Source organism: Salvelinus fontinalis, chromosome 3 (genome assembly GCF_029448725.1).
Source record: "Salvelinus fontinalis isolate EN_2023a chromosome 3, ASM2944872v1, whole genome shotgun sequence".
NCBI lineage: Eukaryota > Metazoa > Chordata > Actinopteri > Salmoniformes > Salmonidae > Salvelinus > Salvelinus fontinalis.
Window position 1 is genome coordinate 12,999,700 of NC_074667.1, and position 144,179 is coordinate 13,143,878.

Consider the following 144,179-nt stretch of genomic DNA (forward strand, 5'->3'; position numbering starts at 1 on the left):
GCAAACATACTTTCTGAATTTCAAAGTAATCTAGTTTTTCAAAGTATCTAATCTGTTTACAATATTTCTGCTGGTAACGTATCGGATTATAGTTACCGTTTAAGTAATCCCTTACATGTAACGTTAATGTAATCCGTTACTCCCCAAACCTGCCTACAGTAACCTACAGTGTAAAACATTGCCAGTGTTGAAAATAGAAAACAGAACATTCTGCTCCATTGTAAAGTGCAATTGTGCCAAAATATTTGAGCGCAACTAAGCAAATTTCTTTACCTTGTAAATTACACATAGGACCTGAAATCAAATCTTATTTGTCACATGCTTCCTAAACAACAGGTGTAGACTAACAGTGAAATGCATACTTACAGGCCCTTCACAATGCAGAGGGGGAAAAAATGAAATAATAGGAAAACAATGCGTAACGATAATTTGCCTATGTACACGGGGTACCAGAAATGTAGCATAACATAGGATGGTGACATTGGCGGGAAAGGGAATAGGGGATACCTAGTCAGTTGTACAAATGAATGCAAGCATATGGATTCAGTCTCAGGGGTGTTAGGGTACAGCATAAAGGCAAGTTTCCATTATCAATGCAGTTCCCGAAATAGAAACGCTAGATGGCAACATTGGCATGTTTAACTAGTTTTTGACATTGCAAGTAAGACGATAATCCTAGGTATGGCTTTTTAGTTCTGCTATTACTAAACTATGTGATAATATTACTTGTATTTTTAATGTATGTATACGAAGTCGATGCATTTGACCAGGAATCAATGACCAATTTGCTTAGAAATTATGGTATGCCTACAAAAATAGGCTACTTAGAATGTTTAGGAAGGTCATAGTTTAAATCGCGATGATTTTCCACCCAAGAATGATGATCATTATGATGCTTTCCAAAAGGTTCGCACATGCAGGCATATCATTGGCAGCATAGGTCAACAATCAAGAACCTTCTCATGCTATTACAAAGACGTCATCATCATAAACATTTTCTTTAATTCTTCATGAAAAAATCCCTCCCTTTGATCCATGTTACTCGATCCCTCTCTCGCCACCTGGCGTTGCTACTGTCATGTTCTTTCCTCTTACAGCGTTGCGAAGGAATATATATATTTTTTTGCTTGCATGCGTTCTATAAAAGATATTCCATGCACATTGGTTGTACAGCCTGCACGAATCCTAGCCTTTTGGGAGGAAGAATGAAGGTCGCTCCTGTGTAGGGTGTTCATTTTACTACTATTCCCCCATCTCGCGTTCCTAGTGTGTGTCAGCCCATCTATCAGGGTGGATCAATGCTGGATTCTCTGCTTCATACAAACTCCTATCCGTTCTCTCGGCCCGCTACACTCGCTTGCCTCGTACCCGGGGGCGCATCTATCAGCATAGATAGCCCTGCGCTGGCTCCAAGCGGGCCTTGAGGTAGATATGCTGTAGTTTGGAATACTGCGGTTTGGACGGTCGGGTTGGAAATGCCGGTGGTGTAAAAAAGTCAAATTCATATTTTCCCTCGTCGCACTGTTCTCGGCGGCTGCCAAGCTCGGTGCTTAGCGGCCTGTACACACAAAATGTCGACCAGAACGCCATTGCCCACTGTGAATGAGCGCGATACAGAGAATGTAAGTATCCAATGTATATTCTTCCCTATGGTCTATATTTTTCTAATGACGATATCATTTTTTGCTAAGTGTGTTTGGTGATGGGTGTGAATCATAATAAGGCTAAAATTGGGCTTGTCTATGTAACCTATCGGTCAGCAAGCTAGCGGCATAGCCCGCTGGGGCAATGGGGATTTAGCTAACGTTACCCATCTAATGCCATTGTCATTTTATAACGTTTGCGCATTTGAAATAGTTCGTCGGATCAAATTTTACACATGCCATTGTAGACTATCGTAGCCTACACATACACATTCGTATTTGTAGTAGCTAGAATTGGGCCATGTCTGCGTGGAAGACTGCGTTCTAAATGATGCTTTCGGTTATCTGTGTGGAAACCGTATTCTACAAATCAGATACAATGTTGCCTTATGTGTCGGTCGGTTCTCGTTGATAATAACAACTAGAGTTAAACGGTATTTCAATTTCTGGAGGAGACCGCTGTTAAAATGTGTCATAGTATAGGACAATTGCTATTGTTAGCCTACTGCAACATTATATCTAGACCATGTCCCCTTATCGATGATGGCATGCAGTTCAAAAGCTGTGACTCAACTTTGAGATCATGGTAGGCCTACGTGCGGGAAGAAATCCATCTCAGCAGGCCGTCTCTTAGTGCCTTGAATGATCATAGTCTGTCGTACGTACGGTCATTGATGACAAATTGTGAATTATGCATTTTGCTCTGGTTTTTAAGAAAATTAACATGGCTTTCGGGTAGTTGTTACAGGTGGGCCTAGTTGTTACATACATTTGTTGACTTGCAATTTAATGATTGGTATATATCCATTCATTATTTAAGAATATAACTCATAAATGCTTCATGAGTTCAACTGTCTTTACCCCTAAATATAAGCTTTTCCTCCTGTTTGTAAACAATGTCACTGTTAAACACTATGAAAACATGGAACCATTATTTTGATCTCATGGATGGTCAGTCTGCTTCCACATAGCCGTAAATGAATTTCCTCAGCAGATGTGTACCAAAACATTGCAAATATTGCTATGATGTTGTAAATCACAGCTGGCCTGGTACATTTTGCATCCTCGAGCCATTCCGAGTGAACTGTTTCAATTACTCAATATTTTGGACAAAAACGGACGAATGTAACTAAGGCTAAGAATGTCAATGCAATCAAACTAACAAGGGCAATGATCACAAGTCAGACATAACGTGGCTAATTAGCTAGCTAGCTTATCTATTCATGTAGCCATTTATTTGGCAAGCTAAGAACACGGAGCCTAACCCTTCCTGGTTACAGCCAGAGATTCAGGTGTCATTTTGTTAGCTGACCAGGTCCGAACTTGAACGACTGTTATCCACAGTTGGCATATCTCTCATATCTCGTCGATCAAATGGGCGGACAGGCAGACAAGTTCCCATTCAGTTGTCAAAACGTAGGTTGTGACCAATGATGTATATAAACCCTGGATTACTGATGCTATGTATTGGCCATATTGACACACCCCAGTAGGCGCAGTCCTCCATTGGAATGGATGGAATTCTACATTATTTAAATTAAATGTTTTTAAAGGCAAAATTAAATATATTTAAGTTTTTTTTGGTGTGGACAGTAGCATTAGTAATCTCTAAAAAGAACTTTAAGGAATTTATTTGAATGTTGAGCTCACATAATTTAAACATATACATTAAGGTGTCTGTAATATAATAAATGTGGCAATGTAGACATTTATAAATGCGTTTCTATAGCTTCCAACATATTTCTTTACAATGGTGGGGGAGTGCCAAGGAGGCATGGTGTCATCAACACAGCGCCCCCTGGCAGTCATCTAGTGTGTGTATAAATGATTGGTTGGGACAAGCATGCATTGACATTTTACGTTTAAGTCATTTAAATGGCGCTCTTATCCAGAGCAACTTACAGGAGCAAATAAAGGTTCAGTGCCTTGCTGAAAGGCACATCGACAGATTTTTCACCTTGTCGTCTCAGGGATTGGAACCAGCAACTTTTCAGTTACTGGCCCAACTCTCTTAACCGCTAGGCTACCTGCCGCCCCTCAGGCATGCTGCAGAAGGGCGAGTAAGTTACTATTCGTTATCATTTGTCAGTGTAATTTTGACGGCCAACTACAAGCTAAAAAGTTTCAGAGGGCTTATCTACTGTTCCCTTGTTAGATTTTATCTCTTCTCTCTCTGGCTAACATTAGTTGTTGAACTTGTTGTTGATATGCATAGGCCACTGAGGGTTACAGTAGCTAGCAAGAACTTCAATTAATTTATACAGTTAGCATATCGCTTGCATTTGGAAATTCACTCTGGCTATCTTCTCTGATTTTAGAGCACTAATAACTAATGAATTTACGAACGCGCAACACCAGCTGAATATGGCCGGTGTCAGTAAACAGGCCAAAAAAGTAATAGTCACGAACGCTCTAGATAACATGTAAACAGCCTAGCTAATCATGGTCAGTGAGGTGTTCTCTCATTTGTCTGTAAGTAGCAAGCTAGCCAACTTTAACTTTAGCTTGGGTGCTTGGTTGCAGGCAAGCTGCACAAGGACGAGTAGGCTACAATTCCCATCGTTTATCAGTGCAATTTTGACGGCCAACTAGCTTAAAAAGCTTATCTTGCTCTGGCTAGCATTAGTTGTTGATGTGCGTAACTGAGGGAGAGAGAGCCTACCTTTTCATGGCTGTTTGATCAATAGAACTGTAAAGTTACCAAATGGAGGAAGACTCCTGTTGTATTTATATATTTGCAGAAAACCATTCAGGTGTATTTTGTGGCTTTTGGCAAATGCTTTCTAATGATCTCAAGTTTCGATGTTGCTACTGCCTGTAAGCACAGTCCAGTTCAAAGTGAATGATGGCTTGGACAAGCCAGATGCTTTTTTTTAATGAGGTTTTATTTACTGCAGTGTTTTATTAATTGTCCAAAAGCACGGCTGCTTTGATTCCTACTCTATATTGTTTTAGAATTTTCACATGCCTTACTCTACGTCATTCCCAAACATTCTATGAAAATGTGAAAATGACTAAGTGCTTGCTTGTCAGAAAATGTTAAAAAGTGTCATATTATTCCTGGGGGTGTGTATGAGCAGATTTTTTTAACGAGATTTTATTTTGCTAAAACGCTTTGTTGGACTTTCAATAATGAAGTCAGTCAAGTTTTTGAACTGTTACTGTTTCAAGGTGTTTGCGATTGTGCATGTTTATGAATGACTGTTGGATCACGTGTAAAGCGTAATTCAGAGTCCACGGAAGCAGACGCGATAGTCCGGTGTCCCATTGTGACATAGCTACGAGGCTCTGAGACAACTGTCCGCGGTGGACGCAGCTCCCCAAAATTCCCAACCAACGCTACTTCGCATACGTGGCTTCTATTCATTTGAATGGGCGGCGCTTAGAATTAGTACGAAAGCCAATGGTCGAGTATATCATATGAAGCAAAGCTCGTCATACCAGCTGTATTTCTGCCTGCTTGAACGGCGAATAGCTCAGATACACATGAAAATATTAAATTACCCAGGGAACTAACTTCACTCGGAGGTACACCCATTTTGAATGTTATTGTGCATCTTTCCTTTTCGGCCTTCTAAATAGTAGACTGACTTGTGAGAATAAAGGTATTGTGGAGATTTTCTAAATTTTCAGAACCATTCTGTCATTCTTTTGGAATGTCACATGACACAGTGTTTGTCAAATCAATTGGTGTGGTTTAAAATTAGATCTAATAGGCCTACAACTGGTATCAGCGATATCTGCGGACTGCTTTTTGGCATAATTAATTTGGTTTAAGGCTGGGCGGTATACCGTGTTTTATGATATACCGGTATTGTTGCAGGGACCAGTTTTGGATTAAGACTTTACCTTCTACATCGGTATTTGAATGTTTGGTTTGTTAAATGTTATACGCCATGTGTAATGTCAATTTTTATAGTTTACTTCGCTAATTGAGTCATTTCTTTCCGTGCCACTTTCCACACAGACCTAGCCACACCCCCTGTCACTCAAGCATCTCATTTGACATTCCTCAACCAGGAGACACTTGTGTCCAGTCTGCATGATCAATGCAGCACATGCAACAATGTTGACGAAAACAATGCTGTTTTCACTTTTCTTAATATAAATCCACTAGCGTTCTATAATGACACTAAAGGTTTGTGTTTCTTACATCAGCAAACAGCTAGTTTGTCTTTTCTTAGCAAATTGCCCAAAATCTTGAGACCCTAATTGTTAGCCGCTTATGCTAATAGCTAACTAGCTAAAAAAATTACTGAGTAAGAGCAAACATAGCTCGCTAATACAGCCTGATAATACAAGTGACGGTGTAGACCTAAATCAGCATGTTGTTTGTGCAACAGTATCTTCTCAATCAGAGGAATATGCAACGCAATAATATGTTAGCTACATGAAGTAGCTAAGAGAACATGCAATGTATCCAAAGCTTATAGTGTCCCCTAGAAAACACTTATCAACACTTTAGTTCCTACTATGTCACAATTACTCTTCCCTGGCATTTTAATTCGTTGATATCTCAAACACTGTATTCAAAGTGCCCACTATTATATTCTAACTATAGAATTAGATTAGTTATTTTATTTCCATGATTCCAACAGTGTTGCTCTAATTAGCAAGTCAAATCACAATTGCAACATTTGGTTAAAAATAAGTCCTTGATGATTTGCCCAAATCGTGCAGCCCTACGTGGCAGTGTGGAAATTCTCTCAATTGAGCAGCGGTGTAAAAATACTTTCAAGTACTACTTAAGTCGTTTTTTTTGGTATCTGTCCTTTTACTATTTTTATTTTTGACTACTTTTACTTCACTATATTCCTAAAGAAAATACTGTACCTTTTACTTCATGCATTTTCCCTGACACCTAAAAGTACTCGTTACATTTTGAATGCTAGCAGGACAGGAAATGGTCCATTTCACACACTTTTCAAGAGAACATCCTTGTTCATCTACTGCCTCTGATCTGTAGGACTCACTAAAACACAAATGCTTTGTTTGTAAATTATGCCTGAGTGTTGGAGTGTACCCCTGGCTATCCATATATAAAAAAGAACAAGAAAATGGTGCCATCTGGTTGGCTTAATATAAGGAATTTGAAATGATTTATACTTTTACATTTGTTACATAAGTAAATTTGATCAAATACATTTTACTTTTGATATTTAAGTATATGTAAAACCAAATACATTTAAACTTTTACTCAAGTAGTATTTTACTGGGTGACTTTTACTTGAGTCATTTTCTATTAACGTTTCTTTTTACTTTTACTCAAGTATGACAATTGGGTACTTTTTCCACCACTGCAATTGAGTGCAGGAAATGCAGAAATTATAAAAGTGCTGAAATTTGTTTTGGTTGAATTGAACAGTATAAAACAATCAGAATGGAGAAAGACACATTGAAATCACTTAGAATGTATGCGTTACTACCCTAGGATCACTCACTACTCATAAAGCAAATGTAGAACTTTTATTATTCAAAAACTAAAAATACCATCATACCGTAATTAATTTTTTAAAAAGATTTTGGCCATATCGCCCAGCCCTAATTTGGATACAAAATCTCTTCAGTCAACCATCAGTGGGCCACCAAAAATTGTATTTAGTAAATGCATCCCTTGACATTTTCACAAGCAAATAGGCCCAACCCTTGATTGCTGTGGTCTATGCACTGCTCACTGAATGAATGACATTCCATTCCATGAGCGCCACATGACTTTACATATTTCTTTAGTAAAGCTATACCTCACTTACATTATTATATTGTCTGTCTCTTGTCTGCTTATTGCCTCAATAAAAGAGATTTAATGGCTGACTAATGAAATAAGTTAATACATTTAAGCATGGCATGCCACATGGAAAAGCTAAGTGCTACTGCCCTTTCTCTGAGGTATTGATCAATGCTGCCAGGAGGGAATGATATATTAGTAGTAGGCTACAGTAGTTCTGAACAGTGCATTCTTCTACACAGCTTTGTTGTTTGTGTTGCTATCATTCCATATTCATTTCTTGGGACTAAGGCGGGTAAGAATTTCGTCCTTGAAAAATACACGTTCATTTCCTACATTTGAGGTAAGCTAACGTTGAAAAGGCAGGCATCAGAAGCGTAGTTTCTCTTGACAGCTATCGCATTTCAGTTATGTGTTTGAAATGACCAGCTTATGTCTGGGGAAAGCCAGTTGAAAATGGGGAAAGAAAGTGCTTTACTTTATTTCTGATTCCAGAACGAGTTGTTTGTCAACACTGTAAAATACTGCACTGAAAGAAAATGGGTTTTTGAAGACATGCTAGTTGACAGAACTGGGTCCTCTTTCCTCTTAACTGCAGTAGCAGGGCCGATTTCCATCACAATCCAGTTAAGTGCCCTATTACTAGACATTGTGTAATGCTGAAAAATACATTGCAAATCAATGTCTTTGAATATTATTGAATGTTCAGCATAATAGTCGGCTAATGGATTAGTATCTCGATGCTGCTGTTGAAAGAATCAGGGCACTGTTCTATGGAGTGAAACGTGAATTCCTAAAGGAAATTATAACTTTTCAAGACTGCTTGGACTAAGTTTGGGGGGCATTTGCTTTTTGTTTGTGTTAAATCTTCTAGGAGAGCCTGAATTAGAGTAATGTGATTAAATGCAGGTGAAAAGTCTCCTGGATCTGTGTTGATGAGTATCTGACTGTAACTTGTCTGGGCCAGGTAAAGTAGCTTGACTGTCTTCAATACTCACCCCCCCCCCCCCCCACATTGAGTCAACTGCATTTGCCAAATATCTGCCTCTCTCCACATATTAAAAGGTATATATTGAGATGGAAATAACCTCATCAAATATTTATCAAAAGCAGGACAGCGTTGGTAAGAATTGACAAATGTGTTTTTAAAGTCCAAGGGCTTCATCATTTTGTACCACTTTATGGTATGTATAAAGTTGCTTCCTGTGCATAAATGAAACCTTTGGTCTTGCAACACAAATTATGATAATAAATCAGAAGAAAATTAACCTCTGGGGGGGGGGGGGGGGTGTAAAGGTTGCCATTTTCCATCAGATTGGCATAAAGAAAACCTCCATGTTGTGTAGTTTTAGGATGTCTATCTTGCCTCTGCTGACGTCAGACCGCCCATTGTTGCCGCAGGCAATGCACTACTACTAACAGCCCTCCGGCTGTAAGGAACCAGTAACTCTCCCCATAAAGGAAGTGAAAGTGAAGGGAAGAGAGAGGAGTTCACTGAAGCTTACCATATTACTACTGCGTGGCCTTTCAACCGGCCCAACAATTGCATAACAAGCGTCAAGGGGTGCCAGAAAGGAGTGAGGCTTTCTAAGAGGCAGGCCGGGGGAGATGGGCTAATGTACCTTTCTGGAATGCTGTGTCCAGGCAGTGCGCTCATTGTCACACAAATGCTGGAATTTTAGTGGTGTCATCGCTGTTCTTAAAAAGCACCATAGAAAGAGCCTCTGGTGCACCTACCTGCTTTCCAGGAAAGGAAATCGAATCCAGTGACTTTCACTGCGGTCATCTGGATAGCATGAAAATAACAAACTATTAACAGGTATTCGCATGTTTATTGTTAAGGGTACGGTTTGTCAAGAAGAGTCTTTACATTGACTGGCTGTCTGAATGAAGTTCTTTCCCTGGGTTAGGCTGATAACCACGCTAACTATTTCCTTCTCTAGTTAGCCAAGGAAAGGGGGATACCTAGTCAGTTATACTGAATGCCATAATCCACGTCTTTGGCGCACGGGGAACAGTGGGTTAACTGCCTTAGGGGCAGAACGACAGATTTTTACAGTGTTAACCTTTTGGTTAAAAATATTGACTCATAACTAGGGTTGCAAAGGGTCAGAAACTTTCTGGTAAATTTCTGGAATTTTAGGAATTTTGCTTCAATTCATCAAAGTTAGCTTATAATGGTGAACCTAGGTCTTATGGCATATTTTGGTTAAACTATTAGAGGTCGACCGATTATGATTTTTCAACGCCGATACCAATTTATTGGAGGACCAAAAAAAGCTGATACCGATTAATCGGCCGATTTTTAAATTGTTTTTTTATTTGTAATAATGACAATTACAACAATACTGAATGAACACTTATTTTACCTTAATATAATACATCAATAAAATCAATTTAGCCTCAAATAAATAATGAAACATGTTCAATTTGGTTTAAATAATGCAAAAACAAAGTGTTGGAGAAGAAAGTAAAAGTGCAATATGTGCCATTTAAGAAAGCTAACGTTTAAGTTCCTTGCTCAGAACATGAGAACATATGAAAGCTGGTGGTTCCTTTTAACATGAGTCTTCAATATTCCCAGGTAAGAAGTTTTAGGTTGTAGTTATTATAGGAATTATAGGACTATTTCTCTCTATACGATTTGTATTTCATATACCTTTGACTATTGGTTGTTCTTATAGGCACTTTAGTATTGCCAGTGTAACAGTATAGCTTCCATCCCTCTCCTTGCCGCTACCTGGGCTCGAACCAGGAACACATCGACAACAGCCACCCTCAGCAGCGTTACCCATGCAGAGAAAGGGGAACAACTACTCCAAGTCTCAGAGCGAGTGATGTTTGAAAAGCTATTAGTGCGCACCCCGCTAACTAACTAGCCATTTCACATCGGTTACACCAGCCTAATCTCGGGAGTTGATAGGCTTGAAGTCATAAACAGCGCAATGCTAGAAGCACAGCAACGAGCTGCTGGCAAAATGCACGAAAGTGCTGTTTGAATGAATGCTTACGAGCCTGCTGGTGCTTACCACCGCTCAGTCAGACTACTCTATCAAATCATAGACTTAATTATAACATAATAACACACGGAAATACTAGGTCATTAATATGGTCGAATCCGTAAACTATCATCTCGAAAACAAGATGTTTATTCTTTCAGTGAAATACGGAACCGTTACGTATTTTATCTAACGGGTGGCATCCATAAGTCTAAATATTCCTGTTATATTGCATAACCTTCAATGTTATGTCATAATTGCGTAAAAGTCTGGCAAATTAGTTCGCAATGAGCCAGGCGGCCCAAACTGTTGCATATACCCTGACTCTGCGTGCAATGAACTCAACCAGGTGAAATTGTGTCACTTCTCTTATCTTCTCTAGGATAGGTGGGACAGTAGCGTCCCACTTGGCCAAAATCCAGAAAAAATGTAGCGCGCCAAATTCAAATATATTACTTTAAAAATTAATCTTTCATGAAATCACACATGAAAGACACCAAATTAAAGCTACACATGTTGTGAATCCAGCCAACATGTCTGATTTCAAAAAGGATTTACGGGGAAAGCACACCAAACAATTATGTTAGCTCTGTACATAGCCACAGAAAAACACAGCCATTTTCCCAGCAAAGATAGTCACAAAAAGCTGAAATAGAGATAAAAGTAATCCCTAACCTTTGATGATCTTCATCAGATGACACTCATAGGACATCATGTTACACAATACATTTGTTTTGTTCGATAATGTGCATATTTATATCCACAAAACTCGGTTTACATTGGCGCCATGTTCAGAAATGCCTCCAAAATATCCAGAGTAATTGCAGAGAGCCACGTCAAATAACAGAAATACTAATTTTAAACTTTGATGAAAGATACATGTTTTACACAGAATTAAAGATACACCTGTTCTTATTGCAACTGCTGTGTCAGATTTTTAAAAAAGTATGTAAAAAGCACACCATGCAAGGATCTGAGACGGCGCTCAGATTTAACAACCTTTCTCCGCCATGTTGGAGTCAACAGAAATACGAAATTACATCATAAATATTCCCTTACCTTTGATTATGTTCATCAGAATGCACTGCCAGGAATCCTAGTTCCACAATAAATTGTTGTTTTGTTCAATAATGTCCATTACTTATGTCCAATTAGCTACTTTTGCTAGCATGTGTAGTACAAGTGTTCAAACGCTCGAGCAGATGCAGGCAATCGTCGAACGAAAACTTCAAAAAGTTATATTACAAGTCGAATAACAAACTTAGTAGAGAATCAATCTTCAGGATGTTGTTATCATTTATATCCAATAACGTTCCAACCGGAGCTTTCCTTCATGTCTGTATAAGTTATGGAACGCAAGACGATATCATGAGGAAAGCGCCTGATCTAGAACTGGCAATCTGCCAGACCAATGACTGAAACACCTCCCATCCAGCCCCACATCACACTAGAGGCTTCATTCAGCATTCTACAGACTGTTTACACTTAGTGGAAGGCGTAGGAAGTGCAAACAGATCCATATATTACAGGGAATTGAATAGGCGATGACTTTAACATCAACCAGTCTCAGAATTCTCACTTCCTGTTTGGATTTTTTTCTCAGGTTTTTGCCTGCCATATGAGTTCTGTTATACACAGACATCATTCAAACAGGTTTAGAAAGTTCAGAGTGTTTTCTATCCAATAGTAATAATAATAGTAATAATATGCATATATTAGCATCTGGGACAGAGTATGAGGCAGTTCACTATGGGCACGCAATTCATCCAAAAGTGAAAATGCTGCCCCCTATATCAAAGAAGTTAATATTGCCTGCTAACCTGGATTTCTTTGAGCTAAATATGCAGGTTTAAAAATATATACTTCTGTGTATTGATTTTAAGAAAGGCATTGATGTTTATGGTTAGGTAAAAGTTGGAGCAACGACAGTCCTTTTTCGCGAATGCACACCGTATCGATTACATGCAACGCAGGACACGCTAGATAAACTAGTGATTATGTTTGATTGATTGATTGTTTTTTATAAGATACGTTTAATGCTAGCTAGCAACTTACCTTGGCATCTTACTGCATTTGCGTAACAGGCGGGCTCCTTGTGAGGCAGGTGTTTAGAGCGTTGGACTAGTTAACCGTAAGGTTGCAAGATTGAATCCCTGAGCTGACAAGGTAAAAATGTATCGTTCTGCCCCTGAGCAAGGCAGTTAACCCACCGTTCCTAGGCCGTCATTGAAAATAAGAATGTGTTCTTAACTGACTTGCCTAGTTAAATAAAGTTGTAAAAAATATATTTATATAAAATCGGCGTCCAATATTACCGATTTCCGATTGTTATGAAAACTTCAAATCGGCCCTAATTAATCGGCCATTCCGATTAATCAGTCGACCTCTACTCTGCATGCACAGTACATTCTTCCATCACATGTACAGCTGATTCTCAAGATCTTGCATACTAATGAGATGCTATTGAGCCCACACTACTATACTGTCTGAGCCAAGGACTACATGCTTTCTGGTAAGTTTTGAATACAATATTTGGTGGGGTGAATATATTTTATGACATGCATGATTTTTTGTTAACTAGTAAATAGTAGCCTACAGCAAAATGTGTTTTAAATAATTTCTAACTTGTAAAAATTTCTGCTAGTTGGTAGGTAATTCACCTGTTTCCATACATGTTTTATTTTAAAACATTTATCTTACAAAGGAGTTATTTAATCTAAGTGCTTAACTATTTATCTGTACATGGAATTGTATTTTTATTTTATTTTTTACTCTTTTTCTAATATTTACAGGAAAATGCCACGGGCACTATCTGATGTGTGGAGACATTTCATTGTAGCTAGAAGGAAAAGCTGTGCCATATGTGAAGAATGCAACAAAGATGCAGAATCATCTGGCCAAGAGCATAAAGTTCCCTCAGCGCTCACAACAAGCAACCTCTGACAAAAGTTCCTCTACTTCTATTCGAGTTTAAAATGATGAATCGGACACCTAATCGATAGCAACAGCTCATGGTCCTCCTGGAATCAGTAGTTGTTTTTGACTCATTGGAGGAACGTAGTCAGAAATGCTGATGAATGTCTTGCTCGAGCTGTGTATGCAACTGGTTCACCTGTGATGCTCACAGGCAATGTGTATTGGAAGAGATTTCTGAATGTTCTTCACCCAGCATACACCCCTCCAACCAGACATGCTTTATCTATTCATTTGCTGGATGCAGAGTTCAACAGAGTTCAAGTGAAGGCCAAGCAAATCATAGAGAAAGAAGACTGTATTGCAATAATCTCTGATGGGTGGTCGAATGTTCGTGGACAAGGAATAATTAACTACATCTCCACCCCTCAACCAGTATTCTACAAGAGCACAGACACGAGGGACAACAGACACACCGGTCTCTACATTGCAGATGAGCTGAGGGCAGTCATCAATGACCTTGGACCACAGAAGGTATTTGCACTGGTGACAGACAATGCTGCGAACATGAAGGCTGCTTGGTCTAAAGTGGAGGGGTCCTATCCTCACATCACACCCATTGGCTGTGCTGCTCATGCTTTGAATCTGCTCCTCACGGACATCATGGCACTGAAAACAATGGATACACTCTACAAGAGAGCCAAGGAAATGGTTAGGTATGTGAAGGGTCAAGTTACAGCAGTAATCTACCTCACCAAGCAAAGTGAGAAGAATAAGAGCACCACATTGTAGTTGCCCAGCAACACCCGTTGGGTCCTTCCTGGAGGGGAAGGAGTCTCTCCAAGAAATGTCCATATCATAGTCTGCTGATATGGACAGCCCCATCAGTAGGATCCTCCTGGATGTTGTATTTTGTGAGAGAGTGGTAAGCAGCCTGAAACTCCTGAAACATGTATCAGTAGCCATTGCACGGATTGAGGGAGACAATGCCATCCTGTCTGATGTTCAGACTCTGCTTGCAGATGTAAGAGAACAAATCTGTACTGCCCTGCCCACTTCAGTTGCTCTAAGCAGAGGAAACTACAGTTCTGAAATGCATCAAAAAGCGTGAAGACTTCTGCCTAAAGCCCATATATGCCGCAGCATACATGTTGGACCCCAAGTATTCTGGCAAGAGCATCCTGTCTAGTGCAGAGATCTATAAGGCCTATGGTGTCATCACTACTGTGTCTCACCACCTTGGCCTGGATGAGGGAAAGGTTCTTGGCAGTCTGGTGAAGTACACTTCCAAGCAAGGGCTTTGGGATGGAGATACAATATGGCAGTCGTGCCAACATATCTCATCAGCCTCCTGGTGGAAGGTACTTTGTGGATCTGAGGCTGTTTCCCCTGTTGCCTCCATCATCCTCCAAATCCCACCAACTTCATCCACCTCAGAGCGCAACTGGTCCTTATTTAGGAACACACACACACCAAAGCACGCAACAGGCTGACCAACAAGGGTTGAAAAATTGGTCGCCATCCGGGCAAATTTTAGGCTTTTTGAGCCTGACAATGAGCCAACCTCAAGTAGGATTGGAAAGTGACCGTGAAGATGATGCCTCAGTGTCTGATGTTCAAGAGGTGGACATTGAGGAGGTCCAGGGAGACAACCAAAGCTTTTGTTTCTAGACTATAATTTCAGAGATGTATGTTGAAAATGTTTTTGGGAGATGCGATGGATCATTTAATATTCCTTTTTGTTGTTCAGTGAAATCATCCCATGTAAAGAGTCGACTCATTTAATTAAAGTTCAATTTGTAACTACATTTTTCAAATTTCTTTTGGAAGGATTTAATCATTTGCAATTATGTCAAGGTAAAAGGTTTATGTTTCTTTCTCCATATGATATGGTAAATATATCCAATGCAAAAGGTATCTACATTTAAATAGTATTAATATTAATTTGCATATTTCCGTTAATTCCCACAGAAAGTTTCCACCTCTGAATATTCCCCAAATGTACATAACCTCTTTGTGAAGAGAACATGGCTCTCAGTGGACATCAAAGTATGGCTAACTTTTTACAGTGCCTTTCATATTAAATTACCCTTGTCAGCTTAGTTTACACAGAATAGTCCCCTTGGAATGAATCAAACAGACTTTTCTTGAAAAGTAACTAATGCATTTCATTTCTCAAACAACACATCAGTCAATGGCCCTGACTCGTAAGGGTGAAGCAGGAAAACAAAAACGGTCCATTGGTGTCCTGTAAATGTGTTTACGATTGACAGTATACATCCACTCCGGGCCCTGTTCCATTTAGATTACATTTGATCATTTGATCCGTAGCAGAGTCACCTTGCCTCTCTGTGGCACATATGGCAACGTTTATAGCTAGTGCCCGCAAGAAACCAGCAATGGTCGAAACAGATCATCTTTGGCGCTGCATAAACACAAGTGTTGCGTATACTTACTAGCAGCCAATGGCGGCTCACTTGGATGGAAACACAAATAATCTAGTGAAGTTTATCCACTTCAGCAGGTAATAATGCTCAGTGGTTCTGGTATACTTATGTTAATTAGGGACTGGACATTTGCATAAGTCGTAAAGCTAATCGCATCACAGCTCATTGCATCTGACTCCCAGTGTCAATGTTGCTTTTGCATCTCTCCCCAGTAGCTAAAGGAGGAAACCAATTGATACGATAATGCCAAAATGAAGACCAGAAAAAGATGACCCAAAGTGCAGCAGATGATACAGCCCACATGCAACTCCAGTGTAACTCTAGCTTTTGGGAAGTCTCTGTGCCCACGAACCCGACAAGTCGGTAGCTATGTCTGTGATCTGTGAGAGAAACGAATCGAAGGGGTTCATAACGAATGCCCAGATACAAGTGGCAACAGCTGCTCTTATAGTCAGATGCTATCCAATACCGGTCCCAGTTTTCTGTCATTTCTGCATGGTTGGACAGCTTATCGATGGGAGCGCGAAGTCCGATGCCATTGTGGCATGCCTGCATTACGTCCTCAACCATGTTGATCTCCAAAATTGACCACGTTTGAGGTTTGCGCTGGACCAGTTGACTGGGTTCATTTGATCAACGCTTCCCTCAGGTCCAAGGCAAGGGAGAAGAGAATGTTGGTGAAATTACATAATTGGATGTTCCCCTACAGACATCTGTGCTCTAGATGACATGAATGAGGTAAGGGAAGGTATCTGCTTTCAAAGCTCGGGAGGAATTGGTAAATTAATTCCCTCACGTCCTTGCAGGGCTACAGTTTCCAACTTTTGTGAAGCATCACTGTCAAAATGAGCACAGGTAATAAGATGTGCAACCCTTGTGTGGTTTTGATATTGTTCACCAAGACTATATTCCTTCTCAAAATGTCCTTGAGTATAGAGGTCAATAGATGTACAGTATATAGATATTCTGTTTTAAATGAGTGTTTTACTGAACGTCAAATCCCCAAGAGGTGGAAACTAATAAAAAGCATCGCCAAAGTCAATGGACCTGACAAAGCTTCCTCAGTAGCTTAGATAAACTTCTCTTGCCCTCACAATGACCTTCAGACTGTTCCCGTTAGTCGAGCCTCTGCACTAGGTGGATGTTGATTTTATGAGGTAATTCCTCAGCGCTCTAGCCCTCTGTCGTGTTTTGTGCGAAACAAACTCTGGCAGTGAAAGGGAAGTGAGTCCACAGCTGGAGTGAGTCCCATGCCGTTGTTTCATTCATTCAGACCTGACACTGTCAATACCTCTTTCTCTCACAGACACACACACACACACCCTGTTTACTGCAGTAATAGACAATAGACTCAGGTCAACCTCAGTTCAGGAAATAAATGGGTACAGTGTGAGACTGTGTAGGCTATATGTCACACTGAGTACAAGGGGCGGCAGGTAGCCTTGGGCAAGTAAACGAAAGGTTACTGGTTCAAATACCTGAGCCGACAAGTTTAAAAAATCTCTGCCCTTGAGCAAGGTACTTAACCCTCATTTTCTCCAATGGTGCCGTACTAATATGGCTGACCCAGTAAAACAACACTTCACTGCACCTATCCAGTGTATGTGACAAAACATATCTATAGTACCAGTCAAAGGTTTGGACACCTACTCTTTATTTTTTTTATTTTCTACATTCATCAAATACGACAAAACACACATGGAATCATGTAGTAACCAAAAAAGTGTTAAACAAATCCAAATCTATTTTAGATTCTTCAAAGTAGCCACCCTTTGCCCTGATGACAGTTTTGCACACTGTTGGCCTTCTCTCAACCAGCTTCACCTGGAATGTTTTTCCAACAGTCTTGAAGGACTTTCCACAGATGCTGAGCACTTTTGGGCTGCTTTTCCTTCACTTTACGGTGCAACTCATCCCAAACCATTTCCATTGGGTTGATGTCGGGTGATTGTGGAGGCCAAGTCATCTGATGCAGCACAGCCACTCTCCTATTAAACGTTTTGGTTATGTTGATTATTATCAGTGCAGGAAATATAATGATAAATCAAAGGCAAGTTTAATCTCGGCCAACTTGTTTTAGGCTTTTTAATGATTTATTCATTTAATTGTCAATGTTTAAGGGAGCTTCTTTACACAACATGCCACTTGTCAGGAATGTTCTGCAGGTTAATAGAAAGACAGGTAGTTAGGTAGCTGGGAGTTGAATATAAGAGTAGATGGCATGAATTCTCATATAGCATCAGCCCCCCCCCCCCCCCCTTATTCATTTTGATTTAAAATACCAAACTGATCCTAGATCAGGGCACATATCCACAAAGTGTGTCATATTAGGAGTGCTGATATAGGATCAGTTTTTCCTTCTAGAACATAATGGATAAAATTATCGGTGGGACCTGATCATAGATCAAATTTTATTTGTCAAATGCGGTGAATACAACCGGTTTAGACCTTACTGTGAAATGCTTACTTTCAAGCCCTTAACCAACAATGCAGTTCAAGAAATGGAGTTAAGAAAATATTTACTGAATGCAATAATGAGGCTATATACAGGGGGTACTGGTACTGAGTCAATGTGCAGGGGCACAGGTTAGTCGGGGTAATTTGTACATTTAGGTAGGGGTAAAGTGACTGCATAGATAATAAACGGGGGTCAGTCAATATAAATTGTCCGGGTGGCCATTTTGATTAATTGTTCAGCAGTCTTATGGCTTGGGGGTAGAAGCGGTTTTAATGAGCCTTTTGGACCTATACTTGGTGCTCTGGTACCGCTTCCCGTGCGGTAGCAGAGGGAACAGTCTATGCCTTGGGTGACTGGAGTGTGGGTCAATGTTTTGGGGCCTTCCTCTGAGACCACCTCGTATATAGGTCCTGGATAGAACCTTTATTTAACTAGGCTGGAATTTAACTGGATTGAAGGAAGCTTTGCCACTTTGCCAGTGATGTACTGGGCCATACGCACTACCCTCTGTAGCGCCTTACGGTCGGATGCCGAACAGTTGCCATACCAGGCGGTGATGCAACCAGTCAGGATGCTCTCGATGGTGCAGCTGTAGAACTTTTTGAGGATTTGGGTACCCATGCCAAATCTTTTCAGTCTCATGAGGGGGTAATAGGTTTTGTCGTGCCCTCGTCACGACTGTCTTGGTGTGCTTGGACCATGTTAGTTTGTTGGTGATGTGGACACCAAGGAACTTAACTGTCGACCGGTTCCTCTACAACCCCTGTCGATGTTATTGGAGGCCTGTTCGGCCCTCTTTTTTTTGTTGTCCATTCCTACTCTTAGATGCCTTATAAATACAGGCTCAGGAACGAAGGTAGTAGGACCTGAGCGCTTCATTTTTCCTTTAGTGTTCAAACCAGATCGTAGAGTGGCAGACGAGGAAGGAGAATTCAGAAAACGTGTGTTACAAAACACGACGGTCCGTTGCTAGGGCTTAGCGAGCCATGCGAGCGTGAACGAGCGAGCAAGTTGAGCAGAAATAAGTGGCGAACGGCTAAAAGCAAGGGTAAACACCAAAAATGCCCCTAACCCCCATTCAGAAGGTAGGCAACATGAACTATCTGGATGGAAAAAATAGGTTAAAACAACAGTGGGCACTGGTGCTGTGTAATGGGCTGATTTGAAAAACCATCCATCAAACATCTGTGATTTAATTAGACTAAGTAAAGGTGTTATAATAATATTGTAATGAAATGAGGAAGTGTGGTCTGTGAAACCTCAACTTTCTGGTTGGTTATTATATTATAATAGCACCATACGGTATAATGCTATCATTATGATAATATTGTTGATTATAATACTTTGCCATAGTGTTAAGCATTTCCCAACTTCACCTATTTTGTTGACCATATCAGTCTGTTTTGTATAATGATATGCTTTCCATTTTTATTGGAGGGAGATACCACTGTCCCTCATCTATCCCTCTGTTTCTCATATTTTTGTCTCGGTTGATTGTAAATGGTAGCCCATATATGGAGGTGACTAGTAGCGTGTTGATATTGCTCACAAAGCAGACCACAACAGCACAAGGCTCCTGCCAAAGGATGGAGATAGAAAACATAACGACAGCGCTCCATCTCTATATGCTGCTGTCACTTGTGTTAGTTGTGCAGCCCCGCCTGTTTTTACGTTTTCAAGGAATGACCAATAATAATGCAATTCATCACTCCCCTTCTGAAGGAGACACTCCTTTACAACACTCCACAAATCTGATTTTACGACCCTCCAGTCGGCAGTCGCTAAATGATCTGTGAGCTCTGCCCACCACCATCCTTTTCCCTTCTGCCGTAACGAACTGCGTCGAGGCTAACGACGACTTCTGCGTTTGTCCCAAGGTCACAGCCCTTTTTCTCCTGTCCAGATGTATTACATTTAGTTGGAATAAACAAGACGACCCGCCATTTGTAAACACTATCGTTACCATAATGGACCTCCTTGTGTCCCCAAGTACGACAGTGCTGGCCTATATTTTCGGCAAGGTTTTCCTGGGACAAACACTCAACGCAGTCACCAGTGATTGATTACTCGAGTGATTGAGACCTGGGAAGAATACACTGATACACTGCCATTCATTTTCCTAGTGAATCAGTATACTACGCATCCCACTGCTTATGTGTACAGTACAGTGACATTCAATCAAGCTGAAAAAGGCTTCCCATTACAGTGGCATCAGGCCATCATAATGTCAAGACCAGAGGCACATAATCTGAATTCATCTGTAACAGGAGCTGTGTGTTGAGATTTGTGTCCAGTAGCCATGTCTTTATGAGGAAAAAATCTAGAATCTAGAAACTCCATGTGTTTGTTATTGGGAAGATGGCAGTGGGAAGAAATTCAGACTTTTGGAAACAAATTAATGTTTAGTATACACATGGGATAGTATGTGTTTTGGCCTAACTACTATGGTGTATAAATGTCTATGAACTACTATCAATGTGTCACTAACGAACACATGGGTCACTAATTCCACGTGTGCCGTGGGTACAGCTGCCAGGGTCTCAAAGTAAACAGTCAGATCATATATCCAGGTTAGAAGTCCAACGTCAACAAGTTGAGATCCAGTAACTACATTTTTTTTGGGCCCACAACCCAATATTGATATCAGACAATTATTGCGACCTCATCCTGTGAAAAATGTGTTGGAATCAACAGCCAGTGACAGTCTTAAAATTCAGTCTGAAATACGATAAAATAAATGGTTTGAAGTGAATTGAAATGCATCGGAGGTATTGGGAAGTTGAAGGAAGATCATCACGCAATAATTGTGTATGATCTGTGTAGAAAACAACATTACTTTTCAATTTGATACATCCAATTGGCGACAGATTTTCATGCGAATACTCTTAAAATCTGCATAAAAACAATGTGCATTTTCCCACGAGACGTTTCCATCAAATTGACTTGTTGCGTATTAAAGGCTGTGAAGGATGTAGTTCACATAAAAATAACTTTTGCGGTAAAATTCCCATGTACCAAATAAAAAAGACAAGTTAAATGGGTTTCCATTGCATTTTCAACTCTACTGTTTTGTCATTAAAATGTTGCGTTATAAACACTAGCGAATGTGACCACTCTGGTTTTATTATTGACAAAAGAGCAAGATTATTTGTAAGTGTCAAACGGAAGCCAAGCATCGATCATCCTGACACCGGAAAAAGACCCTTGATATTTATTGAAAAGGAGCATGAAGCTCATCCCTGTGCATTTTCACCACCCTGTGAAGTATATCATAACTTATTTCATCAGTAGCCTAATAAACTGCATGCTTTCCCGAGTTGTAGTGGGAGGACCACACAACATATCACGTGACTTCAATATGATGGTTATAATAATCAATATTTGCACATAAAAGCGTTTGCACTGCCGTTTCTCGAATAATTAATTGTACAGGAACGAAAAGATCCCACCTTGTCTAATTGATTTGTTTTGTTGCCATTTGTAAAGTTTAGAATAACATTTGCTGTTTACATCAGGCCTGTCATGATTTTTATCTGACATGTACTGGATGGAAACCTGACTTATGAGGCGGATATAGTATCGCTAGCTGTTTTAGCTTTCTGACTGTGTAGAAGAGACATGCATGTTGCTGGTGGAAAGCTGGTCTAGTTGTAATGCCGCAGCCTCTGGCATACATCTTTGATGTTGGCATAAGTTTAAATCTGGTCTACTCCCCTTTGACACAACCTTTCTATCCTTCCACACTTTGATCCTCTATCTGTTCAATAAAATAAATATTTTTTTAAACCGACACGTTGTTCTCCACCCATGTCACATTCTTACAGCACACTTCTGTGGAGGGCTACCAGGAGCCCCCGGCCCCGCCGGCTAAGTCGGGGAGTCGGCACAGCCTGCCGAGATGTCGGAACTCTGTGGCGTCCACGACAGACGAGCAGCCACACATCGGGAACTACCGGCTGCTCAAGACCATTGGCAAGGGGAACTTTGCCAAAGTCAAGCTGGCCCGGCATATACTGACAGGACGAGAGGTAAGTTTCCTCCATTATGAATTTGTTGCTGTCATTTACTGAACTGTAGTGTTTTTAAAATGTATTTTTATTTTACCTTTTATTTAACTAGGCAAGTCAGTTAAGAACAAATTCTTATTTTCAATGACGGCCTAGAACAGAACGACATATTTTCACCTTCAGCTCGGGGATTCGATCTTGCAACCTTTCCGTTACAAGTCCAACGCTCTAACCACTAGGCTACCTGCCGCCCCACTCCAATGTATGTATGTGATTTGTATAGAAATGTAAGCAAGGTTTGAAATTATTATGTTTTCGTCAAATATGATCTGTTTTTATAACTATTTGTAATTATGTTCCGGCCCCCTGACCATCCGCTTAAGAAACAATCGGCCCTCAGCTGAATCTAATTGATGATCCCTGTTCTAAGAGGTCATGTTGAGTCTGTTTCTGTATTTTAAATGCCTAAACAGGAAATAACCAGTTTTCCTTCCTTCGAATTGGTCTCACGCGCGTGTTATGTTAAGTTTGACTTTGTTGAAAATTGCATGTGTCTTGTTTGGTACACACACAGAAATATTTAGACATTGGATTCATGCCAATAGCTTGGCGATTTACATGTAAGGACTCAAGAGGTGTGGAGTTCCTAAAGTTTACATTGTTTGCATGTCCAAATTTTTCTGGATTTTTGGTTTCTGGGCTCAACAAGGCTGAGTGAAGAGGGAATCTTGTGAACTACAGTACCCACGTCCTGTCCCATATCTCTATGAAAGCAGATGTTAAAGGAAAATGCATGTTTTTTTTCTGACCTTAAAGGTAGTTTTTAATGTCCCATGCCTTTGGTATTGTAGATCCGGTCTATGCCCTCTAACCCAAAGGAATTTAAAAAGATGAGCACCAAATAAGATCAGATATTATATGGTGCTTATCTTTTCATTTTGGATTGCCACAACAGGTGGGATGTGGATGTATCAACATCGGACCACTTTTAGTCTGAAAACATCTGACACTTTGGTTTTGGAGTGAACTGTCCCTTTATTAAAACAAGGAAGTGAAATGTCCCTTTAAAGTGGAACTGACAGCGTTTGAACTATGTTTAAGATATGAATCAATCATATCAGTCAAATATCGAATTCCCAGTTTATGCTACAAAACCTACTTTATAATAGGTTTTAAAAGTAGGTTATATTTGACTCTACATTCCATGACGTACACTAAGGTATTGTTGGCAGAAAAGATGGATGCAGTTTAATGCATGATTAATATAACTCACCAATACATTTCTTGGTAGTCCAAAAAATATTGCTATCAGGTTGTAAATCACAGCTGGCCTGGTACATTGTTTGCTGCCTCCATTCGGGATGCACATTTTCAGATTCCATTACTCAATATTTTGGACAAAAATTGACATTTAACGAAGTCTGGGAATGACAATACAATCTTGCAAGGGCAATGATCACAAGTCAGTCATAATGTGGATAAAAGGCTAGAGAGTATTTATTTATGTAGCAAGCTAAAAACACAGAGCCTAACGTTAGCAAGCTAGCTGCTAGGAGGATGTCATGTCTTTGGAGTGAGTGACTGACTGTTTCCACTCATTGTTTTTCGGTGGCTATACACAGCTAGACATGCAGGTGTCATTTGGTTACAGTAACGTTAGCTAGCAAGAACTTCAATTACTTTTATCCAGGTAGCATGTCTCTTGCGTTCGCAAATTCACTCTGGCTATCTACTCTGATTTCAGAGCCCTCTCGTCTGAGTAAGACCAATAACTGATGAATTTACGAACGCGCAACACCGGCTCAATATAGCCGGTGTCAGTAAACAGGCCAAAAAAGTTATGGTCACGAACGCTCTAGATAACAACATGTAAAGAGCCTAGTTAATCATGGTTAGAGTGAGGTGTTCTCTCATTTGTCTGTAAGTCGCAAGCTAGCCAACTTTAGCCAGTTAGCTTCGGTGCTTGGTTGCAGGCAAGCTACACAAGGACGAGTAGGCTACAATTCACATAGTTTATCGGTGCAATTTTGAAGGCCAACTAGCTGAAAAAGTTTGAGTGTTTATCAAACGTTCCTTTGTTAGATTTTAGCTCATCTTGCTCTGGCTAGCATTAGTTGTTGATGTGCGTAACTGGGGGAGAGCCTTTTTTCATGGTTGTTTGATCAATAGGACTGCTTCGGTACGCAGCCAGGAGAAGGTAATTATAATTATATTCAACCCAAGAGCACAACAGCCACTGGCCACAAAAGGCCTGGATTATTTGGGGGGGGCATTAAGTTCACAGAAAAGGGATGCGGCCGGGAAATTTGAGGCATTATCAAGTGCTTGTCAAATTGTGAAAGAGAGACTGATGAAGTGTGTACAGCCTGCGCAAAACAACAATGCAGAGCTCATGCCTTTCATGTGACTTTTTTCAAATCATCATCAGTTTGCATCATGCAGCATTAGAATCTTAGAAAAATCAACACACAGCCATACATTTGTATCACAACTACATTTGCATCTCTGAATTAAGCATATAGCGGTACCTGTTTCTTTGTTAACCGCTCAACACAGAATAGACACGTGAGCACTCAAGTCATTTGGAGAAAATATCCTTTCTATTTTATTCAGCTATGTTCAATCGTATTCGTCATACTATAAAATAATGCCACAGTATTCTAAGCAAATCTTGTCTGCTAAATGAGCTAGTGTAGCCCACAGCCATATGGCATAGCAAGATCAGGGCATAAGGACAACTCAGAGTATTCTGTTCTTGCTCTTCATAGCGTGTTTCTTTAGACCTGTGTTAAATAAGGGATTTATTGTGATGGTGTAGGCTATATTAAATGGATTTATTAGGCTTTTTAAAATGTAGGTGTTCCAAAAGTCTGCATCAGTGGCTATGCTAAATGTGTTTGTTAATTAACGGTCAATTAACGTGAGACCGGCAGTTATTTGCTTGACATATTTGCTTGACAATCACCAGCTCACAAAATGTCATGACAGCCCTAGTGAGTGCATACATTTTCATATTTTTTTGTTATTGTACTGGTCCCCGATGGGAATAAAACCCACAGCCCTGTCGTTGCAAGCGCTATGCTCTACCAACTTAGCCAACTGGCTATGGTGCACTGTTCTGCATAGACTCCAGTCCTGGACGAGACAGATGTTTATTTATTGTCCAAACGCACAGCCGCTTTCTCACTCTATATTGCTATAGATTTATTTTTATTTTTTATGCCTTAGTGTATATGTAATTCCCAAACATTCTAAGAATGTATGAAAACGTGAAAATTCCCATATCTAAGTGGTCGCTTGTCAGAACATAAAATAAATAAAAGGTGTCTTCTTGGGGGTGTATATGAACAGATTTGAATATGATTTGATGTTGCTAAAATGCTGTCAGCCACTTTAAGACAAATCAAGAGTTAACAAGATATGGCTGCACTGGTTGCCCTCACCACCCATTGACCTCAACCACTCAACAATTCTCTTTCAGTGTTGGCCAAGACCTCAGCGCAGTTTAGAAAGTCTACTTTTGAAATGGAAATAACTTTGGCTGGGTACTCTGACCCAGCATGAGCCACAGTATAGGTTAAATTATTGATGCAATGTACGTCAGTACTCGCACCAGAGTGTTGAGTGAGAGAGGTTGTTACGTGTGAAATCAAACATTCCGGTATGCCTACTCCAAGATTAGCTGATAGGATGCGAATGCTTATGGCCTCGGGAGCCTGCTCTTTCTACTCAGTAATGGTGACCAATTACATATCCATATTTCAGAAGAGGAGAGGCTGTTTTTTTGCAAGGGAGGCATATTCTACGATGCCTTTGATTCGCATTGTGCGAGTGTCATCTCCTATCCCAAAAAATGATTGTGTGTTGATTATAGTGATTATGGTTAATTGTAGTCTCGGGGACTGATGCAACCTTTCTCAGTGACGCTTAATGATCTATGGCACACTGGGTTGTAAGATAAGAATTCCATATGCGTCTTTTAAAGGCACAATCTGTAACTTTCACCTCAAGTGCAGCGGCAGCCCTTTTGACCAGTTTATAATCTGTGGATCTGGACAAATGGAACTGCCGGTGAGTTATTGTATGTCTTTTTAAATGACGCTCTTGCTGATGAGTTTGTACACCAACACAGGCCCAAATAAATCTACGTATTCCTCCTCTAAATTCCACTTTGAAGCAGATCATTTTTTGGTACCAGGAGGACAAAACAGCAGCACTGCACCTAAAAGCAGCCACAGTCAAATTAAGGAGTGTCGCTTTAACTGTTGGACCATAACTTGTCTCTTTGAATGGTTAATCTTAGAAATTACGGATCGACACGAGAGCCTCTGGCCTAGACCTTGATAGATGAAATGGCCGCCTACTGCCTTTCACTATGAGAGTGTAGGCAGATCGGCATCACGTCCGAGGCTTCCTTTAAGATCCCTCACTCAGTGGCCAGGATACATTTTTATTTAACAATATGAACGGAACCAGCAGAGCCTGTATCGACCTCAGCAGTCGTCTCTAGACATTTCTAAGAGCAGTCTCTCCTGAAATTGTGGTTGAGGAATGTCATTACAACCACGACCTCTCTGTGTGTGTGTGTGGTGGGGGGGGGGGGGGGGGGGGGGGGCTAGGAGGTGTCATTATGTGTTGGTGTGTGTGCGTCCAAATTACATCCTCAAACTGTCCTCCTTTCAAAACATAAATCAGTTTGTGCATTTGCAGCCTCCATAACAGGGACAGAGTTTTTTTTCTATTTTGTTTCGCCAGCAGACGGCAAGAATTGGGCCTGAATAGATTTTCAATTTTGCGCTTGAGTTACCAACCCAAGGCTGTGGAATCTGCACTCTGGTGACTTGATCCTTCTGTTCTGAGGAAAGCACACCTCGTGTGGTGCTAACCATGATGCTAAATTGACCATTTAATCATAACTTTCTGTCTGTGTCCTAAATGGCACCATATTCCCTATATAGTGTGCTACTTTTGACCATGGCCCATAAGGCGCTGGTCAAAAGTAGCGCACTACACATGGAAAAGGGTGCCATTTGTGACACACCTCTCTCTCAGAAGCTCCTCAAACTTCGTTAAACCTGGGTTAGGATAGAGGATCAAAACCTTCCATTGTCAACACAAAATGGGTGATGTCACAGGGCTTTGGCCTGATTGGTGTGTAAAGTCTATTTCTTGTTTGTCTCCGCTCCCGTAGGTTGCCGTGAAGATAATAGACAAAACGCAGTTGAACCCCACTAGTCTACAGAAGGTAAGGCCTCACATTCAAACAACTCTTTCTCTCTCTCCCTTTTTCTGTTCTCTTCCTCCCCTCTCTTGCTCTCTCTGTTAAACACAGTCTATGATGGGTGAGCACAGAGATCAGATGATGATATCAATACAACCTCCCTTTTGAGTTTTGCGTCAGACACCGGATGACATTGTGAATGAGAGACCAGAGCCACACAGGGGCCATGTTCGTGAACTTTTGCTGAGACCATTGGTTTAAACCATTGGTCTTAAATGGCTAGCTGCTAGCTTTTTTCATAGGCCAACCTGGCAAAATTAGCCACAGTGCTGGGGCCGACTAGCTGAGCAGAAAATTATATCCGGTAACTAAGTCCTTATCAGCCAATTAAAATTGGCGACGTAGCTGGACCTGATCCCAACACTTTTCCACTAAAGCATCCTCACCAGAAATCCACTGCACGTTCTGATAATCAAATGAACTACGTCACGTGCAAATATGTGTCTTGACAATTAACTCAGTCAATGGTGCCTAGTTCCATTTACGCTGTAATTTTGGATCCCCCCATGGGGTGATAATTTTTCTTTTGAAATGTAGAATAACATTCATTGAGGTATTGTGTTGAGAGAAAAAAAGAATCTGTCATCACCATGCAAAATTAAGATTTGGAATGAATTCCATAAGGAATTTTCAGCCTTGTTCACAAACACATTGCTAGGACCTAATAATCATATTGCATGGATGTGTATACCTACATGTAGGCCTACATCATTTTATATGCATTGTTATAATTATCTCCTTCGTCACGTATACACATATTTGACTTGAGGACCAGCAGTGGAGTGGTAATTCCTTAAATAAATAAAAAACACTTGCTCCGTAAAGTGATTTGAACTCTCAGCCATTGAACTTTGAGCCAACTGTCTTAGTGGACTATGCCACCAAATAGTCATAATGGTCAGGAGAAAATACAATCGTTGACAAGATCTCCAACATCTTCGATCTTTTTATGAAGGACGTAGATACGAATATAAATGTATAATCCTCTTAAAAAAAGAAATAAGAACAATCTTGTGAAAGTACAATATTTCGTATATATGCGGAAGTGTGCCTTACTGCCTTTTGAATTTTGTGTAACATCAGTACAGTAGCCTTGTCAAGGAAGCATCATTCAAAAAGTGTGCATAACATTAGGAACACCTGCTTTCCATGTCACGGACCAGGTGAAAGCTATGATCCCTTATTGCTGTCACATGTTAAATCCACTTCATTCAGTGTAGATGAAGGGGAGAAGCTTGGTTAAAGAAGGAATTTTAAGCCTTGAGACATGGATAGTGTATGTGTGCCAGTAACCACGTTTCCATCCAACCATTTCACGTGGAGGAATTACCGGTTTGAGTGTGTCAAGATCTGCAACGCTTCTGGGTTTTTCACTCAACAGTTTCCCGTGTGTATCAAGAATGGTTCGCCACCCAAAGGACATCCAGCCAACTTGGCGCAACTGTGGGAAGCATTGGAGTCAACATGGGCCAGCATCCCTGTGGAACGCTTTTGACACCTTGTAGAGTCCATGCCCTGACGAATTGAGGCTGTTTTGAAGGAAAAGGGGGTGCAACTCAATATTAGGAAGGTGTTCCTAATGTTTTGTACACTGTATTAGCACACTCTACTTACCAAGAGCATTGGTAACAAACAAAAACCAAGCAGTTGTCATGCATGACTGTTAGTCGCTTTGGATAAAAGCATCAGATAAATGGCATATATTGGATAGTTTAATTATCTCCCTCTAGTGGCCAAGTTGACCTGTTTAACAAATGTAATTGGATAGTGTCTCTACCATTTTAAGGTCTCTGATAGGTCAAATCAAATGTATTTATATAGCCCTTCTTACATCAGCTGATATCTCAAAGTGCTATACAGAAACCCAGCCTAAAACCCCAAACAGCAAGCAATGCAGGTGTAGAAGCACGGTGGCTAGGAAAAACTCCCTAGAAAGGCCAAAGCCTAGGAAGAAACCTAGAGAGGAACCAGGCTATGAGGGGTGGCCAGTCCTCTTCTGGCTGTGCCAGAATAGGTTGATATGTTTTTTTCTTTATTACCAGATGTAGTTATCTGCTCAGCTGGCCATCCCCAGAATCGTGGCTAATTTTGCCAGGTTGGCCAATGAGAAAAGTTGGTAACTTGCCATTTTTAAAACCGATGGTTTAAATCAATGGTTTTAGCAAAAGTTCACCAGTATGCACCCCCAGGATTAGGCGAACCTTCCTCCATTTAGGCTCCAAGCCTTCCATAATAGCCACACAATATGATAAGGATTCTAATTGGATAGTGATGTCACATGGCTTTTGATGCCAACGTGCTGCCAATGGAAATTCAACATCTCAAACCCAGTTTGCTAAAATATGTTGAACAGTGAATGCTTATTACCTTTGATGCAGCGCTTCCCTTGGTTCGGAGATGTGGTTGGGCCTATGGCTAGGCCTTGTGACGTTAAGAGCAACCTTGTTGTGTCTAGGTCTGATAGGAGGGGCTTAGCTGTAGATAATCTGGGTTTGGTGGAATAGGATTGAGTTGCACCTAGACACTGATCTAAAATCAGTTTAGCCATTTTCACCCCCTAATGATTAAAGGTATGACTGGGGGAGGGTAAGCTGGTCCTCGATCAGTTGTTAAGTGTAACCTCTTGTTAAGGGAAACCTCACTAGATTCCTTCCAGCATAAGTATTTTAAAATGTTGTCCTGTGTTTTGAAACGTAACGCATCTGCGACACCTGCAAGACATTTCTCTTTCCAGTAACTTAGCTGTGACACAACAATGAACCTGAACCAAAATCTTCTGACAGTCCTCCATTTCAAACCCAGAGCTTGTTTGTGAGCTCGATCAGTGGTCTCGGGGGAAGTGTGCTCGGTTCACTGGAAATATGACCCTGAGCCGGGAGACAGAAGCATACCAGGTCTCCTCTTTTTACATTGAAATCCAAACACCAAAAATCCCCTAGATACAACTTTAGCAGGCTATGTCATCTGGTGCGGCCTGGGGAATGAAACGTTGGTCATTACAATACCATTATTATAGGTTTACATGCAGAGGGCTCCTAGCAACGCACACAAAGAAACCCAAGAATTTCTGGGATTGCTGAACTGTAATTTCATAAACTAGCGATTTACCGATTTAGCGAGTAAGTCATACATTTATCTAAAATGTACAATGGTTTTGTTGGGGAAAACGACCAAGGGACATGTTATTATCTTAGTGTTTTGGGGATGGGTTATAACCGTTTAATGTATGAAGAGAACTGTGGCATGACGGTTGTATAAAATCAATATGTGGGCCTATTTTGTGCCTCAAAAATATGCTATGTGTAACTAGCTGGTCTTGTGAGGTCAAGTCACCATTGCATTTTCAGCTTTTAAACTAATTTCTGCATATCTATATACTGTGGTATATTAAAGGTCCAATGTGTTTTCATCTTAATATCAAATCAAGAGTATTTTCTGATTTCGTTATCAACAAATGTGGCAAAATCAACAAAATCAAGTGTATTGTTTTGATTGTCTTGTGTCAGGTGAATTGTTGTGTCCTCAACTTTGGTCTAATAATTTCCCCAAACTGTTCACTTTCAATTGCTACCATGGTTAGGCATATGCTTTTCATATTTCTTCTGTAAGAAACATTTCAATTTATTCCTATCCGTATAGGCCCATTCCCACGAGTGTCAAGGGTTAAGATGGCGTGTCGCCTTGTTAGCGTCCAAAAGCGGAAGTTGTATCGCAGGCTTTTGGTTGGTTCTCGACCACGCAGAGGGTGCTCGCGGTTCAGCTCGGTAATGAGTCACGCTAGAGTCGCTAGCTCGCTTTCGCTCATACTCTCACACCACGAGCAGTTCTGGTGGTGGATGTCATTCAGAACACCCTGCATCGGCCTGTCTAGGATGGGTGGATGGGTGAATGAAGTGAAGGATGATCTTAACAGATAGACGGACAAACAGAGTTACAGACAGAAACATTGTGATCGTTTAGGTACAGTTTTCCTGTAGTACATGAAACAGGACGTAGGCCGGCTTGTGACTTCTTCATAGGAGGCCGAATCTGTCGATAATGGCCCGAGACACTTATAATGCGAGGGCCATCCACGCTATCGTATTCCAGCTGATCAATAGCTCGCATTAGGCCCCATTTGCTCTGTGAGGGTCAGTGATTTCTGAACTAACCACATCCTCCCCCAGCCATGGGTGCTTTGTCCTTCAACACAAAGGGTGCACGTCAGTAGTCTTAGAAGGCCTCCTCCCCTCTTCTTCCATCTGTGCATACCTGAAATAAAGTTGAATATAGTTTAGAGACCACTCCTCGTTTTTATTTCCAAGTGAAAGCAAATTCCTAAAAGGCATTTGACATATTGCTGTCACTTTATCCCGTGTTTTCAGAACTGTGCAGATGACGAGAGGAAGCCGCATTGGACTATCGAGACGCACGCGCCATGAGTTCTAGCATGATAAAAACACAGTGTGGGATTTGTCAAAGCTCCGCAAGCCTTTTACCCTGCTAGTATTCTGCTACATTATTTTTTCCCCCGGTGTGGTCGGAAAAGCTCAAAATGGCCCAACATCTGCCCGTCAATTACTTGACCATGCTGCAAAGTACCTCCAAGGGAAGGAATTTTCAGGGCCTGTTTTCTGATTAATCATTTCGAGACTGCTTTGACTCCCCACAAGACACATCTCTGTTGGCTCGCTGGTGGAGCAGTAGACTTGACCAGGGCATTTTGATTTGTGCAGCCCATAGTCCATACTCATAAATTATCCATCTAAAATCTTGAGTGGAATTTGGCCTGCATTGAATAGATCAGTGGTTCCCAAACTGTGGGGTGCAGCCCTTACGGGGCACGAGAGGTCAGCAGGGGGGGGGGGGGGGGGGGGGGGTGGGTTCAACTTACTCTTGAAAGTAATGGTAGAATGCACAAGGGAAAATTTCAAAATTGGGTAGTGCATCATCAGTTCCTCTTGCTATGTCAGTCATTGCATACCTTAGAGCTTTTTATAACTTGTCACATGTCTAGATCAACTTGTCAGGTAATGTTTTTTAGCCCATAGATTTTGTGGTAATGTTTGAGTCACTCAAATATCACATGAAAACAAATTAGACATGGCAAAATGTATAGAATTGCAAGAAATAACCTTTAAACCTGCAACAATTTATCTTTGCCAACAAGAGGGGCGTAAACAGTTTGTCATGAACAGTGCTTGTGCCCATAGAAATAGATGTGGCGGGATGTTCCCCAATGCTGGAAGGGGGGCCTGAGTGAAACATTTGGGGAGCCCCTGTAATTGAAACTTGCTTGGTAGGCTATGTATTGTTAAGAGAATGTCCAAATTGTTTGTGTTGACCTCCGAGTATCAAGTATATGTTATTTTATTTGGGGATTTAATTTGTCTGCTATTGCCTGTGTTTTTCTCTCGTCTATCAGTGAATTTCATACAAATAAAAATAGTGAAGTTAGTTATTCTTTTTAGATTAAATATATTTACATTAGGACTGTGAAATTATTATAATAATGAATAAAGTTAATAGGATTAGTTAATCGTGATTAAATTTGGCCTTAAAGAACAATTTTTCCATTTAAAAAGCATTGCATTGAGTTACAGGCAAACTCTGCTTTGATTTGTAAGGTATGGAAACACAATTATCTACATCAGAATGTTTTAATAGCATTTTCAACATAAACACAAAAGTCACTAACATAGCTTTAACCTCTCTAGGGTATGTGGGACGGTAGTGTCCCACCCCTTCAACATCCAGTGAAACTGCAAGGCGCCAAACTCAAAACAACATAAATCCCATAATTTAAATTCCTCAAGCATACGAGTATTTTACACCATTTTAAAGCTACAATTGTTGTAAATCCAGCCAAAGTGTCCAATTTCAAAAAGGTTTTACGACGAAAGCACACCAAACGATTATGTTAGGTATGAGCCAAGTCACAGAAAAAGACAGCCATTTTTCCAGCTAAAGAGAGCATTAACAAAAAGCAGAAATAGAGATAAAATGAATCACTAACCTTTGATAATCTTCATCAGATGACACTCATAGGACTTCATGTTACACAATACATGTATTTTTTGTTCGGTAAAGTTCATATTTATATCCAAAAATCTGAGTTTAGGCAAGACGCTACTGTATCACTTGGCAAAAAGCCTGAGAAAATGCAGAGCCCCAAATGAAAATTATTTACTATGAAAATTACTATAAAATCAAACTTTCATTAAATCACACATGAAAGATACCAAATTAAAGCTACACTCGTTGTGAATCCAGCCAACATGTCAGAATTCAAATAGACTTTTCAGCGAAAGCATACAATGCTATTATCTGAGCATAGCACCATAGTAAACAAAAGAGAGAAAACATTTCAACCCAGCAGGCGCGACACAAAACGCAGAAATATAAATATAATTCATGCCTTACCTTTGACGAGCTTCTGTTGTTGGCACTCCAATATGTCCCATAAACATCACAAATGATCCTTTTGTTCGATATATATCCAAAATGTCCATTTATTTGGCACGTTTGATCCAGAAAAACACCGGTTCCAACTTGCTCAAACATGAAGACAAAATATATCAAAGGTTACCTGTAAACTTTGCCCAAAAAATTCTAACTACTTTTGTAATATAACTTTAGGTATTTTTTAACATTAATAATCGATAAAATTGAAGACGGGATGATCTGTGTTCAATACAGGACTAAAACGAAATGTTGCATGCCTTCTGTTTGATTGAAGCGCATGTACAGGACACCTGGAGTGCCTCGACTTCAAGATGGCCGTATTTCTTCATTACACAAAGGAATAACCTCAACCTATTTCTCATGACTGTTGACATCTAGTGGAAGCCGTAGGAACTGCAAACAATTTGCTTAGAAATCTGGTTTCCCAATGAAAACTCATTGAAAAGACAATGACCTCAAAAAAAAAAAAACATTCTGAATGGTTTGTCGTCGGGGTTTTGCCTGCTAAATAAGTTATGTAATACTCACAGACATGATTCAAACAGTTTTAGAAACTTCTGAGTGTTTTCTTTCCAAATCTACTAATAATATGCATATCTTATCTCCTGGGGATGAGTAACTGGCAGTTGAATTTGGGTATGCTTTTCATCCAAATGTGAAAATGCTGCAGAGAATGAATCGAGTTCTGAAAGCATAAGCTACAGCAAGCTAGCACTGCAGTGCATATAGTGTGGTTCATGGTTGACTCAAACAGAGAGAAATACAATAGTTGAACAATTATCAATAAATACATCTCTCTTTTTATTAAGGAGAAGCAGCAGCAAGGAGGGAGAGAATTAGCATTTGTTTCTAGGTTTACCTTTTACTTAGCTAATGCAGCTAATTTAGCCTACTCAATAGCCTGACTCAGAGGAATGCTATGTATGTTAGCTAGCTGGCTAAGGCTATCCAACACTGCAACTCTTCCAAGTCAAGGTAAGCTTTCGGTTGTTAATTTATTGCCACCGGGGCCCACCAGTGTAACTGCTAATCTGCTTGCTGTACACTAACGTTACCGCGTGATTGTACACATGGATTAGATTAGTGTTGTCACGATCACAGAATTTGATTTCGATACCCACACAAGGTTTATTATCACGATACTCGATACCATAACGATACTTGATAGCGCGGCAAAAAAATAAGCATATTAGCCAAAGTCACAGAATTCTGCATATTTTGCGTATCACAAAGTACTAGGGTAGTGAATTAATGTTTGCTTTAGCTGTAAGTTAGCAAGTAAAGTTAGACTACAAAGCTGGAAGCTACTGGTATCTTCTTGCATTGTAAAGTGTTCTAGCCTTTATGGACATTGTTTTGCGAACAGTAATGACCAGTTTCAACATTCCTAAATGCTGTGTCACATTATTCATGTGTGTTAACTTATTTGCAGCCCAGACTCCCAGTGCAGGCTAAGTGGAGCAGGCACGGTGCGCTCAGGCTATAAGGGGGACATCAACTGCGCTGATAGACAGACTTGATCCGTGAGACATTTAACAGAACCATTTTTGATGTTCCAATATCGGAAAAGTAGTTTCTGTATACCGTACAGCACGCGTTAGTTCTGGTTTGTTGATTTAATGGTATAACGTTACAATGGTGATAACGATGTAGGCTGTGTAGCGATTTATGGTATGAAAGTTTGGCTTTTGAGAGGGTTTTGAATCTGGTCACAATTGGATGTGTTGTGCACTGAAGTCCACAAGCGAAGGAAAAAGGTGAAAGGAGGAGAACATGTAGATGCGAGAAAGAATTGTACAATGAGTAAAGGGATGATGCTGTTTGTGGCTGGTATGAATGTGAACTCTATTAATTCTGCCGATTCTGTTGCAAAACGTTTTTTTTAAACGAAAGCAAACGGGTAGGGACCTACCTGAACTTATCCAATCATTTTAGTTACAACTGTTTGGACGAATGATTACCCCAGATCAGCTAGATGCAGATGAGTGTGCAAGGTGGTATTGAATGTGTCACTGTCTGTCACCTTGATTACCCCGATTTTGTATCTTGACCTGTGCACTTACTTTATAAACTTTTTAATTTGTTGGCTAGGTTGTAGCAAACTCATGGATAAAGGGCAAATTCGAGTATCATGTAGTAGCCTAAACCTAAACTTTACATTGAGCTGGGTGAATGGAATATGAGTTAGTCATCCAATATGTTGTAGTAGAAATATGGCCATGCTCATAAAAAAAAAAAAGAATGTGCTCCCTAATCTTAAACGGCACCGACCGCCACGGTCATATCAGGTCGGTTATGATATAGTTCCCATAGTTGGAACGCACCAGTCACATGAAGGCTAATGCAAATTCAGGGGTCAGAACCTGGTAATATCAGGATGTAGGATGGGCAATAAACCAAACAATTTCAATTACTAATTTCTCTGAAGAAAAATTCACCAAATTCACTGAGAATACATTACAATACTCCGAGCCGCAACTCCATATTACTAGTCAGACATGGAGAACTGATGCTGTATACTCGTTATATGGGTGGGATTGGCGTGGGGTCTGTGGACGGTTTTTGACTATTTCTTTGGATTCCTCATGTCTTACTCATTGTTAGGAAAAAGTTTGGTACAAATCGGATGTTAGGTATTCTATTTATATGAATCCTGTAAAATAAAAGGGCCAATAAGGGTGCAATCAATTAGCTTAATTTCTCAGATCAAATTTATATTTCAACAAAATAATGTTTGCAGGAATGCTAATCTTATCTGTTTCTAACTGGGGTCCCGAGTGTCGCAGCGGTCTTAAGGCACTGCATCTCAGTGCAAGAGGCGTCACTACAGTCCCTGGTTCGAATCCAGGCTGTATCACATCCAGCCATGATTGGGAGTCACATAGGGCGGGGCACAATTGGCCCACCGTCGTCCAGGTTTGGCCGGGGTAGGCCGTCATTGTAAATAAGAATTTGTTCTTAACTGACTTGCCTGGTGAAATAAAATAACTACAGAAATGATTTCAGAGCAATCTGAGATGGTGGGTGTCATGGCTTGCTGATATGACATGGATATGACATGACATGGCCCATAGATGTAGGAAGAGGGCTCATCTTTGTACCTTTGCCATAATGCAAAAGAGGGCTCATCTGTGTCAATGGTTGTAACTTCTGGAAGCAATTAACAAGCCTAGCTTAACGGACATTTTTCACCGTGTGCGTCATTGTCACGTGTGTGTGTGTGGTTTGTTTTAAAATGTGCAGCCCGGCTGCTGCACTGAACAGAGTTTTTAATGATGTGGGGTAAATCAGAGTGCGTGTGTGTGTGTGTATGAGCGCCTGAGAAAGCGGTTCAGCGGGAACCAAGAGCGAGTCGGAAAGATGGACCCACAGACACATATATCCAGAACACTGTCAACGAATTCCACCCTCGCCGGAAGTTGTACACTTGTCAAAGTCAGCTCGGAATGTTGTTGTGGCATCGTGGTGGATTGCTAAAAATATCCCCTAGATTTCGCCATGTCTGTTGCTCAGCTCAATGCACAGGAATGCATTACAAATTGCATATTAAGAGTGAGGAGAAAGGAGCATCCTTAAGGAACTCTGAATAGAATTTGTTGGGTAGTCAAATGGGTGTGTTTTGTGAGGAGCCTATTGAAAAAATTATAACAGAATGAAGTCAGGGTAGTGTTAATTTCAAATGAGAAAATGTACATATTTCTAATTTGATGGTGCTTAATAACATGGTAGCAGTCCACAACTCCGTAGTCAGCGACAGACTAACTACAGTTGAATTACCCAAATAGTTCTCTGGTTGTTCAGTGGATACTATTCGACGTTACTTGTCGTTTACGTCCTCCAATTTGATTTGGTACAGAAACGGACTGGCAATTGAGCATGGGTTGGTCCATCTGTAGCCCAGTGGGCGGGTTTTGCGCAGAATGGTCATTAATTGTCTGACAATGGGGGGCCTCGAGGGAGAAAAACTGTCTGGTGTGTTAGAAATGCCCATGCCACTTTCTGGTCCCAGTGGTTACGTCGACTATTTCCTAAGCATAACTGTAGTAGTATAAGGCCGCCGTAATGTAAAACATCTCCCATTCCATACATTCCTACCCATTATTAATTAGTAAGGCTGCTTCATTTGTCTTAGTTTGTTTCCTCTCAGTTTAAGGTTGATTTGCTGTATCATTTGCTTTAATTGGCTTGTCCATCTTCAATTGGTGTACTCAAGCGTGTTCCATGATAATACATCAGTCTGAGCTATAAGGCCACTTCTACTCTGCGGTTACCATGGTAGTACTTGAACAGCTAGCTGTATATCATTCTCATATAAAGCCTTTCATTCTAAAACTACTGTAACTGTACTACGAAAAGGCAAGAGGCCTTTTTTGCCTTTTTGGTAGGCCGTGATTGTAAATAAGAATTTGTTCTTCACTGACTTGCCTAGTTAAAGATCAAAATAAACTCGAATCATCATCATCTGATCTGCTGGGGTCGACGGGATGAAAAGTCTGTCTTCCAGAGCTTCCTGTCATCCATTGCAGACGCAGTCTCCTCCTCCAGTCGGGTGTCGCTCCTTAGCTGGATAATGATGTTAGTTGGACTACTATGAGTACTAATAATACAAAACTAGTAAACACTGCATGTTCCCTGGGCTGGTACCCATCTGGCCTATCTGCCGTGTCAGGCCTGGACTCTGTCAGGGACTCTGTCAGGCCTGACATTTTGGAGCGCGACAGTGCTCGTGAGGAGAACAAAGGGACAGGACAGAATCCAAATGTGATCAATTGATCTGTCACTCTGTATTGTTGGGGGAGATTTTTGTTGGGGCCGGTGGTGATGGGTGTGGCGAGAAAGAGCCCCCACCCCTCTCCTGCTTCGTGCTGCTCCATCATTTAGCCTTTTGCCTTTCTCTCTCTCTCTCCCTCTCTTTCCATCTCTTCTTTAGTTTCGCATCTTGCATTCTAAGCAGGTAGGTGACCTTTCCGCTTCCCGGACTTTTCCACACGTTGTTGTCTGTGCGTGTCTGCGACACTTTCATTGTAGCGTTTACTCTTTTATGTATGTTGTCTTCACGTGTATCACACAGGTTTGTGTGGGCGCGTGTATATGTTCGCCATGTTTTTGAAGTTCGTACACTTTTCACTGTGAAAGCACTGTGCACGTCACTTTGTGGATGTCCTCACTATTTCCCATGTGGCTGATTCCCCCCCACCCCTCCCACCCCACCCACCCACCCATTTGTACTGCTTCTTCTGTGATACTGTTTCATTATCTTTTTCAACACCATTTAAAAACAGCTTGTGTGTTCCCGGAAATCTGGAGTAGCCAGCGTAATGGGAAAAAGTAGCTGTATTTGATATCGCTAAATGTATTTTCGAAAGGGGGAGAATGGGAAATGTGTTTGTATAATGTGACCAAAATGGCAGGTGTTCTTACTATGTGTGTAAATTACTAATTGTAATTTAGTTTTGTGCACATATTACTTCATTAAATAGATACGTGTGTTATTAAAGGCCATGTGGGCTGGGCACCAATAGGTGTATGATACTGGAATAGAAGGAGCAAGCTAGGGGGCGCGGTGGCATGCCCCACCACAAAACTCTTGCCCTACAAAATCAAATTTGGTGGCGACTTTAACACCCCAGTAACATAAGGTGTTAGTGGTCAGCTATTTGGCTGGCAGCTGACACTTATGGAACACACTGGTCTAAGCTTTGTCTGGACAACATGCCAGTCATAGTGCAGTAGCACTGCTTGTCCTATAAACAGTAGTCACCAACCGGTCGATCGACTTGTCGATCTCCAAGGCATTTCTAGTCGATCGCCAAACATTTTTGTAAAAAAACAACGATAAAGCCTTGTTTTCCTATTTTTTTTAAAATTGTATTAGTCTCGGCTGGTGGTGGTAGGTGCTGCCAATTCAGCTGCCCTGCGCGCCGGGTAGGCAAACCGTTGCCATTTCATGTGTCTGAAGGTACAAACTCTGCCTTCCCGGTGGGCCTGGAGAGGAAATCAAGTGCACTATGCCTTCGCTGGCCAATCAGATTGCTCAGATGACCGAGTCTGCAGGCATAAAAGAAAGCTACGGCAAAATTGATACTGTGAGATTTTAAAACCATGACTAGAGAGAGACTGTCAACGATTACAGCAAAGAGCTGCTGTTTTTATGAGTTCATGTTTAAGTTCTTACTCGGCAATGTCAACACTTTGTATTCAACACTTTTTTTATAACCCATAAAATGCGCGTTCTTCCTATTTCCACTGAGCGCTACAACAAGCAGTGCAGCAGTAATGAATGAGTAGGGAAATGTATCTATAGGTTTGCGTTGTTGTTATTATTAGCGGCTTGAGTCTTTTAATATCAAGGAATATTTCACTTTCTCTGTTCATAGGAGTAACAACATGAATTTGTGCAGGAGGCAGAAATAATGCGGTGCGACTCGAGTTTCGCCATCAGCTGGAAGACGGTGTCCCTTTTTGGTCAGTGTCAGTGGAGGAAAGGGCGAGCGGCCGGATGTTGAGAGACGGACACTCAGTCTGCTGCTCTCTCCCTCTGCTGAGACTGACCATCAGATGCAGGCACCATCAGCCCAGTAAAATAAAAAGCGTATTATTTAAACGTATGCTCACTCAGCTGTGCCTCACAAGTAATACAACAACGTATCTATTACCGGTGTGATCATATAGCCTTACTCAAATTTTGAAATATAATTTAAAAAAATGTTCCGAACAATATATTGGCAGGTAAATTCAAGCAAAGCCAGTATGCTGTGATAATGTATTAGGCCTATAGCTTACTGCACAAACCTCATTGCTATAGCACTGTTTTTAATTGGTTAATGTTGCATAGGCTTACATTTTTTAAGTCATGCTAATAAAAAATCAGAGCGGTAGATCTCTGCATGCATTTTGGCTCAGTGATCTTGACTCAGAAAAGGTTGGTGACCACTGTCCTATAAGGGTCTTTTTTTTCTTTTCTTTTTAGAGTGTAATTCCACTCCCATTTGTATTTTTTCATGCTTTATTACAGATAGTTTAGAAACAGAGGGAGAGATAATGGGAGGAGGAGACATAGCAGGAATAGAATATGCAGGAATTGAATCTAGTCTCTGGTGGGAAGGCACATGTGGTTAAAGGAGCAATATGCAGAAATCGCTCCACCATTACCTGGTTCCAAAAATTCTTAATTTCACTCTAATTTCAGTTTGTGACAAAACAAGCAGTGTAGAGAATAATTGTACCATCTAAATCGCTGTGAAATATATTTCCCATAACCGAAAATATTGTATTTTGAGCTGGAGTAAAAAATAAAGTAAGACGCAAAAACTAAACGTTAAAAAGGGAAGCATAGAAATTGCTCAGATAGAACCCGCTTCTTAGACTTGCTTTCAATGAGTGACAGACCTATAACTCACATTTCTATGTGAATTTGGTCAGGTCGCCTAAAAAGTTACACATTGCAGCTTTCATTTAGGTTAATTAGATTGGTTTAAAGTAGGCTCTTGGTTTGTCCTAACACAGGTACAAGCACAGTGGGCATGAAACCAGATTTTTGAGGGTTGGTAGTACCGACCAAGGCAGTACTAACCAAAAATTTACTGATAATAAAACACAGTTTTAATTTCCCGTTTTGAGAACGCTTTCATGCAGTGGTGCCTGCTGAACGCAACCCAGCTCTCTGCAGTGGATAAGACTAGACTCCTGTGCTACTTGCGTCATGGGAGGCAGGCGAGGCTGGCCCACGTGTCTGTCACTCCGCATCAGCCAGTCAGGCATCAAGAGGCCACCCTAAGGGGGGCCCTTGGACACAAAGGGTCATGGGAGTAGAGGACTAGATAAACAGGGGATGGCTGTGTGGTTTCTCTGTAGTTCATTGAGAAATGTATGTGTGATTGCATGCTTGTGTGAAAGGGCTGACGTTGCTGTGATGTATGGGGAACTCTCTCTAGGTACTCTTAAGAGCAAGACGCATATGTCGTCCGAGACAGTGAATGACACACATCATTAATAAAAACCAAAGATAATGCTCAAATTCGGTGTGTGCTTTTTAGTCTGCCCCTCTCCTCATATTTTTCTATGTGCATTTCAAAGAGGGTGGTTTGTGAGTGGTAGACTGGTTTGAGTGTACTGGGCAGAAATACCCCAATGCTCAAATACGCATGCATGGAGTTTACATATTGAATGTACACATTCACACGGTTAAAAATACACACAATACATTACTCACAGATGCTCGTTGCTCCCACCCAGCCTCGCTTTTCAAGGAGCCTATCACGAGCCGCGATGTCATGAATATGATTCGAGTTGAATCCCGTGGCTACAAGGCTCTCCCGTATCCAAGTGCGGCGCTTATTTATAGCCCTTGATCTAAAAATACAACCACTGTTCCTGCCCATTACAGCTTCACGCTTCTGCACACTGACGCCTCATTCTAATAGTGCACCTGTGTACAGTGTTTTCCCTGATGTAGGGTTAAGTTGACCCTAGATGCTGATCTTGGGTCAGTATTGCATTAACCCCGGTAATGATTCATTTTAAGGTTAGGATTGGAGGAGGGGAAGCTGTTCCTAGATCTGTACCTAGAGTCATCTTTACCCCAAAACATTTTCCTCATAGAAATGAGTGAAGATGAAGCACCTTCTATCAGGGCTGTGTGATTATGGCCTAAAAATTGTATCTCGATTATTACAGACTCATGGGCAATTCACGATATACAGTACATCTCGGTATTAATGTTTTTGCTAAATAAGCTTTGTTGTACAATAAAGGTAAAATACACTGCATTTCAAACAGTCAGCAATAATCTAATGAATTCAGGGCTTGTGAAATTATACCTGGGCAAAATATATGCCTTCCACAACCATAAGACCTACTAATGTAATTATTTTATCAAAATCATTTTAACCTGCTTTTTTGCAATCACTGATCTGGCTTTTAAGTCTGTCCAATGAAAATCCCCTTTTTGTTACAAATTTAACCAGAACCATGCATAATGCACATTCACTAATAATTACCAACTCCTTGTAGCGGGCCTTATAGAAAACACAGGTCTCGTATAAACAATCTCACAAGCAGAAGTTCACGTGCTAGTTGGTAGCCAGCTAATCTTTTATATTTAAAGTATAGCCAACTTGGTTCTATTTGCTAGGTAACAAGGCAGAACAGTTGAATTGTTATGACCACACCTGTCTGTCTCCCAACTGTTTGAACAGCTTGCTAGCCTGTCCACTGTTCAGATGTTGAAATCAAGTGGCCTACCTTCATTCTCAGAATGAGAACAAGTTGCCAATTCCTTAGATAATAGTTTTTTTTTATGCTCATTTTATAAAACGTAGACTAGACGGCTAGTATAACAGTGTGTGACAAAAGCTGCTAGCGGTAAGTGGTACCACAATCCCGCGAGTGACAAACCTAGCATTCAGAATCAATGTTCAATGATACTCCTGTTTGAGTAGGTTTTGCTCTACGCTTCTTGAGGAGTTGAGACATACAAATTGTATCGTTAGAAAGGTTTTCTCTATTACAGTAAACTGTCTTATTGTGTTTCGGAGTCCTTGTGACCGGTACTGTTGGACCAAACCTTCAATTGCAAATAGAGAGTTGAAGCTGTTTGCCAGAGAGGAAGAAGTGATCTGTCATCTTTGTTGTTGTGAGTGGCAGGGGGAGTGGCTTGGGGTCTGCGGGCGAGTGGGAAGGTGCACAATACACACCGCACAGAAGGAGCGAAGGAGACGAGACCGAAAAGACAAACGCTCATAAAAATGAAAAAGCATAATAGGAACTCGATTCTTGCGATACAGGCATTTGAAACATTTGCGCCGAAACAAATAAGAATGAATTCGATATCTATTCATTGTGATAATGACTCATAGGGTCATGGTTTGGTTTTCCCTTTGTTTCAGGGGAGGGGATTCTCTCACCAGACACACTGATAAGATGAGTGTGTAAACCGTATAGCATCAATTGTAGAGCGTTATATTTGCATTTTTTGGGCAATAGCATCACCATACCCCGCAATACTATGTTAATGCATCCAAAAGGCAACATTTAGTACAAGCTTGTCTACTTACTCAGTTGATTTCCATACCTGTTTAATGCATTCTGGTAAGCGTTTGTGTGCATATGCACTGAACAGGAGAACCATTTTTTTCTATGTATGTTTAATGTTCCCCTCACCTTGAAAGACCTTGAGAGGGGATTCCCCGCTGGTTCAGTCAGAGGATGATGGCTGCCTCCCAAGTGGCACCCAATTCCCCATATACTGCACTACTTTGACCAGGGCCCATCGCACTATTTGGGTCCTAGTCAAAAGTAGTGCATTATACAGGCAATACAGGCAATAGGGTGCCATTTGGGACACATATATTAGTGTTGTACGGTATACCGGTACCACGATAATATCACGGAACCAAAACGTCATGATACTTATGATAGCAACATTTTAGAATACTGTAGTACCGTTTCATATGATACTACTAATCTTTTTGGGCCTACTGATCTGAAGAAACCGGTGGCGCCTGTTTATAAAATGTTTATTAATCAGTTACGTTTATAATTTTGGTTACATTTTTTAAGAAACAGCAACTAGTCACTTGTATGCGCCAGCCCAATAATGTCCACTTTACTTTCATGCCAGGGTTTCTGTTAGGCAAATGTGGCGCGGGACATTTGACTGGCATGTACCAGATATTTTAGAGATCTGACGAACCCGTATGCTTTTTGTGCGTAACCTGATTAGGGCTTCCACCCACGGTTCTCAGAATGACCGGAATCACATTTAGGTTATGGTAATTCATATTAACAGAACATGCAAATCGAAGATGCAACGATGTGCAGTCTCTCTTACCGAATTCTGATGTGCACTTTGAAGATGTTCAAATAACTTTCCCTCGGCCAACGAGTAACAAACAGCAAAATCACTTGCCTGTGTCGATCTACTATCCCCTGTAGTAGAACCGTTGACCTATTCTATTGTTCAGCTCGTCGAGAAAGAAATAGCCTGTTCCAAACAGACAGTTGTGGGAAGATGGATCCCAAATTCATACAACCAGTAGGCCTAGGATACATACAGAAAACACAATGCATCTGACGCAACGGATCTGAACGTTTATCTTAAAATGTTGATCAACTATTTCTTCACATTATAAGCGCAGCACTGTGCACAAGGCAGCAGGCTACATGCGAATGTTTCTTCCATGGGGCAATTAGCGGGAAAACACCATTGTCAAAAGGCCACCGCGAGCAGTTTCATGTGACAGAGATTCAAATATCCGTTAGAAATTTAGAACGAGAGGAAATCGATTCAGATTCTTTTGAAGCAAGGTAAGACATGCCTCGTATGTATTAAAACGTTCAGGTTTCAAACAACTGTTTGTTGTTGCTTGTTTTCAAAATGCATGGTCTACTGCCTCCAGCTCATTGCAAAGGGGCGTGTGACGCGCTGATGAGGCCTGCCTGCGATTTGATGCTGCTGCAGCAGCTCTTGCGCTGTCTGACATATTTTCCACTCATAGGATCTGTATCTGTATGTTGTACGCCTGTGATAAATCAGATACATAAGGAATACTGTAGTCTAATTTTAATTCAATTTAATTTCAGTGCCAGTCACATTTTTGGACACACCTACTTGTTTTAAGGGTTTTTCTTTATTTTTACTATTTTCAATATTGTAGAATAATAGTGAAGACATCAAAACTATGAAATTACACATATGGAATCATGTTGTAATGAAGAAAGTGTAAAATATATTTTAGATTCTTCAAAGTAGCCACACTTTGCCTTGATGACAGCTTTGCACACTCTTGGCATTCTCTTAACCAGCTTCATGAGGAATGCTTTTCCAACAGTCTTGAAGGAGTTCCCATATATGTTGAGAAATTGTTGGCTGCTTGTCTTCCGCTCTGCGGTCCAACTCATCCCAAACCATCTCAATTGGGTTAAGGTCAGGTGATTGTGGAGGCCAGGTCATCTGATGCAGCACTCCATCTCTGTCATTGTTCTAATAGCCCTTACACAGCCTGGAGGTGTGTTGGGTCATTCTCCTGTTGAAAAATAAATGATAGTCCCACTAAGCGCAAACCAGATGAAATGGCGAATTGCTGCAGAATGCTGTGGTAGCCATGCTGGTTAAGTGTGCCTTGAATTCTAAATAAATCACTGACAGTGTCACCAGCCGAAGCACCCCCACACCACCACCTCCATGCTTCACGGTGGGAAAACATGTGCGGAGATCATCTGTTCACCTACTCTGCGTCTCACAAAGACATGGCTGTTGGAACCGAAAGGACAGATTTCCACCAGTCCAATATCCATTGCTCGTGTTTCTTGGCCCAAGCATGTATCTTCTTCTTATTGGTGTCCTTTTAATAATTTCTTTGCAGCAATTTGACCATGAAGGCCTGATTCACGCAGTCTCCTCTGAACAGTTGATGTTGAGATGTGTTGGATACTTGAACTCTGTGAAGCATTTATTTGGGCTCCAATCTGAGGTGCAGTTAACTAATGAACTTATCCTCTGCAGCAGAGGTAACTCTGGCGGTCCTCATGAGTGCCAGTTTCATCATAGCGCTTGATGGTTCTTGATATTTTCCGTATTGACTGGCCTTCATGTCTGAAAGTAAGGATGGACTGTCATTTCTCTTTGCTTATTTGAGCTGTTCTTGCCATAATATGGACTTGGTCTTTTACCAAATACGGCTATCTTCTATATATCACCTCTACCTTGTCACAACACAACTGAAGAATTTCCACAAATTAACTTTTAACAAGGCACAACTGTTAATTGAAATGCATTCCAGGTGACTACCTCATGAAGCTGGTAGAGAAAATGCCAAAAGTGTGCAAAGCTGTCATCAGAGTGGCTACTTTGAAAAATCTCAACTATAAAATATATTTTGATTTGTTTACTACATGATTCCATAAGTCTTATTTCATAGTTTTGATGTCTTCATTATTATACTACTAAAATATTGAAAAACCCTTGTGACCAAACTTTTGACAGGTACTGCAAATTAAGCTATAGACAAATAAGCATGACCAGTCATATGTATTTCCACCGACCGGTATTTTCATCAATGAATAAGTTCAAAAGTCTTTTCTCTATGCTTTTTAAAATGGCTGCCTACAATCGCTCAGACTGCTCTATCAAATCATAGACTTAATTATAACATAATAACACACAGAAATACGAGCCTTTGGTCATTAATATGGTCGAATCCGGAAACTATAATTTTGAAAACAAAACGTTTTATCGCATATACCCTGACTGCGTGCAATGAACGCAAGAGAAGTGACACAATTTTAAGAAAGGCATTGATGTTTATGGTTAGGTCCTTGTTGGAGAAACGACAGTCCTTTTTTCGTGAATGCGCACCGCATCGATTATATGCAACGCAGGTTAACTACACATGGTTGATGATATTACTAGTATAACTAGTGATTTTGATTGATTGTTTTTTATAAGATAAGTTTTAATGCTAGCTAGCAACTTACCGTGGCTTCTTACTGCATTCGCGAAACAGGCAGGCTCCTCGTGGAGTGCAATGAGAGGCAGGTGGTTAGAGCATTGGACTAGTTAACTGTAAGGTTGCAAGAATGAATCCCCGAGCTGACAAGGTAAAACATCTGTCGTTCTGCCCCTGAACAAGGCAGTTAACCCGCCGTCATTGAAAATAAGAACATGTTCTTAACTGACTTGCCTAGTTAAATAAAGGTGTATTTTTTTAAATAAAATAAACTCTGCCAAATCGGTGTCCAGAAATACCGATTTCCGATTGTTATGAAAACTTGAAATCTGCCCTAATTATTCTGCCATTCCGATTAATCGGTCGACCTCTTGTGTTAATAATTACATCCCTGGAATAACCAAGAGAACAGGCCAGTCTGATAGGCGTTGCAAGTTTTCTGTCATGCAACGCAGCGGTGCCAGAGAGGGGAAAAAACGGTTTCGCAACGATCATGCTTGCAGCTTTACAGCAAAGAAAATGTCTCGAGCTCAAACGGTTAAAGAAATTGCTCATATTACCGGAGCTATCTTTTTTTTCTTTCTGTGTGATTTCGCACACATTTGATATCATTTCACAAACCATGTCGTGGGCTGTTTTTAAAGTTGGGAGCAGAGTGTATGTGTCACGTTCCTGACCTATTTCTGTTAGTTTGTTATATGTGTTAGTTGGTCAGGACGTGAGGTTGGGTGGGCATTCTATGTTTTCTGTTTCTATGTTGGTTTATGGGTTGCCTGGTATGGCTCTTAATTAGAGGCAGGTGTTTGGTGTTCCTCTAATTAAGAGTCATATTTAGGTAGGTGTTTTCACAGTGTTCGTTGTGGGTGATTGTCTCCTGTGTTTGTGTATGTCGTTACGCCACACGGGACTGGTTTCGGTTTGTTTGTTCAGTGTTTTTTATGTGTAGGCTTTTTTCCCTGTTCGTGCGTTCTCGTGTGTTATGTGAGTCCGTCGTTTAGGTCTGTCTACACCGTTTATTTGTTTTGTTAGTGTATTAGTCGAGTTCGTGTTTTTTTTCTTTAATAAATCATGTCTATAAACTCCGCTGCATTTTGGTTCGATCCCTGAACATTTTGGTTCGATCCCTGGAGGAAAGCCGTTACAGTATGTGAGTGTTTGAGTGTCTTTTGTTAACTGAAGAGTAAAAGTTGAATGCAGCGTTTTCCTCTTACTGCCACAATGAAATGCAGATCATTATCAATGTATATTCCTTCCAGCCAAATCACAGGCAGGCCACTCGGAGGCTCCCGAGTGGAGCTGCGGTCTCTGGCACTGCATCGCAGTGGCATCGCATCGCAGAGGCGTCACTATAGACCCTGGTTCGATCCCAGGCTGTATCACAACCGACCGTGATCGGGAGTCCCATAGGACGGCGCACATTTGGCCCTGTGTCGTTAGGGGAGGGTTTGGCCGGGGTAGGCCGTCATTGTAAATAAGAATTTGTTCTTAACTGACTAGCCTAGGTAAATAAAGGTTAAATAAAAAAATAAAAAATATGAGCAAATTAGCGATTCTATGCAGTGTTCTATTATACAGTGTGATGTTAAATTCAAAATGTGTTGTATTGAGTAGAAGTGTGAATATCGGTGACAGGATTTTCGTGGAACACGTGCATAACATTTAGAGAACATGAACAAGTGTCAGGACGGGGCAAACAGGACGGTAGGCCACTCAGGTTTTTCCCCACCGTGGTATCGTGATACTTGACCTGGTGTCATATTGTTAGTAAAATGCTGCTATCGTGACCACTACAGACAATGTGGGCGGGTGGCAGGTTGAATGGATTTTTTCCGGTGCTGGTCATCGTTTACCATCTGGGAGAGGAGGGAGTGGGGAGGAGAGGACAGACAGCCAACACATGTTACAGCGCCCTGTCACGGAAGCTGCCTAATCATCCGGGTAACGGTGCGCCACAGAGACTGTTGCCGCGCGGATCCCTATTAGCCATTATGGTCTGTCAAACACACACAGTAAGCGCACGCACACTATTAATTCACACACACACACACACACTCAGATACAAAGCCTGGCAGCCATTAGTCTCTGAAGCGGTGACAAATTCGCTGCACACATGAGCAGTCAAAGATGAACATGCTAATATGTTCTACTACACTTCAGCAGGCATGTCAATCATATCGCCAGCTCTCTTTAAAGCAAGTATTCTAGTTACTCCTCTGGAAAATGTGTATGTGGACTTGTTTGATAACATTCAACTATTGTTCTGTTACTGTTGGAATTAAAGGGGCAGTCCAGAGGATCTATAATTAGGTGTTTCACAGCAGCTGCCCAGCAATGGTATAGACTGTCTGGTGTAGTACATGTCTAGAGGTGTGCTGTTTAATCTCATTGAATGGTAATACCCAGAATGCAGCATCCAAGTCTTGAGCCTAGACAGAAGTTTGATTTAAACTCTGTTACAGTATCCTATAGACCACTTGTGTAGTTAGTGATGTACACCCTAAGCCGCACTCGGATCTTTTCTTGAGCAGATGGTCAGGGGGCCTACTTTGCGTGGGAATTCTTTGGAACATATTTCCAAAATTAAATTCACTTGGAGCTGATTTACTGGTGTTTTTTTTGTCTTTATTTTCCAGTAATAATAACTAATTTTAAACTTTTATTTATTTTTTGCTCAGAAAACTTGGGTGGCCAGATAAAATCAATGCAGCTGCATTGTCATCCAAAAAACACTGATGCAACTACTCGATGATCTGAATGTGGCCCTGTTGTGTTGGGCTTTTTTAAACGTCAGTGAAGCTCTTGAACACACAGTACCAACAAATTATCGTTGGGAGATGACAATAATATGCTCCAATCATTCCAGTCAAGATACAAAGTCAACTTGTGTGCAAGAATACAAAGTATTCTCTTATCTCACTTTCAAAACTGATTTTGTTCTTGGTTATTTTGTTTCCTTGATTTCCGTGATGGAAATGACAAACCATCCCTGACAGTGATTTTGATTGCAGAAGATTATGATTGTAGATGACCTGACATTTGTCTTTCTCTCTTCTTTTCACAGCTCTTTCGTGAAGTCAGGATCATGAAGATCTTGAATCACCCCAATATTGGTAAGACCAAACAACACATCTATTCTATCCTAACAATGCAAGGTATTTTCAAAAGCAATGCCAGTGTCAAGCGAGATTGTACATATCCATATTACTCCTAATGCTACCGTATTAACCCTAATACTAACTCTACCATATTACTCCTAATGCTACCGTATTAACCCTAATACTAACTCTACCATCTTACTACATATACTTATAGCAGCACTTAACATGACTTCTTTCAAACCCTCCTATTGTGCAACGTCCAATTCATTTGTATCCATCGCTTTCCATTCTCTGTGACATGGACTGTTTTGAGAACAGCACTATCTATCTATAAAAGAAAAATGGAATATCACCCGAAGACTTGACCTAGGATAAGTACATGTATGCCCTTGATGTTGTATTGTCTTCCTATTCATGTTTTTATGCTACTTCTTGTCCAGAGCAAAACGGTTTACTCTATCAATCGGACTTGCCAGGCTAGATAAAGGATACATCAAATAAAAATAGCCAACTAATAACAAGAAAACTTGATGGAAAGCGAAGCGGCATTCCCGGATGAAACGGCATTCCAGGATGTCGCTGTGCAGTGGCGGATAGGGAAAAGGGAGCCTTATTGGTATGATTTAGTTTTTCGCCCAGATCCCATTCCGGTTGACTTTGAGATGCTCCTTTTCTGCGCCGGTCCATTCCGGCTACCCAGCGGGGGGGTCGGAATTACTCCCATAAAACATAATTTGGACTGACCGCTGGGCGATGGCGTCATTAAGACTCCGGGCCTGGGAATGATTACACAATACACACGCACACACACTTCAAGGCAAGGGCAGAGATTTATCTGAAGGTAACCATTGTCCCTTAAAAACCCCAGACTCGCCTAGTCACTTTTTACAACCTAATTATTCACCAACAGATCAATTTCTTTAAACCATGACTGGCATTTACTGTCCTTCTGTTTTTGATTATGATTCCAATAGTGATGCATCGATATTACATTTTTGGCCAATACTGATATCCGATACTTTCCTTGCCAGAAGAAATATGATACCGATATTTAAATATTAGCGGCCTTTTAAGCATTCTAGTACAGTTAAATAGTTAACACACACACACACATGGACGCAGCGGTCTAAGGCACTGCATCTCAGTGCAAGAGGCTTCACTACAGTCCCTGGTTCATATCTAGGCTGTATCACATCCGGCTGTGACTGGGAGTCCCATAGGGCGATGCACAATTGGCCCAGCGTCGTCCAGGCTGTCATTGTAAATGAGAATTTGTTCTTAACTGACTTGCCTAGTTAAATAAAGGTTACACACACACACTGACAAAAAAATATTTTTTGTTTGGCATTTACATATGTCCCCATTACCAGTAAAACATCATCAAAACCTATTTCTTTCACTTACTTGCTGTGCTGTAAAGTCGTTTCATTCTCAACCAGGATTTCTATGGAACACTGTTTGGGTCTTTGCGTGTAAAAAAAAAAAAGATACACGTCAAATAACACTATTTTGCGTGTCAAATAAGCTTGCTGCCCAATCAGGACCTGAATATGACTGTATGTCACAATAATTTAACGTTCATATTTTTTTTTTTACGTAGTTATTACACATTGATTACACTCACTCATATTTCATATGTCACAACGATTAATCGATATGAATGCTATGATGCTGATAAAGTTGTCTTGCGCACCTACGGTGCTGGTCAATAAAAAAAAATAAAAAAACGCTAGCTAGCTCATGGATGCAAACAGTGTTCTTCCCCAAAAACATAGAGTATTTGACAGGATGTGTGTTCTCCTCATTGGCTATCCTCACTCATCCACTATTTCTCTTCTCTCTCCTTTTCTCTCCAGTTAAATTGTTTGAAGTCATTGAGACTGAGAAGACACTTTATTTGATAATGGAGTACGCCAGTGGTGGTGAGTATGAACAAAACGATGGATGAATAAAAAAGGACTCTGTTCACTATAATGCTTCCCCTCCATGCACAGTATTTTATTGGGCAAGTGATAAAAAATATGTTTTGACCAAAATCATATTTTCCCGGTTCATTAAGCACACATTCTCTTTCTTTTGAGACATTCGTATCTTTTGCGGGCACCTTTAAGACTAACTGTACTAGCACAGTGGTAGACATCTCCCAGGTCTTGGAGAGCCGCATTGTGTGCAGGCTTTTGTTCTACGCCAGCTAAGATGCCAAATTATTATAATTATTCTGGTACAAATTGAATATTCTAATTTAGCCGATGACTTCAATCAGGTGCGTTAGTTGTGCTGGAACAATCTCGCTCTGTGTCCCCATCCAGGTGAGGTATTTGACTACTTAGTTGCACATGGAAGGATGAAGGAAAAGGAGGCTCGGGCCAAGTTTCGCCAGGTGAGTTACTGCTAACACACACACAACTGCAGACTCTCTCTCTCACACACACGGACACTCCTGTACGCTAACACACACTGACACACAGAGTACAGCGACACACGTGTGCGCGCACACACTGCTGAAAACAAAAACCGCTGTGTGAAGAGGTGCAGCAATGTCACCAGCCATATCCTCCGTCATCAATCTCCTGTGGGGAGGGAGGAAAGGAGAGAAGGGGAGAGAAAGTGGGGTGGGGGGACCCCTTCCTTCCCTGACACAGGCACTGCAGGAGACGGGTCCGTGCTCAGAATAAATAGATAAGCTAATGACCTCCTGGGAACAGACAGCACGTGTGTGTGTATGTTCATGTTCTACAGCAAAAGGGAAATGAGCTACCTAGTCAGTAGTTCAACTGAAATGCGTTTTCCTCTTTTAACCCAACCCCTCTGAATCAGAGAGGTGCGGGGGGGCTGCCTCAATCGACATCCACGTCATCGGCGCCGGCTCTCTATTAGGCTGTGTGTCATGTCAGTGAGACCTACAGGCGACGTTGGGCATAGCTCTTACAGTTTGTGTGTATTCTACAGCTCAGAAAAGTGTGTGTGCGTGCACGAGCATATGTGTGCTCAATGACATTCCCATATCTGTTACTCAGCGCGAACAGACCTCATGCTGATTCACCAAGCAGAAATACAGAACATTAGAAATACTTCATTACTCCCCTAGTGCACTTCTGTCTGTCAACCCACACTGACCTCTAGTGGTGGTGTTTTGGCATCGCAGCATCCTGGTGTGACTAAGTGAAAATTTGACTTACATTTACATTTTACATTTACATTTAAGTCATTTAGCAGACGCTCTTATCCAGAGCGACTTACAACTTGGAAAGTTCATACATATTCATCCTGGTCCCCCCGTGGGAATTGAACCCACAACCCTGGCGTTACAAGCGCCATGCTCTACCAACTGAGCCACACGGGACCATAAGTGGAATGGACTTAAGTGGAAGCTAGGATTTCCCCTTAAGTATGTAAGGTTAGTCAATGGCCCCGTCTAGAAACGGGTCCTAGGCCTTTCCCCTAGACTCTAGTGGTAGCCCTTAAGCATAGCACCATTCTTTATGAAGTGTCTCCCAAGTATAAAAGGTTTGTGTTGGTCAATGGCCCTGTCCAGAAACAACCCCTAGCCCCTATCCACTACCCACCTCGGCACATTTGTAGATCTGAAGCGATTGGATACATGTAAGGAACATGGCAAAAAAGTCTGAGCGCAAGATCAATCTATTACTATATTGCTGACACCTATCCAGTCCTTTCAGATCTACCTAGGGGTCAATATGGAATTGTGCAAAAATCTAACCTTACTTAAATACCTTTTCTTTGGTAACCAGACGTCCACAATTTCCGGGACAGTCCCCGAAAAATGTAGCCCTCGAAGAAAAAAGCAACTCTGAAGATATTTAAATAATCAAACTCTGTATCCAATCATATTTTCATGTAAAAAAATATGTCTTTCACTGTACCCAGCTCGTTTGCTTCTGCGGCTTTGGCACGGGCCTTTTATGGGAATAATTTTATCAGTGATAACCAACATTGTAACCACCGCATAAACGACCATGCCCGTGACCAGAAAGTGCCTCCAACAGCATAGTTACCAAACTTGGGTGATTTAAAAAAATTACAAGATAGGCTACGATTAAGAAAACTGTATATGGGTAATCCATTTTTCACTCAGCTAAAATCTGGTCACCTTAGCTAACAGATCAGTGCCTATATTAAGTGTCTCAGAATAGGACTGCTGATCTAGGATCTGCTTTTTAAGATCATAATGAGATAATACGGACAAAGGGGACCTAATTTTATTTTACCTTTTTATTTAACTAGGCAAGTCAGTTAAGAACAAATTCTTATTTTCAATGACGGCCTAGGAACAGTGGGTTAACTGCCTTGTTCAGGGGCAAAACAACAGATTTGTACCTTGTCGGGGATTTGAACTTGCAACCTTTCGGTTACTAGTCCAACGCTCTAACAACTAGGCTACGCTGCCGCTGGATATACTTTATGAATACGCCCCTGGAAATTGTGTGGTGTCCACTTAATTTTAGTGTTGTCCTATCCAGTCTGGTCAGAATTGATGATTAGCGTTGGCATACCTCGAGGGAGGAAGGATGAGTTATCTATGTGGCATTCAAACAGAGTACCCTATCTCTAGGACTGAGGAGAGATTTGATTAGCCTTATTGCTAGGAGGCTAACGCAATCCAACCTCTGCTGGGAATGGGGACTAATTAATTTGAAGCATAGTTTAGCGGCTAATGCTGACTAACTGTAGAGCTTCATTAGCCGTCAGTAGAGCGATAGCGTAGCAGCTAAATCTACCATTGAGATTTGTTAGCTTAGCTCGGTAATTTGTTGATTAGTTAAATCAGGTGTATTAATGCTGGGGTATAACAAAAATCTACACCCTGAGGGTCTCTCTACAACGGAATTTTCTCTCTCTCTTTCAGATTGTCTCTGCAGTGCAGTATTGCCATCAGAAGAGGATCGTCCACAGGGATCTCAAGGTGAAAACCAATACCGTACATGCTGCTGTAGCATTGAAACTTTGATCCATCAAGGGTCACACACACATTGTCTGTCTGTGACTCAGAAACACTCAGACAGTGAGTAGACATCGATCGACAGATTGAGAGACAGGCTCTGACTCTGTCTTTCGATCAATGTCTGTCTTTCTGTCTGACTCCTGTATCTCTCATACACACAGTTACTCACCCCCCTCTCCCGATTTCCCATCAGGCTGAGAACCTACTCCTGGACGCAGACATGAACATCAAGATTGCAGACTTCGGCTTTAGCAACGAGTTTACCCTGGGCAGTAAGCTGGACACGTTCTGTGGCTCCCCGCCCTACGCCGCCCCGGAGCTGTTCCAGGGGAAGAAGTATGATGGACCTGAGGTGGACGTCTGGAGCCTGGGGGTCATACTGTACACGCTTGTCAGCGGTTCACTGCCCTTTGACGGACAGAATCTGAAGGTGTGTTTGGTGGGGGGTGGTTGTGTGTGTGTGTTGGGATTTTGGGGGAATTTCTGTATGGGGCTTATGGGTCATAATATTATAGAAGCGACGATAGTCGCAAGTATTGGTTGAAGATCAGTGTTAAATTCAAATCTCCATATCATATCTAAGCCAATATGACTCCAATCTCAATAAAAATGATTAAATCAACTTTATTGGAGGTACACAACACACTTAACCCCCCTATAAAGTGACCATTGAATTTACGAATGCCAGATTGACTGAGTTTGTGGGCGCAAAGGTTTTTATTAAATGTGTAATTTATCGCTCTCACGTGCACATTTCCATCCGTTAAGAAACAACGATGTGCTACCTTTTTGTAGCATTTCTGATAATGTTAACATATTTTTTTTGCAGAAACTCAGTTCTAACACCGGGTCGGTTGCCCAGCAACAATACAGCTGCTTGCACCATGCTGACGGTCATAAGAAGTGAATGCGAACAAACCTATGCCACTGTATATAGCTAGCTATATGGTGGTATTCAAGATGAGGTTAATCAATAAATGCAAACAGATATTTTGATTTAGCTAGGTAGCTAACTAGCAAAGGTTACCTAGCTAACGTTAGCTTGCTTTTACAAAGTCCAGCAGCTAGCCTCTGTAGCTAGCTAACACCAGTCAGCTGAAAGCCTGCTAGCTAATGAACAGGCAAATAAAGGAAGCTAACCAATGAATGTGGTTTTGTTTAGCTAGCTATCTAATGTAACGTTATACCAGTTAGATGAAAGCTAACGCTGTCTAGGTAGCTAACCAACAAGCGAGGAAAGCTAGCTAGCTATATTTAGCCACGGGAGGTTTTTCACATAAGTCATCATGTGTTAACTGCTGATCTAGACCCTTGGGTGTAATCGGAGCACAAACAAATATGCACAAAAAAGAAGTGAACGTCATTGGCTGCTATGAGAGCCAATTTAACTTTAGCTAGCTAAGTAACCATAGCCAATGTAAAGGTTAGCTAACGTTGATAGCCAGATCATGCACCACAATATATCATTCTTTCTTACGCAAAATATAACTAGTTAGTTAATGTCACTTTTGGAAACTGCCAAGCAAATCACTTTCATTTGCAATGCACAGTCCAAGCTATGGTAACGTTAAGGCAAGGTAGCCAGATTTCAGACAGGACAAACACTGCAGTTAGCTACGCTACATTACCTCTACTAAGAACAACCAAGACCACAACACAACCCATAGCCGAGAAAACAAATTGCTTTGTTAAGAAACACTAAGTTAGCTAAGTGGAAACCGCATATGGTAAATGATTGAACCCCGAACACACACATAAAGATAACCTCAGTTGTGCATTCTCAGGCTAATAGCTTCGCTGTTTCAAACATGTGTTGAATAAATTCCAGCGTTTGGCATAATCTCCCTCTCCTGCCGTCTTGACATTTATAACCCAATGTGTGCTGACTGATCAACACTGTGTCAAATTACTTTTCAGTGTGTTCACAGAAAACCCGAAATCACCACCCACAAGTAAAACATAGTGTATAGTAAGCTGTTAGTAGTCCATGTGCCACCCTAATCATTTGGTCCCTTTCCCCCTCATAATTTAGCCTACTGTTCTGACTTGGTGGTGAACATGTAGCCTATAGCCAGTTTTTGAGAAATGTAATAATTGAATATTGTAAGATCTTCATTGTCTGCTTATATGCCCCCTTTATTTATCCTACGGTTCTGACTTGGTGTGCAGGGAGAATGTTGTAAGAACAGCCCATGTTCTGAATTCTGTCACTGTACATTTCAAAAGTGCTGAACAAATTGTTATATTGACTACACTACCTGTCAAAAGTTTTAGAACACCTACTTATTCAGGGTTTTTTCTTTATTTTACTTTTTTCTACATTGTAGAATGTACATTGTGAAGACAAACTATGAAATTACACATATGGAATCATGTAGTAACCAAAAAAGTGTTGGCCTAGAAGGCCAGCATCCCAGAGTTGCCTCTTCGCTGTTGACGTTGAGACTGGTGTTTTGGAGGTACTATTTAATGAAGCTGACAGTAGAGGACTTGTGAGGTGTGTGTTTCTCAAACTAGACACTCTAATGTACTTGTCCTCTTGCTCAGTTGTGCACCGGGGCCTCCCACTCTTTCTATTCTGGTTAGAGCTTATGCTCCTGATACTCAACTAGTCTAAAGGCCAGTTTTATTGCTTCTTTAATCAGAACAACAGTTTTCAGCTGTGCTAACATAATTGCAAAAGGGTTTTCTAATGATCAATTAGCCTTTTAAAATGATAAGCTTGGATTAGCTAACACGACGTGCCATTGGAACATAGGAGTGATGGTTGCTGATAATGGGTCTCTGTACGCCTATGTAGATATACCATAAAAAATCAGCCGTTTCCAGCTACAATAGTCATTTACAACATTAACAATCTACACTGTATTTCTGATCAATTTGAGGATTTTTTGGGATTGGTCCATTAAACAAGGACATTTCTAAGTGACTCCAAACTTTTGAACAGTAGTGTATATCTATCTCATTTGGTTGTATGTATTTTTAGACATAGACCTATTGTAAATGTGTATTTTTCTTGCGTGACCATCTTTATTGCAAAGAGAAATACAAGAACAAACAACTTTAAGCTACACATTATTTTGACAGAGGTAATGAACTGTCCATTGCTCATCACAGGAATTTATAGAACAGGACCATGTTTGAAACACACAGTAACGGAAATCAGGAATGCAAACGGACTATCTAAGTTACTGTGTCCAGCACACCACCACATGTTATGTTGGGCCCCAACTGACCAAAAAAGGATGGTATTATGATAAATATATAAAAATACCTATTTTGCTGAAATATTTTAGGAAATACAGGCATGCGCCACATTACTACAAGACAAAACAGTTCAATCAAGCCTGATGGTCTTGTAAGATTGAAAGAGAAGCTTGTTTTCATTATATAAAAAAACATAAAAAGGTAGCGTAATAGGATAATGTCTTACTGTGGTGTGTGAAGAATTCTAATACTTTACCTTGCATACGTTACAAATCACATTATTGTGGAAGCACCTCTAAGAGTATGAAATAGGCTGTTTGAGAAGGTTTGAATCCTAAGCAACCTGCCTACACATAGTTTGAAGTACAATACCAACATAGCTACTGTAGTAGGTCAAAGCTGTGTGCTTGAAAACCTTGGTAGAGCATGGGTGGAATAGGCATTCTGGTGCTCATGTGAATTTCCTTGTTCGGCTTCAGACCAATGCCTATTCGCACTTAAAACTTTGATAGGCCTACATGCTTGAAGAACTTGTGTGTGTGGTGGGGCATGGGATGGATGGATGGATGGATGTATGGAACAGATGAAAAGAGAAAGCGAGAGGGATGGTAGCCCGGAGGTCGTGCTTTATGCTGATCAGCAGATCCCTGCCCTTTGATTCTCCCAATGGGAGGCGTGTACCATGTGTGTGGAGCCACTTATTTCCGATGTGGGACACATCAGTCTTCTTCAGTTGCTACCATAGTTGAATACTGCGGTGTCAGTTGTTCCACAGTTCTCATTGCTAAATAGTTTTTGGTTACACTTGAAGTTACATCGGCCTTATACCGTACTGCAAAACAAAACACTGTTTTCGGTAACACTATTTGACATGCTCCAATTACATATTTGACATTTTCCTGACAAATAGTGCTGAGGGGTAACGTCTCTTCCTTTTGGACAAAAAGTCTCATCCCCTGTTATTGTTGTTAATTGTCCTGTGTAGGAGCTGAGAGCGAATGCTAAGAGGGAGGTATCGTATTCCTTCGTACATGTCTCGAGATTGACCCCTAACCCCAAACCTCTACTCTCGATCTCCCTCCATAGGAGCTGAGAGAGCGAGTGCTGAGAGGGAAGTATCGTATTCCTTTCTACATGTCTACAGACTGTGAAAACCTGCTGAAGAAACTGTTGGTGCTCAACCCTGGCAAACGGAGCAGTCTGGAGGTAAGCGGGGACACGCACACGGACACACATGCACAGATGTACGGTCACACACACATGCACGGACACACATGCACGGATGTACGGTCACACACACATGCACGGACACACATGCACGGATGTACGGTCACACACACATGCACGGACACACATGCACGGATGTACGGTCACACACACATGCACGGACACACATGCACGGATGTACGGTCACACACACATGCACGGACACACATGCACGGATGTACGGTCACACACACATGCACGGACACACATGCACGGAAAAACACTTATAGACTCAAACACATACCACATGTGCGTGCTCATACAGACATGTAGATAAAGAAATCTCTTGTTCACGTCTACAGCTTGCCTTCATGAAACTAAAGAAGACACGTTAAACCAATGGCTTCTAGCCGTTGAAACACTTTGATGTGTTTTTCAGAGGTTTTTTCCCCTTTTTTCCCCCTACATCTTACTAAATCCAACTTGAGCGTATAGATGTGCGAAGTCTCATGGTTTTCACTATGCTGAATCTGTTTCGTCCTCTCTGTCTATCTTTCTGTGTCTGTTTGTCCATTGGTCCATCTAACCGTCTGTCACCCCCTCAGCAAATTATGAGAGACCGCTGGATGAACGTGGGCCATGAGGAGGAGGAGCTGAAGCCCCATCAGGAACCAGAACCTGACTGGAACGACACCAAACGGATAGGTCAGTCACATACGCCCAATGTTGTAATCGTCTGATTGGACACTCTCCCTTCCTGACTTGTGGACTGTTTTGTAACAAGCTGTATTTTGTGAAAAAGATCAATTCCATGCCACAAAATTATAAAATACAATAACTTTATTATTCTCAAGGGAACTTCAGGTGTGACATTCAAATTAGACGACAAATTATATTAGTACCCTTTTCATGTCATTAATTCATTCATATAGTGTTATGTTATGTTATGTTCCCTCCTCTCCCTACAGAACTGATGATAACCATGGGCTTCCCCAAAGAGGACATCACAGATGCGTTAACGGGACAGAAGTACGACGAGACCATGGCCACTTACCTCCTTTTGGGCAGGAAACCAGCCGAGGTGAGACATGCGCTATAGCCATACTAATGACAGACTTCACAAACAATATGTATCCTATGGATACACACATTTAAGGACTTATTCCTTTATTCGAAAACCACAAAACGGCAGCCCCCACTTGGTTTGCTATGAAGCTGAGATAAGGGGTATCCACTTTAAAATTCTTATTGGGAGCTATGGATTAAGGACTGACAGTCTGAGGTCAAAATGACTATACTTTAGAAACTTCAACAAAGTTCTGATCTGCCAAGACTGCCATCATTTCCTCTTCCCAATTTACGCCTTCCCTTGAAGCATGGGAAGAGCCAATAGTGGCGGTCTTGGTAGGTTTGAATTTTCTTGTTGATTTCTATAAGCAGGAATTCGCCCCACGGCTGTCATATTGCAGTCTACCTTTAAGTTGACATGACCACCACGTTATAATGTGTGCAATGACTCTCTTTTTTTCCCCTTTTTTTTACCCTCCCCCTTTCATTGGACAGTTTGAGGGGAGCGAGTCGCTGTCCAATAGCAACCTGTGTCAAAGGTCACGACCCAGCAGCGAGGCCAACAACAGTTCCAGCCAATCGCCAGCCCACTCCAAGGTCACACGCAGCATATCGGCCAACCAGAAGCAGCGGCGCTTCAGCGACCATGGTAAGGACAACATTGTCGACCATCTTGAATCTCAAACAAGATTTTTCGTTTTTATCACAATTATTACAGAAAATATTATTATTATATATTGGAAAATTGTAGCTTAAAGAGTTCTGGATTTTGGCATTTTTATGCCTCTGTGTCCAGTATAAAGGAAGTTGGAGGTAGTTTTGCGAGCCAATGCTAACTAGCGTAAGCACAATGACTGGAAGTTTACAGCAGGGCCCTGTCCAACCATGTTCCTGGAGCGCTACCGTACTGTAGGTTTTCACTCCAACTCTAATGTAGCTGAAGGCTGTACAGTGCCTTCAGAAAGTATTCACACCCCTGGATTTTTTCCATATTTTGTTGTGTTACTGCCTGAATTTAAAATGTGTTAAATTGAAATTGTGTCACTAGCATTGAAGTTATTAATTACACTTTGGATGGCGTATCAATACACCCAGTCACTACAAAGATACAGGCGTCCTTCCTAACTCCGTTGCCGGAGAGGAAGGAAACCGCTCAGGGATTTCACCATGAGGCCAATGGTAACTTTTTAAAACTGTTACAAAGCTTAATGGTTAAAATTGGTGAAAACTGAGGATGGATCAACAACATTGTAGTTACACCACAAGAATAGCCTAAATTAGAGTGAAAAGAAGGAAGCCTCAACAGAATAAAAATATTCCAAAACATGAATCCTGTTTTCAGTAAGGCAATAAAATAAAACTGCAAGAAATGTGGCAATAAAATGAACTTTATGTCCTGAATGCAAATTGTTATGTTTGGGGCAAACGCATCAAAGAGTACCCTTCTTCATATTTTCAAGCATGATGGTGGCTACATCATGTTATGGGAATGCTTGTCATCGGCGAGGACTAGGGAGTTTTTTAGGATAAAAAGAAACGGAATAGAGCTAAGCACAGGCAAAATCCAAGAGGAAACCTTCTTGTCTGCTTTCCAACATGGGAGACAATTCACCTTTCAGCAGGACAATAACCTTAAACACAAGGCCAAATATACACAGGAGTTGCTGTCTAGCAATGATCAACAACCAACTTGACAGAGCTTGAAGAATATTAAAAAGAATAATGGGCAAATATTGTACAATCCAGGTGTGCAAAGCTATTAGAATCTTACCCAGAAAGACTCACAGCTGTAATCACTGCCAAAGGTGATTCTAAGATGTATTGACTAAGAGGTGTGCATACTTATGTAAATCAGATATTACTGTATTTCATTTTCAATATATTTGCAAACATTTCTAAAAACATGTGTTCACTTTGTCATTATGGGGTACTGCGTATAGATGGGTGAGGGGAGGAATCAATTTAATCCATAAAAAATGTTGACTGTAACACAAGATGGGGAATAGGTCAAGGGGTATGAAAACTTTCTGAATGGAATATAATTGTCTGGTTGATAAGCTGAATCAGGTTAGTTACAACTGGGGTTTGATTAAAAACCTACAGGAGGGTAGCTCTCCAGGAACAGGGTTGCAAAGCCCTTGTCTACAGTATAAGTACCACAGTATAAGTCATAATAACCATAAAACCTAGCGGTCAAACAAGGAGATGGGTCCATTCATTTTCCCCATGGAGGATTTTAGGAAAACTTTAAAAAAGGGCTGTGTTTTTGTGTATGCTTACCCTGGCGTGTTTTGATAACAGTGTAGATCTCTCTCGGACAAGGTGGCTTTTATCAATATATATTTACCCCCCCCCCCCCCAGACATACAATTCTAATTAGCTGCTAATGTGGTTATCATAAAGAACTACAAATGCCATGATGATCTGAACGAGACTACCAGATCGAGGAAAAGGTATGATACTATGGATTAACTATCTGTTAGCTAAATTAAGTAATGAATAAATTTGCCACATTTCTTTAAATGTACAATTCTGTGAAATGTCTTGTGCAAGTTGAAATTGACACTACCTTTTAGCAAAGGTGTCAGCTAGAGATGACGTGCAGGGGCATGCAGGAATTTGTAGTACTTTTGAATCTGAGAGTAAAAAGAATATATTGACAAGTCACCTTGTACGAGAGAGATTTACATAGTTATCAAAACGTTACGCCAAGGTAAGCCTATACGAAACACAGCCCTTATTTTATGTGTTTCTAAAATTCCCTATGGTAAAAATAAACGGTGGGAAAACGATTGGAATCATTTCCCTGTTTGACCGCCAGGTTTTATGGGTATTATGACACCTCCACTGTGGGGCTCTATATTTTGCTAACGGTAGTTAACAACTGCGCTGATGGTAGTTGGCAACTTCCTTCAAACTGAACGAGTTCAACGGACTCTGAGGAAGTAGAGAGTGCTTCATTACCAAAATCCTGAAATATCCCTTTAAGTTGAACTGATTAGCCTAAGGAAGTTCCCTTTACGTTTGAACTGTGTGCAAGCAGAGCTTTCTTTACATGTTGCCTACTATAGTACATCCAATGGAAATGTTTAATTTTAGGTGAATGCCTTTCAAGCCTGTCAATATAAAATACAATGTAGTTTCAACTGTTCAATTATTATTATATTATAGTATTATATAAATGTTCTTTATTGATTGAAGTTAAATGGTATTTGCCCTAACTCTGCAGAAACCACAACGGGACTCCCGTGTTAAATAAACAATAATAAAGTCCGTACTAATCATGTCATTGCTCTGTGGCTCCTCAGTGGCGCCCTCTATCCCCCCGTCTATGTCCTACACCAAGCGGGTGCAGGCCAACAGCGTGGAGAGCGACAAGGGCGATGCCGCACACAAGCTTGGCGCGGCCGGTTCTAAGGCCGACGTGCCCACCTCGCCGCTGGTGGCACAGGAGAGGAAGAAGTCGTCCACCGCCTCAGGGGTGAGGGGTCAAACATATACAGGATATGTTTTATAATATTCAGGGGGTTAAGGTTTCAGCAGTTTCTGCCTCCAAGTAATCAGGGGATGACGGGCACAGAAAGTCGTTTTCTATCCCAAAATGTACTGGGAAGTTGGTCATTCCCATAGTAATTTAGAACCCATCAGACTAAACTGTCGTAACCAGTCAATAGACGCTTCGCTTCTATTATGGTTATTATTTTGTGTGACTGTCAGAACAGAAATAGTCTGCATTGCGAAATAAGTTATTGAAGGGTGTGTGTGTGTGTGTGTGTACCACAGAACAGTAACGCTATGACCAGGAGGAACACGTATGTGTGTGAGCGGTCGAGCACAGATCACTACACGGCCATTCCCAATGGCAAGGACAGCAGGTGAGGAGGGCGATGGGTATCCAATGCTGCTGCCACGGCAACTTTGATTGCTGTTGATCATTTGATTGCTGCTGATAATGTTTACCTGCCTATGTAACTACAAAGTAAATGCATAGGCCTTGGAGTGTGACTAGAACTGGCTCTCTCCCTGATCTTGTCCCCTCTCTCCCGCTTTCCTTTCCTTGTATTCTTCCTCCTGTGACCCTTCTCTTGTCCTCTCTCTACCCCTTTATCTTTCACCTTATTTCTCTTCCCCCACCCTCCCCATTCACTTGATCTTCCCTTCTCGATCTCTCACCATCCTTTTCACACTCTCGCTTTCTGTCTCTCTCTCTCTCCCTCTCTCTCAGTCTGACTGAGATGTCAGGCTCGGCCAGTGGCTCCTCACCATCGTCAGGGGCAACCTCAGCTGTCCCTTCCACCCGTCCGCGTCACGTCAAGTCCATGTCGGCGTCGGGCCACCCTATCAAGTCCCCACTGCCTCCCATAGACGACAACGCGGAGTACAAGGGGTGAGCTAGGGGGCTAGAGAGAGCGAGAGGGGCTGAAGTCCAAAGTAGGAAGGAGCCCAAGTTATATGAATTGCTAAACACTAGCCTAAACCTTTTTTTCCAGATCTAAATGAAGTGCTTAAGGGTAGGAGTTGAGCGAGGGTATCAGACAATGGAGGGTTGAGGAACTGGGAGAAATGACTTGTTATAATGTCAATGTTTTTTCATTGCCCTATGATACTATTTCCTAAAATTGAGAGATTTGTATACTGTTCTATTACTACCAATGTCTTTATGTTAGGTGATATTTCTTATCGGTATTTCTTGCCTCTCACTAATCTTCTTTCTACTTCCTCTACCTCCGTAGCCCCCCCACGGCCTCGCCGTCGGCGCACAGCATCAGCAGCAGCACGGCCGCCACGCCGCCCGACCGCACGCGCTTCCCCCGCGGCTCCTCCAGCCGCTCCACCTTCCACGGTGCCCAACTTCGCGACCGTCGCTCGGCTACCTACAACGGTCCACCCGCCTCGCCCACGCTCTCCCATGACACGGGGGCTCTGTCCCAGGCGCGCAGGGGCACCTCCACGGGCATCATCAGCAAGATCACCTCCAAGTTTGTCCGCAGGTCAGTGGATATGGACGGAAATGCACCATACCGATGTGTTTGCCAGACCTGGGATAAATAGACAGATAGTCTACCTTCAAGTATTTTAGGTGCGCTTGATTTATCCTCAACTGTGTGCAAGGGTGAGCAGAGTTGGCACGTTTGGGCCTATTCTATAGGTTCCATTGTACCGGGTGCATCTCCATTATTTAAAAGTATCTGACAATGTATTTGACCCAGGTCTGATATTTACAATATTACACTGCAGGACTAGGGTTAAATCCATTTCAATTCAGCAAGTAAACTGCAATTACAATTTAGTTCCTGAATTGACTTTATTGAAATGGAATTGACCCCAACCTTGCTATACATCATGTATCATGTTTCCCTTCCTTAGGGCCATATTTACCCAGCCGTTACATCTGATATTGAAAGTAACAGCTGCACATTTTGTACTAGTCAGTGTATCTAGTTATTTAGTAGGGTACCGTGTAAGGTACAAGGCTGCTTTGAGTGAGTGTGGAGAGAGATAATAGAGAAAGTGTGATTGGGTTCCTCTTTCTCTCTCTCAATCCTGCATTAGCCGGGGACACCACTGCGAAGGGTGAAGTTGACCTTTGACACTGATCTTGGGTCAGTTTAGCATTTCCCCCACTAATGGTTAAGGTTAGGATTGAGGAAGGGAAAGCTGATCATAGATCTGTACCTAGGGTAAACTTCACCCCGGAGCGCTAAGCCCACAGATGTCGTGTCCAGTCCCTATTCCCCTAGGTGAGCCTGCGGTGACCAGGCTCTGGTCTGAGAGAGACGTGGGCTGCCTACAGATACACTTGCAGGACCACACGCAAAGGCACAGACACGCATACAGAAATGCATGCAGTCTCTCTCTCTCTTATGCACACACACACACACACACACACACACACACACACACACACACACAGAGAGAGAGTGCGGCGTCTGCAGTATCTGTGACCGTGCTGCAGTCAGTCAAGGGCACTGGGTAAAACGAGCCTGACTTTTATCACCAGCCAGGGGCTCCACCCTTAGGGCATGACAAACTAACCTGTCACTGAATGGTTCTATACACTCATCATATGCTACTGTAGCAATCAATGCATGTGTATTTTTTTATGAAGATATTTTTTTTTAATTTAAGATTAAATGTTTTGTTTTTGTTCTTATAGTTTATTGTCAATCAGATTTTCCATGTGTAGTAGGTATGAACCAACCAGTATGAACTAGTTGGTTCTTAGTGCCTTCAATCAGCCCATGGTGAATTTAGGGGTCTTGCTGTAAGCATATGTACCACTATGTGTATTTAAGCACATAATTTATTAATGCAAAATTGGGATCGACTTTGCTGACAGTGGATCCATCACCATTAGATTTGTACATTTCTGCCACATTATGAGAAAGTCATTGAACAACATTTCCCACAACACCCTTTTATGTCTCCCTATTTCCATCCATAGCTACACTCAAGGAAAATAACCAATTTCTTTTTAAATTGCTTCTTTCATTGTTTGTTTTTTTTAGAACTATGTCTTTCAGGGCTGGCCGGAGGTAGGAGCGTACAGAATGGTTACCATGTCTACACCCGCCACACCCTCTCTTCCTCGCAATCCAAGCCCTCTTCAATGACATGCAACCATTCACGCCGTGGTGCCAGCCCCCCCTTCCTTAACTCCTCCCCCTAAACCCTACACCGCCCCGCATTATCCTCCCCCCCCCCCGATCTGACCCTGCACCACTAACAGACCGAGATTGAGACCCCCCCGAGATGCCTTGCCTGTGATGCCTTGGAGTTTGCAGACACCTGCACTCACTTTCCGACGTCTTGTTTCGTCCTTTGGTTTGAGTGTGTTGTGTGTTCTGTAGACATCTTCTTTCATCCATCTCGCTCTCCGTTCACATGATTTCCACGTTGTATCATCCTCCGTTTTAGCTAGCTTGCCGATATACGTCATGTTGTGTTTTTTTTGTCAGTCTCACCAGTTGCCTCCCCGAGAACGAGTTGAGTCGCGTGACCGTGTATGTTTATAGGTTTGACCCCATCCCACCTTCTTCCTTTTCACCTACCCATCGTCTGTGTGTACACTGACAACCCCTTCTACTGCTCTGTTGAACTCTGAACTCTGATTGCTTCCCAAAGGGCCACGGTTGAAGGAGAGGCCAGTGGCAGTACAGACCCCCCAAGGTGAGGCATCGGCACAGCCGCCCGCAGAAAAAGTAACAACTACCTCGAAATGAAAGCATGGCATGTCAATGAGGGTCACTACTAGTCCCGGGATCAAAAGACAATGTCACCGGTTCATTCTTGTTCCATGTTGTGGAGTATAGTTGGCACTGTGATGGCGGAAAGGTGGACTAATTATAGGTGTGGCTATACATCTCCTGTCTTAAATTACTAGTTCATTATCGTACCGGGACTTGTTGTGCTGTTCTTTGTTGTGTTACGTGTGTAGGTTGTCCCCATGCCCTCAGTCACACAGCGGTGGTGTTTGTGCTTTTTGTGCCTAAGTGGCGTGACCCTGAATACCATGCTCTTGCTAGACCTTGGTGGGCCATATGTTTTGTTTAAGCTGTCTAGAAGTGTCTGTTCTGAGTGTGTGTTGCACGGTGCGTAATCTTTTGAATAATAAATATTTGACTGTCATTCAGTTGTCAGTTTTACAATGGGGTCTCAAACACATGGGTTACACAAGTTCTGTGTTACCTTTTGCTCTTTGACACACACTCTATATACTCCGAGGCGCATGACTCTTTTTAAAAGAAAATGTAAAAAGAAAATAATAATTGGGTCAGCACCTCACCAACCTTTTTGGTTTTGCGTCTACCTACTTATCTCCTATTCAATTAACACTATTGTCTGTGTTCTGTTCCTCTCCAGGAGCGCATCAGGGGAACCCAAGGAGGACGGTTCCCGGGACTCCAAACCCCGTTCACTGCGCTTCACCTGGAGCATGAAGACCACCTCGTCCATGGAGCCCGGCGACATGATGCGCGAGATCCGGAAGGTCCTCGACGCCAACAACTGCGACTACGAGCAGCGCGAGCGCTTCATGCTCTTCTGCGTGCACGGCGACGCCCGCCAGGACAGCCTGGTCCAATGGGAGATGGAGGTGTGCAAGCTGCCACGCCTCTCACTCAACGGTGTGCGCTTCAAGCGGATCTCGGGCACGTCCATCGCCTTCAAGAATATCGCGTCCAAAGTGGCTAACGAGCTCAAGCTGTGAAAAGTGACTTTTGGGAAGACTAAACAAACTAAAGAGAATTAACATACGACATTGTAAATGGAGGGGGCAGAGGACATAATCCTGGTGTTCCTTGAGTTTGCGGGCGCCCCAAGTGAGTCAGCCGCAATATTGAGTTTACTGCTATTTGAGGCTACTGCCGTATTGCTTGGTGAAACGACACATAGAGAAAATATACTTCCATTTTCCCTCCCCAAGGCAAACCCCCTGTATTCCAAAATTGTTGTTAATAACGAGAGGTGAGAACTGACCATTGCAATAATATGAAAACATTTGTATCAATGGCCCGCAAAATTTCAGTTCCATTGCTAAACTACCATTAAAGGGGGTGGAAGAACAGACTGCAAAGCTACTTTTTCCACATGTACAGTATAAAATAAAATAGAGAATGTTTTGAGTTGTATTGTTCATAGAGTTGTATAAAACAGGACTCTTCAGCATAATGTCTGCAGGTATTGTATAGTCTTGAGTTTCTGTACAGAAAGTGTGTTTAAATGTGTCATACTGTATTTTTTTTCCTTTTCATTTGGAGTTCTCTTTCCTTCTATTGTTGACATTTGTAGATTGTTTGCCTCCACTGAAGTTTAATGTTTAGGGGAAGAAAAAAAAACATTTTTTATTCTCACAAGGAAAAGAAAAAACTAGCTTCTTTTTTACTTTTCACAGACAATAAGTTCCTTTCCCAATACAGGAGAGATCAAATGACATGATCTGTGTTGAAAAGCAAAACTCTACACATCCCAAAGCCCTAATCAAATCATTCCTCCTATAATGCACTATTTTGGCCATTCTCACAATCCTCCTTCATGTAGCGTAGCTGAATGATGACGTTAGCACTGCAGTTTAAAATGTTCTGTTTATTGCATAGAATTTACATAAGGGATCTTATGTCGTGTCCTTTTATTACCTTTGAGAACCCAAATATACAGCGTAGACTGACAGGACCACGCATTTTTCAGTTGCACTCAATTTTAAGCCCGCTCTCGTAAAGTCCGCTTTATGCAGTCTTGAACACGGTATCGCAAATGTCGCTGGCATTGCGCTCGATTAAATAATCAAATGCTCTTCTAACAAATATTGGGACAAAGCTACTCATTCAGAACACTATTCATGGACTTTTAGTAGCATAAATGCACCGGCACCATTTTAGGTCAGGAAGTGACATGTTCTGACATCTCATGTTCTGCTTGAAACTGCCCAACGGTTGAAAGGTTCACGCAAAGTGATGCCCAAGCAGTTTGACCTCACTCGTGGCTATATCCCTCTTTTCCTTACTCCCTTCTAAACTGCAGTTAATTGGTAGTTACTGTGCGACACCTGTCTTGACTTGTTTTGTGCTCAGTTTTATTTTCTTGCAAAATATATTGTATTTATTCCACCACATTATGCCTTTTTAATGTGCTGCTTGGTATTTCTGAGGCATTCACCTGTACGAGAAGAAAAATAGGATATAACTAGTTTCGCATATGTTTTTATTTTAGGTTTTTCCCCTTTGTAATTAGTGATTGCGATGAGTATGTAAAATAACCACTAGTGCTGGTACGTTTCTACTCGTTATTTTGTATGAAAAGTAATGAGGGTCAACTGTGCAATGGTATTCCATGTTGTATTACTGTAAAGATGAGAGATGGGCTTAGACCGCACCCTTTAACACAACAAAGAGAGTGGAAACAGAATCCAGACATTTTATTTCCTCATTTCAAAAGGCACAATAGAAGAAAAAAAAGCAAAGGCGAGTGGTCAAAAAAATAAATAAATGAAAACAAGGTTAAGCTGTGAGCCCTTCTGGAAGCTGAGCGAGAAATCTCCACCGCTGACTTTCTGTGGCATTATGGGAGCAGAGAGGGTTGGAGGGGGGTACTGCACGTTGACGTATAGTGCACATGGAAGAAAAATGCATATTCCTAATTGTTAACGGTACAACTTCCAGAGAGGATGTCTATTGTGTTGCCTTAGCAGATCAAGTGTAGAGGAGAAGCAGCAAGTGTTAAAGAAATATAAATGATTATGCCTCGCCCCTTTCATCTCCATTAACCCCTCCCCCCACATAAACCCCTCTTACCACAACGTACATGCGAGGAAAGCTCGAGTCATCCAGATTCAGTCTCGTGCACAATATTAAAGCTTACTTGAAAGGAGTCTCAAGCAAATGTCTGGTGTCATTTGTTCAATTATTTTTATTTTTTTACCAGTATTTACTATTAAATTTTGTCTGAAAAACCATGGCTTCACAGCCAATCAGTTTAGCATAAACTTTGAGTAACATGGACAAATGATACATCATGGAAAGAGCTTTGTAATTTGTACAGAAACATGTATTGCTCTGTAGATGGTGGGTTATCCTAACGTGTATGGCCGTGCCAAACTTCATACTGAAAGCAAACAAAGTTGAAATTATGCAAAAATATTTTTTTAAGTCAAACAGTTTTTATATACAGCACATAAGCATGAACTTTTGAAAAGTATTTAACTTTTGTATGCAATATTTATGCTATAATTCTTTATACCTACAGTTGAAGTCTGAAGTTTAAATAAACCTTAGCCAAATACATTTAAACTCAGTTTTTCACAATTCCTGACATTCAATCTTAGTAAAAATGCTCTGCCTTAGGTCAGTTAGTATGCTTGGGGTCATTGTCCATTTGGAAGACCCATTTGCAACCAAGTTTTAACTTCCTGACTGATGTCTTGAGATGTTGAATTGTTGGAAAAATGACTTGTGTCATGCACAATGTAGATGTGGTTGAAAAACGAGTTTTAATGACTCCAACCTAAGTATATGTAAACTTCTGACTTCAACTGTATGTCAGTGTGTTAATTTAATGAGAACATACTACAATCAACATTAACATAGCTGTTAAAACATAGTTGGTTTTAGAAATACTGATGTCATTCTCGCAAAACTCCTGCACAGTATTACGATAGCGCGCTACCAGTCAAACTACTAAAATGTGAAGTTTGTGTATAAAATGTGTGTATATAGTATCTATATATGATATAAGCTAGTTACTTTAAAAAGATTTTTGTTTTTGTTTACTAGGATACAAAGAATATATACTGTTATAATTTCCTCCAAATTTACAAAGAAGTCGTTCCATACCTTACTTTAATATGGTCAAATTAACGGAAGTTTCTTACCTCTTTCTCCTTAGACTGCAGTGGTGTATAACATCAGTAATGGCCAGACAATTGGCTTTGACGAGGTGGGGTTCACGTTGCTAGTGGTGGACGGGGTCAAGCTGCTCATCCGAATGGAGAAGAGGTTAGAGGGCGAAGAGAAAATCGATGATCTGGTGCCTTTACAGAAGTAAAGCTGAGGAAGATGGGAAGGGACTCCTGTCCTATTCAACATACACACATTATACAATATATAACCAAAAGTATGTGGACTGCTCATTGGAAACATTTTATTCCAAAATCATGGGCATTAATATGGAGTTGGTCCCCCTTTGCTGCTATAAAAGCCACCACTCTTCTGGGAAGGCTTTCCACTAGATGTTGGAACATTGCTGCGGGGACTTGCTTCCAATCACCCACAAGAGCATTAGTGAGGTCGGGCACTGATGTGGGTGATTAGGCCTGGCTCGCAGTCAGCGTTCCAGTTAATCAGTGCAGGCCAGTAAAGTTCTTCCACACCGATCTCGACAAACCATTTCTGTATGGATCTCGCTTTGAGCATTGTCATGCTGAAACAGGACATGGCTTTCAGAATCGTCTAGAATGTCACTGTATGCTGTAGCGTTAAGATTTCCCTTCACTGGAACTAAGGGGCCTAGCCCGAACCATGAAAAACAGCCCCAGACCATTATTCCTGCTCCACCAAACTTTACAGTTGGCACTGTGCATCGGGGCAGGTAGCGTTCTCCTGGCATCCACCAAACCCAGATCCATCCGTCGGGCTGCCAGATGGGGAAGCGTGATTCATCACTCTAGAGAATGGGTTTCCACTGCTCTGGAGTCCAATGGCGGCGAGCTTTGCACCACTCCAGCCGACGCTTGGCATTGTGCATGGTGACCATAGGCTTGTGTGTGGCTGCTTGGCCATGGAAGCCCATTTCATGAAGCTCCCGACGAACATTTATTGTGCTGACGTTGCTTCTAGAGGCAGTTTGTAACTCGGTAGTGAGTATCGCAACCGAGGACAGGCGATTTTTTTACACGCTACACGCTTCAGCACTGCGGTCCCGTTCTGTGAGCTTGTGTGGCCTACCACTTTGCGGCTGAGCAGTTGTTGCTCCTAGATGTTTCCACTTAACAATAACAGCACTAACAGTTGACCGGGGCAGCTCTAGCAAGGCAGAAATTTGACTAACTGACATGTTGGACAGGTGCCATCCTATGACGGTCCCACGTTGAAAGTTACTGAACTCTTTAGTAAGCCCATTCTCCTGACAATGTTTGTCTATGGAGATTGCATGGCTGTGTGCCCAATTTTATACACCTGTCAGCAACGGGTGTGGCTGAAATAGCCGAATCCACTAATTTGAAAGGGGTGTCCACATGCTTTTGTATAAATAGTGTATATTACACCTAAAGTTATACTCATCATAATATCTAGAATGATTCATGACCTATAAGTTTTTTACCAACGCCAATTGTACAAAAACTCTGTCAAATGTGTCAAGGAAGCGCTGATGTTCAGAATGTATTTTGTTAAAACTCAAATGAGTTTTAAATTAAAATTATTTCAGCCCGTCCATCTGCATTACCGGTGTTGTCCATGCGGAGGCGCAGTCTCTTGAGGTCTTCCAGACATTTGTGTCTGGGCAGGTGTTGCAGCTTGACACGAACGCTAGCCCTTTTCCCCATTAAATATCTATTAACAGACTTGTTTTTCACCAGCACAAAAGTTTGGATTGGACATCCATAACACTTTCATACTACGCTAGCGCAGTAGAGCTTAGTTCGGACTTGGCTCAGAAGTGTGAAAAGGGTACAAGTTTGGGGGGAGGAATTAGAATTTCAAATGGCAAATGGCTAAGCGAACTGTTACCCAGAGTCTTACTAAATGCGCAATATCGCTTACCAGTACAGCAGTCAGATACATGGTTGATTTAAACACCTTTGTGATATGCTGGAACAAAAGCCTGAACACTCATGTACAACATGTGCTTCTTTAGATCCAGAATTGCCTACCACTGCCTTAAAGTGGAACTGGCAGCATGTTAACTACTTTGCAGATATGAAACAGACAATCCTAACATCCGTAAAAAATATAAAAGATTTAGTTTATGCCACAAAACCAACTTCAAAATATGTTTTAAAAATTGGTTATATTTGCCTCAACATTCCATGACATACACAAAGGCAATGTTGGCAGAATAGATTGATGCAGTTCAATGCATGATCAGTGATGAAAAAAGTATCCAATTGTGATACTTGAGTAAAAGTATAGATACCTTTTTAATAGAACGTTAAGTCACCCAGTAAAAGTCTAAAAGTATTTAGTTCTAAATATACTTAAGTATCAAAAGTAAATGTAATTGCTAAAATATATTTAAGTATCAAAAGTAAAAGTATAAATCATTTCAAATTCCTTATATTAAGCAAAGCAGACGGCACCATTTTTTTGTTTAAAACATTTACGGATAAGCAGGGGGCAAACTCCGACACTCATTTACAAATGATGCATTTGTGTTTAGTGAATTTGCCAGATCAAAAGCAGTAGGGATGACCATGTGTTCTCTTGATAAGTGCATGAATTGGACCATTTTCCAGTCCTGCTTAGCATTCAAAAGTACTTTTGTGTGTCGAGAAAATGTATGGAGTAAAAAAGTACATTATTTTCTTATTAAGGAATATAGTGAAGTAAAAGTTGTCAAAGTAAAGTACAAATACCCGAAAAAACGACTTAAGTAGTACTTTAAAGTATTTGTACATTAGTACTTTACACCACTGTGCATGATTAATATAATTCACCAATACATTTCTTGGTAAAATATTGCTATCGGGTTGTAAATCACAGTTGGCCTGGTACAATGTTTGCTGCTTCCATTGGGGAAGCACGGTTTCAGTTTCAATGGCTCAATATTTTTTACAAAAATGGGCGATTTGTAACTAAGGCTGGGAATGACAATTACAATCAAACTAGCAAGGGCAATGATCACAAATCAGTCATAACGTGGCTAATAGGCTCGCGTTTCTATACTGAACAAACACATAAATGCAACTTGCTACAATTTCAACGATTTTACTGAGTTAATTTATTTCAATTGACTCATTTCCTTATATGAACTAAGTAGGCCCTAATCAATGGATTTCACATGACTGGGCAGGGTAGCAAATAGGGTGGGTGGAAATAGTCCCACCCACTGGGGAGACGGGCTCAGCCAATCAGAATGAGTTTTCCCCCACACAAGGGCTTTATTACAGACATTACTGAAATATTACTCAGTTTCATCAACTGTCAGAGTGACTGGGCTCAGACGATCGCGCAGGGGAAGAAGCCGGATGTGGAGGTCCTGGGCTGGCATGGTTGCACGTGGTCTGTGGTTGTGAGGCCGGTTGGACGTACTGCCAAATTCAATTCTCTACCAACAGCTCTGGTGGACGTTCCTGCAGTCAGCAACTTGAGACATCTGTGGCATTGTGTTGTGTGACAAACTGCAGATTTTAGTGGCCTTTTATTGTCCCCCAGCACAAGGTGCACCTGTGTAATGATCATGCTGTTTAATCAGCTTCTTGGTATGCCACACCTGTCAGGTGGATGGATTATCTTGGCAAAAGAGAAATGCTTACTAACAGGGATGTAAACAAATTTGTGCACAAAATCTGAGACAAATAAGCTTTTTGCGCTTATGGAACATTTCTGGGATCGTTTATTTCAGCTCATGAAACATGGAACCAACACTTTACATGTTGCTTTTAGGATGACATGTCTGGCTGACTGACTTTTTCTCCTCCATATCGTTTGTCGGTGGCAATACACAGCTAGGGATGCAGGTATCATTTGGTTAGCTAGCAAGAACTTGAACGACTGTTACTTAGTTAGCATATCTCTTGCGTTCGCAAATTCACTCTGGCTATCTATCTACTCCGATTTCAGAGCACTCTCGTCTGATTCCCAGAGCGCAGAATAGCTGATGAATTTATGAATGCGCAACATCCGCTAAATATCAAACACTCCCTAAAACACTTCACCAAGCAGGCCTTTCTAATCGACCTGGCCCGGGTCTCCTGGAAGGATATTGACCTCATCCCATCAGTAGAGGATGCCTGGTTGTTCTTTAAAAGTGCTTTCCTCACCATCTTAAATAAGCATGCCCCATTCAAAAAATGTAGAACCAAGAACAGATATAGCCCTTAGTTCTCTCCAGGCCTGGCTGCCCTTGACCAGCACAAAAACATCCTGTGGCGTTCTGCATTAGCATCGAACAGCCCCCGTGATATGCAACTTTTCAGGGAAGTTAGGAACAAATATACACAGGCAGTTAGGAAAGCTAAGGCTAGCTTTTTCAAGCAGAAATTTGCATCCTGTAGCACAAAGTCTGGACGGTTCTGACTTAGAATATGTGGACAACTACAAATACCTAGGTGTCTGGTTAGACTGTAAACTCTCCTTCCAGACTCACATTAAGCATCTCCAATACAAAATTAAATCCAACAAAGCATCCTTCACTCATGCTGCCAAACATACCCTCGTAAAACTGACTCTCCTACAGATCCTCGACTTCGGCGATGTCATTTACAAAATAGCCTCCAACACTCTACTCAACAAATTGGATGCAGTCTATCAGTGCCATCCGTTTTGTCACCAAAGCCCCATATACAGTGGGGCAAAAAAGTATTTAGTCAGCCACCAATTGTGCAAGTTCTCCCACTTAAAAAGATGAGAGAGGCCTGTAATTTTCATCATAGGTACACTTCAACAATGACAGACAAAATAAGAAAAAAAAATCCAGAAAATAACATTGTAGGATTTTTAATGAATTTATTTGCAAATGATGGTGGAAAATAAGTATTTGGTCAATAACAAAAGTTTATCTCAATACTTTGTTATATACCCTTTGTTGCCAATGACAGAGGTCAAACGTTTTCTGTAAGTCTTCACAAGGTTTTCACACACTGTTGCTGGTATTTTGGCCCATTCCTCCATGCAGATCTCCTCTAGAGCAGTGATGTTTTGGGGCTGTTGCTGGGCAACACAGACTTTCAACTCCCTCCAAAGATTTTCTATGGGGTTGAGATCTGGAGACTGGCTAGGCCACTCCAGGACCTTGAAATGCTTCTTACGAAGCCACTCCGTTGCCCGGGCGGTGTGTTTGGGATCATTGTCATGCTGAAAGACCCAGCCACGTTTCATCTTCAATGGCCTTGCTGTTGGAAGGAGGTTTTCACTCAAAATCTCATAATACATGGCCCCATTCATTCTTTCCTTTACATTGTAAAGTTTACAAGGATCAGTCGTCCTGGTCCCTTTGCAGAAAAACAGCCCCAAAGCATGATGTTTCCACCCCCATGCTTCACAGTAGGTATGGTGTTCTTTGGATGCAACTCAGCATTCTTTGTCCTCCAAACACGACGAGTTGAGTTTTTACCAAAAAGTTATATTTTGGTTTCATCTGACCATATGACATTCTCCCAATCTTCTTCTGGATCATCCAAATGCTCTCTAGCAAACTTCAGACGGGCCTGGACATGTACTGGCTTAAGCAGGGGGACACGTCTCGCACTGCAGGATTTGAGTCCCTGGCGGCGTAGTGTGTTACTGATGGTAGGCTTTGTTACTTTGGTCCCAGCTCTCTGCAGGTCATTCACTAGGTCCCCCCGTGTGGTTCTGGGATTTTTGCTCACCGTTCTTGTGATCATTTTGACACCACGGGTGAGATCTTGCGTAGAGCCCCAGATCGAGGGAGATTATCAGTGGTCTTCCATTTCCTAATAATTGCTCCCACAGTTGATTTCTTCAAACCAAGCTGCTTACCTATTGCAGAGTCAGTCTTCTCAGCCTGGTGCAGGTCTACAATTTTGTTTCTGGTGTCCTTTGACAGCTCTTTGGTCTTGGCCATAGTGGAGTTTGGAGTGTGACTGTTTGAGGTTGTGGACAGGTGTCTTTTATACTGATAACAAGTTCAAACAGGTGCAATTAATACAGGTAACGAGTGGAGGACAGAGGAGCCTCTTAAAGAAGAAGTTACAGGTCTGTGAGAGCCAGAAATCTTGCTTGTTTGTAGGTGACCAAATACTTATTTTCCACCATAATTTGAAAATAAATTCATTAAAAATCATACAATGTGATTTTCTGGATTTTTTTCTCATTTTGTCTGTCATAGTTGAAGTGTACCTATGATGAAAATTACAGACCTCTCATCTTTTTAAGTGGGAGAACTTGCACAATTGGTGGCTGACTCAATATTTTTTTGCCCCACTATATACAGTATATACATTATAAGGTTTAATATTGTTCCACAGTTCTTGTCTAGTCTCTGCTTCTTATAAGAAACGGTCTGAGAGATGTGTGAGTTATTGCAGTCAAAACAGGGTGTCTGTGAGAAAGCGCCTCAAGGCTAAAAGAGATTCATAGACACAGAACCCTGCAGGGGAGTGAAAGAGATAAGAGACAAGTCAGACATACCACTATAAAGCAACTTGGGGAGTGGAAAGTTACTACTGAGCCCTTAAAAAACACTGGAACTATTGTCTCTCCTGCAAGTTTGTATAACTGTATATGCATGGGCTTAGTCTCATGAGTAGAAGGTGTTGACATAGGCAGTTACATCACTAGGGGTTGACTGCAAGCATATTAAAGCAACTTGGACCCTTTCCTATTTTGCAGAACTTACTCGGAAACATGTGTGCTATGTTCCCGTTGTCAACTTCTGTCTGCAATTGCATTAATAAAGGTTTTTAATTGATTTACTTAAAGATATGTCTGATTGCTGATTTCACCAATAAGCAAATGATTGACAAGGAACAAGGAACCTACCCCAACACAACAGTTTGGGGAAAGCCCTTTCCTGTTTCAGGATGACAATGCCCCCGTGCACAAAGCGAGGTCCATACAGAAATGGTTTGTCGAGATCGGTGTGGAAGAACTTGGCTGGCCTGGACAGAGCCCTGACCTCAACACCATCGAACACCTTTGGGATGAATTGGAACGCCGACTGCGAGCCAGGCCTAATCGCCCAACATCAGTGTCCGACCTCACTAATGCTCTTGTGGCTGAATGGAAGCAAGTCCCCGCAGCAATGTTCCAACATCTAGTGGAAAGCCTTCCCATAAGAGTGGAGGCTGTTATAGCAGCAAAGGGGGGAGTAACTCCATATTTATGCCCACGATTTTAGAATGAGATGTTCGACGAGCAGGTGTCCATACTTTTGGTCATGAAGTGTATTTCCAAATTGACCTCTTGGCATGTGTGTTTCTCTGAGAAGATTTAATATGGTAATAGCTCCAGCTTGCTTGTGACAATTTTCACCGTATTCCAAATGTGGAGTAAGTTAAGGGGCATGAACACTTTCTGAAGGTACTGTAAAGGCGTCCGCATGCTTCCCAGCCGAAACAGTTCAGAAGAGCTTGTGCGCATATTATGATGACATTTTGTGATGTTTATGTTCGTTTTGGACTTCGGCTTGCCTCGAGAAAACATTTTGTGTGCCCGAACAGCCGAAAAACACTCACCGAAGTCCAAAACGAACATAAACGTCACAAAATGTCATTATAATATATGCACAAACTTCTGAACTGTTTTGGCTGGGAAGCATGCGGACACATTTAACTCCCCACCATAGTGGCATGGGCAGCGCCATTTTAAAGTATTGAAAGTAGTCAACTGGGTGGGGATTCCTATGGGTTGTTGCCTCTGGCGCTGCCCATGCTGCTAATGGCACAGATATAAAGTCCTCTATTTTTTTTAAATATGTGTTTTATAATGACAACATACAGTATATTGGGATTTTCCTGGTGGATTTTCAGTTCATTAATTCAATTCTAATTCAGTTCATATTTTAAATGGACTCCAAACGAAATTGACGCTGACCCTTGGTCGGTTTCAAGAGGGCACACAACAGAAAATGTTTTAACACAATTTTGTAATGGAAACCTAATGAGCATTTTTTTGGAGGGGGCAAGGCCAGGAAATCCCTCCCTGTTTCAGTCCATTGTGTTCCATTCAGTGCCTAATGGTGCCAAGTTCTATTAGTTTTCCTGGCTGGAAATGTCTCTCAGCCATGCTGAACTGTAGCCTGTGTGTGTATGGAAAAACCACTTGCCATATGCAGTCATTTTGTTATTTTCGTTTTGACTGAATGTGAAAGAGCATGCATGCCACAAAATGGTGGCGCCACTTACGTTTGATCTTCCACATCTCGTAATAATGAGAACTACTTTGGTGGCTGGTGTAACAGTATAACTTTACGGCGTCCCCTCGCCCCAACACGGGCGCGAACCAGGGACCCTCTGCACACATCAACAACAGTCGCCCACGAAGCATCGTTACCCATCGCTCCACAAAGGCCGCGGCCCTTGCAGAGCAAGGGGCAACCCTACTTAAAGTCTCAGAGCAAGTGACGTAACTGATTGAAATGCTACTAGCGCGTACCCGCTAACTAGCTAGCCATTTCACATCCGTTACACTGGCAGCCTGGAGTACGTGGCCTGGGTACAGGGTGGTAGTGGAGGTGATAGTAGGGTGCCAACGATTCTCTCAACACTGAACAAAAGAGCTAAGAACAGCAGTGTAGTCTCGTCATCCCAAGTTTTGACTGTCCAAGTCCCACCTGACACGCTCGTCTTTACAAAGTGGTGCGATGGTCGTCGGTTCATGTTGCGTGGCCCTAACAATGTCAGTCTTTTTATAACTTTATGTAAATTAGCACTGCTAGCATGTGGTGGTTGGTGGATGGGTGTTCATTCAACTGATCACTGGTACATTTCATATATTTCTAAAGAAAGTGTCAATCATTTTTTAAAGGTGAAATCTGCAATATGTACAGCTGTTCAATGGTCATTTCAATGAATGTTACCCACTTATTACATTTCTCCAGCCACGTCCTTCAGCTTTTTAGCAAACCAAAAAGCAGAGCTGCCATTTAGCTGGGGACAAAAAAATGAAACAGAATCAAGGATTGTACCCTTGAGACCATTAAGAGAAGTTTCAAAATACAGAGTGGCTGCAGATCCGAATTCTCTATAAACAACTAAATCCAAAGCTTCTGGCTTGTGTGGGATTCTCTCCTTTACGCACAGTCTCTGCTTTACTTGTTTAGTAGCCCAGAAGAAAAGGCTACTTTGGCAAAGGTCTGTGATAAATGGAGAATGATGCTTGTTTAAGTTAAATCAAGGCTGAATCTGTGTCAGCAAGATCACATAATGATAGTATTATATATAACAGAACCGAATATAATAGCATGGTATAACGTTACTGTAAGACAAAAAAACACCACCTCATTTCTTATGAGATTTTGGATGATTGTGAGAATGGTAGCATTTTTCTCCCATGTGGTCAAAACTCAACAGCGCGCCACTAGTCAAAACACCATCTGCTCTAAAATTCGCTCCCTGTACATAATTCAAATAAAACACTGTACTTCGAAACAACACTGTACATAATTCAAGAAGATCTAATGTGTCTTCCCATGAAATTGATTGAGAACAAATGGTTGGCATCCAGATGCCGCATTGACATTTCACAGGTCACCCTACCTTCGAGAAATGTAAGGGGAGGGTGACCACAGAAATTGGTGTGTAAAGTAAATGTAAAGAAACACATGACCAGAACGTGATTTGGATCTTCAGCTCAGGGGGAGAGGTTTCCAGGGGAGCTGACAGGAGCGGGACAGGGTGCTTACCTTCGGATCTGCAGCCTTGGCCTACAAAATATGGATTTTGCGCTATACATGACTTGCATTATGTTTCATCATTGATAAACAGTTCAATATAAGCAAAAAACATGGATGATGTGTAACAACAGTTTTTCATTGTTGCAAACGCGAGGGACGCAAATGCTAACCTGGGTCGGCAGGTAGCATACTGGTTAGAGCATCGGACTAGTAACCGAAAGGTAGTAACCGAAAGATTGCAAGATTGAATCCCGAGCTGACAAGGTAAAAGTCTGTAGTTCTGCCCCTGAACAAGGCAGTTAACCCACTGTTCCTATGCCGTCATTGAAAATAAGAATTTGTTATTGACTGACTTGCCGAGTTAAATAAAAACATTTAAAAATACAACCACCCAGAAGTCTCGCCAGTTTACTTTCTGTTTCGCTACACGGATTCCAGCAGTAATCAGTCCGATAATTACGAAGCTACGCACATGCCACTGCAATTCAACCATGATTCGAATGCGATATCTGTGAATGTCGGGGAAAATGCCTTTAAAATGCGCTTTGTCGAATATCCAGTGCACTGCTCTACAACGCACCTTGGATTTAATCCCGGTTTTACTTGCTGTTTGTTGTTGAATGGAGATCTCAGTCCTTATCTCCGCAAAGCAGAATTCCTGTGCTCTCTTGGTCTCTATAAATTAACTTATTTATTTCATTGACTTGCCAAAATGTTATTCTGTAGAAGTGGAAAAGACAATGTAATTCATATTATTTTATTTTCTGATCGTTAGTTCGTGAGGAGCATAAGAAATCCACAGTCTGTTTGAGATGTACCTGGAGAGATGTACCTTTTTAAATCAATGAACCACTAAATGAATATAATAACATATGGAGAACATTCCTAGAGTATCTTATATTGTCCCCCAGGTGACACCAGCTAATCCCTGACACAGTATTTATACTAGCACTTCCAAGGACACCTGGTGTACCACTGTTCCCTTCTTTCCACTAACTAACCCAGACTACCCACAATGTCAGGATGCTACAAGTAGATATGAGACCCATTGGTTTATTGTAAATTCTGCACAGATGATATGAGCTCTTGCGAAATACTTAACATTATGTCTTTATAATCACAATAATGGAAAGCTATAGTATAGCAGAAACGGATTGGATGTCGCTAAATACAGTCTCTTACAGATCCCCCCTTATATTTACATTTGTTATACCTTTTGTCCATATACTTTGTTATAACGTCTGAAAAGAAGTCAGACGATTTACAAGAAATGCATGAGGTCTGTGAACATGTACGTGTGTGTACGCAACCGCAAAGACTACACTGAATGTGCACAATGGCAAGGTCAGCTGCTTCTGGGAAATCAGCCAACAGTAGGGAGTTTGACAGACCTATCATACAGTTCACACACACACATTCTAACGGTTTCCTGTCAACACCCAGAAAAAAAACGGGGGTTAGGGTTAAAAAAAACCTCCTAAAACTCTGTGAAGTTTGTTTAGGGCTGCTTGTAATCTTCACTCTCTCTCCATCTGACTGAAAAAGCAACACAGGAATTATTGGTAGAAACAAAATGATTATTAAGAGAGAACATCCAAAACTGGGACTTCCAAGGGCAGCTGGTAAACGTGAAAGTTAAACAAAGTTGTACGTTTCACTACCTAGTGCAGTGTATCTAGCGTTCTACAATGGCAGCATCTGTCTCTGAGTTGTTGCTGGACGTTCTGGAGAAACTGGACAAAAGAGAGCTGGATAGATTTCACTGGGAGCTGAGCAATAGCAATCTGAAAGGTTTTCCTAACATTTCAAAGGCTCACCTGGAGAATGTCACAAGGCATGCCACTGTGGATAGGATGGTGGAGACCTACTGCGAGGAGGGAGCTGTGAACGTCACAAACATGATCCTAAGCAACATGGACTTTAACAACCTTGCTATGTCTTTAAAGAGAGATCTTCCAGAAGAGGAACCAGCACAGAACAAAAGAATGGAAGAGGGGGAATCGGTGAGTGTACTGAAGAACAACCTGAGATCTGACTTAACACATCTGGAGGAAAAGCTGGAGAAATGTGAAAACGCCCAAGAGAGCTACGATAGCATGACTCAGCACACCAAGGATCAGCAGGTGGACACAACGAGGAGGATCAGGGAAGAGTTTGAGAAGCTCCACCAGTTCCTGAGAGAGGAAGAGGAGGCCAGACTGGCTGCTCTGAGGGAGGAGGAGAAGGAAAAGGGAATGATAATCGAGAGAGGCATGGAGAGCATTGATGAGCAGATCTCCTCTCTCACAGATGCCATTGACGCTGTGAAAGAGGACTTGAAGAAAGGCAGTGAAAAATTCCTTGTGAGTTACAAACGCACCCAGAGCAGAGCCAGAGCCCAACTTGAACTTCCGGATCCACAGCTCGTCTCCGGAGCGCTGATCGACATCGCCAAACACCTGGGAAACCTGCAGTTCCAAGTCTGGGAGCAGATGCAGGCGATAGTCAAACACTCGCCCATCATTTTGGACCCCAACACGGCTCCCTCTACTATGACTTTGTCTGATGACCTCACCAGCGTGCGACACACAGCCATAGAGAAGCAGCAGACTCCGGACAACCCAGAGCGGTTCACACGGTGGGCAAAGGTCATTGGCTCCGCAGGCTTTGTGAAGGGTTCAGAGCATAGCTGGGAGGTGGAGGTGGGCGACCAACCTGAGTGGAATTTAGGCGTGGCTGCAGAGTCCGTCAATCGGAAGGGAGAAAATCTTCTTGCGTCACCAGAATACGGAATCTGGGCTATACTGAAAAGGGGGCGCAAGTATACAAATGGAATTGGTAAAACCCTCACTGTGAAGAGGATACCCCAGAGGATCAGAGTTCAGCTGAACTACGACAGGGGGGAAGTGGCTTTCTATGACCCCAAAGACAATACACACATCTACACTCATAAACATAGGTTTACTGAGACGGTCTACCCATACATCTCTGTTTGGAAGATAAAAGACGCCAGCAACCGTGATATACAGATCTGCCCATCAGAGGTGTCTGTGACAGTAAAATCACATCAGTGAGGTATGTGCGCGTGTTGGTGGGTGTATCGATCCAATCCTCTCTGATATTCACAGGTGTATCTGCTCCAATAGTGTAAAACTCAGAAAGGCATGTGTATCTATGTATTAAATTGTAGATTTCAAAAGGCTTATACGACTTTTCTCTAAACCATCCCAAACTATTATTGTTCTGTATAAGATGTCTGCCCTGTTACATTTCAAATATTGTTGTAGTTTAATAATTGTTCACGTTTCATGTCCGAATCATCCTAAAGTGTCTGAAATTCCTAATGTAGATCAATTAAGTTATGCTTTAAGATGCTAATATACGGGATATTGTCTTGTATTGGTGTTGGGTCACAAATGCTAAAAAGTTAGCATTTGGAGACAGTGGCCAGGGAAACTAAACCAAAGCAGGATTGCTGTCTTACATTGTCTGTAGACTGCTTAAAAGATAAGGAAATCTATAATTAGTTTCAACTATCCCTTTAAAGGGGAAATCCACAGCTGAAACAATAACAAAGCAGTTTCCCCTGGGCCTGGAGAAATGTAACCACTCAAATTCATAGACAGAGCTATGGATGCAAGGACGGCTCATCCATGATAACAAAACATTGGAGGACTTCTATATTAGTGATATATATATACATGTTGATTCTTGAAGAATATAACGTATAAATGCCATGAGCTTGGATAAACTGTTGTACCCAATCAGAACCCATATACAAGCTTATATTTTGGGTTCTGATGGGGTATGACAGTTTAACTATAAGCTCATGGCATTTCTATGTTATATTCTTCAAGAATCAACAGGTAAATATCACTTACAATATAATTCCAAATTGGATGTAGCAACTGCAGATTGCCCCTTTTTAAGTTTTCATTAGGTATATGTTGATAGTTCAACATTTTGTTTTATTCAACCACAAGATCTGTGTGCCATGTCTACTTGTACTTTTTACTAAATCAAATCAAGTTTATTTTATATAGCCCTTCGTACATCAGCTAATATCTCGAAGTGCTGTATAGAAACCCAGCCTAAAACCCCAAACAGCAAGCAATGCAGGTGTAGAAGCACGGTGGCTAGGAAAAACTCCCTAGAAAGGCCAAAACCTAGGAAGAAACCTAGAGAGGAACCAGGCTATGAGGGGTGGCCAGTCCTCTTCTGGCTGTGCCGGGTGGAGATTATAACAGAACATGGCCAAGATGTTCAAAATGTTCATAAGTGACAAGCATGGTCAAATAAACATTTTTGACTTCCAGCACCTGTTGAAAGTTAGTCTGTTATAATTTTTTCCCAAATGTTCCAATCTGCTGTGCTGAACTTTCTGTATGAGATGTAAGGGGTTTACATACATGTTTATATATTTGCCTTCTTTAAAGTAGAACTTGTTTCTGTAGTCATACAGAATGACATGGCTGCGAAAAGAAAGTGTCATTTTGACAAGACTACGGTCGAAACGTGTCACATTTTTGAATAAACTAGCACTATGGATTCATAAATAGGGTTGTTGTGGTCAATTAATGTGTGTTGTTACTCTTCCCTTATTTTTAAGGCTGGGATTCCATAATGGAGCAGCACACTAGACAGCTGGCAATGCACCATTTAAAGGCAATTTCTTTCGCATAGATCACATTAATTTTCTTTCGCTTAGTGCGCTGCTCTTCAACGTGCCTCGGATTGAATCCCAGTCTTGGTATTTCAGTATTTACCCAAAAGACCACTGCATTCCCATAGAAATGTATAATGCATACCTGTATCTGCAGTATTGTTATGCATTGGTATCTCATTATGTTTTTACACGAAAGCTCACATACTGTTGCTTTACCGTTAACACATACAGTACAGTCATAAGATACAGTACGTAGGAAAATGTTGCTAAAGATTGTTCCCCACCAAAAAGTAATGTTATCCCACAACCACAGTCTACATATTTACTGACTGGATATGACATGTGATGCACATAATTGTTGTTTACATGTACCACAAAATGTAAGGAAAAACGCTTGTAACAATTTATTCATCTATGGTAACACTTTATAATAACTTTCAGGAATAAGCATTTTTTTTTTAAATTTTTTTTTTACTTTTCACATTTCTACATTTCTAAGAATTTAAATAAACGTTCAACATGTACTGTATATTGGCTTATTCAGTAAAGGTATTATTGTCACATTCTGACCTTAGTTCTTTTGTATTTTCTTTGTTTTAGTATGGTCAGGGCGTGAGTTGGGTGGGTTATCTATGTTTTGTGTTTCTATGTTGGGTTTTTCGTTTGGCCTGATATGGTTCTCAATCAGAGGAAGGTGTTAGTCATTGTCTCTGATTGGGAACCATATTTAGGTATCCTGTTTTCTGTTGTGTTTTGTGGGTGGTTGTCTTCCGTGTCTGTGTGTTCCACACGGAACTGTTTCGGTTTTCAGTAGTTCACTTTATTGTTTTGTATCTCAGTGTTCAGTTTGTTCTATTAAAGATTCATCATGAACACTTACCACGCTGCCCATTGGTCCGACCTTTCTTACTCCTCGTCAGATGAGGAGGACGAATTCCGTTACAATTAAAAAGTGTATGTTAATTTTAACAGCTGTCCATTAAAATCCCTGAGTTGTCATTAATTAACGATTAATAGATTGCGTGCTCTCTGATTGTAGGACTTTAATCCAAAAATAAGATTCAATATAATATCTGTGGGCAGCATTAACAGTTGAATCCTCAGTGAGCACATACAAGCAGTCTGCAGACAAGGCTAAAGAATTACAGAATGTAAATACTTCACTGCAATTTCTGTATTGCTTTATCATTTAAGTATCTGGGAGAAAAATGCATGGACTTGCTGACACTATTTCTGCAAGCTTACTTTGTTAAATGTGGAGTACAACTGAGGCATTGGCCTGCACTGAGCTTTGTAACATTAGCTATTTTTGAAATGATCTCAAACCAGTTCTTTAAGGCCCCTCTACAAGTCCTCCAAACCGCTCGTGTCCACTTTGACCTTAACAAAAAGCGTATCGTCTCTCACGTAGATGGCGTTCTTGGGCGTCTCCAGCTGGGCATGCGAGGCAAAGCACTGGAAACCAGAGGCCACGTTGGTGGGGGCGCTGGCGGTTGCAGCGACCGAGCCGGGCCGGTGGAAGCTAGTGTTTTCCGGGTCGGGTTTGAAACTCATAGTTAGGTGGTTGTTGGTGCCGCTCTGATCCAGCACTGACAATGACACCGGCTGTCTGAAGGGCCAGGGCAGGAGGGGGTCGAAGTCGCCCCTCATGAGGACCACGTAAAGAGACAGGTGGGTGTCCCGGCCTGCCCCGTCGCCGTTCAGGTAGGCCCTGGCGGCCATTTTGTAGCCGCTGCGGCCCGTGTGGAAGGGCGCGCTGCTAAGGCACGGCCCCTGGCCTCGTGCACCGGCCTCCTTCCTCTTGCGGTAGTCGCGGAGCTTCCAGATGAGCTTGCCGTCGTATGAGGTGGACTCGAGCTCTCTGAAGTGCTCCTCGTTGCACTCCAGCTGCGCCGTGTGGATGCTGAGGAGGCGCGAGTGGCGCATGTAGGTCTCCTTCAACTCCCCTGGGGGGAAAGATGGGCGATGGAAATTCTTTATACTTTAATTAATCTACTGGTGATTGTAAATGTCAGAACAATGTTAATTATTTGCTCATAATCGCTTACAAGCCTTAGCGACTTAAGATCATTGGCCTAACACAGTCTTGAGTCTTTCCATAATCTGTTACAAGCCTTGGGAGACTAGCTTATTGCTCTAAAAGTCTAGCATCTTTCCAGTAACCCGGGATTGGTAACTAACTACTACTAGTTACTTGAATTCTGTGGACTATGCTGCCAAAGACAGAGGGAGTTTTACCATAATTCAAATAACCCAGTGGCAGTTACATTTCCCAAGACCCACTTTTCACACGTCATGGGCGTACTGTCGGTGGAAACCATTATAATGATCTCCAATCCACCTTTAGTTCACTCAGCCCATTTAGGACCCCCTCCACTCACCCAGGTGGTCTTTGAGCCCCTCCGTGACGGACACCTGCTGTCTGAGGGCATCCAGGGACGCTCTGATTTGGCCCAGTTCCTCCCGGGCCACACCAGGGCCAAACACACTGGACAGCTCCTCAAGCTGGAGCTGGACGCTGGAGATGTGGCCCCTCTGGTCCTCCAGAGACCTCTGTACAGGGACGTCCAGAAAACCGCAACACTTTATTTGCAGTACTGCTATTTACCTGGGTAGCGTTCAGAATCATTAGGCACCAAAACCGAATGTTTAATGTTTTAAAACGTTTTCTGTTGCATGCCTTAATAAACACAATCAAGGTAGTCTCTCCTCTTATGAGAATCTTAACGTTTTGATTCCTATGACCAATGGATTCTATTAAGTGCAGTGTTGTGTGAATTAATTATTTCTGCTGTGGTTTCATATGCATTAACAGCAGTGTTTCTTACTTGCAGTGTCCCATAAATATTTTTGAAGTCTTTTTAGATTTTATTGAACAGAGAGAAGATGAGGAAAGATGGAGAGAGGTTGTGTCAAAGGGCAGTAGGCCAGATTCATACCTACACTGTAGACATGCTGGATTCTGCAGCATTACCGCTAGACCAGCCAGACCTCTGGGTGTTGTATTGGTTACATGCTATAGTACTGCTTCTTACCTGTACTGCAGACAGAGTGCTGTCACATCGGCTGACCTGCTGGGCCAGCGGGCGGACCACCTCCTCCAGACCGCTGACCTGGTGGCTCCTCTCCTGGAGCTCCTTGTGCCTCAGCAGCACCTCTTGCTGGAGGATTTCCATCTGGCAGATCAGAGGAATGATCAAAGTTCAACCGTTGCCACCGCACTGGCTCTAGGTACAACTTGCCCTTTGGCACACTGATCTAGGCACTATAAGGGCTGAATCCTAACTTGAGATGTGTGCAGGAAACTCATGTTTGGCGCAAGTCTCCAAAGGGAAGGACATAAGTGTGTGTTCCGTTTGCAAACCTCAAGTTAGGATTTGGCCCTTTTGAATGTTTTGTGACCAGGCATTGTCCTTATGATGACTGTTATTAACTTGCTCGTTCAAAACAGCACCAACTAAACATTTGCGACGCTTTCTTCATTCTGAATGCACCCTGGTCCATAAACAGAAAAGTTCTGGGTCCTACCTGTGTCTCCAGCTTGGTGTTGCTCCCCAGAACCAGGAGGATGTGGTGATTGAGAGCGGTTTCCTCGTGAACTTGAACTTGGGCTCTCCTCTCCTGTCCACACAGAGAGAAATAACAATTAGTTGTATGGCAATAGAACTGCATATCATGTCTAGACATGTTTAAGAATGACATGCCAAACAATGACATACAAATTATAACACTCATTATACATACTGTTTTGACATTACCTGATGGGTAAGGCTGTTGTTGAACCAAGACAAATGAATATCTGTGTCTTTTGGTTGTAATGTATAGGACTAGTTCATATAAACACCCATTACTATTACTCAACAAAAATATAAACGCAACATGTAAAGTGTTGGTCTCATGTTTCATGAGCTGAAATAAAAGATCCCAGAAATGTTCCATCTGCACAAAAAGCTTATTTCTCTCAAATGTTGTGTAAAAATGTCTTTACATCCCTGTTAGTGAGCATTTCTCCTTTGCCAAAATAATCTATCCATCTCCATTCAGGTGTGGCATATCAAGAAGTTGATTAAACAGCATGATCATTACACAGGTGCACCTTGTGCTGGGGACAATAAAAATGCCACTCTAAAATGTGCAGTTTTGTCACAACACAATGCCACAGATGTCTCAAATTTTGAGGGAGCGTGCAATTGGCATGCTGACTGCAGGAATGTCCAAAATAACTATTGCCAGATAATTTAATGTTAATTTCTCTACCATAAGCCACCTCCAACGTTGTTTTAGAGAATTTGGCAGTACGTCCAATCGGCCTCACAACCTCAGACCATGTGTAACCACGCCAGCACAGGACCTCCACATCCAGCTTCTTTACATGTGGGATTGTCTGAGACCAGCCACCCGGACAGCTGATGGAACTGAGGAATATTTCTGTCTGTAATAAAGCCCTTTTGTGGGGATAAACTCATTCTGATTGGCTGGGCCTGGCTCCCAAGTGGGTGGGCCTATGACCTCCCATGCCCACCCATGTCTGCTCCCCTGCCCAGTCATGTGAAATCCTTAGATTAGGGCCTAATTCATTTATTTCAATTGATTGATTTCCTTATATGAACTGTAAAATCATTCAAATCATTCAAATTGTTGATGTTGCGTTTATATTTTTGTTCATTCAGACGCTTTCAAACAGACATTCTTGAGACCGTATAGACAGTTCTTATTGTAGTAAATTGTTACAAGGCCATTGTTTTATCACCACATGGCATCTGTGTCAGCCACTACCCATCCAAGAGGGTCGCATAAGGACTTTGAGATTGTCTGACTAACACTAGATTTCCTTGGGCGTAGAATTGGATTCCAAAGCACAGAGAAAGGGAGAATATATCCACCAACCCGGACAGAGCAGCCATATTTCTTATAAACACAGTCCGTCTGCACCTCAGGACACTGGTCAGCATGGTCTTCAAGCTGTGTGATAGAGAGAGAGTACATTACAAGCAAAGAGGTGTTAGTCAGAGAGGGAAAGTGAGGGGAGAGTATAAAAAGGTGAAAAGGAGAGAGGGGAGAAGAGAAGTCAGACAGAGAAGGATACATGAGAGAGAAGGGAGATTGGGTGAGAGGTAGAAACAGCAACCAAATTAGTTCTACACACTCATACAGTTTTACAAACTTCTGTGCAGTGTATTATACACTGAGTGTACAAAACATTCTAATGTTGATTTGCGGGGTGCAACTTTTGCACTCAATTCGTCGGGGCTCCACATGGTGTTGAACGTGTTCCACAGGGATGCTGGCCTATGCTGACTCCAATGCTTCCCACAGTTGTGTCAGGTTGGCTGGATGTCCTTTGGGTGGTGGACCATTCTTGATACACACAAACTGTTGAGCGTGAAAAACCCAGCAGCAGTGCAGTTCTTGACACACTCAAACCGGTGTGCATGGCACCTACTACCATACCTCGTTCAAAGGCACTTAAATATTTTGTCTTGCCCATTCACCATCTGAATGGCACACTTACACAATCCATGTCTTAAAAATCCTTCTTTAACCTGTCTCCTCTCTTTCATCTACACTGATTGAAGTGGATTTAACAAGTGACATCAATAAAGGATCATAGCTTTCACCTGGATTCACCTGGTCAGTCTTTCGTGGAAAGAGCAGGTGTTTTTAATGTTTTGTACAATCAGTGTATGTAGTTGTTGCAAAATGTCAAGGAATATAGAACATCTTTCTTCAAACTATTAATGAGTATCTTCAAACAATACATTTAGCAAATAAAACAAATATTTTGGTAATATCTGAATATTTACCATGCATCTTTTAATCATCTGGGAGCATTTGTTGGGGCACTTGATTTCAACCTCTGGGCATGCATACCTCTCATGTTCCTGGTGATGTCCGAACAGAAATAATAAGTGATTATTAAGGAGGATTGTCCTTCTGTAAGACTTACAGTATCATATCATAATAGACTGAAAAGAGCTTCATTCAAGTGTTGTCAAAGGCACTTATTGTAGTTGTGTGAACTGTTAAGAGACTGCAGTAAGGGCGAGGAATTCAAACATCTATTCAAGTCAATTGCGCCACCTGTTGGGAGAATTACTGTATGTAATACCCAGACTATGTAAAAAATGATCTTTAGCTAAATGTAGTACAAGGGTTAGAGGGGGAACACAGATGAAGGACAATCCACTTCCTTAATATGACTTGTGATATGGGGGGGTAGCATAGAGTTAGCACAGAGTTAGGAAACACATTTCCAGGATACACTTCCACACTCCATTCCCAGGTGGCAGCAACCGGGTCTAGATGGTGAGCTAAGCCTTGATAAGCACATCAGGTGCAGCCAATTAAAGTGATTGTCACTCAGAGAGAAAGAGAGTCTGAGGGAGAAGGGACGCCAGAAGCCCCTCGGCAACCATTTTGTTTGTTTGTGGCTTGGTTTTTGTACAGATTTATTTTGTCACCATCTGAACAAATAATAATTGCTTGGACTGGCTGACCAATAGGTCAATCCGGAGCTGGCCTAAGTTAATGTAGCAGTGTCCTGGGTACATGCATTCAACACCTAGGTGAATATAGTGATTTCTCACATACTGTATATGCACATCTGAAATCAGGTTACACACCACCTAACTAGGCCTAAAACCCCCAGACATAGGGGGTGCAGCAAAATCAGTAGGCTAGTTGTGTTTTTCGTAACAGAGTAAAAATACTATGTTGAGCCTGAGGACAGTTCAACCATTTTAGAAGATCCCAAATAAACCGCCGGGCACAATGGCAAATCGAAAGTCCTCATATCATAAAACTTAAACCCTGACCTTTGCAAGAGTAAACAAATTTAAGATCAAATTTAAACAGACTATGTTATAAAACAGTCAATTTCTCTGGCATTCACCTCGAGTTGGCAGCATGTGTAAGGATGCTTGCAGTAGTGACAGCGCTCCATACGATAGGAGCAGCTGATTCTGAGGTGCTCCTGCAAATCCTTGCGTTGCAAGATCTCACTGCAGCCTACATTGGAACACTGCAACGACTCAAACGGACATGCCTGTAGATGCTCCTGAGAAAGAGAGGGAAGGGGAGAGAGCCTGTCATGTATCAAATGTTTGATCACGTTGCTGTCTGAGCATTTGTTAATGAATTACTTTGCAGTCCTGTTTTAGCTGTCGTTTCTCTTGTATTTACTACAGCAATGGGTAACATTGGATACTTGTGGTGTCTTGTGGGATTTACCTGCAACCGACATAATGTCATTCTGTGGGAGCAGTTGGGGGAGTTTGTGCAGTAGACTTCTAAATTTGATATCTCCCTTTTGCAGCAATTGTCTTGGAAAACCTGCAGGAAACGGCAACTATTGTGTATCATTGTTTTACATTTCAAGAAGCTCATGATTCATGTTTGATTTCTGTCGGAATTTTAATACAGTCGTTTTTGTCTTACACATGAAGTAGGTTTGGTGTCTTAAAGTTTCATGACAAGTAAAACCCCCCAAATATTTTTGTGTACCAATGAAAATACATTGTAGACATCAGTTGTGTTAGCAGTAAAAATGTACTCTGCAAAAGTAATTCTGAATAAAGTACGCCTAAAGTATTTCTTCGTATATTTCGCTTTTTACTTCCCAAATGAACCGATGGTTTCTTAATCTCACCTCATCAGATTTGATCAAACCTCTGTCCAAAGGACAGGCCGAGGTGGTGGCTGGGGAGTTTTCCCTGCACAAAAGAGAGCATCACATTTCAATATGACTGCTGACATATGCTACCTACAGTATCAACTAACAGCCCTTTAGCTCAATGGGCTAAAAGAGTACATTCAGAAGTGTACAACTTCATTAACTCACAAAGCCTCTTGAACAATAAGAATGGGTAAGAGATTATTGTAATATGTAAAGTTGTATTTAAATGAATACGTCCACATGCCTCTTGGCAGGTGTAACTCGTAATAGGAATGTGGATCTGTTTGTTTTTAACTTTGCTTTTGTAGTTTTTCCAAATTGCTGTATGTTTTACATTTCCTGGTTCTAATAGTTCACCTAATTTCTCTAATAGTTCGCCTAATTTCAGTTTGACAAAATAAGCAATGTATAGCGTAGAGAATCAATGTACCATGTAAAACGCGATGAATTATCTTTTTAATAACCAACAATATTGTATATTCAGCTGTTTGCTGGTCTACAAAACTGAAAGTAAAAGTTGCAGAAACTAAACTTATTACAGATCTACCGCTAATTAGACTTTCTTTCAATGAGGATGACAGATCTATATCTCACATTTCTATGTGAATTTGGTCAGATTGCGCAAAAAGTTACATATTGTAGCTTTAAGGACTCTTGGAAGACTAGCCCATGGTGGGCTAAAATAGATCCTAATCAAATCAACCATGGGGGCGAAGAGCAAAGTGTACAAAAGCTGGCTGCTTGCCTGGGCAAGGACATGTGCGACTGCCTGGACATGGACTGCATGGGCTTCTTCTATACCCCTGCCCCGAGTGCAGATCAAACGGCCACTGCAAACTTCAGCATTTAAACTATATAGATATTTAAAGGCTGAATCAACTACAAACCAACTCCATATTTGGTTTGATGTTGATGGTGATGTGGCAATAAAAATAAAAAACGCTCAGTTTCCATTTCCAATCTCGTGGTGGCTAAAGTTAGCTGAAGTTTGCAGTAGCTGTTTCAAGAAGAACCAAACCATGGATTCATTTATCCTGGCCCATGGACTAATTTCAGGGCGAGGAACCACCTACCTTACATTTAAGTCATTTAGCAGACACTGTTATCCAGAGCGACTGCATACATTTTCATACTGGTTCCCCATGGGAATTGAATCCACAGCCCTCGCATTGGAAGTGCTATGCTCTACCAACTGAGCCACACGAGACCACTTCAAATTTAAAATCCTGAAATTCTACTTTAAATTGTGCTGGTCTGACATCAGACCAGTTAGATTTGCACAATTGAGGGCTGGTCATTTGTCATGGGGCTGATTCCAGTTCGATTTCAGTCAGCTCTGGGAAATTAACTTAAAAAACAGTAATACAATCTTCAGAGGAGAAAGGACCATTTTCAAATAACAAATAGAATTTTGATTCAACTCCTAGATTGACTGGAATTGAAGTGGAATTGACCCAAAGTCATACCCCCCCCCAAATATATCACTGTGTATATGAACACATAACATGCAGTAAATGGCTGTTTTGTTATCACTACTGTTCTTACAGGAGCCCTTGGATGCAGCGGTAGCAGAAGATGTGTCCGCAGCCGGTTTGGTGTGGGTTGAGAACTACTCCTTTACAGGTGGGACAAACATAGTGCTCTTCCAGGTTCTTCACAAACTTCAAACTGTGCTGCACCGCAGTCAAGTCCGATTCCCATTGTCCCCCCACTCCCGAATTCTGCCTGGAGATTCCTCCGGATCCACTCGGGTCACTCTCTGTTGTTGCCATGGCAACCTGTAGACTGACAGGTGTGTGGTAGATGTTGGACAGTTTGTAGACCTGTGCAAATGTACATCTACAAAGAGTCTGTTAACATTAAAAGGTCCTATTCCAGGAGTCCTGCAATTGACTGCATACCTGCATGACTGACATTCAGAAAATCCCATTCAAAGCACTCCATAATGAGATGTAGGCCAAACATTTGTGCATGAAAGTGTTTAGTAAATAGGGGGAGGGGTTTATAAGTAAAATCCCCACATTTTAAAACAACCCTATCTTTTTATGGAGTTTATTCACATGGACTTTATTCACATGGCCGTGGCTACATTTGAGTACACAGAGGTCTGGACCGCTGTCATTCTTTTGAATACAAATAAATACATTGTCACTGACTGACAGTCACTCAATTAGAACATGACAGTTAAACATAGATTGGTAAATTAGTTGTTAGTCTAGCCAGCTAAACTTTCATGGCTGAATTACCGACCCGGAACGCAAAGCATGTGCCCTGGGGTCCTGACCTACAAGGGGCGCTCATTAATTCTGGTACTCACTCTAACGCATCATATAAGCATGGCATAAGTCATGCCAAAATGTGTAGACTTGCAGGAAATTGGCTGTAAAACTGCAGCAAATCTGTAAAGCAAACTTATTTGTTGACCTTTTGTTAATAAAATACCTTTTCTGCCAACAGATCCCTCTGTACATATAAATGTATAGTTTTGAATTTCCGATGCTGAGTTGATGTGAGTTAAGGTGTAGTGGCTATGTTTGTAGATCGACTGATGTGAATGAAGCTACAGCAAACAATGTGATAATGGCGGCTGGGGTGTTTTGTATTCTTTTTGAGGTTCTCCAAATAGCATTTTTGTTTTTTTAAATAGTATAGAAATGCAGTAAATGAGCTTCACCTGTCTTAACATTTATTGAAATGGGAAGGGGGAGAGTGGCTTCTAGACCTCACTAAAACTCAGACCCTGGCTACAGCCATGCTTGTCGGGATGTTCAGAAAGCCATTAATTTCCATCTAGCCAACTCTGGTGCAGGTATCTAACATGTTTAATATTAAATCAAGCAAATATTCCTATGATTCTCAATAAGCACCCAAGAAGGACCGTGGGTGGTCGGTGCATTGTCTCATCGAAATCTCCCTTTCAGAAATTCCCCTAGCATAGTGCCTTAGTGCTGGTGAAACCAGCGATTCTGCCCCCTCGCAGCCCATGCTAAGGGTGCGTGACAAATCCTTAATGAGACAATGGACAATTAAGATAAACATGGATTATGTTGTATTACATTAACAGTACGAGTAGGCTATTAATTGACGTTATATTGAGAAAGACAAAAAGACGCGACGGAATTATGCACGCTTTGCATCACTACAATTTCGGGGAATCCCCACTGCTGAAGAACAGCGGAATTCATTATTCATTATGATTCCAATAGATGAAAACATCATGATTATTTCAAAAAAAATGTGAAGACAAAATCAAAGGGAGTTCTGTATTTATATTGTTAAGTCAAAAAGGCACACTGAAATTAGTTGTTTGCTTTCGTTTTCAGAGCCTAAATAAACAACTGTTGCATTGAATATCTGAGCAGGCATACAGTGCGTTCTTACCGTGTCTTTAAAACGGAATGTGCGACGATATTCTTAATTTACTTTTGTAATTTACATCCACATTCATATGGCAAAAACGTCTGCACAGTACGGAGCATGTAGCCCAGGCTATACGTCACAATTCGGCGTACCGCCAAATTTATATGAGCGGAAAATGAGTCAGGAAGTGAATGTAATGGCACTAATGTTGTGTTCATAGTTCACACCCTTGAAAAATGATCGTATCCTAAAACGCGGTAAAATAAAATGTATGGTTTGCACCTTGCATAGCCTCCCTGAAGCGTTTCGGGGACAGGATGCTGAAGAAATTGTCCCATTTTAATGCATCCATAGGTTTAAAATGGTATTTGCTGAAAATTGAGAGTTAAAACAATTTTAGAAGTTTCTTAAATTATCACAATGTATTTGAAAATAACTGTTGGGGAGCCCAACAAAGAGGGTCTTTAACACACACACAGGGCCTTTCAACCAGACTGCGCCTGTACAGATTAATTTTGTATCGCTCAGAAAGATGGCAGGAATATGAGCATTTGTGATTTCAGACTTTTTTGTTATGATACTTTTTGAAACTACAATTCACGGAGCTAGTTGGTCTATCAAACCCAAACGTCAGAGTGGTGCTTATAATACTGCTATATTAAAGGTTTTAGCATATGGCAATGTGATGTGGTCGAAAATACCATGCATACATTTAGAAATGTTGAGCACATTGATACTGCTTTTTAATACAACAAATCTATAATAGAATCATGTAGGCCCTAGGCCTAATAAATCAAGATCACCAAGAAGCACAGCTGATGTTTTTACATGCATGGCGAAATCGAACCATTGGCAAAACTGGTTGAATCAACGTTGTTTCCACGTAATTTAAACCAATTTAAATCTATGCCATGATGAATCAACGTGAAACTGATTGGATTTGCAAAAAGTCAACGTAAGGGCATTTTTTTTCACCCAACCTTTAACCTAAATCCAATGGCATAGTAACATTTGATTTAAAGTTGCATTCACATTTTGACTAATAAACCAAATGTAAATCAAAACTAGACGAACTGACGTTTGTGCCTAGTGTGGCGGTATTATTTACACATACCGATGCTATTTAGCTCTTTACTACTTCATTGCATTTGTTTAGAATTATTTCACAGCAGTTACATTGAGGCTTGATGATTATGGGAAAACCATTCAATTATGGTCAATTAGGCATATCAACAAGCAGAAACAATGCTGAATGCTGATAAAATTATTTAGGCTGAAGTAGACAAATCAATTAAATGGAAACTATGCAACAATTCAATTTTTTTTTTTTTTGTGTGCTACATTTATAGTTGTATATTTGGGATTGCACTAGTATGCTACATTTTTGGGGCAATATTCATTTCAATTTAAGCAGTCTGGAAAACATAATAATTGAAATCGACAATATAGTAGGACAAAGACGAACCAAACAAATGTGCGAGAAGGGACATGGAAATTAAAAATGTTTGAAAGACACTTGAATGAAATGCAAGTGCAACGAGAGCCTGAAATAATGGCAAGCCAATAGCCTAGTAAACGTAACATGCGAATGTCATTGTATTTTTAAGGGAAAATGCAAGTCCTCAATGTTCATGACTATACTTATTTCTGGCCACATTATTTCCACAGGAAACGATTGAGTCAGTGTATATTAGTGGTTTAAAGGTAATTTAGGTTTGCATTTCAACATGGTTTAAGCTTGTCACCATGTACAGTAGTGAATTGGCCTATTTCTTCCTCCATTTCTTAGCAGTGATTAGGCAAAATTTGAGAAACGTTCCCAAAGTTCCGGAAATCATCCAACCAGGATTTCTGGAGAACGTACAGTTGAAGTCGGACGTTTACATACACTTAGGTTGGAGTCATTAAAACTGTTTTTCAACCACTCCACAAATTTCTTGTTAACAAACTATACTTTTGGCAAGTCGGTAAGGACATCTGCTTTGTACATGACACAAGTAATTTTTCCAACAACTGTTCACAGATTATTTCACTGTATCACAATTTCAGTGGGTCAGAAGTTTACATACACTAAATTGACTGTGCCTTTAAACAGCTTGGAAAATTCCAGAAAATTATGTCATGGCTTTAGAAGCTTCTGATAGGCTAATTGAAATCATTTGAATCAATTGGAAATGTACCTGTGGACGTATTTCAAGGCCTACCTTCAAACTCAGAGCCTTTTTGCTTGACATCATGGAAAAATCTAAAGAAATCAGCCAAGACCTCAGAAAAACAATTGTAGACATCCACACGTCTGGTTCATCCTTGGGAGAAATTTCCAAATGCCTGAAGGTACCACATTCATCTGTACAAACAATAGTACGCAAGTATAACCACCATGGGACCACACAGCCGTCATACCGCTCAGGATGGAGACACGTTCTGTCTCCTAGAGATGAACGTAGTTTGGTGCGAAAAGCGCAAATTAATCCCAGAACAACAGCAAAGGACCTTGTGAAGATGCTGGAGGAAACAGGTACAAAAGTATATCCACAGTAAAACGAGTCCTATATCGACACAACCTGCAAGGCTGCTCAGCAAGGAAGAAGCCACTGCTCCAAAACCGCCATAAAAAAGCCAGACTAAGGTTTGCAACTGCACATGGGAACAAAAATCTTACTTTTTGTAGAAATGTCCTCTGGTCTGATGAAACAAAAATAGAACTGTTTGGCCATAATGACCATCATCATGTTTGGAGGAAAAAGGGGGAGGCTTGCAAGCCGAAGAATACCATCCCAACCGTGAAGCACGGGGGTGGCAGCATCATGTTGTGGGGGTGCTTTGCTGTAGGAGGGATTGGTGCACTTCACAAAATAGATGACATCATGGGAGAGGAAAATTATGTGGATATATTGAAGCAACATCTCAAGACATCAGTCAGGAAGTTAAAGCTTGGTCGCAAATGGGTCTTCCGAATGGACAATGACCCCAAGCATACTTCCAAAGTTGTGGCAAAATGGATTAACTTCGTATGGCTGCAATCCCGTTACCGGGATGATATGACAACAGCCAGTGAAAGTGCAGGGCGCCAAATTCAAACAACAGAAATCTCATAATTAAAATTCCTCAGACATACATGTGTTTTATATCATTTTAAAGGTAATCTTGTTGTTAATCCCACCAAAGTGTCCGATTTCAAATATGCTTTTCAGCGAAAGCACTACAAACGATTATGTTAGGTCACCACCAAACCACAATAAGCACAGCCATTTTTCCAGCGAAAGATAGCTTTCACAAAAAGTAGAAATAAAGATCAAATTAATCACTAACCTTTGATTATCTTCATCAGATGACACTCATAGGACTTCATGTTACACAATACATGCATGTTTTGTTTGATAAAGTTCATATTTCTATAAAAAAAATCGGAGTTTACATTGGCGCGTTACATTCACTAGTTCCAAAAACATCAAGTGATTTTGCATAGCCACATCGTTTCAACAGAAATACTCATCATAAATGTAGATGATAATACAAGTTATACACATGGAATTATAGATATACCTCTCCTTAATGCAACCCTGTGTCAGATTTCAAAAAAACTTTACGGAAAAAACAAACCATGCAATAATCTGAAACGGCGCTCAGAACAATAGCCAAATTAGCCGCCATGTTGGAGTCAACAGAAATACGAAATTACAACATAAATATCCCCTTACCTTTGATTATCTTCATCAGAATGCAGTGCCAGGAATCCTAGTTCCACAATAAATCGTTGGTTTGTTCGATAATGTCCATTACTTATGTCCAATTAGCTAATTTTGATAGCATGTGAAGTACACGTGTCCAAACGCTCGCGCAGATGCAGGCAAACGTCGGACGAAAACTTCAAAAAGTTATATTACAAGTCGAATAAACTGGTCAAACTTAGTAGAGAATCAATCTTCAGGATGTTGTTATCATATATATCCAATAACGTTCCTACCGGAGCATTTTTTTCAGTCTATAAGTAATAGAACGCATGGCGATATCATGAGGAAAGTGCGTGACCAAGAACTGGCACTCTGCCAGACCACTGACTCAAACACCTCCCATCCGGTCCCACAACACAGCATAAGCTCCATTCCACGTTCTACTGACTGTTGACATCTAGTGGAAGGCGTAGGAAGTGCAAACATATCCATATATTACAGGGAATTGAATAGGCGATGACTTTAACATCGACCACTCTCAGAATTCTCACTTCCTGTTTGGATTTTTTCTCATGTTTTTGCCTGCCATATGAGTTCTGATATACTCACAGACATAATTCAAACAGTTTTAGAAACTTCAGAGTGATTCTATCCAATACTAATAATACTATGCATATATTAGTAACTGGGACTGAGGAGCAGGCCGTTTACTCTGGGCACCTTTCATCCAAGCTACTCAATACTATTCCTGCAGCCATAAGAAGTTAAGGACAACAAAGTCAAGGTATTGGAGTGGTCATCACAAAGCCCTGACCTCAGTCCTATAGAACATTTGTGGGCAGAACTGAAAAAGTGTGTGCGAGCAAGGAGGCCTATAAACCTGACTCAGTTACACCAGCTTTGTCAGGAGGAATGGGCCAAAATTCACCAAACTAATTTTGGGAAGCTTGTGGATGGCTACCCGACACGTTTGACCCAAGTTAAACAATTTAAAGGCAATGCTACCAAATACTAATTGACCTGCTGACCAACTGGAAATGTGGTGAAAGAAATAAAAGCTGAAATAAATCATTCTCTCTACTATTATTCTGACATTTCACATTCTTAAAATAAAGTGGTGATCCTAACTGACCTAAGACAGAGACTTTTTACTAGGATTAAATGTCAGGAATTGTGAAAATCTGAGTTTAAATGTATTTGTCTTAGGTGTATGTAAACTTCCGACTTCACTGTATAAATATTCTGAAATTTTACAGAATCTTTCAACACCTGAACATGAAGTGGCACTAATTAATTCCAAAACTTGGTAAAAAACGAATGATCGTAATTGGACAGACAAAACAAAATTTTACAATTATTTGAATGGATATGTTAGAAACTATGCCTCATCTTACACTGGGAATTACTGATGGGCGACTGTTAAAACAAAATCAAAAAGCGTAGTTTTAGGTATGATCTTGACAGTTTAAAATTAAGCACACAAATTATTACACACAACTGTACAGAAGTCAAACATCTTGTTCTTCAATATATCTTGAATGAAAATCATTGAAACATATCAAATTCCTGAAAATGTGGCTCACTGACTACAACAATCGATTCACTGACATTGACATCCTCGTAGCTTAATATTACATTAAACAAGTTAATTTTATTAACCGGGTTCATCATTTTTTTTCAATCAGTTTCTTCCAGTTTAGATCAATTCAATCACGTAAATACAGTTGGCCTAGAAGCGTAAGAGCACTTACACAATGGTTATTATTATACTGGACATAGGCAAAAATCAGTCTAGAGTCCATAGCACCGAGTAGAAAAATAAATAATGCTTATATAAAAGATAAGTCTATATACGCTCAAAGAACAAATATGCATTACAGCAAATCAAACAATTGAACTGAAATATGGCAATGCCACCTGTTCACTAGTAGTGGTGTATTGTCCATTATAGTGTCTTCAATATACCTTGCTTATATACCACTTGCAAATTTTGCCATTTGTAAAATATACATTAACCAGAAGCCAAGAACAATTTCAAACAGGACCAATGCTTCTAGTAAATCTTTAACATCACCAATACATAACATCTAAGCAAGTCCATCCAAAGATGAGTGAATAAAAAAAAACGATGTGATTTCAAATAAATAAAACTAAGACCTAACCTAATATACATAAACTTTAAAAACTTCACAACGGCTTTACGTTTCTCATTAATATACATCATCTCCTCATAAACAACCAACGATTGACGACTTTCAGGAACACAACAGATCATTGTCAAGAAAAATACAAGGAAACAAACGACCAAGTAAAAAAAAAACGACCACCGACTTTTCCGTTTTCTTCCTTCGCCATTGCACACACTTAGTGCAGCGAGGAGGACGGCGTCTCCGATGGGATGCCCACCAGGGTGGGGGGCGGCTGGCTGGAGCCTGGGCACCCTGTGGAGGTGGGGGCTGAGGTCGGGGCAAGCGGCCGGGGATTGAGGCGCGGGGGCGGGGGGTTGGAGGGCCGGATGAGTGGGGGGGGCTGGTTGAGCGCGGGCCGGGGCTGTAGGAAGCGGGCTTGCTGCTGGAGAGGGGGCGGCTGCCTGTGGAGGGCCGGGGTGGCCGGCAGGGAGGGCCTTAGGAGCGGGGGCGGCTGGTTGAGCGAGGTTGCCGACGATGTCACCAGGGTTTGGAAAGTAGAAGAGGAAGTGGCAGCGGGAGAAGGGCCTGACGAGAGGGTCACCTGGCCCTGGAAGAGAGAGGAGTGAGTTGGGATTTCAGACCAAAACACAGATGGGCAATACATTACAGCATACAGTGCATTCGGAAAGTATTCAGACCCCTTGACTTTTTACACATTAGCTGTGTTCGAATACTTATACTAACCGCACTATTTGTGACGTGAATTGAGTATATAGTATGCTTATTGGTCATAGTATGGGTATAGTTAGTATGCCAAAAGTTGCCGGAAGTCGTACTAAATTCGCCAAAATATGAAGAGGACACTATTTCCGCACTTTAGGGCCCATAATGCAATTCTTCAGGAAATGGGCGTGGCTTCACATCATTTCCAGATTTGAAGGAAATGGCAGAAAATATGCAGTCGAAGTACAACGAGAGCGGATACAAATTCACTGCTTTAACTAATTATGACAAATGATAAGAAAATGTTGAGCTATGTAATAAAGTAATGACTTTTCAAATAAGTTACCTTACCCTTTATATTGGCTGACAATTTGTTAGCTACGCTGTCCTTACGAACCACGTAGCTTACATACAACAGTATGTACGACGGGTATGTTGTTAGGTAGCTACCTAATGTTAGTTGGCTACTCATACATTAAACTTGCCAGTATATTAACTATAGGCTATCTAACTATTAACTACCCAACGTATATTGACTTGATTATTCCCGTCATGCTTAGCTGGACATTCGGGTGCTTTCGTAAATTCGCTCTGGCTATCTAATCCGATTTCAGAGCACTCTCGTCTCAGTGTACCAGAGCGCAGAATAATGAATTTACGAGCGCCCGTTGAATATGGCCGGTGTCAGTAAACGTCGGCAAAAAAGCGCAATTAAATTGTTGCCAGCAGCACAGCTAGTCACCAACGCTCTGGATAACATGCTAGTTTGCCGATGACACAACAGTGGTAGGCCTGATCACCAACAACGATGAGACAGCCAATAGGGAGGAGGTCAGAGACCTGGTCGTGTGGTGCCAGGACAACAACCTATCCCTCAACGTGATCAAGACAAAGGAGATGATTGTGGACTACAGGAAAAGGATGACCGAGCATGCCCCCATTCTCATCGACGGGGTTGTAGTGGAACAGGTTGAGAGCGTCAAGTTCCTTGGTGTCCACATCACCAACAAATGATCATGGTCCTAGCACACCGAGACAGTCGTGAAGAGGGCACGACAAAGCTGATTCCCCCCCATGAGACGGAAAAGATTTGACATGGGTCCTCAGATCCTCAAAAGGTTCTACAGCTGCACCATCGAGAGCATCCTGACTGGTCGCATCGCCGCCTGGTATGGCAACTGCTCGGCCTACGACTGCAAGGCACTACAGAGGGTAGTGCGTACGGCCCAGTACATCACTGGGGCCAAGCTTCCTGCCATCCAGGACCTCTATGTCAGGCGGTGTTAGAGGAAGGCCCTAAAAATTCTACATACATGTACATATTACCTCAACTAACCGGTGCCCCCGCACATTGACTCTGTACTGGTACCCCCTGTGTATAGCCTCGCTTGTTATTTTACTGCTTCTGTTTAAATTATGTTACTTTTATTTTCTACTAATCTATTTTTTACTTAACATTTATTTGTATTTTATTCTTAATTTCTTAAAGCATTGTTGGTTAAGGACTTGTAAGTAAGCATTTCACGGTAAGGTCTAGACCTGTTGTATTCGGCGCATGTGACAAATACAATCTGATTTGAGTAAAATGGTCAGAGTGGTCTCATTTGTGTCTGGAAGTAGCTAGCAAGCAATTGTTTTATTTTAAACTTAATTTAACTAGGCAAGTCAGTTAAGAACAAATTCTTATTTACAAGATAGCCAACGTTAGCTTGGGTGCTTGACTACCATTGTAAGGTCAGAACACTCAAATCAACCCCACTCCTCGGCCCGAGCGACCAGTGTGTGCTTTGAGAGCGACTGAATTTACAAAACGGACAATCTGACAACACTCTGAATTTACGAGCGCACTCTGGCATTCCAGATTCAATTTAAGAACACACCCAAAGTAGTAAAATGTCTGACTAGTAATTTGTTATGCTAGCAAGAGGTTGCATAGTAAAAGCATGAACTTCAGGTAGACAGGTGAAGAGCTACTAAGCTCAACTGAAAGCATACTGTTCGTTTACAGTATACTAAACAACGAATAGTATATAGTATGTAGTATATACTCATTAAGTATGTAGTATACAGTATGTTAGTATGGGTATTTGAACACAGCTCAAGTGTTACGTTACAGCCCTATTCTAAAATGGATTAAATACTCCCCCCCCCCCCCCCCCATCTATCTACGCACAATACCCATAATGACAAAGCGAAAACGGGTCTCTAGAATTTTTTACAAATGTATTAAAAACAGAAATACTTCATTTACATAAGTATTCAGACCCTTTGCTATGAGAATCGAGATTGAGCTCAGGTGCATCCTGTTTCCATTGATCATCCTTGAGATGTTTTTTCAACTTGATTGAAGTCCACCTGTGGTAAATGCAACTGATTGGACATGATTTGAAAATGCACACACACCTGTCTATATAAGGTCCTACAGTTGACAGTGCAAGTCAGAGGAAAAACCAAGCCATGAGGTCGAAAGAATTGTCCGTAGAGCTCCGAGACATTATTGTGTCTAGGCACAGCTCTGGGGAAGGGTACACAAACATTTCTGCAGCATTGAAGGTCCCCAAGAACACAGTGGCCTCATCATTCTTAAATGGAAGATGTTTGGAACCACCAAGACTCTTCCTAGAGCTGGCCACCAGCTGAGCAATCGTGGGGGAAGGGCCTTGGTCAGGGAGGTGACCAAGAACCCGATGGTCACTCTGACAGAGCTTCAGAGTTCCTCTGTGGAGATGGGAGAACCTTCCAGAAGTACAGCCATCTCTGCAGCACTTCACAAATCAGGCCTTTATGGTAGAGCTGCTAGACAGAAGCCACTCCTCAGTAAAAGGCACATAACAGCCCCCTTGGAGTTTGCCAAAAAAGGAACCTAGAGGACTCTCAGACCATGAGAAACGAGATTCTCTAGTCTGATGAAACCAAGATTAAACTCTTTGGCCTGAATGCCAAGTGTCACGTCTGGAGGAAACCTGGCACCATGCCTACGGTGAAGCATGGTGGCAGTATCAGGCAGCATCATTCCTTCCAGTACCAACAAATTTGAAACTAGTCAGGATCGAGGGAAAGATGAACGGAGCAAAGTACCGCGAGATCCTTGATGAAAACCTGCTCAGGAGTGCTCAGGACCTTAGACTGGGGTGAAGTTTCACCTTCCAACAGGGCAAAGACCCAAGCACACAGCCAAGACAATGCAGGAGTGGCTTCGGGACAAGTCTCTGGATGTCCTTGAGTGGCCCAGCCAGAGCCCGGACTTGAACCCGATCGAACATCTCTGGAGAGACCTGAAAATAGCTGAGCAGCAACGCTCCCCATCCAACCTGACAGAGCTTGAGAGGATCTGCAGAGAACAATGGGAGAAACTCCCCAAATACAGGTGTGCCAAGATTGTAGCGTCATACCCAAGAAAACTCAAGGCTGTAATTGCTGCCAAAGGTGCTTCAACAAAGTACTGAGTAAAGGGTCTGAATACTTATGTAAATGTGATGTTTTTTTATTTTTAATAAATTAGCAAACATTACTAAACCTGTTTTTGATTTGTCATTATGGGGTATTGTGTGTAGATTGAGGGGGGGAAAAAAACAATTTAATTGATTTTAGAATAAGGCTGTAATGTAACAAAATGTGGAAAAAGTACAGTAGCTCTCCAGGAGGGATAGCCACTTGACTGGTCTTGACATTGAATGACATGTTGGAATACCAGATTTAAGATCAGTTTAACAAATGTCATTAGCAGTCATAACGGATATCAGGTTATGAAAATAGGCCTGGCACCTGTTCTACTGTGTTTCCTACTTAGCTAATTGACAACGTAGCCATAAAGGCATATACACTATCTATACAAAACTATGTGGACACCCCTTCAAACTAGTTGATTCGGCTATTTCAGCCACACCATTGCGGACGGGTGTATAAAATCGAGCACACAGCCATGGAAGAGGAATAATGGTCTGGGGCTGTTTTTCATGGTTCGGGCTAAGCCTCTTAGTTCCAGTGAAGGGAAATCTTAATGCTACAGCATACAATGACATTCTACAAGATTCGGTGCTTCCAACTTTGTAGCAACAGTTTGTGGAAGGCCCTTTCCGGTTTCAGCATGACAATGTCCCCGTGCACAAAGCGAGGTCCATACAGAAATGGTTTGTCGAGATCGGTGTGGAAGAACTTGACTGGCCTGCACAGAGCCCTGACCTCATCCCCATCGAACACCTTTGGGATGAATTGGAACGCCAACTGTGAGCCAGGCCTAATCGCCAAACATCAGAGCACGACCTCACTAATGCTCTTTTGACTGAATGGAAGCAAATCGCCGCAGCAATGTTCCAACATCTAGTGGAAAGCCTTCCCAGAAAAGTGGAGGCTGTTATAGCAGCAAAGGGGGGACTAACTCCATATCAATGCCCATGATTTTGGAATGAGATGTTCGACGAGTAGTTGTCCATACTTTTGGTCATGTAGTGTATTCGTTTAAAATATATTAGTATTACATTATTTTCAATACTGTATAGCAAGGTCATCTACAACTGCTTATGATATGTTAAATAATACTTAAAGCTACACGTCATGCAAGTAAAAGACCATTCGTTGACATCAACCACATTCAGATATTTCTTCAAGTTATCAAGTCAACGGTAAATTTGTAGAATAATAAATTGTGTGTATCATACACATGCGTACTGGAAATGTAGTTTTTTTTTTTGCATTCCCCCCCCCCAGGGTTGGAATGTCCAGATGCAACTAACATTGCAATAATTATAATGTTAAGACACCTTTATGAAGGAATGTTTATGAAACTGCAGTGTTAAGAGATTTGTTGGAGTAAAAACCTGCATGCAGAGGGGGCTTGTGGGAGGCCAACTCCCATAGCTAACTATAACGAAATCACAGAAGGGGTTTATGGGAAGGTTAATTTTTTTGGTTTTAGGGGGAATAAAGGAACGCTCCACCACCTCCTCCTCCTCTTCGTCCGTACTCTTCCCAGAAGGGGTGTTGGAGCTGTTCTTCCCCTCCTCGCCAGAGGTGGCAGTGTCACCGTTGGGGGTGCCAGTTCCCTGCTCCGCCTCCCACTCCTGCAGCACCTCCTCCAGGTTAAACCGGCGGCGGTAGTTCACAAAGAAGTTCTTTACCTGCCCTACCGTCTTATTACCGATAACGTCGGCAATGGCCTGGAAGTCTTTCCCGTACTTCCGGACACCTGTTGAAACAACAAATATTCTGAAATTGCACCAGGTAAACAGACTGGCGGGCCATGGACAAGAACATGAGCCGTAACAAACCCACAAAGAACGTAGGTTTACCTTGAACTGCCAGAAGCTGTTCATCTGTTGTCCAGCGAGCATTAACTTTTTGGCTGCACTAGAACAGACAAAGAACACCTGATATTATACACCGAACAAAAACATAAATGTAACAATTTCAAAGATTTTACTGAGTTACAGTTCCTAAGGAAATCAGGACATTTTAATTAATTAATTAGGGCCTAATCTATGAATTTCACATGACTGGGAATACAGACATCTGTTGGTCTCAGATACCTTAAAAAAAAAGTAGGGGCTTGGATCAGAAAACCAGTCAGTATCTGGTGTGACCACCATTTGCCTCATGCAGCGCGACATCTCCGCATATAGTTGATCAGACTGTTGATTGTGGCCTGTGGAATGTTGTCCCACTCCTCTTCGATGGCTGTGCGGAACTGAAGCACGCTGTCATGGTTGACATGTCTGGTGAGTATGCAGGTCATGGAAGAACTGGGACGTTTTCAGCTTCCAGGAATTGTTTACAAATCTTTGCGACATCTTCGCGTGCATTATTCTGAAACATGAGGTGATAAGTGGTGGATGAATGGCAACACAATGGGCCTCAGGATCTCTGCACGGTATCTCTATGCATTCAAATGGCCATAGATAAGATGAAAATGTCCGTAGCTTATGCCTGCCCTTACCATAACCCCCCCACCATGGCGTACTGTTCACAACGTTGACGTCAGCAAAAAGCTCGCCCACATGACGCCAAATATGCTGTCTGCCATCTGCCCGGTACAGTTGAAACTGGGATTCATCCGTGAAGAGCACACTTCTTCAGTGTCCCAGCCGCAATCGAAGGTGAGCATTTCCCCACTGAAGTCAGTTACGATGCCAAACCGCAGTCAGGTCAAGACCCTGGTGTGGACGACAAGTTTCATCAGCTGTCAGGGTGGCTGGTCTCAGACATTTCCGCAGGTGAAGAAGCCGGATGTGGCGGTCCTGGCCTGGTGTGGTTACACAAGTCCGTGGTTGAGGCTGTTTGGACTTACTGTCAAATTCTATAAAACAACGTTGGAGGCCACTTATGGTACAGCAATTAACATTAAATTACCTGGCAACAGCTCTGGTTGACATTTCTGCAGTCAGCATGCCAATTGCACACTCCCTCAAAACTTGAGACACCTGTGGCATAGTGTTTTGTGACAACTGCACCTTTTGTCCCCAGCACAAGGTGCACCTGTGTAATGATCATGTTTAATAAGCTTCTTGATATGCCACACCTGTCAGGTGGATGGATTATCTTGGCAAAGGAGAAATGCTAACTAACAGGGATATAAACAAACTTGTGCACACCATTTGAGAGAAAGAAGCTTTTCGTGAGTATGAACAATTTCTGGGAACTTTTATTTTAGCTCATGAAACATGGGACCAACACTTTACATGTTGCGTTTATATTTTTGTTCAGTGTAGAAGCTAAGTGGCAATACATGTCAAGTCAACAGGGTCACTCACTTCATATAAGCAACCATAATAAAGAAACATCCATAACTAATGACTTCCTCTCTTTGGTAGCACTTCATTTGCAAGGTCTTAGTGATGTGAATGTCATGACAGCTTATGACCACTTATGTCCCATTGCTAGGTCCCTTTCTCACTGAAATCTAAACATTTGGCACATACCTCCGGCAGCCTGAAGTCATCAATGCCCGCTTCCATCCTGTGTTTCAGACCACTGTTCAGTTGCTTTGCATTTTGAACCTGTGGGATAAATTCATAGTGCCTTCAGAAAGTGCTCACATCCCACATTCTGTTGTGTTACAGCCTGAATTTAAAATGGATTCAAATTGAGATTTCTTTGTCACTGGCCTACACACAATAACCCATAATGTCAAAGCGGAATGATCTTTTTGGAAATGTTTACAAATGATTAATAAAATGATAAGTTGAACTGTCTTGAGTCCAAGTATTCAACCCCTTATATGGCAAGCCTAAATAAGTTCAGGAGTAAAAATGTGCTTAACAAGTGACGTAATAAGTTGCACGGAATCCCTGTGTGCAATAAGTGTTTAACATGTTTTTTTAATGACTACCTCATCTCTGGACTGTGATAGAAAAATTACATATTTACCTGATTTGTTGGATATTTCGCAATTATTTACTTAACTAATACTGTAGTGAACTGAGAGGAGTTGTTTGAAGCTGGGGCTGGCAACTGATTAAGTGACGGCTAGGTAAAAACCTACAGCTGGCATTCCATAGATAAGATGTGGTGTGTGTCACTGAGATAGAGATGTTCAGTTCTTTCAGGCTAAAGGCCTCCCTATTCCTAATTATCCTGGCATCTGGGAGAAAGCACCAGAGGCGGAAGAACCCAAAGTGGCTTAACAATCTATATGGGAGGGCTGGAACCAAGCATTCTGGGTATCCGCTATATAAACTGTGCATTGTCTGTAAAGGGGAGGCTCTCCCCCTAACAGTCAAGACCGTTGGGTCGACGGTTTTATTATTGCAATAATTTATCGATATTAAATGAAGATGATTGTTTGAAGAAATGACCAAGTCTCTCTCAGTACTGAATTTCCACGACAGTACCCCACACATATACAATTATCTGTGAAGTCGTTCAGTCGAGCAGTGAATTTCAAACAACAGATTCAACCACAAAGACCAGAGAGGTTATCCAATGCCTCGCGAAGGTCACCTATTGGTACATAAAATTAATACAAATAAAAAGCAAACGTTGAATATCCCTTTGAGCATGGTTAAGTTTGTTAATTACACTTTGGATGGTGTATTAATACACTCAGTCACTACAAAGATGCAAGCGTCCTTCCTAACTCAGTTTGTTTAAATGGCTGTGATAGGAGGAAACTGAAGATGGATCAACAACATTGTAGTTACTCCACAATACTAACCTAAGTGAGAAGGAAGCCTGTACAATTGTTTTTTCTCCAAAACATTGTTTGCAATAGGCATTAAAGTAAAACAGCAAAAAAAATTGAAAATTAACTTTGTCCTGAATATGAAAGCACTATGCTTGGGGCAAATCCAACACATCACTGAGTACCACACTTCATATTTTCACCCCCTTTTTCTCCCCAATTTCATGGTATCCAATTGTTAGTAGTTACTGTCTTGTCTCATCGCTACAACTCCAGTACGGACTCAGGAGAGGCAAAGGTCGAGACACAACCCAACCGCACTGCTTTTTAACACAGCGCACATCCAACCCAGAAGCACCAATGTGTCAGAGGAAACACCATACACCTAGTGACCTGGTCAGCGTGCACTGCACCCGGCCTGCCACAGGAGTCACTAGTGCATAATGAGACTGGCCAAACCCTCCCTAACCTGGACGACGCTAGGCCAATTGTGCACCGCCCGATGGTTCTCCCGGTTGCGGCCGTCTGCAACAGAGCCTGGGCTCGAACCCAGAGTCTCTGGTGGCACAGCTAGCACTGCGATGCAGTGCCTTAGACCCCTGCGCCACCTGGGAGGCCACACTTCATATTTTCAACCATGGTGGTGGCTGCATCATGTTTTGGGTATGGTTGTCATCTGCAAATACTTTTTCTTTTGGGGGGGGGGGGGGGTAAAAAGAAACAGAATAGACCTAAGCACATGCAAAATCCTAGAGGAAAACCTGGTTCAGTCAACTTTCCAATAGACACTGGGAGACAAATTCACCTTTCAGCAGGTTAATAACCTAAAACACAAGGCCAAATATACACTGGAGTTGCTTACCAAGATGACATTGAAAGATCCTGAGTGGTGTAGTTAGTTTACTTAAATTTGCTTAAATTTATGGCAAGAATTAATAAAATAATGTGCAATCTACTGTAGGTGTGCAAAGCTCTTGGACTTACCCAGAAAGAGTCAGCTTTAAATCGCTGCCAAAGGTGATTAACATGTATTGACTCAGGGGGTTGAATACATGTATTCAAGATTGTTAGAATTTAACTAAAAAATAAAAAATTCTTCCACTTTGACATGAGTATTTGTGTGAATCATTGACAAAAAAATTACAAATCCATTTGAAATCACACCTTATAACACAAAATATGGAAAAAGGCAAGGGGTGTGAATCCTTTTTAAAGGCACCATATATATACTTAGAACACAATGCACTAAATAGTGCTGATACACTACATGAATCAAAAGTATGTGGACACATTCTCGGCGAACATCTTATTCCAAAATCAATATGGAGTTGGTCCCCCTTTTCTGCCATAACAGCCTCCACTCGTCTGGGACGGCTTTCCACTAGATGTTGGAACATTTCTGCGGGGATTTGCTTCCATTCAGCCACAAGAGCATGAGGTCGGGCACTGATGTTGGCCGATTAGGCCTGGCATGCAGTCGGTGTTCCAACTCATCCTAAAGATGTTTGATGGGCTCTGCATGCCAGTCAATTGGGGTGGTAGGTATGTAGGCCCATGTAGGCTGTCATTGTAAATAAGAATTTGTTCTTAACTGACTTGACTAGTTAAATTTAAAAAAAGAGTTATTCCACACCGATCTTGACAAACCATTTCTGTATGGACCTCGCTTTGTGCAGGGGGGTGTTGTCATGCTGAAACAGGAATGGGCCTTCTCCAAACTGTTTCTACAAAGTTGGAAGCACAGAATCATCTAGAATGTAATTGTATGCTGTAGAATTAAGATTTCCCTTCACTGGAACTAAGGGGCCTAGAGCCCGAACCATAAAAACAACTCCAGATCATTATTCCTCCACCAAACTTTATTTGGCACTATGCATTGGGGCAGGTAGCTCCTAGAATAAGCCAAACCCAGATTTGTGCGTCGGACTTCGATGGTGAAGCGTGATTAATCACTCCAGAGAACACATATCCACTGCCCCAGAGTCCAATGGCTGCGAGCTTTACACCACTCCAGCCGACGCTTGGCATTGCGCATGGTGATCTTAGGCTTTTTTACATGCTACATGCTTCAGTGGTCACATTCTGTGAGCTTGTTTGGCCTACCATTTTGCGGCTGAGTCGTTGTTGCTCCTAGATGTTTCCACTTCACAATAACACTTAGTTGACCAGGTCAGCTCTAGCAGGGCAGAAATTTGGTAAACTGACTTGTTGGAAAGGTGGCATCCTATGACGGTACCACGTTGAAATTTACTGAGCTCTTCGGTAAGGCCATTCTACTGTAAATGTTTCCCTATGGAGATTGCATAGCTGATTTTATACATCCGTCAGCAACAGGTTTGGCTGAAATAGCCAAATCTACTAAATTGAAGGGGTGTCCACATTCTTGTATATAAATACAGTAACAGTCAAAAGTTTGGACACACCTACTCATTCAAGGGTTTCTTTATTTTTACTATTTTCTACATTGTAGAATAGTGAAGACATAAACTATTAAATAACACATTTGGAATCATGTAGTAAACAAAAAGTGTTAAACAAATTTTATATTTGAGATTCTTCGAAGTAGCGACCCTTTGCCTTGATGACAGCTTTGCACACTCTTGGCATTCTCTCAACCATCTCCATGAGGAATGCTTTTCCAACCTGGAATGCATTTCAATTAACAGGTGTGCCTTGTTAAAAGTTAATTTGTGGATTTTCTTTCCTTCTTAATGCGTTTTAGCCTATCAGTTGTGTTGTGGCAAGGTATGGGTGGTACACAGAAGATAGCTCTATTTGGTAAAAGACCAAGTCCATATTATGGCAAGAACAGCTCAAATAAGCAAAGAGAAACGACAGTCCATCATTACTTAAAGACATGGTCAGTCAATCCAGAACATTTCAAGAACTTTCTTTAAGTGCAGTCGCAAAACCATCAAGCGCTATGAAGAAACTGGCTCTCATGAGGACCGCCACAGGAAAGGAAGACCCAGAGTTACCTATGCTGCAGGATAAGTTCATTAGAGTTACCAGCCTCAAATATTGTAGCCCAAATAAATGCTTCACACAGTTCAAGTAACAGACACATCTCAACATCAACAGAGGAGATTGTGTGAATCAGGCCTTCATGATCAAATTTCTGCAAAGAAACCACTACTGAAGGACAACAATAACAAGAAGAGACTTGTTTGGGCCAAGAAACATTAGCAATGGTCATTATACCGGTGGATATCTGTCCTTTGTTAGTACACATTTGAAATTTTTGGGACGCAGAGTAGGTGAATAGATGATCTCTGCATGTGTGTTTCCTACGTGAAGCATGGAGGAGAGGAAATGTGATGGTGTTGGGGTGCTTTGCTGGTGACACTGTCAGTGATTTATTTAGAATTCAAGGCACACTTAACCAGCATGGCTACCACAGCATTCTGCAGTGATTCGCCATCCCATCTGGTTTGCGCTTAGTGAGACTATCATTTGTTTTTCAACAGGAGAATGACCCAAAACACACCTACAGGCTGTGTAAGGACAATTTGACCAAGGAGAGTGATGGAGTGCTGCATCAGATGGCCTCCACAATCAACCAACCTCAACCTAATTGAAATGGTTTGTGATGAGTTGGACCGCAGTGTGAAGGAAAAGCAGCCAACAAGTGCTCAGCATATGTGGGAACTCCTTCAAGACTGTTGAAAAAGCATTCCTCATGAAGCTGGTTGAGAGAATGCCAATAGTGTGCAAAGCTGTCATCAAGGCAAAGTGTGGCTACTATGAAGAATCTCAAATCTCAAATATATTTTATTTAGTTGTTACTACATGATTCCATATGTGTTTTTTCATAGTTGATGTCTTCACTATTAGTCTACAATGTAGAAATAGTAAAAATAAAGAAAAACCCTTGAATGAGTAGGTCTGTCCAAACCTTTGACTGGTACTGTGTTTGTGTATATATATATATATATATATATATATATTTATATTGTGTATTTATCTTTTACTTTCAGGATACAGCCAACGATTCTTAAGCACTAAGGCGTAAGGTAGCCTAGCGGTTAAGAGGACCTTAATTGCTCCTATACATCGCTCTGGATAGAGCGTCTGCTAAATGACTAAAATGTACCGTGAAAAAGCCTCATCTCAAGTACCTTGAGGACCCAGGTTGCCCTGCATTGAGACAAACCAGTGTCCCCAATGCTCACCTGTCTTTTGAGGCCCACCAGCTCCATGTCCAGCTGCCGAAGGACGGTGTTGGCAGCGCTGGAGCTGCACGACACTGCCACCACATCCTCCTGGGTCAGGAACATGCCCTTGGGCGGCCGGCACTTGGAACGCTGCGAGTGGTGCCGGTGCATGAGCGTCAGGTGCTCCCGTCGGCCGAGCCCAATCTTGGAGGAGCTCAGGGGCTGGGGCTCCGTGTGGCTCTGGATAGGCACGGGTACACTTTCTATTAGCTGTCATAATGTTAGTAACATCAATTGTGTCATTGTTAAGACATATGGCACCTGGGAGCATGTTTAAAGAGATATAATATAAACGAAACGCTGCACACTGCTGTTCATGCTCCCAGGTGATTATATTGATACGTTTGGACCCTTAGGTCTTCATCAGGCAACCATGAAAAATCCCCTGGGAGCATGAACAGCAGACTCAGCGATATGACGTTGCCACGAGCAGCACCACTGATATTCAGACGAGTGCAATGAAAGACTTTGCTCTCACAGTACCAGATATTTTCTCCGCAACACGAACCACCAGCATAGAATTGTTCCAAGAGCTGATCTGTGACCCTCCAAATAACATCAATGAGTATTACGTTTTTTCCCTTCCCTGCATGAAATCATTTGTCTGCATGTCTATTCAACATTTGGATAAAAGGAAACCATGCCATGAATTAGGAACGATCGGCTTATCTTATATTCATAATGCGAGGCAGCGCACATTGACAATTGAAATAGCTTTGGAAAAAAAGCCTTCTAATTAGCCTTCTTACCTAATTAACTTCTTATGGCTGGGGGCAGTATTGAGTAGCTTGGATGAATAAGGTGCCTAGAGTAAACTGCCTGCTACTCTGGCCCAGAAGCTAAGGCCCAGATATGCATATTATTAGTAGATTTGGATAGAAAACACTCTGAAGTTTCTAAAACTGTTTGAATGATATCTGTGAGTATAACAGAACTCATATGGCAGGCAAGAACCTGAGAGAAAATCCAACCAGGAAGTGGGAAATCTGAGGTTTGTAGTTTTTCAAGTCATTGCCTATCGAATATACAGTGTCTATGGGGTCATATTGCACTTTCTAAGGCTTCCACTAGATGTCAACAGTCTTTAGAACCTTGTTCCAGGCATCTACTGTGAAGGATGAGGGAATGAGAGCTGTTTCAACCAGGTGTCTGGCAGAGTGCCATGAGCTCACTCAGGCGCGCCCCCGTGAGAGGTAGCTGCGTTCCTTCTCCTTTCTAAAGACAAAGGAATTCTCCGGTTGAAACATTATTGAAAATGTATGTTAAAAACATCCTAAAGATTGATTCTATACATCGTTTGACACGTTTCTACGAACTGTAATGGAATTTTTGGACTTTCCGTCTGGACTAAGTGTGCCTGCGCGTCGTGAATTTCGATTTTTGAACTAAACGTGCGAACAAAAAGGAGGTATTTAGACATAAATTATGGACTTTATCGAACAAAACAAACATTTATTGTGGAACTGGGATTCCTGGGAGTGCATTCTGATGAAGATGATCAAAGGTAAGTGAAGATTTATAATGCTATTTCTGACTTCTGTTGACTACACAACATGGCGGGTACCTGTATGGCTTGTTTTTGTGTCTGAGCGCTGTACTCAGATTATAGCATGGTGTGCTTTTTCCGTAAAGTTTTTTTGAAATCTGACACAGCGGTTGCATTAAGGAGAAGTTTATCAAAAGTTACATGCATAACACTTGTATTTTCATCAACATTTATGATGAGTATTTCTGTAAATTGATGTGGCTCTCTGCAAAATCACCGGATGTTTTGGAGGCAAAACATTACTGAACATAACACGCCAATGTAAACTAAGATTTTTGGATATAAATATGAACTTTATCGAACCAAACATACATGTATTGTGTAACATGAAGTCCTATGAGTGTCATCTGATGAAGATCATCAAAGGTTAGTGATTAATTTTTATCTCTATTTCTGCTTTTTGTGACTCCTCTCTTTGGCTGGAAAAATGGCTGTTTTTCTGTGACTAGGTACTGACCTAACATAATCAGATGGTGTGCTTTCGTCGTAAAGCCTTTTTGAAATCGGACACTGTGGTGGGATTAATAACAAATTTATCTTTAAAATTGTGTGAAATACTTGTATGTTTGAGGAATTTTAATTATGAGATTTCTGTTGTTTGAATTTGGCGCCCTGCACTTTCACTGGCTGTTGTCAAGTCGATCCCGTTAACGGGATCTCAGCCGATCTCAGCCGTAAGAAGTTAAAGCCTATAGGCAACATAAAAAACAATACCTTTACATTCAATATTGTTTAGATAATCAAATAGTTTAATTGAAACAAACAATTCCCAGAATCAAATAAGCTACAGGCTGCAAAAATAGGCGACATTTATTTAGTAGGTTTAGATTTTATGTAGCTTGCGTATGGTCTAAATGAACAAAAGCCTGAATTAATGTAATAATTCATTGATAAATAACTGAATTATCATGAACAAACACTTGCTTGTACTTTTGCAGGCTGTGTATCCATCTACTGGGTTGTTGTCCTCCTTGTCCACAATGACTACAAAATCCTTCCAAACCGGATTTTATTCACGGAGCACCTGTTTCCACGATGGTGTAATCCCAAATCATAACCTTTCTTTCCAACTGATGGAATGGCAGTTGGGATATATCAAAAAGTAATAGCGGATATGCTTTTAATCAGTGACCAGCATTCACTTACAATGAGTAGTAGAGTAGACAGACACCAAAGAAAATAGTGAAATAAAATGCAAGGTGTTATGATGTCAGTGGAAGGTTCGCGTTACAACATAAAGGAGACAAACACACTATCCAGGATACACTTCCACCCTCCATCCTCCAGGGGGCAGCAGAAACCTTGTCCAGATGTTGAGCCTGCTTGATAAGCACATCAGGTGCTGACAATTAGGGTGATCATCAGTCAGTGTCCTTTCCATTTCTCCTGTTACGTTAGCCATTTTTATGTGAGCTAGGACTCAGGGGAAATAAACGTGGCAACGTATTGTTGCGTGGCGGAAGGAAATGTAAGCTCTGCATGTGAACAAATTAGGAACGTTTCAACACCACACGAATAACGGACAGTTCCCTGCTCCACACTTGCTGTGTTGCTGCTACCCTAGGCTGTCTGGCTCACTGCTCACATAATGGAATTCGCAACAATTCAACAAGCTCCTAGGTTTGTAAAAGAAATCTTGAAATAAGACGTTTGACCTGCAATATAATTGTTCTGAACTGCGATCCGACCCACGGGTTGAAAGACTTTGTATTACACCTGCCAGCTGATTGTTTTGTTATCAACAGTGGGTCACATGTCACATGTGCAACCACAGGAAAAGAGGAAAAAAAACTCTAGACCACTTTTACTCCACACACAGAGATGCGTAAAAAGCTCTCCCCCGCCCTCCATTTGGCAAATCTGACCATAATTCTGTCCTCCTGATTCCTGCTTACAAGCAAAGATTAAAGCAGGAAGTACCAGTGGCTCGCTCAAGACGGAAGTGGTCAGATGACGCAGATGCTACGCTACAGGACTGTTTTGCTAGCACAGACTGGAATATGTTCTGGGATTCATCCAATGGCATCGAGTATACCACCTCAGTCATCGGCTTCATCAAAAAGTGCATTGACGATGTCGTCCCCACGGTGACCGTACGTACATATCCCAACCAGAAGCCATGGATTACAGGCAACATCCACATCGAGCTAAAGGCTAGAGCTGCAGCTTTCAAGGAGTGGGACACTAATCCGGATGCCTATAAGAAATCCCGTTATGAACTCAGATGAACCATCAAACAAGCAAAGCGTCAATACAGGATTAAGATTGAATCCTACTACACCAGTTCTGACGCTCGTCGGATGTGGCAGGGCTTGAAAACTATTACGAACGACAAAGGGAAACCCAGACGCAAGCTTCCCAGTGACGTAAGCCTACCAGACGAGCTAAATGCCTTTTATGCTCGCTTCGAGGCAAGCAACACTGAAGCATGAACGAGAGCACCAGCTGTTCTGGATGACTGTGAAATGCTCTCAGTAGCCGATGTGAGCAATACCTTTAAACAGGTCAACGTTCACAAAGCCGTGGGGCCAGATGGATACAGTCGTGGCCAAAAGTTTTGAGAATGACACAAATATTAACTTTCACAAAGTCTGCTGCCTCAGTTTGTATGATGTCAATTTGCATATAGTCCAGAATGTTATGAAGAGTCATCAGATGAATTGCAATTAATTGCAAAGTCCTTCTTTACCATGCAAATTAACTGAATCCCCCAAACACATTTCCACTGCATTTCAGCCCTGCAGCCCTGCAAATGAACGAGCTGACATCATGTCAGTGATTCTGTCTTTAACACAGGTGTGAGTGTTGACGGGGACAAGGCTGGAGATCACTCTGTCATGCTGATTGAGTTCGAATAACAGACTGGAAGCTACAAAAGGAGGGTGGTGCTTGGAATCATTGATCTTCCTCTGTCAACCATGGTTACCTGCAAGGAAACACTTGCCGTCATCATTGCTTTGCCCAAAAAGGGCTTCACAGGCAAGGATATTGCTGCCAGTAAGATTGCACCTAAATCAACCATTTATCGGATCATCAAGAACTTCAAGGAGAGCGGTTCAATTGTTGTGAAGAAGGCTTCAGGGCGCCCAAGAAAGTCCAGCAAGCGCCAGGATTGTCTCTTAAAGTTAAAGTTGATTCACCACCAGTACAGAGCTTGCTCAGGAATGGCAGCAGGCAGGTGTGAGTGCATCTGCACGCACAGTGAGGCGAAGACTTTTGGAGGATGGCCTGTTGTCAAGAAAGGCAGCAAAGAAGCCACTTCTCTCCAGGAAAAACATCAGGGACAGACTGATATTCTGCAAAAGGTACAAGGATTGGACTGCTGAGGACTGGGGTAAAGTCATTTTCTCTGATGAATCCCCTTTCCGAATGTTTGGGGCACCCGGAAAAAAGATTGTCCGGAGAAGACAAGGTGAGTGTTACCATCAGTCCTGTGTCATGCCAACAGTAAAGCATCCTGAGACCATTCATATGATGGGTTGCTTCTCAGCCAAGGGAGTGGGCTCACTCACACTCACACTTTGCCTAAGAACACAGCCATGAATAAAGAATGGTACCAACACATCCTCCGAGAGCAACTTCTCCCAACTATCCAGGAACAGTTTGGTGACGAACAATGCCTTTTCCAGCATGATGAAGCACCTTGTCATAAGGCAAAAGTGATAACTAAGTGGCTTGGGGAACAAAACATCGATATTTGGGTCCATGGCCAGAAAATCCCAAGACCTTAATCCCATTGAGAACTTGTGGTCAATCCTCAAGAGGTGGGTGGACAAACAAAAACCTGTAACCTTGGACAAACTCCAAGCATTGATTATGCAAGAATCGGTTGCCATCAGTCAGGATGTGGCCCAGAAGTTAATTGACAGCATGCCAGGGCGGATTGCAGAGGTCTTGAAAAAGAAGGGTCAACACTGCAAATATTGATTCTTTGCATCAACTTCATGTAATTGTCAATAAAAACCTTTGACACTTATGATGTAATTATACACTGCTCAAAAAAATAAAGGGAACACTTAAACAACACAATGTAACTCCAAGTCAATCACACTTCTGTGAAATCAAACTGTCCACTTAGGAAGCAACACTGATTGACAATACATTTCACATGCTGTCGTGCAAATGGAATAGACAAAAGGTGGAAATTATAGGCAATTAGCAAGACACCACCCAAAACAGGAGTGATTCTGCAGGTGGTGACCACAGACCACTTCTCAGTTCCTATGCTTCCTGGCTGATGTTTTGGTCACTTTTGAATGCTGGCGGTGCTCTCACTCTAGTGGTAGCATGAGACGGAGTCTACAACCCACACAAGTGGCTCAGGTAGTGCAGTTCATCCAGGATGGCACATCAATGCGAACTGTGGCAAAAAGGTTTGCTGTGTCTGGCAGCGTAGTGTCCAGAGCATGCAGGTGCTACCAGGAGACAGGCCAGTACATCAGGAGACGTGGAGGAGGCCATAGGAGGGCAACAACCCAGCAGCAGGACCGGTACCACCGCCTTAGTGCAAGGAGGTGCACTGCCAGAGCCCTGCAAAATGACCTCCAGCAGGCCACAAATGTGCATGTGTCAGCATATGGTCTCACAAGGGGTCTGAGGATCTCATCTCGGTACCTAATGGCAGTCAGGCTACCTCTGGAGAGCACATGGAGGGCTGTGCGGCCCCACAAAGAAATGCCACCCCACCATGACTGACCCATCGCCAAACCGGTCATGCTGGAGGATGTTGCAGGCAGCAGAACGTTCTCCACGTCGTCTCCAGACTCTGTCACGTCTGTCACATGTGCTCATGTGCTCAGTGTAAACCTGCTTTCATCTGTGAAGAGCACAGGGCGCCAGTGGCGAATTTGCCAATCTTGGTGTTCTCTGGCAAATGCCAAACGCTCTGCACGGTGTTGGGCTGTAAGCACAACCCCCACCTGTGGACGTCGGGCCCTTATACCACCCTCATGGAGTCTGTTTCTGACCGTTTGAGCAGACACATGCACATTTGTGGCCTGCTGGAGGTCATTTTGCAGGGCTCTGGCAGTGCACCTCCTTGCACTAAGGCGGAGGTACCGGTCCTGCTGCTGGGTTGTTGCCCTCCTACGGCCTCCTCCACGTCTCCTGATGTACTGGCCTGTCTCCTGGTAGCGCCTGCATGCTCTGGACACTACGCTGACAGACACAGCAAACCTTTTTGCCACAGTTCGCATTGATGTGCCATCCTGGATGAACTGCACTACCTGAGCCACTTGTGTGGGTTGTAGACTCCGTCTCATGCTACCACTAGAGTGAGAGCACCGCCAGCATTCAAAAGTGACCAAAACATCAGCCAGGAAGCATAGGAAGTGAGAAGTGGTCTGTGGTCACCACCTGCAGAATCACTCCTGTTTTGGGGGGTGTCTTGCTAATTGCCTATAATTTCCACCTTTTGTCTATTCCATTTGCACAACAGCATGTGAAATGTATTGTCAATCAGTGTTGCTTCCTAAGTGGACAGTTTGATTTCACAGAAGTGTGATTGACTTGGAGTTACATTGTGTTGTTTAAGTGTTCCCTTTATTTTTTTGAGCAGTGTACTTCATTATTCCATAGTAACATCTGACAAAAATGTCTAAAGACACTGAAGCAGCAAACTTTGTGGAATTGAATATTTGTGTCATTTTCAAAACTTTTGGCCATGACTGTACTCAAAGCATGCGAGGACCAGCTGTCAAGTGTCTTCACTGACATTTTCAACCTCTCCCTGACTGAGTCTGTATTATCTACATATTTCAAGCAGACCACCATAGTCCCTGTGCCCAAGGAAGCGAAGGTAACCTGCCTAAATGATTACAGCCCCGTAGCACTCACGTCGGTAGCCATGAAGTGCTTTGAAAGGCTGGTCATGGCTCACATCAACAGCCTCCTCCCGGATACCCTAGACCCACTCCAATTCGCATAACACCCCAACAGATCCACAGATGACGCAATCTCAATCGCACGCCACACTGCCCCTTCCCACCTGGACAAAAGGAACACCTATGTGAGAATGCTGTTCATCGACTACAGCTCAGCGTTCAACACCATAGTGCCCACGAAGCTCATCACTAGCTTTGGGACCCTGGGACTAAACACTTCCCTCTGCAACTGGATCATGGACTTCCTGACGAGCCGCCCCCAGGTGGTAAGGGTAGGCAACAACACGTTTTCCACACTGATTCTTAACACTGGGGCCCCTCAGGGGTGTGTTCTTAGTCCCCTCCTGTACTCCCTGTTCACCCACGAATCTGTGGCCAAACACGACTCCAGCTCCATCATTAAGTTTGCTGACGACACAACAGTGGTAGGCCTGATCACCAACAATGATGAGACAGCCTATAGGGAGGAGGTCAGAGAACTGGAAGTGTGGTGCCAGGACAACAACCTCTCCCTCAATGTGAGCAAGACAAAGGAGCTGATCGTGGACTACAGGAAAAGGCGGGCTGAACAGGCCCCATTAACATCAACTGGGCTGTAATGGAGCAGGTCGAGAGTTCCAAGTCCCTTTTTGTCCACATCACCAATGAACTATCATGGTCCAAACACACCAAGACAGTCATGAAGAGGGCACGACAAAACCTTTTCCCCCTCAGGAGACTGAAAAGATTAGGCATGGGTCCCCAGATCCTCAAAAAGTTCTACAGCTGCACCACCGTGAGCATCCTGACTGGTTGCATCACCGCCTGGTATGGCAGCTGCTCGGCATCTGACCATAAGGCGCTACAGAAGGTAGTGTGTAAGGCCTAGTACATCACTGGGGCCAAGCTTCCTGCAATCCAGGACCTATATAATAGGCGGCGTCAGAGGAAACCCATAAAATGATCAGAGATTCCAGTCACCCAAGTCATAGACTGTTTTCTTTGTTCTCGCACGGCAAGCAGTACCGGAGCATGAAGACTAGGACCAAAAGGCTCCTTAACAGTTTCTACCCCCATGCCATAAGACTTCTGAACAATTAATCAAATGGCCACCGGGCTGTTACATTGACCCCCCCCATTTGTTTTGTACACTGCTGCTACTCGCTGTTTATTATCTATGCATAGTCACTTCAACCCTACCTACATGTACAAATTACCTCTAACCTGTACCCCCGCACACTGACTCGGGTACCGATATCCCCTGTATATAGGCTCGTTATTGTTATGTTATTATGTTACTTTTTATTATTTTTTACTTTAGTTTATTTGGTAGATATTTTCTTAACTCTTCTTGAACTGCACTGTTGGTTCAGGGCTTGTAAGTAAGCATTTCACGGTAAGGTCTGCACTTGTTGTATTCGGTGTATGTGACAAAGTTTGATTTGATATCCAACCCGATGCAGGACTCTAGTACATGGGTGCGCTTCCCACTGCTACAACGTGATAGCGTTGGAACCAAAACTATGTACAAGTTTAGCCTTGTGCTTCAATCTCTCTTAGTTGTTGCCGAAATCGACACCCTATGTTGCAGTTTACTTTATACATCGCTTACTGTACCTTTTAAGTATGACCTTTGTTACTAACCCAGTAACTAGCCTACGGATATTGTTACACCTGCTTTATCTAGTGGTCCTAGGCCTAGTTACATGGTCTGTAGCCTGAATGTGTGCATTTGTATTTGTCCAGATGGTGACGAATATAAATGAATACAAAAAGGAAACCACAAACTAGCATGACTAAACTAATTATTTAAACTAAACGAAAGGCCTAATGGCCACCAAACCAACTAGCAGCCACACAGCTTTCAAGCTGGGACACTGACTAATGATCACCCTAATTTTCAGCACCTGATGTGCTTATCAAGCAGGCTCAACATCTGGACAAGGTTTCTGCTGCCCCCTGGAGGATGGAGGGTGGAAGTGTATCCTGGATAGTGTGTTTGTCTACTTTTTGTTGTAACACGAACCTTCCCCTCACATCATAACACCTTGCATTTTATTTCACTATTTTCTTTGGCGTCTGTCTACTCTACTACTCATTGTAAGTGAATGCTGGTCACTGATTAAAAGCATATCCGCTATTACTTTTTGATATATCCCAACTGCCATTCCATCAATTTAAATTCTAAAGTTTAGATAACGTACCTCTTTTTTCGTCTCCTTGGTGGGGTCATAATCACTATCGTTTGCTTCGATGGGGTTGGCCTCCTCCATTTCTTCATCACTAATGTCAAGAAAAGCCAATAATTCTTGGACTCCGACCACTTGGAATTTCACAGACAGTAGTAAGGCGAGCTACAAGTCTTTACCTTTCATCTTGGGCATTTCGGTTTGCCAGCTTTCTGGCCTGGCGGTCCATCAGGCTGGTTCTGGACCGGGTCTTCTTCCAGGAGTAGTAATACTTCACAAGGCTGGATATGGATTTGTCTGGTAACTACAACAGATGAGAAAATGGTGCCAATCGACCGTTTATACTTACATTAAAGCCGCGATTCAATCAAAGGCGCATTGTTCGACAAGCGCACTGCACTGTCGACAATGCGCCTTTTAAAGGCAATCACCCCAACGTTTGCAGAGATCGCATTCAAGATGAATGAGGATGTTGGCTAAAGCGTAAATTACCTTAAAGTCAACTGCAATATTCATCCAGACTGCTTGTGTATGTTTGTATGTACAGTATACAGACACACATTCAAGTAAAAGATAAAAGCTACTGTATATTAATATAAGTATGTTACCATTTGTTGAATCCTGTGGAAGCTTTTTCCGTGGAAGCTGAAGGCTTGTTCGAACAGCACCTTATCCTCCACGGTCCACTCGTCGGGGAAGGGGGTGAAGTTGGGAAGGTCTGCCAGGGACTTCTCAATGTTGTGCTTGTGCCAGAACAGCATGCCCAATGCCTGTGGGGGACAGCAACAAGTGGAACCCACTGAGAATGGACACCAGGCAGGTCTATGGGGCTTCACTGAGCCAGAAATGCTTAAGCAACAGAACTAGAATATATAGAGTAGGTATTCCTCTTAATAACATTTGAATATGTTATTTTTAAGTGTGTCGTGGTAGTTTATTAATACATTGTGGGTCAAATTTACTGAGCTTTCACACCGGTGTAAATGTTATGCCTGTCCGGGGGTTTGGAAAATGTAATACGAATGTTAAAATTGGGAATATGCCTCAGTAGGGTTGGAAATTCTGTTGAAAGTTTTTCATATGATTTTGAAAAAATAAGGTGGATTCTCTGCATTGGTGAAGAAACGTAGTAAATGTGGCCCTATGTACTTGTCTAATAATCCTAAAAAGCAGACATACCTGCTCAACATTATATCCATGCTTCTCTTTTGCAATGGCAATATATTCATCCACTGTGGGGAAAAATCATAGTTTAAATTGTAAATATTTTAGTAAAATCAACTTTTGGTTGTCTTTAGAACTAAGATGCTTGTGAAAACCAAACGGACTTACATTTTGGGTCGACAATGGTGTGATATGGAGACCACACCAACATTCCCCCACTATCTTTATCACTGTACTTGGTAGAACCTACAGAAAAATATATAATACTTCATTTAACACAAAAAAACACATCATTTTCATATAGTGATATTTAATGTCATTTTAACTGCCTAATTAAAGCAATACATGCAGGACTAAAGATTCTGCTTTATTGTTGTTAAAATATTGTTTAGATAGCAACAAAAAGCCAATTCAGTTGAAGGAAACCAATAGTAGCCTACGGTGGGCAAGTATAGCCTCGGAATAGTAATGTGTTTCAAAACGCTTCTATAAACCAAACATATGTCAATGGGCCCATAATTCTCTACACATCTGGCTGAATTCTGAAATATAAGATGGGTTGTAAAGTAAGAAGATGATTGTAAATATACTGTCATAACCTATACCGAGGCTACCACCAGAATACAGTCAGGTAGATCAAGCATAACCTTACCATGATCAAATTCGGGTATATTGGCTTGATAATCGGATCCCACACGCATTCCGACATCTGCAATAAGGAAAAATGTGTATAGCACATTAATAGACCATTTTTTTCTGTGTTTCGCGTTCAAAATAAGACATGTACAGTGTGACATGCAAACGGGGTGTTCGAGGCTATACCGTGCTCGTCGTCACTACCACTCTCATCAGAAAAATGTCCATTCGATGCATTTGAAGGGTTTTTTGTTCCGTTTGAGCGTCCCTTTCCTAGATACTCCGACCCTTTATCCATCATTCCAGGCATTTTTAGGTATCTTTGTGCGTTCTCCTTAGGAGAATACCTAAAAAAAACATGCAATGTATATTTTTTCACAGACTGTCTTTTTCAATAACTCCCACAGCTACGCAGCTGTGACACTGTGCCACAGTCCAGTATTACTCCACATTGTTTTGTATATTACGGTTTAACGCAGATATATACAACAATATTTTTTCAAGCCTGTTCCAGAGTCTGATATTAGTTGTTTTTAGTGTAATTCGCGGCTTGTATCTGTTCAGACATGCAGCAACTGAATATTCAGAATCAGAAGGAACTAGTTCGTCTAGCGGAAGGACTTTTACGCACTTGGTTATATGAAGCCAAACTGCGGCTCTGCGTGCGCCGGTGAAAATGGAGTTGTTTACAGTCACACTCCGTAGACGAATAGGCTACAACAAGAATATCATTTGTTACAATTTATTACACATAATACATTGGATGCGTTTTGTAAAGCGAATATAGAACCGGATGCTCTTATTTAAAGCCTTTATTCACAGAAGCGTCTACACAGCTTTTCAGCATTTCAACGTAGGCTACTTTTGACTTAAATGTTATGCAAATATAAACAACTCTAGGTTTGCAACGATGGCCCCATAGTAGGCTAATGAGAAGTAGAGGAATATAGCCCAACTGTACAAAATAAAATGCGAAATAAAATAACCAGTCGTTTGGGTAGCCTCTTTTTATTCTGAATATTGTCCTTGGTTTGCCAGCAGATGGAGACAAAAGACCACTCACCTATTTCAAGAGATCCCACAATTAATGAATTGTTTATTTGGTTTTCGAATGTAAAGTTATTTACTGTTTACTAGGCCTATGTAACCTACTTATGTCTGTGCGAGTGATGAGAGGTGAATTTGAGAGAGTTTGCAGATGGTTTTGACCATTTGGGTATCCAAAATGGGTATAAGGGCCTAATTAACTGAAAATGTCAGTAGGCTATGCCTCTCAATCCACATTGGTAGACCTCATTCCATTATCATCTGCCCAGTCTATAAACTAAACTTTGGATGTAATTGTTGCTATTAAACACAAGGCCCTTTAGATGGTCGATGAAGATAGACCTCAGCAGTTTAACATGAAGTTCCAAGACGGCGTAGCAGTGTAGACGTCTTTGTGCTGTCGTGTCCCGTGTCCCTTGTATATATCTTTTTACATCTTTTTCTTCGCATATCTTTTAAAAATACTTTCTTAAACCTCAACTTCTAAATACTCTCCTGCAACCCGCCTCACCCAATGTGGCGTGGATCTGCTTTTTTCTAAAGTATTTCTATTTACTTCTGATCTGGAATCCATCTACTGAAGATAGCCAGCTAACTGCCTACCAGCTATCAGTTAGCAAACCGTTGCTAGCGGTCATCAGCTAACCTTTAGCTCGGAAAGCTCTCGCTAGTTCGAACAACGTGACTAAAACCAGAGCATAACGGACCTATTTCTCTCCATATCCCCGGATTCCTACCGCAAACTCTGAACATTTTCATCTGGATCTTCGCAACTAGCTAACCACAATCCCGGGTGACCACTCCTGGCTAGCGTTTCCATCCCGGAGCAGGCACCGGAGCAGGCACCAATTAGCCTGAAGCTAATTGGCTAGGGCTCCTGTGCTACCACTGAAGCCCACTCCTGGGCTACAAGACCCGGACCCATTTACTGCCGGTACGGAGCACGGAACCCCGCCTATCCTCTACGACTGGAATACCGACATAATCTGCACGGGGACTCCAACAGGCCCCTCAGGCGTGACGCCCGCTGAAGGCCCATTCTGCTAACCTACTAGGCCTGTTAGCTACCTAGAGCTACCTGGAACCCTACTAATTCCACGACTGGTCTATCGACGTCACCGCACGAAGAGGCAAAAACAGACTTCCCCCCCATCGCGACGTCCCCCAATGGCTAACTTGCCTGCCCCGGTCTGCTAACTGCTAGCTTATCTTGCAGCTAGCGCAGCCAGGAAGCTAGCACCAGTTAGCAAACACAATTCTACAATTCACAACCTCTCTTTCGCCATCGCTATCCGGCTTGGATTCTCTGTCGACACGACCACGTCTGGTTTGCAGACGTGCCCTCAACCGGTGCCCTCAACCGGCCTCCGTCTGAGCAGACCCCCTCCGTCTGAGCAGACCACCCCCCCGGGCTACTAACTTTAAACGCGTGCTAGCTTAGTGGAGGCCTCACTACTCCAGCTACGGCTGCCCCCTGGACACTATGATCACTTGGCTACATAGCTGATGCCTGCTTGACTGTCCATTAATTCACGGTACTCCATTCTGTTTATTTGTGTTTTATCTGTCGGCTCTGTGCCTTAACTCAGGATCTGTGTGTAGTTAATCCGACCCTCTCTGCCCAGTCGTCGCCATTTTTACCTTCTGTTGCTGTGTTAGCTGACTAGCTGCTGTTATTTCACCTGCTGTTTTAGCTAGCTCTCCCAATCATGACCTGCAATCACTTTATGCCTTATTGTATGTCTCTCTCAAATATCAATATGCCTTGCATACTGTTGTTCAGGCTAGTTATCATTGTTTTGGTTTGCAATGGACCCCGTAGTTCCACTCTCCGTACCTCTGATACCTCCTTTGTCCCACCCCCCACACATGCGGTGACCTCACCCATTGAGACCAGCATGTCCAGAGATACAACCTCTCTTATCATCACCCAGTGCCTGGGCTTGCCTCCGCTGTACCCGTGCCCCACCATACCCCGGTCTGCACATTATGCTCAGAATCTATTCTACCACGCCCATAAATCTGCTCCTTTTATTCCTTGTCCCCAACGCTCTAGGCGACCAGTTTTGATAGCCTTTAGCCGCGCCCTCATCCTACTACTCCTCTGTTCCTCGGGTGATGTGGAGGTAAACCCAGGCCCTGCATGTCCCCAGTCACCCTCATTTGTTGACTTCTGTGATCGAAAAAGCCTTGGCCTCATGCATGTCAACATCAGAAGCCTCCTCCCCAAGTTTGCCTTACTCACCGCTTTAGCACACTCTGCCAACCCTGATGTCCTTGCCGTGTCTGAATCCTGGCTTAGGAAGGCCACCAAAAACTCGGAGATTTCCATACCCAACTATAACACTTTCCGTCAAGATAGAACTGCCAAAGGGGGAGGAGTTGCAATCTACTGCAGAGATAGCCTGCAAAGTTCTGTCATACTTTCCAAGTCTATGCCCAAACAGTTCGAACTTCTAATTTTAAAAATTAATCTCTCCAGAAATAAGTCTCTCACTGTTGCCGCCTGCTACCGACCCCCCTCAGCTCCCAGCTGTGCCCTGGACACCATCTGTGAATTGATCGCTCCCCATCTAGCTTCAGAGTTTGTTCTGTTAGGTGACCTAAACTGGGATATGCTTAACACCCCGGCAGTCCTACAATATAAGCTTGATGCCCTCAATCTCACACAAATCATCAAGGAACCCACCAGGTACAACCCTAAATCCGTAAACATGGGCACCCTAATAGACATTATCCTGACCAACTTGCCCTCCAAATACACCTCTGCTGTCTTCAATCAAGATCTCAGCGATCACTGCCTCATTGCCTGTATCCGCCACGGGTCCACGGTCAAACGACCATCCCTCATCACTGTCAAACGCTCCCTGAAACACTTCTGCGAGCAGGCCTTTCTAATCGACCTGGCCCGGGTACCCTGGAAGGATATTGACCTCATCCCGTCAGTTGAGGATGCCTGGTCATTCTTTAAAAGTTACTTCTTCACCATATTAGACAAGCATGCTCCGTTCAAAAAATGCAGAACCAAGAACAGATATAGCCCTTGGTTCACTCCAGACCTGACTGCCCTCGACCAGCACAAAAACATCCTGTGGCGAACTGCAATAGCATCGAAGAGCCCCCGTGATATGCAACTGTTCAGGGAAGTCAGGAACCAATACACGCAGTCAGTCAGGAAAGCAAAGGCCAGCTTTTTCAAGCAGAAATTTGCATCCTGTAGCTCTAACTCCAAAAAGTTCTGGGATACTGTAAAGTCCATGGAAAACAAGAGCACCTCCTCCCAGCTGCCCACTGCACTGAGGCTAGATAACACGGTCACCACTGATAAGTCCGTGATAATCGAAAACTTCAACAAACATTTCTCAATGGCTGGCCATGCCTTCCACCTGGCGACTCCAACCTTGGCCAACAGCCCCGCCCCCCCCGCTGCTACTCGCCCAAGCCTCCCCAGCTTCTCCTTTACCCATATCCAGATAGCAGATGTTCTGAAAGAGCTGGAAAACCTGGACCCATACAAATCAGCTGGGCTTGACAATCTGGGCCCCCTATTTCTGAAACTGTCCGCTGCCATTGTCGCACCCCCTATTACCAGCCTGTTCAACCTCTCCTTCGTATCATCTGAGATCCCCAAGGATTGGAAAGCTGCCGCTGTCATCCCCCTCTTCAAAGGGGGAGACACCCTGGACCCAAACTGTTACAGACCTATATCCATCCTGCCCTGCCTAGCTAAGGTCTTCGAAAGCCAAGTCAACAAACAGATCACTGACCATCTCGAATCCCACCGTACCTTCTCCGCTGTGCAATCCGGTTTCCGAGCCGGTCACGGGTGCACCTCAGCCACGCTCAAGGTACTAAACGATATCATAACCGCCATCGATAAAATACATTACTGTGCAGCCGTCTTCATCGACCTGGCCAAGGCTTTCGACTCTGTCAATCACCATATTCTTATCGGCAGACTCAATAGCCTCGGTTTTTCTAATGACTGCCTTGCCTGGTTCACCAACTACTTTGCAGACAGAGTTCAGTGTGTCAAATCGGAGGGCATGTTGTCCGGTCCTCTGGCAGTCTCTATGGGGGTACCACAGGGTTCAATTCTCGGGCCGACTCTTTTCTCTGTATACATCAATGATGTTGCTCTTGCTGCGGGCGATTCCCTGATCCACCTCTACGCAGACGACACCATTCTGTATACTTCCGGCCCTTCCCTGGACACTGTGCTATCTAACCTCCAAACGAGCTTCAATGCCATACAACACTCCTTCCGTGGCCTCCAACTGCTCTTAAACGCTAGTAAAACCAAATGCATGCTTTTCAACCGTTCGCTGCCTGCACCCGCACGCCCGACTAGCATCACCACCCTGGACGGTTCCGACCTAGAATATGTGGACATCTATAAGTACCTAGGTGTCTGGCTAGACTGCAAACTCTCCTTCCAGACTCATATCAAACATCTCCAATCCAAAATCAAATCTAGAGTCGGCTTTCTATTCCGGAACAAAGCCTCCTTCACTCACGCCGCCAAACTTACCCTAGTAAAACTGACTATCCTACCGATCCTCGACTTCGGCGATGTCATCTACAAAATAGCTTCCAATACTCTACTCAGCAAACTGGATGCAGTTTATCACAGTGCCATCCGTTTTGTTACTAAAGCACCTTATACGACCCACCACTGCGACCTGTATGCCGTAGTCGGCTGGCCCTCGCTACATGTTCGTCGTCAGACCCACTGGCTCCAGGTCATCTACAAGGCTATGCTAGGCAAAATGCCGCATTATCTCAGTTCACTGGTCACGATGGCTACACCCACCCGTAGCACGCGCTCCAGCAGGTGTATCTCACTGATCATCCCTAAAGCCAAAACCTCATTTGGACGCCTTTCCTTCCAGTTCTCTGCTGCCTGCGACTGGAACGAATTGCAAAAATCTCTGAAGTTGGAGACTTTTATCTCCCTCAACAACTTTAAAAATCTGCTATCCGAGCAGCTAACCGATCGCTGCAGCTGTACATAGTCCATCTGTAAACTACCCACCCAATTTACCTACCTCACCCCCCATACTGCTTTTATTTATTTACTTTTCTGCTCTTTTGCACACCAGTATCTCTTCTTGCACATGATCATCTGATGATTTATCACTCCAGTGTTAATCTGCTAAATTGTAATTATTCGATTTATTGCCTACCTCATGCCTTTTGCACACATTGTATATAGATTCTCTTTTTTCTACCATGTTATTGACTTGTCTATTGTTTACTCCATGTGTAACTCTGTGTTGTTGTCTGTTCACACTGCTATGCTTTATCTTGGCCAGGTCGCAGTTGCAAATGAGAACTTGTTCTCAACTAGCCTACCTGGTTAAATAAAGGTGAAAAAAAAAAAAAAAAAAAAAAAGGAGGCAAACTGGATATGAATAAAGATAAGTATATGGCTAAAGAAATGTCTATTTTTGTTCAACTTATTATGCAGGCCACTGTAGTGTACCACATATGAACTGCATTTCTGTAGAAAACAGTCTTGCTTAGATGTACTATCCTGTAATGTAGGCTTACATCTATTCAATGGCAAAAACATAATATTTGTGGGGGGGGGGGTAAGTGCACTATACCTCCCTTGCCATAAGGGTGCAGATCTCTTAGCAGAGGTCATAGTACAATTACATAAAGATAAACTGTTTACCCAAAATCAGTTTTTTTTTTGTCACATAACATAATTTATGTAATTTCGTCACTATGCTACAACTCTCTTCAATCTGAATAAGCCCTATAGAATGAGATACTCGATGGTGCCATATTGAACTCGGGGAAACAACTAGGACCATCTGCAACTATCCTCTCTCTCTGTCTCTCTATGAGTAACTGATTACATGTTACCAGCAAAAAAATATTGGAATTAGATTACAGATACTTTTTAAATTCAGGAACTACTTTTAAATTCAGAAAGGATGTTTGTGGGGGGGGGGAAACACTAACACCTTTGTTGACTCAATGACATTCAAAGCAGTATTGGAAAACGTTTTTAAACTTGTTCCACCATAGCAAGTCTGACCACAAGTCAGCAACCACTATGATGACATACCAAATGAGTTTGATGGATCCTTTTTGTCTTCTTCTAAAACTCTTTTGGTATTTGTTTCATTAGTACATTGTTCATATAGTCCCAAAATGTTTTGCATATCAGCCATCAAGTTTTCAAGATCTATAACTTTCAAAATACAGAAATACAGCTGGTATGATGCAAAACATTTTTGGACGATATCAACAATGGACTAATAAAACAAATACCAAGAGTTTTTGGGTGGAGTGTTCCTTTAAAGGGAAAGTAATCCAAGAGTAACTGAAAGTAATCAGATTAGTTACTGAGTTTGGTGTAATCCAAAAGTTACCTCACTGATTGAAATTCTGGACAGGTAACTAGTAACTAACACATTACATTTAGAAAGTAGCCTAACCTACCCAACCCTGTTCCCTCTGTCTCTGTGTGTGTGTGTTGTGTCCAACTGTGTGGCGTCCTTGGGATGCCAGTCCTTGCACTTCTGAATATGGGCTACCTCCTCGAATTCCCCTATAAGCCCATGTTCATGCATCAAACAAAGGCGAGGAGGACGCACAACCAACCAGTGTGAAGTGCAAGCTATAGCTGTGTTATTTTCCACTGCGCAAAAAAATCTAATTTCCAGTCCGTTTTCAATTTTTGGGTTCCAGGTGAAGGCATAACCTGTGCTTCATAGCCTAAACGCAGGGCTGTTAGTAGCCTACTCGGTATTCCTTCACACGATTGTGGGGGTGAGGGTACCCGGTTGGGGTACCCATGTGCAAAGATGTCAGACGAGAGACAGGTGATGCGCTCTCTGCATGCATCCCGTCTTCAACAGGGGGAGCACAGCCACGGAACGTGCGGTCGAACAGCATGAGTTGAGGGATTCTTCCGCTCATCATATCTAAGCAGAACAGGGACCATGCAAGCAGCAGAGTGGAGATTTGAGCAGCTGTATCGTCCTACGGATACTTCAGGCATCCTTTCACTCTAAAAGCGTTCTCTTCTTACCGACGTTGAATGACAAGGCGGAATGGCAGGTGGACGTCGAGGACTTGTGGCCCCACAAAACACTTTCCTCGAGAACATCGTCCGACGATCCAATGGTAGGAATGTGTTCGTTTTTATTTTGTAGGAAGAAACACTGTGGATGATAGCCTATTGGCCAATCATTAAAAAACATGGATTTAATTATAGCCAAAACTCTCAGGACAACTAACCGTCAATTGACACCGTTTTTTAATAATTTTTGATTCGCCTATTTGATTTATACATTTATACAGCCAGCACGCTATGAAAATAATGATTAAACAATTAAAACTAATTGCATTTAATTGATGTTGTCTTTACAACAAACAACTCGAATGAGTAGCTGTGTCTACCATTGGTATTCCTTACCAGTCACCTTTACTGCACCTAAAAATAAACCAAAACATCCACTGTATTCCACATGATTTGTGCATTAAATAACTAAATTAGTAGATTAATATTTTCCTCTTGACATACCTATTCGATTCATGTTTTAAACCGAAATTACAAGTGTTTTTCAGATAGTCTAGAATTTTGGGGTTTGTGGAGGCACCCAGACTTGTTGGGCAAAATGAATCCGTTGACTTATTCAGAAAGTGACATGCTTGCCACGGGAGCTTTTGTTTTGGTTAATTCATTTATCTGTTTTTAACACTGTTTTTAGCCTCTTGCTTTAACCACTTTTCTTTTTAACTTTTCAGTTTGGACATTATCACATAGACAGACAGGTATAAACAATGTTTTAAAGTAGTGCAATGTCCCCTTTATGTTCTTCCCCAAATCATCCACCATAGACTTGTTTGTGTTCTGTAGACCCATTTTTCTTTTAATCGCACATAGTGAATAGCTTCACCCTCAAATATTCCCTGCACTTGCTTCCCCAGTTTTCATTCCTGATACTATCCTATGTGGAATAGACTCTAGTAGATAAACTCCCTCCGGGTTCCCTACTACTCCCCATGTTTTCAAGGCGTTGTGTCAGTCTTGTGAAACATTATGTTTGACATACCCAATGTCTGTGATGGTCTGTGTTGTCAATACGTATGAAGAATACATATTTTCTTAAGATAAGAGCGAGATTAAGTATACTGTAATGGGGGATTTAGGATCAGCGTTTATTGCCTTTTAGATCACAATGAATTAAGATGACAGGGTGGACCTGATCCTAGATCAGCACTCCTGATCTGAAACGCTTGAAACATCCATACCCTGAGCGTGCAAGACAAGAGAGGAAAACATCTTATACTCTCTCTACCCCCACTCCATTATAGACACATAGGTTATGTATAATGGTACCAAGACCACTTCACAAATGGGGTAGTCCCCGCTCATAGTTTGCTCAGAGTTTTTCGGAATGGGGCAGCTAAGGTCAAAGGGCATAACACCCAGCTGTTTGAAATGTGCTGGCTCATCACCTCGAACTGGGCCATTTAATGACACTGTAATGAATGTAGTCTTACAAGTGATGCCTGGCGATTAAACACAGCACCTTCTGAGGTCACTGCTACTGCTGTATCACTGCCTAACGAGCCAATGATAGACAATGTTATAATGATTGGTACCACTGCCTCAGCCAATGATAATGTTAGTCAGGTTGCACTGAAACAGACAAGACCCAATTTACCAGGCTTAAAGTTGTGGTACAATGGATACCGGCCCCTGAATCTGTCCAATACTACACAAGAGGGATATATGGTGTCGTATCGTAACCCCTTTAAACACTGTCTAAGATGCAACTGGTTCGATGTAGTAGATTTCTGCAAATGAAAAAGTATGCAATAATCAGGTTAATATTGACCAATAATATTGGCAGATGATGTATTAGTCATATCGGCCGGGCTCTAGCCATAATAGAACTATCCTTTGTAAGACAACAGTGAAAGTGTTGGATTTTGTGTACAGCATATTGATTTCACTGTCACGTTTCCCCTCTTCTCTCAACCTTGTTGCAGTAGCCTCGGATTCAGTTTCCACAACAAGTAAAACATCTTTGCCAATATGCTGTATATCATCATGGCAACGCTTCAGATGCTTCCCTTCGCCTGTTTCTATAGTGTCCAATAAATTCGACATTCACATACTATAGTTGGCAGTACATATTTAAAAGGATGGTAGTATTTTAAGTATGCTTCAAACGAACTAAAATACCTCACAATTGCAATAGCTGTGTCCTCAGCCGTGTTTTGTCTGCCTGATATTTATCTAGATAGATAAATGGATGTACTGTAGATGGTAAGTTATTACTCAACAATATGCCGTAATGCTCAGCATTACAGTAATACTTGGTTTTACCTAACTCTAACTTGTTAGCTGACTACCAATTTGGATTAAACATTTATTTTTATATATTTATTTTTATAATATAGGGTACAAAACACAATCAACATCAATATTACAATACTGCAACATCTATGTAAATGTACCGGGATTTGCCAAAAGCTAATTTGCACCTGTAGTCCCAGGGCAGGTAAGTAAGGGCAGTTACACAGCCACAATACACATACTCACTAAAACAATACAAAATACAAATACATTACATCCAATAATATATCATTCTAACAACAACAACATATTTGTATTAAAAAAACTATCATCAACTGTCACCTTACACACGAGGAACCACAGATAACGTATGTGTACAGGTTTGGATAGATTTGAGCCATGTTTTCAATTTAAATGTAAAAGTACAACAATGATTTCATGAAATAAAGACAAGTAGGCCTATGTCCAGTTACCTTATAACTTCCAAGTAAAATAATGAATTTACAGACAGTTACTAGTGCTGTAGTAGTTTCTATCAGTTCTTTCTGAACCAGGTTTCATGTTGTTTTCCCTCCCTGGGCAGATACCAACTTTGTTCTGGGCAATGCCCAGATTGTGGACTGGCCCATTGTGTACAGCAACGACGGCTTCTGCAAGCTCTCCGGTTACCACCGTGCTGAGGTCATGCAGAAAAGTAGCACCTGCAGGTACTTATGACTGCATTATGGCACCACTGATTTTGTGGGTCAGCATTTTGTTTCACTGACAGCAATACTATACAGTAGAGTGTAAATACAGTATATCTACATGAACATATAAACATATCGGGCTGGTTTCCTGGACCCAGATTAAGCCTACACCTGGATTTAAAGGGGCAATCTGCACTTGCTACATCCATTTTTAGATTCAAATTATTATACATACCCATTGATTCTTGAATATAACTTAGATGCCTCATTAGCTGTTCAACTGTCATACCCCATCAGAGCCAAAAATAAAAGCTTGTTTTACTCCTTTGTTTGTAAAGATTGTTATTGTAAACAAACACTGTATAGCCTCAAAACATGGTTAAAACAATCATTTTAATACCACACATGGTTAGTCCTTGTATCCATTGCACTGTCAATTAATTTGAGAGTGGTAACATTTCTCCAGCCCCATCCCACAGCTTGTTAACCAAAAACAATGGCAGGGTGCCCGCTTTATTGTCTGAACTGCAGATTGCCCCATTTAAAGGCATATTCAATGGGAAATATATAATAAAAGGGATTTTTAGTCCAGGAATAGGCTTAATCTGGGTTCGGGAGACTGGCCTATAAACGTATGAACATACAGTACATTCTATACATTAGTAATCATATTATTACTCCAATACAAATAAGACATAAGTTGACAATGTTTGTTCCATGCAAATTCAGGTTATTTCAGTCTACAGCAGTCGAGTGTTTTGGAATGAGAGAAAACGATGTAGGCACTAAGGAATTCAAAATGTGCCTTTGAAATAGCACACATACTTTGTATTTATGTCAATTCAACATGACATTCGCTGTGACCAGTGCTTATGCAGATGGCTTAACCATGTTATTTGTGAGCCGCAATGTTTTTCGTGAGGCCTTTGAAGCTTGGATAATTCGTTTCAAGAATCTGAATGTATTATCCAGTTTTATTTGTTTTGTATGTAAATTAGCACCAACAATGCAATTCTCAGTTTCATGTATGGGGAGCTCACAGACAAGGAGACGGGTGAGAAAGTGCAACAGACCTTTGAGAATTACGAGACGAATTCGTTCGAAATTCTCATGTATAAGAAGAATCGTAAGTGTTTCTTTGCTCTCCGTTGATTGAATCATGTCACATTTAATTAATACGTCAATTACTTATGAGAGACGTAAGATTATGAACAGATATCATAACGCCATTTTGTGTTTCCTACAGGGATGCCGGTGTGGTTCTTTGTAAAGATCGCACCGATCAGGAATGAGCAGGACAAGGTGGTGTTGTTTCTGTGCACTTTCAGTGACATCACCGCATTCAAACAGCCCATTGAGGATGACTCTGTGAAAGGTTGGCGTGACACTGAATTTCAGATCATCTAAGGAAGATTCTGTTTCAATGAGGACAGGATCAAGCTGAGGATAGTAGATACAATTGGTGTTGGAGAGCTACAAATGTGGGTTGCTGACATTATTGAGAGACATACCACAGTGCAGCATTTCACGTTACGACTTACATTTTTGTCTGATCATTTGAGCCAGTAATGTTGGACTTTCTCAGAATTCCGAATCAACCACTAGCTAGCCCTTGTCTTTAGGCAGTTCGTGTAGATCTGAAAGAAATGGATAGGTATACGCATATGGTAATAGTTCCATTTGCCATCTAATAAGCTATGAAGAATTTCCTCAATACTGAATACACCTATCGAATCTTTTCAGATTTACAGATATCCCTAGGGAGTAGTAGCCTGAAAACTCAGACAGAATTTAGCTCTGTGTCACATTTGTTGAAATGCAGCATGATTCAGTCTTGATTTCAAAGCTAAAGGGAGTGGATATGGGTTGATTTGGTATTCCGCATTTCTTTGACTCTGTCATTCAGGATGGGGTAAATTCGCTCGGCTCACACGGGCTCTGACGAGCAGCCGGGGAGTGTTGCAGCAGCTGGCGCCCACCGTCCACAAGGGCGAGAACGTCCACAAGCACTCTCGTCTTGCTGAGGTAGAGTGTGTGCCTCTGTCCCTGTTGATAAGCACTCATCCGCCTAAGTGTTTCTGGAAGGAGCAACCGTCTCGTATTTCCAAGCCCGCTTCTGTTTAGCTTCAGATGAAATGCCTAATCCTGTCCCCGAACTCACTCGCTACTTCTGAGCTAAATGAAGTGTGTCTTTCTGTTCCCAAAGCAGTAGACCGCAAGCCCTTGGCCACCTGGTTAACTGTAACTCTGCAGACAGACACGACTCTAATATGAAGGATCACTCTATATATAGTCCTGACCATAAACCCTTATGGCAGAAGTTCCCAATTACATTCATCTGTGGGCTTGAGCGCATGGTCGGGGAGCAGGAACATAATTATAAATAATCTGTACACTGCAAATTGACCGCAAGAAGCCGAAACAGATATAGTATTTGACGAAGAATTTGTCCCGTGGGCCGCCCATTGGGGGACCCTGTTGTATGACCTTTGCTGTGGAGTTGTGTAACCTAAATGTACATTTACATTACTCATTTAGCAGACTCTCTCATCCAGAGTGACTTATAATCAGTGCATAAAAGGACCGAGATGTCGACAAGAGCAGGATTCAATTAAATCTGCCTCAGCAATGTTTGACTTGTTTACGGACTTGATTATTACTGTACACTTTTTTTACTCTGAATAAGGGAGCCGTCTATGCTACTGTCTACAGTGTATATACCATACTGCAATGCAGGTTTGATTGAATAGTCCTTAGTCCTCTGAAAATCGCAAGGCTAGACATAAAGTCTCTAGTCCTCTGATATCCCAAGGGGACTGACTGCTTGGGTAGATATCTCCTCTGACATCTTCTGGGACTAGTCCAAGATGTCTTACCACCACCATCTTCTAGCAACATCCTGTTTCTTGAAAAATGGTGGAAAAGCTAATTGTGTTTTTAGATGGTCAGATAAGGTGCTCTGTTTACTAATGGGGAGATGTGATTGCTAGCTTAGGTAAAACAAAATGGCTTCCGTTTGTTTATTTGTTGATCCTGGAAAGTTCCATCAATTCATTAAAAAAAATATATGAGGGAGAGAGGAAGTCCAGTCTTATTTTGTATGTTATATTGATTGGGATAGAGAGTTATGTCACACTATCCAAGAGATAGCGAGAGATGAAATCAAGGCAACACTGAACTGTCTTTGTGTGGTCCAAAAGACTACAGAATGGGGTCATTATATTGTCATGACTTAGTATTTTCTATTATGAGTGTTATGTCAAAGTTATCGCTCTCATACAATAAGAGACACTGTCATAACAAACTAAAATGTTGTCATATTTTTGTGTACACTAGGTAAAAACGCACACCTGGAATGGTGAATAGCAGGAGAATCAAATTGCACACTGGTCCAATTCAGTGTTAGCCTTGTGGAACCAGTCTGATCGCGGTCACTATTCTACGCAGCGATCAGGCAGGTTCCACCAGGCTAATTAAAGGTAGCTAGCTGCCAAAACACTGACTCATTCATGACTCGTTACCAACCGTTTCTTAACCAAACTTAGGTCCTCCAGCTGGGCTCAGACATCCTCCCGCAGTACAAGCAGGAGACGCCTAAAACTCCTCCCCACATCATTCTCCACTACTGCGCCTTCAAGACCACCTGGGACTGGGTCATCCTCATCCTGACCTTCTACACAGCCATCATGGTGCCCTACAACGTCTCATTCAAGGTCTAAACTCTATTCAACTACTCACTAACCTTAACCCTTACCCTAACCTTAACCCGTACCCTAACCCTTACTCTAACCTTAACCCTTACTCTAAACTCCAAACCGAACCTTGGCAAACTGTTTATTTTTTATTTTTACTCTGTTTGTGTGTACTTTCATTGACTATGTACCAGCTGTAAATTGCCACTCAGGGATTCTCTACTCAACTACTTAAGTAATAAATAAAGATTCTCTACTCTACTACTTAAGTAAAGATTCTCTACTCTACTACTTAACTAATAAAGATTCTCTACTCTAAAACTCCAGACCAAGCAGAACAATGTCACCTGGCTGGTGGTGGACAGCATCGTGGATGTCATCTTTCTGGTGGACATCGTGCTCAACTTCCATACCACATTTGTGGGGCCAGCCGGAGAGGTCATCTCGGACCCCAAACTGATCCGGATGAACTACGTCAAGACGTGGTTCGTCATCGACCTGCTCTCCTGCCTGCCGTACGACGTCATCAATGCCTTCGAGAACGTTGACGAGGTCAGTGGTTTGTTTGTTAACTGGGGTCTGTGTGTTTGTGGATGGATGGATATGGATGAAGACACACACACACAGACAGACACACAGACAGACACACACATTGTTTTATGGATCTGGAAAGCTCACCATATCGTTGTAGCGTAATATGTATATACTGTATTCTATTCTATTGTATCGTAGTCTATGCCGCTCTGACATTGCTCGTCATATATTTATTTGTTCTTAATTCATCAATCCTTTACTTAGATTTGTGTGTATTGGGTATATGTTGTGAAATTGTTAGATATTATTTGTTAGACTTCAAGAGTCGCTTCAGCGCTGGGAATCTTCATCTGCACTGAGGAAAACTCACGTAGGGGGAGTCACTTTGAGTCAGTTTGAATTATTTGTGACTTGAAGTGCCTCTAGGGATTTTACGTCCATCCATAGGGACTGCTGGCGTTTTCGGCTAAGCTTTCTAGCGATAATGGGACTAAATGCTCTGTCATACTACCAGATTCTTTAGAAATGGCTTCTTGACTATAGGGACTGGATTCAAATAATCACAGATCACAGATTTTTGACAGTTATTTTTGCCGAGGATTTTTTTTTACCCATTGTCAGTTGAAATCCCAGACTGGTTTTGGGTACTGTAAAAACGTACTATTACTTTTAATCCTGTTGTTAATCTCTGTAAGCAGGAAGTCGCCCCACTGTGTATGATGTCATATTGCCGAGTATACCTTTAACCTCTGTGGTCACCATTATTCACTCTACAATACAGTCCTACCCACAGCCAGCTGAGTCATATCAAATTGAAAACAGAAAATAGATATGACTGAATAACCCTAGAAATGTGCATTGTTTTGGTTTAAAACAATGATGTGGATGACTCCGCTTTCTGAATGTTATTCTAATACAACTTCTCAGCAGTAGAAATGTCATCCCCCGCAGTTGCCTAATGGTTGCCTTAGAGTTGCCAGACAGTCAAAGATGATTATTATTTTTTAAATTTTTTATCCCCTTTTCATGGTATCCAATCGCAAT

At 41.8% G+C, this 144,179-nt stretch overlaps 5 protein-coding genes and 1 non-coding gene across 13 annotated transcripts in view; 3 read left to right on the forward strand and 3 right to left on the reverse strand.

The window, feature by feature from the left end:
- Positions 1 to 1,026: 1,026 nt before the first annotated feature.
- On the forward strand, positions 1,027 to 71,272 carry LOC129839215 (serine/threonine-protein kinase MARK1-like). 7 transcript variants are annotated; one of them, XM_055906524.1, is made up of 20 exons: positions 1,027 to 1,622; positions 22,010 to 22,213; positions 27,384 to 27,437; positions 38,848 to 38,871; positions 50,427 to 50,475; positions 52,320 to 52,385; positions 52,773 to 52,843; positions 55,331 to 55,387; positions 55,620 to 55,856; positions 59,720 to 59,839; positions 60,445 to 60,544; positions 60,808 to 60,920; positions 61,403 to 61,556; positions 64,216 to 64,388; positions 64,691 to 64,782; positions 65,133 to 65,294; positions 65,641 to 65,898; positions 67,417 to 67,443; positions 68,033 to 68,077; positions 68,771 to 71,272. In XM_055906524.1, exons 1-20 carry the CDS (start codon positions 1,572 to 1,574, stop codon positions 69,114 to 69,116), a joined length of 2,403 nt encoding a protein of 800 aa, XP_055762499.1. In that variant the 5' UTR covers positions 1,027 to 1,571; the 3' UTR covers positions 69,117 to 71,272. The 7 variants fall into 7 exon arrangements, with proteins under 7 accessions (XP_055762499.1, XP_055762516.1, XP_055762508.1 ...); XM_055906541.1 differs by lacking the exon at positions 67,417 to 67,443; XM_055906533.1 differs by lacking the exon at positions 38,848 to 38,871.
- Positions 53,732 to 53,808, reverse strand: trnat-ugu (transfer RNA threonine (anticodon UGU)). Its single transcript has one exon. It is a non-coding gene; the product is annotated as a tRNA-Thr (tRNA).
- Positions 71,273 to 82,753: 11,481 nt separating the features above from the next.
- On the forward strand, positions 82,754 to 86,448 carry LOC129839284 (E3 ubiquitin-protein ligase TRIM35-like). The gene has a single exon (XM_055906596.1). It carries the CDS (start codon positions 83,602 to 83,604, stop codon positions 84,964 to 84,966), a length of 1,365 nt encoding a protein of 454 aa, XP_055762571.1. The 5' UTR covers positions 82,754 to 83,601; the 3' UTR covers positions 84,967 to 86,448.
- A 1,138-nt stretch (positions 86,449 to 87,586) lies between these two features.
- On the reverse strand, positions 87,587 to 103,312 carry LOC129839261 (TNF receptor-associated factor 5-like). The gene is made up of 11 exons (XM_055906572.1): positions 97,615 to 103,312; positions 95,779 to 96,018; positions 94,207 to 94,270; positions 93,789 to 93,890; positions 93,451 to 93,615; positions 92,363 to 92,440; positions 91,446 to 91,520; positions 90,087 to 90,179; positions 89,594 to 89,734; positions 88,940 to 89,111; positions 87,587 to 88,504 (listed from the first exon to the last, which is right to left on the reverse strand). Exons 2-11 carry the CDS (start codon positions 96,003 to 96,005, stop codon positions 87,903 to 87,905), a joined length of 1,719 nt encoding a protein of 572 aa, XP_055762547.1. The 5' UTR covers positions 96,006 to 96,018; positions 97,615 to 103,312; the 3' UTR covers positions 87,587 to 87,902.
- Positions 103,313 to 103,534: 222 nt separating this feature from the next.
- On the reverse strand, positions 103,535 to 128,433 carry LOC129839269 (REST corepressor 3-like). 2 transcript variants are annotated; one of them, XM_055906582.1, is made up of 12 exons: positions 128,032 to 128,433; positions 127,862 to 127,918; positions 127,378 to 127,455; positions 127,225 to 127,277; positions 126,654 to 126,815; positions 126,225 to 126,349; positions 126,061 to 126,139; positions 116,408 to 116,629; positions 111,034 to 111,111; positions 109,408 to 109,465; positions 109,060 to 109,304; positions 103,535 to 104,003 (listed from the first exon to the last, which is right to left on the reverse strand). In XM_055906582.1, exons 1-12 carry the CDS (start codon positions 128,153 to 128,155, stop codon positions 103,632 to 103,634), a joined length of 1,653 nt encoding a protein of 550 aa, XP_055762557.1. In that variant the 5' UTR covers positions 128,156 to 128,433; the 3' UTR covers positions 103,535 to 103,631. The 2 variants fall into 2 exon arrangements, with proteins under 2 accessions (XP_055762557.1, XP_055762564.1); XM_055906589.1 differs by lacking the exon at positions 127,225 to 127,277 and having other exon boundaries at positions 128,032 to 128,068.
- A 6,990-nt stretch (positions 128,434 to 135,423) lies between these two features.
- Positions 135,424 to 144,179, forward strand: part of LOC129839299 (potassium voltage-gated channel subfamily H member 1-like) — a 77,005-nt gene continuing 68,249 nt past the window's right edge. The window contains exons 1-7 of the mRNA XM_055906620.1: positions 135,424 to 136,035; positions 138,804 to 138,927; positions 139,929 to 140,035; positions 140,156 to 140,284; positions 140,816 to 140,934; positions 142,455 to 142,622; positions 142,929 to 143,153. Of these exons, the coding sequence (XP_055762595.1) occupies positions 135,963 to 136,035; positions 138,804 to 138,927; positions 139,929 to 140,035; positions 140,156 to 140,284; positions 140,816 to 140,934; positions 142,455 to 142,622; positions 142,929 to 143,153 (945 nt within the window). The 5' untranslated portion in view covers positions 135,424 to 135,962. The remainder of the gene's footprint in view (positions 136,036 to 138,803; positions 138,928 to 139,928; positions 140,036 to 140,155; positions 140,285 to 140,815; positions 140,935 to 142,454; positions 142,623 to 142,928; positions 143,154 to 144,179) is intronic.

Excerpts from the sequence above, each read along its gene's own strand:
- LOC129839215 (XM_055906524.1), top strand. The coding sequence starts at position 1,572 with ATGTCGACCAGAACGCCATTGCCCACTGTGAATGAGCGCGATACAGAG. Across the intron at positions 1,623-22,009 it reads ATGAGCGCGATACAGAGAAT|CACACTTCTGTGGAGGGCTA; the intron begins GTAAGTATCCAA and ends ACATTCTTACAG. Across the intron at positions 64,783-65,132 it reads CCCAATGGCAAGGACAGCAG|TCTGACTGAGATGTCAGGCT; the intron begins GTGAGGAGGGCG and ends CCTCTCTCTCAG.
- LOC129839284 (XM_055906596.1), top strand. The coding sequence starts at position 83,602 with ATGGCAGCATCTGTCTCTGAGTTGTTGCTGGACGTTCTGGAGAAACTG.
- LOC129839261 (XM_055906572.1), bottom strand. The coding sequence starts at position 96,005 with ATGGCAACAACAGAGAGTGACCCGAGTGGATCCGGAGGAATCTCCAGG. Across the intron at positions 93,616-93,788 it reads TGACATTATGTCGGTTGCAG|GAGCATCTACAGGCATGTCC; the intron begins GTAAATCCCACA and ends TCTCTTTCTCAG. Across the intron at positions 91,521-92,362 it reads AGATGATTAAAAGATGCATG|CTTGAAGACCATGCTGACCA; the intron begins GTAAATATTCAG and ends TCTATCACACAG.
- LOC129839269 (XM_055906582.1), bottom strand. The coding sequence starts at position 128,155 with ATGCCTGGAATGATGGATAAAGGGTCGGAGTATCTAGGAAAGGGACGC. Across the intron at positions 116,630-126,060 it reads CCAAGGAGACGAAAAAAGAG|AGCCACACGGAGCCCCAGCC; the intron begins GTACGTTATCTA and ends GTGCCTATCCAG. Across the intron at positions 104,004-109,059 it reads CGGACGAAGAGGAGGAGGAG|GGCCAGGTGACCCTCTCGTC; the intron begins GTGGTGGAGCGT and ends TCTCTCTTCCAG.